At 47.7% G+C, this 126,655-nt stretch overlaps 39 protein-coding genes across 39 annotated transcripts; 20 read left to right on the top strand and 19 right to left on the bottom strand.

The window, feature by feature from the left end:
- Nucleotides 1-421: 421 nt before the first annotated feature.
- Nucleotides 422-1,021, top strand: DFJ58DRAFT_845940 (uncharacterized protein; the record flags this gene model as incomplete). Its single annotated transcript, XM_041393227.1, has 3 exons — nucleotides 422-432; nucleotides 483-678; nucleotides 773-1,021. The coding sequence occupies 3 exons, from the start codon at nucleotides 422-424 to the stop codon at nucleotides 1,019-1,021; spliced, it is 456 nt and encodes a 151-aa protein (XP_041238330.1).
- A 2,646-nt stretch (nucleotides 1,022-3,667) lies between these two features.
- DFJ58DRAFT_845939 (uncharacterized protein) lies at nucleotides 3,668-9,307 on the top strand (the record flags this gene model as incomplete). The annotated part of the gene is made up of 24 exons (XM_041393226.1): nucleotides 3,668-3,722; nucleotides 3,810-3,874; nucleotides 3,983-4,267; nucleotides 4,326-4,468; nucleotides 4,522-4,614; nucleotides 4,646-4,703; nucleotides 4,747-4,819; nucleotides 4,846-4,978; nucleotides 5,183-5,316; nucleotides 5,363-5,563; nucleotides 5,722-5,801; nucleotides 5,874-5,928; nucleotides 6,006-6,114; nucleotides 6,198-6,422; nucleotides 6,455-6,470; nucleotides 6,591-6,673; nucleotides 6,714-6,843; nucleotides 6,888-6,935; nucleotides 7,101-7,225; nucleotides 7,264-7,432; nucleotides 7,486-7,740; nucleotides 7,799-8,379; nucleotides 8,583-8,610; nucleotides 8,744-9,307. 24 exons carry the CDS (start codon nucleotides 3,668-3,670, stop codon nucleotides 9,305-9,307), a joined length of 3,708 nt encoding a protein of 1,235 aa, XP_041238329.1.
- Nucleotides 9,308-11,053: 1,746 nt separating this feature from the next.
- On the bottom strand, nucleotides 11,054-11,710 carry DFJ58DRAFT_668143 (carbonic anhydrase; the record flags this gene model as incomplete). The annotated part of the gene is made up of 4 exons (XM_041382673.1): nucleotides 11,054-11,217; nucleotides 11,285-11,358; nucleotides 11,419-11,482; nucleotides 11,554-11,710. 4 exons carry the CDS (start codon nucleotides 11,708-11,710, stop codon nucleotides 11,054-11,056), a joined length of 459 nt encoding a protein of 152 aa, XP_041238328.1.
- Nucleotides 11,711-14,664: 2,954 nt separating this feature from the next.
- DFJ58DRAFT_733650 (uncharacterized protein) lies at nucleotides 14,665-15,500 on the bottom strand (the record flags this gene model as incomplete). The annotated part of the gene is made up of 4 exons (XM_041386323.1): nucleotides 14,665-14,883; nucleotides 14,937-15,053; nucleotides 15,229-15,409; nucleotides 15,460-15,500. The coding sequence occupies 4 exons, from the start codon at nucleotides 15,498-15,500 to the stop codon at nucleotides 14,665-14,667; spliced, it is 558 nt and encodes a 185-aa protein (XP_041238327.1).
- A 1,495-nt stretch (nucleotides 15,501-16,995) lies between these two features.
- Nucleotides 16,996-17,172, top strand: DFJ58DRAFT_615370 (uncharacterized protein; the record flags this gene model as incomplete). The annotated part of the gene is made up of 1 exon (XM_041380957.1): nucleotides 16,996-17,172. A coding segment is annotated over one exon (177 nt), but the record flags the coding sequence as incomplete, so codon positions are not given.
- A 547-nt stretch (nucleotides 17,173-17,719) lies between these two features.
- Nucleotides 17,720-18,443, top strand: DFJ58DRAFT_860840 (uncharacterized protein). The gene has a single exon (XM_041394024.1). It carries the CDS (start codon nucleotides 17,808-17,810, stop codon nucleotides 18,336-18,338), a length of 531 nt encoding a protein of 176 aa, XP_041238325.1. The 5' UTR covers nucleotides 17,720-17,807; the 3' UTR covers nucleotides 18,339-18,443.
- Nucleotides 18,444-23,160: 4,717 nt separating this feature from the next.
- Nucleotides 23,161-24,650, top strand: DFJ58DRAFT_749174 (uncharacterized protein; the record flags this gene model as incomplete). The annotated part of the gene is made up of 8 exons (XM_041387637.1): nucleotides 23,161-23,238; nucleotides 23,297-23,504; nucleotides 23,536-23,706; nucleotides 23,758-23,950; nucleotides 24,005-24,166; nucleotides 24,216-24,390; nucleotides 24,473-24,557; nucleotides 24,610-24,650. 8 exons carry the CDS (start codon nucleotides 23,161-23,163, stop codon nucleotides 24,648-24,650), a joined length of 1,113 nt encoding a protein of 370 aa, XP_041238324.1.
- A 748-nt stretch (nucleotides 24,651-25,398) lies between these two features.
- Nucleotides 25,399-26,754, top strand: DFJ58DRAFT_860833 (uncharacterized protein). The gene is made up of 8 exons (XM_041394023.1): nucleotides 25,399-25,504; nucleotides 25,557-25,607; nucleotides 25,639-25,768; nucleotides 25,819-26,012; nucleotides 26,063-26,141; nucleotides 26,307-26,344; nucleotides 26,395-26,487; nucleotides 26,543-26,754. Exons 1-8 carry the CDS (start codon nucleotides 25,422-25,424, stop codon nucleotides 26,673-26,675), a joined length of 801 nt encoding a protein of 266 aa, XP_041238323.1. The 5' UTR covers nucleotides 25,399-25,421; the 3' UTR covers nucleotides 26,676-26,754.
- Nucleotides 26,755-26,918: 164 nt separating this feature from the next.
- DFJ58DRAFT_860829 (uncharacterized protein) lies at nucleotides 26,919-27,621 on the top strand (the record flags this gene model as incomplete). Its single annotated transcript, XM_041394022.1, has 2 exons — nucleotides 26,919-27,260; nucleotides 27,320-27,621. Exons 1-2 carry the CDS (start codon nucleotides 26,993-26,995, stop codon nucleotides 27,619-27,621), a joined length of 570 nt encoding a protein of 189 aa, XP_041238322.1. The 5' UTR covers nucleotides 26,919-26,992.
- A 2,770-nt stretch (nucleotides 27,622-30,391) lies between these two features.
- On the top strand, nucleotides 30,392-31,007 carry DFJ58DRAFT_617029 (uncharacterized protein; the record flags this gene model as incomplete). Its single annotated transcript, XM_041380981.1, has 4 exons — nucleotides 30,392-30,467; nucleotides 30,522-30,561; nucleotides 30,616-30,860; nucleotides 30,916-31,007. Coding segments are annotated over 4 exons (453 nt in total), but the record flags the coding sequence as incomplete, so codon positions are not given.
- A 3,868-nt stretch (nucleotides 31,008-34,875) lies between these two features.
- Nucleotides 34,876-35,880, top strand: DFJ58DRAFT_845934 (uncharacterized protein; the record flags this gene model as incomplete). Its single annotated transcript, XM_041393225.1, has 5 exons — nucleotides 34,876-34,893; nucleotides 35,021-35,134; nucleotides 35,227-35,322; nucleotides 35,492-35,599; nucleotides 35,785-35,880. 5 exons carry the CDS (start codon nucleotides 34,876-34,878, stop codon nucleotides 35,878-35,880), a joined length of 432 nt encoding a protein of 143 aa, XP_041238320.1.
- Nucleotides 35,881-35,933: 53 nt separating this feature from the next.
- On the bottom strand, nucleotides 35,934-36,846 carry DFJ58DRAFT_733640 (uncharacterized protein; the record flags this gene model as incomplete). The annotated part of the gene is made up of 5 exons (XM_041386322.1): nucleotides 35,934-36,134; nucleotides 36,191-36,406; nucleotides 36,464-36,526; nucleotides 36,579-36,776; nucleotides 36,823-36,846. The coding sequence occupies 5 exons, from the start codon at nucleotides 36,844-36,846 to the stop codon at nucleotides 35,934-35,936; spliced, it is 702 nt and encodes a 233-aa protein (XP_041238319.1).
- Nucleotides 36,847-36,876: 30 nt separating this feature from the next.
- On the bottom strand, nucleotides 36,877-38,903 carry DFJ58DRAFT_733639 (uncharacterized protein; the record flags this gene model as incomplete). Its single annotated transcript, XM_041386321.1, has 13 exons — nucleotides 36,877-37,118; nucleotides 37,332-37,356; nucleotides 37,409-37,451; nucleotides 37,514-37,531; nucleotides 37,598-37,650; nucleotides 37,710-37,814; nucleotides 37,869-37,914; nucleotides 37,973-37,988; nucleotides 38,035-38,046; nucleotides 38,102-38,126; nucleotides 38,176-38,337; nucleotides 38,394-38,779; nucleotides 38,831-38,903. The coding sequence occupies 13 exons, from the start codon at nucleotides 38,901-38,903 to the stop codon at nucleotides 36,877-36,879; spliced, it is 1,206 nt and encodes a 401-aa protein (XP_041238318.1).
- A 185-nt stretch (nucleotides 38,904-39,088) lies between these two features.
- DFJ58DRAFT_749173 (P-loop containing nucleoside triphosphate hydrolase protein) lies at nucleotides 39,089-42,110 on the bottom strand (the record flags this gene model as incomplete). The annotated part of the gene is made up of 19 exons (XM_041387636.1): nucleotides 39,089-39,176; nucleotides 39,230-39,281; nucleotides 39,332-39,514; nucleotides 39,567-39,690; nucleotides 39,775-39,819; nucleotides 39,874-40,026; nucleotides 40,080-40,172; nucleotides 40,225-40,314; nucleotides 40,365-40,556; nucleotides 40,633-40,724; nucleotides 40,780-40,846; nucleotides 40,895-40,982; nucleotides 41,032-41,069; nucleotides 41,117-41,225; nucleotides 41,278-41,374; nucleotides 41,432-41,559; nucleotides 41,666-41,720; nucleotides 41,780-41,897; nucleotides 41,952-42,110. The coding sequence occupies 19 exons, from the start codon at nucleotides 42,108-42,110 to the stop codon at nucleotides 39,089-39,091; spliced, it is 1,971 nt and encodes a 656-aa protein (XP_041238317.1).
- A 469-nt stretch (nucleotides 42,111-42,579) lies between these two features.
- On the bottom strand, nucleotides 42,580-43,445 carry DFJ58DRAFT_733637 (uncharacterized protein; the record flags this gene model as incomplete). The annotated part of the gene is made up of 5 exons (XM_041386320.1): nucleotides 42,580-42,649; nucleotides 42,709-42,725; nucleotides 42,778-42,841; nucleotides 42,933-43,061; nucleotides 43,129-43,445. 5 exons carry the CDS (start codon nucleotides 43,443-43,445, stop codon nucleotides 42,580-42,582), a joined length of 597 nt encoding a protein of 198 aa, XP_041238316.1.
- Nucleotides 43,446-53,938: 10,493 nt separating this feature from the next.
- DFJ58DRAFT_608094 (uncharacterized protein) lies at nucleotides 53,939-54,263 on the top strand (the record flags this gene model as incomplete). Its single annotated transcript, XM_041380840.1, has 3 exons — nucleotides 53,939-54,000; nucleotides 54,061-54,134; nucleotides 54,202-54,263. Coding segments are annotated over 3 exons (198 nt in total), but the record flags the coding sequence as incomplete, so codon positions are not given.
- A 1,841-nt stretch (nucleotides 54,264-56,104) lies between these two features.
- DFJ58DRAFT_733632 (uncharacterized protein) lies at nucleotides 56,105-62,083 on the bottom strand (the record flags this gene model as incomplete). The annotated part of the gene is made up of 22 exons (XM_041386319.1): nucleotides 56,105-56,658; nucleotides 56,709-56,830; nucleotides 57,032-57,276; nucleotides 57,671-57,775; nucleotides 57,802-57,927; nucleotides 57,981-58,141; nucleotides 58,192-58,312; nucleotides 58,478-58,525; nucleotides 58,571-58,700; nucleotides 58,943-59,249; nucleotides 59,299-59,688; nucleotides 59,847-60,047; nucleotides 60,095-60,226; nucleotides 60,286-60,556; nucleotides 60,611-60,755; nucleotides 60,787-60,879; nucleotides 60,933-61,041; nucleotides 61,099-61,454; nucleotides 61,523-61,552; nucleotides 61,591-61,795; nucleotides 61,849-61,963; nucleotides 62,021-62,083. 22 exons carry the CDS (start codon nucleotides 62,081-62,083, stop codon nucleotides 56,105-56,107), a joined length of 4,029 nt encoding a protein of 1,342 aa, XP_041238314.1.
- A 3,591-nt stretch (nucleotides 62,084-65,674) lies between these two features.
- DFJ58DRAFT_860804 (uncharacterized protein) lies at nucleotides 65,675-67,256 on the top strand (the record flags this gene model as incomplete). Its single annotated transcript, XM_041394021.1, has 5 exons — nucleotides 65,675-66,012; nucleotides 66,320-66,365; nucleotides 66,590-66,883; nucleotides 66,924-66,986; nucleotides 67,017-67,256. The coding sequence occupies 5 exons, from the start codon at nucleotides 65,675-65,677 to the stop codon at nucleotides 67,254-67,256; spliced, it is 981 nt and encodes a 326-aa protein (XP_041238313.1).
- A 49-nt stretch (nucleotides 67,257-67,305) lies between these two features.
- DFJ58DRAFT_718672 (uncharacterized protein) lies at nucleotides 67,306-68,792 on the bottom strand (the record flags this gene model as incomplete). Its single annotated transcript, XM_041384507.1, has 9 exons — nucleotides 67,306-67,423; nucleotides 67,472-67,779; nucleotides 67,962-68,015; nucleotides 68,039-68,104; nucleotides 68,150-68,266; nucleotides 68,328-68,447; nucleotides 68,481-68,625; nucleotides 68,683-68,723; nucleotides 68,751-68,792. The coding sequence occupies 9 exons, from the start codon at nucleotides 68,790-68,792 to the stop codon at nucleotides 67,306-67,308; spliced, it is 1,011 nt and encodes a 336-aa protein (XP_041238312.1).
- Nucleotides 68,793-71,018: 2,226 nt separating this feature from the next.
- DFJ58DRAFT_860798 (uncharacterized protein) lies at nucleotides 71,019-71,562 on the bottom strand (the record flags this gene model as incomplete). Its single annotated transcript, XM_041394020.1, has 2 exons — nucleotides 71,019-71,418; nucleotides 71,469-71,562. The coding sequence occupies 2 exons, from the start codon at nucleotides 71,560-71,562 to the stop codon at nucleotides 71,135-71,137; spliced, it is 378 nt and encodes a 125-aa protein (XP_041238311.1). The 3' UTR covers nucleotides 71,019-71,134.
- Nucleotides 71,563-72,323: 761 nt separating this feature from the next.
- DFJ58DRAFT_733627 (uncharacterized protein) lies at nucleotides 72,324-73,320 on the top strand (the record flags this gene model as incomplete). The annotated part of the gene is made up of 6 exons (XM_041386318.1): nucleotides 72,324-72,445; nucleotides 72,502-72,604; nucleotides 72,666-72,730; nucleotides 72,789-72,929; nucleotides 73,039-73,171; nucleotides 73,228-73,320. The coding sequence occupies 6 exons, from the start codon at nucleotides 72,324-72,326 to the stop codon at nucleotides 73,318-73,320; spliced, it is 657 nt and encodes a 218-aa protein (XP_041238310.1).
- A 1,669-nt stretch (nucleotides 73,321-74,989) lies between these two features.
- DFJ58DRAFT_845929 (P-loop containing nucleoside triphosphate hydrolase protein) lies at nucleotides 74,990-79,916 on the bottom strand (the record flags this gene model as incomplete). The annotated part of the gene is made up of 18 exons (XM_041393224.1): nucleotides 74,990-75,080; nucleotides 75,257-75,368; nucleotides 75,427-75,928; nucleotides 75,987-76,055; nucleotides 76,111-76,325; nucleotides 76,388-76,565; nucleotides 76,628-76,807; nucleotides 76,861-77,163; nucleotides 77,217-77,506; nucleotides 77,542-77,650; nucleotides 77,720-77,971; nucleotides 78,030-78,253; nucleotides 78,323-78,608; nucleotides 78,677-78,855; nucleotides 78,911-79,114; nucleotides 79,169-79,394; nucleotides 79,451-79,581; nucleotides 79,877-79,916. The coding sequence occupies 18 exons, from the start codon at nucleotides 79,914-79,916 to the stop codon at nucleotides 74,990-74,992; spliced, it is 3,591 nt and encodes a 1,196-aa protein (XP_041238309.1).
- Nucleotides 79,917-81,803: 1,887 nt separating this feature from the next.
- Nucleotides 81,804-84,435, bottom strand: DFJ58DRAFT_668161 (uncharacterized protein; the record flags this gene model as incomplete). The annotated part of the gene is made up of 3 exons (XM_041382676.1): nucleotides 81,804-82,192; nucleotides 83,475-84,030; nucleotides 84,085-84,435. 3 exons carry the CDS (start codon nucleotides 84,433-84,435, stop codon nucleotides 81,804-81,806), a joined length of 1,296 nt encoding a protein of 431 aa, XP_041238308.1.
- Nucleotides 84,436-85,229: 794 nt separating this feature from the next.
- Nucleotides 85,230-86,109, top strand: DFJ58DRAFT_668133 (small GTPase superfamily; the record flags this gene model as incomplete). Its single annotated transcript, XM_041382671.1, has 5 exons — nucleotides 85,230-85,295; nucleotides 85,353-85,378; nucleotides 85,506-85,597; nucleotides 85,652-85,685; nucleotides 85,737-86,109. The coding sequence occupies 5 exons, from the start codon at nucleotides 85,230-85,232 to the stop codon at nucleotides 86,107-86,109; spliced, it is 591 nt and encodes a 196-aa protein (XP_041238307.1).
- Nucleotides 86,110-86,923: 814 nt separating this feature from the next.
- Nucleotides 86,924-87,819, top strand: DFJ58DRAFT_845926 (uncharacterized protein; the record flags this gene model as incomplete). The annotated part of the gene is made up of 5 exons (XM_041393223.1): nucleotides 86,924-86,992; nucleotides 87,036-87,230; nucleotides 87,291-87,511; nucleotides 87,622-87,644; nucleotides 87,686-87,819. The coding sequence occupies 5 exons, from the start codon at nucleotides 86,924-86,926 to the stop codon at nucleotides 87,817-87,819; spliced, it is 642 nt and encodes a 213-aa protein (XP_041238306.1).
- Nucleotides 87,820-88,524: 705 nt separating this feature from the next.
- DFJ58DRAFT_860797 (uncharacterized protein) lies at nucleotides 88,525-89,960 on the bottom strand (the record flags this gene model as incomplete). Its single annotated transcript, XM_041394019.1, has 5 exons — nucleotides 88,525-88,905; nucleotides 88,982-89,044; nucleotides 89,111-89,205; nucleotides 89,257-89,329; nucleotides 89,841-89,960. The coding sequence occupies 5 exons, from the start codon at nucleotides 89,958-89,960 to the stop codon at nucleotides 88,525-88,527; spliced, it is 732 nt and encodes a 243-aa protein (XP_041238305.1).
- Nucleotides 89,961-90,232: 272 nt separating this feature from the next.
- Nucleotides 90,233-92,923, top strand: DFJ58DRAFT_733622 (uncharacterized protein; the record flags this gene model as incomplete). Its single annotated transcript, XM_041386317.1, has 9 exons — nucleotides 90,233-90,338; nucleotides 90,398-90,459; nucleotides 90,804-90,858; nucleotides 90,913-90,968; nucleotides 91,020-91,138; nucleotides 91,177-91,231; nucleotides 92,070-92,212; nucleotides 92,265-92,443; nucleotides 92,490-92,923. 9 exons carry the CDS (start codon nucleotides 90,233-90,235, stop codon nucleotides 92,921-92,923), a joined length of 1,209 nt encoding a protein of 402 aa, XP_041238304.1.
- Nucleotides 92,924-93,282: 359 nt separating this feature from the next.
- On the top strand, nucleotides 93,283-93,615 carry DFJ58DRAFT_668153 (uncharacterized protein; the record flags this gene model as incomplete). The annotated part of the gene is made up of 1 exon (XM_041382675.1): nucleotides 93,283-93,615. The coding sequence occupies one exon, from the start codon at nucleotides 93,283-93,285 to the stop codon at nucleotides 93,613-93,615; it is 333 nt and encodes a 110-aa protein (XP_041238303.1).
- A 2,781-nt stretch (nucleotides 93,616-96,396) lies between these two features.
- On the top strand, nucleotides 96,397-97,271 carry DFJ58DRAFT_668149 (uncharacterized protein; the record flags this gene model as incomplete). The annotated part of the gene is made up of 3 exons (XM_041382674.1): nucleotides 96,397-96,612; nucleotides 96,670-97,001; nucleotides 97,052-97,271. The coding sequence occupies 3 exons, from the start codon at nucleotides 96,397-96,399 to the stop codon at nucleotides 97,269-97,271; spliced, it is 768 nt and encodes a 255-aa protein (XP_041238302.1).
- A 2,639-nt stretch (nucleotides 97,272-99,910) lies between these two features.
- On the bottom strand, nucleotides 99,911-100,362 carry DFJ58DRAFT_668137 (uncharacterized protein; the record flags this gene model as incomplete). Its single annotated transcript, XM_041382672.1, has 2 exons — nucleotides 99,911-100,064; nucleotides 100,142-100,362. Coding segments are annotated over 2 exons (375 nt in total), but the record flags the coding sequence as incomplete, so codon positions are not given.
- A 2,150-nt stretch (nucleotides 100,363-102,512) lies between these two features.
- On the top strand, nucleotides 102,513-103,668 carry DFJ58DRAFT_860790 (uncharacterized protein; the record flags this gene model as incomplete). The annotated part of the gene is made up of 6 exons (XM_041394018.1): nucleotides 102,513-102,564; nucleotides 102,615-102,666; nucleotides 102,815-103,077; nucleotides 103,139-103,250; nucleotides 103,362-103,414; nucleotides 103,471-103,668. 6 exons carry the CDS (start codon nucleotides 102,513-102,515, stop codon nucleotides 103,647-103,649), a joined length of 711 nt encoding a protein of 236 aa, XP_041238300.1. The 3' UTR covers nucleotides 103,650-103,668.
- A 438-nt stretch (nucleotides 103,669-104,106) lies between these two features.
- On the bottom strand, nucleotides 104,107-108,399 carry DFJ58DRAFT_845920 (uncharacterized protein; the record flags this gene model as incomplete). Its single annotated transcript, XM_041393222.1, has 16 exons — nucleotides 104,107-104,284; nucleotides 104,334-104,534; nucleotides 104,587-104,715; nucleotides 104,750-104,842; nucleotides 105,185-105,646; nucleotides 105,694-105,868; nucleotides 105,955-106,246; nucleotides 106,293-106,369; nucleotides 106,506-106,627; nucleotides 106,802-107,009; nucleotides 107,264-107,292; nucleotides 107,498-107,633; nucleotides 107,795-107,972; nucleotides 108,024-108,080; nucleotides 108,144-108,153; nucleotides 108,350-108,399. 16 exons carry the CDS (start codon nucleotides 108,397-108,399, stop codon nucleotides 104,107-104,109), a joined length of 2,397 nt encoding a protein of 798 aa, XP_041238299.1.
- Nucleotides 108,400-112,108: 3,709 nt separating this feature from the next.
- On the top strand, nucleotides 112,109-112,531 carry DFJ58DRAFT_733613 (uncharacterized protein; the record flags this gene model as incomplete). The annotated part of the gene is made up of 2 exons (XM_041386316.1): nucleotides 112,109-112,403; nucleotides 112,479-112,531. The coding sequence occupies 2 exons, from the start codon at nucleotides 112,109-112,111 to the stop codon at nucleotides 112,529-112,531; spliced, it is 348 nt and encodes a 115-aa protein (XP_041238298.1).
- Nucleotides 112,532-113,079: 548 nt separating this feature from the next.
- On the bottom strand, nucleotides 113,080-115,434 carry DFJ58DRAFT_860782 (WD40-repeat-containing domain protein; the record flags this gene model as incomplete). The annotated part of the gene is made up of 11 exons (XM_041394017.1): nucleotides 113,080-113,140; nucleotides 113,199-113,694; nucleotides 113,743-114,047; nucleotides 114,101-114,176; nucleotides 114,226-114,344; nucleotides 114,397-114,448; nucleotides 114,580-114,636; nucleotides 114,685-114,795; nucleotides 114,833-114,995; nucleotides 115,045-115,224; nucleotides 115,273-115,434. The coding sequence occupies 11 exons, from the start codon at nucleotides 115,432-115,434 to the stop codon at nucleotides 113,080-113,082; spliced, it is 1,782 nt and encodes a 593-aa protein (XP_041238297.1).
- Nucleotides 115,435-116,419: 985 nt separating this feature from the next.
- Nucleotides 116,420-116,886, bottom strand: DFJ58DRAFT_733611 (uncharacterized protein; the record flags this gene model as incomplete). The annotated part of the gene is made up of 4 exons (XM_041386315.1): nucleotides 116,420-116,581; nucleotides 116,641-116,661; nucleotides 116,706-116,775; nucleotides 116,828-116,886. 4 exons carry the CDS (start codon nucleotides 116,884-116,886, stop codon nucleotides 116,420-116,422), a joined length of 312 nt encoding a protein of 103 aa, XP_041238296.1.
- A 2,505-nt stretch (nucleotides 116,887-119,391) lies between these two features.
- On the bottom strand, nucleotides 119,392-119,734 carry DFJ58DRAFT_616411 (uncharacterized protein; the record flags this gene model as incomplete). The annotated part of the gene is made up of 2 exons (XM_041380975.1): nucleotides 119,392-119,473; nucleotides 119,550-119,734. Coding segments are annotated over 2 exons (267 nt in total), but the record flags the coding sequence as incomplete, so codon positions are not given.
- Nucleotides 119,735-119,971: 237 nt separating this feature from the next.
- On the bottom strand, nucleotides 119,972-120,558 carry DFJ58DRAFT_121541 (uncharacterized protein). The gene is made up of 2 exons (XM_041378733.1): nucleotides 120,531-120,558; nucleotides 119,972-120,472 (listed from the first exon to the last, which is right to left on the bottom strand). The coding sequence occupies exon 2, from the start codon at nucleotides 120,321-120,323 to the stop codon at nucleotides 120,033-120,035; it is 291 nt and encodes a 96-aa protein (XP_041238294.1). The 5' UTR covers nucleotides 120,324-120,472; nucleotides 120,531-120,558; the 3' UTR covers nucleotides 119,972-120,032.
- A 100-nt stretch (nucleotides 120,559-120,658) lies between these two features.
- On the bottom strand, nucleotides 120,659-121,311 carry DFJ58DRAFT_121539 (uncharacterized protein). The gene is made up of 2 exons (XM_041378732.1): nucleotides 120,963-121,311; nucleotides 120,659-120,908 (listed from the first exon to the last, which is right to left on the bottom strand). The coding sequence occupies exons 1-2, from the start codon at nucleotides 121,133-121,135 to the stop codon at nucleotides 120,725-120,727; spliced, it is 357 nt and encodes a 118-aa protein (XP_041238293.1). The 5' UTR covers nucleotides 121,136-121,311; the 3' UTR covers nucleotides 120,659-120,724.
- A 2,848-nt stretch (nucleotides 121,312-124,159) lies between these two features.
- On the top strand, nucleotides 124,160-124,537 carry DFJ58DRAFT_634847 (uncharacterized protein; the record flags this gene model as incomplete). Its single annotated transcript, XM_041381263.1, has 1 exon — nucleotides 124,160-124,537. A coding segment is annotated over one exon (378 nt), but the record flags the coding sequence as incomplete, so codon positions are not given.
- Between the last annotated feature and the right edge of the window lie 2,118 nt (nucleotides 124,538-126,655).

The following is a 126,655-nucleotide window of genomic DNA, read 5'->3' as shown; positions in this document are numbered from 1 at the left end:
AATTTCTAGGCGTTCTTTTTTTTCGAAAAAAAAAAGTCAAGATTTTTGTCTTTGAGAGATTACACTCCATTAGGGCGTTCTTACGCCTTGAGGACCCGCATCTGAGAATCAGAGGATTCCCTATCCTCCCAAGATTGCAAGGCGCGTACCCTTCACATGTACTTCGTACCATAGTTGTCTAATTTGACTAGTACGATCAAGTGTATAAATATCGTATTGTTGCGTCAGTCGGGAGCAGGCGAAAGCTCACTCGTCAACTTCATGTCGGAGAGGGGTAGCGCCCACAGCCCTGACGTGCGACGCGTATGCTGCAATGTTCAGAAATCATCAACTTGGATGACAAGACTTCTGGGGTGTCCTTACGCCCTAACGCCCTAAGACCCCGCGTCTGAGAATTAAAGAATATCCTATCCATCCTAAAATGGGTGCAAGGTGCACAGCCTTCAGACGCTCTTCGTACCATACTTGTCTAATTTGATTAGGAGGTTCAAGCATCAGGATACGGGAGCAGGAAAAAGCTCACTCATCAACCTCTTAGCGGGAAAGGAGGTGGCGCGTACATCTCCTGACATGCAACGCTGTACGATGCACTGGCGAGAGTATAACATCGGCTTCGGCGATACATCTTACAAGTCTTTGATACCGTTGGACTCGAGGCACCGCAACTGGGAATCAAAAGTACCTCGAGTTTGTCGAGAACCCTATCGGCTCATCAAACAATTGGATAACAAGGCGGCATTGATTTGCTTTTATTCTGCGTTCGAGCCGGCAGAGTTACCGCTACGCTGCAGAGCAATTACAGGCTCTTTCACGAATTCCTCTGCGAGAGAAGATTCCCATTGTCCTTGCGACCACTAATCTTGAAAGAGAAAGAGGATGGAGGATTGGTGGGAGAGAACAGGGCGCATTCGACAACTATCAGATAAAGGTCGTTGGTCACGCGTGCATCGCCGCCGCTAATAGATTGGACGGCAGACGCAAAGACCTTTATGAAGAATCGCGTCACGATCGGGATCCGTAACCTGGTTGAAAATTTTACTGCAAACGAGCAGAAGCAAGCTTGGTTAGGAGGGGATAATATTAATCTGTCCGCGTCGTTGACACATAAGCTGAAGGGTTACTTCAGGGGAATTCGTGCCTGAGAAGGAAGGATCTTGTCACTCATCTCACTAAGCGTTGCGTTATTTCTCGAGAAGTCGCAAAACGGTTGGCTGATATGATCAAGCACGATGTAGAAGCTACTTGACTTTACCCTTTCGACAACTTTATGCTCATCCGATTATGAAAATTTCCTTTGCCCTTGCCATTAATACGTCACACATGGATTTATGCTATGTACGTATTCCAGTACAATGCTCTCCATATGCGAATGCGGTGGCGAGGACCACTGGGGCCGTGGCCTGCGTGGCTCAAGATGAACTAGGTTCAATGAATTCTGAGAACCAATACAGCGAACGTGAATGCGGTGGCGATTGAGATGCACGTTCTCTCGCGAAGTAAAGCAACGAATTGTACTAAATGGCAGTGATGGTGAAATAGGCATAGTTGAGCGCTTGGATACGAAGTTGCCTTGTACTTGCGGCATAGGAAGTTCGAAGGATCGCAATGACGCTCATGTCCTAAGATAATAATAGCTGCATATCGATAGCCATGTGGTACGTTCAAGTCTGGTTTGATGTGTAGACCGGGAGCCGCGGCTGGGCGTGTTTTTGCAGGTTTTTGCACCATGAGTATCCAAATCGAACGCTCGATGATGAAGAAGCCTTTCGCAAAGATGTTTGTTGGATCGGCGGCTATAATCCGTGAACATCGCGCAGAATAATCACCCGAGAACCTCACCGCTGCAATTGTAGATACAATCATATGAACGTAACTGGCAAATATTAATGATTTCCGTTCCTTGTTTCAAATACGACCGTGACAATAAGGAGGCTCACTATGGTCCTGGGGCGTAGCGTAGATAACAGCAAAAACTGGGCACGTTCGGCAGGTGAATCCAGGCCAACAGAGGCGAAACTGTGTATACGTGGAACTCCCACTGAGGATACCAGAAAATTTGAGGGAGCCCCAGATGCGGACTCATCGATGAACGCTTTGTACACCTTATCAATGTGCAGTCTGCGGCAGCCGTCTTGTTTTATATGATTGATTATTGAAGTGATCACGAGCTTCGTGAACGAGTCACCAGATCATTTATAAAATGACAATTAACCTCCTTCCAATTTCATAGTGTGTACAAGTGGCCCGGTCGCTGTGCAATTGGAAAGTCGTCAGGTTTCTGCCCCGCAAAGACTACAAATTGAAAAATGCGGAGCATTTGATACGTAGAGGTCGGCCGTTCAAATTCAAGGAGCGCACAATAAATCGCGTACGATGGTAGACAAGCGAAGTGATTGGACTAGGTTTTCATATTGCCGTTGGATGATGATGAGAGCACTTCAAACAATTTGATTCGGTACCGGTACGTCATTTACCGTGTGAATCCTAGCTACTACTTAGGAAGGTCATGCCACTGAAACGGAACTCACCGACTAGTCGGAGGCGACCATTGAACCTACTACTATTATAGAGTCAAGACCGGCGATGATCGCACCCATGTACATCATGTGCCAATAACTTGAACCAATACCGTTACAAAATTTCATTTGACCACTGGCAGATAACGCCTTCAAGCCTCCCTGGTATAATCTCAGAAAGCTGAAATTTAAAGCGACTAGTTCAGGCGTCCGCGCGCACATGACAGTGCGTATATACATATCACTATTCACCAACATTCAAGTTACAATTGTACCACAGATCGAACTTTGAGCACCCGCGTCATTTGTTTCGCCGTTCACGATCCACGATAAGGTTCAACGTTCCTAGTTACAACCTCGATCGGAAGTACCGTTGTTTCCTACGGCCCTTCGGCCATCCCATTAAGCATGCGTCAGCTTGAAGTATTTGGACTGGAATCTGCGAGGAAACTTGTTGTCCTAAGTTAGATTGTGAGTGAATGCAACAGCGGCCAGCCCACCTTGACTGCTTATGCTGAGCTCGGTTGTCAGACTTAGCTGTCAATTCAATACAGGTCAGTTGTCCATCAAGGTGACGACATTCGATAAATTTAATGTGGTCCGGGAAAGCATAGCCAATCAAGATCCTTTTCCTCCGTCGCGCGTCAATGATCCGCGTATAGTCTCTGTTTGGCAGAGATCAACCCAGCTGCGGAGTGACTTTGTTTCAACACCTTCGTGTCAATATTTGCAACGGCTCCATGTCGTGATTTACAGGTAGACGATCTTGGACAAACGCCCTGCGAAGTTTTATTCCAGATCTGTAATGCTCTTTTTCTCGAAAGTCCTGTCGTCGGCTGTGTTTTCAAGCAACTATGACCAGTCTGGGGTTCCCAACATCCCGCGTGTCCGATTTCGCGTCTTTTAGCTCATCATTGTCTTTAAGTTACCCATCCTTTTGCCTTTGGCATTGCGACATTCCTTCGACAGATGGAGGAATTACCCTCAACGGGGAGAGGCATATACTCTTGGTGGTCGGTCAACCTTGTCGCTGAGAGGTAATGTAGCGCTCGTCAGTCTATAACTTGGTCGGGCATAACTCTGCATCACAGGTCATGCTGCCCCAATTGCAGGAACTGACTCTGCCGGTGCTCAGCTAGAGTCGGATACAGATGCAACGGCAGTACCCATTGTTGCCCCTAGACTTCCTCTATACAAACGAAGATGGTGTATAATCATTTCGATCGTTGGTGCTTGTTTGGGAATCGCGTCGCTCTTCATCATTCTGTCCCCGTGCTCCGCACAACTGTTCAGTATGTAATCAACCAATCCACGTTGGATATCCAACAGGCGGCAATACCGTTCCCTTCAAATACGTCGTAAGCGTGCATTGCGATGCACAGTAAACGCGCTCACTTATCATGCGGCTTCACTTTGGCAATGCTAGGCGTTGTATTGTGATCGTATCTGTTGACCGTTGGTTTCAGGTATCTCATACTGGTATTTTCTCCGCCGCAGCGGTCTTCTCGCAGCCAGTAAACGTGAGCTGGATGAATGGCAGTGTTGAAGTACCTCTCGGCTATATGTCGCTTTCGATCCTGTATGCTTCCAATAAACGGGCAACGATCAATGATACCACGACCCTTCTACATCGCGGATCAAAACGCCTTCGGCCGCTTCACGAGCTCAATGATTACTTCACAAAATTTTACTTGGAAATTACAGAGTTCCAATCTGAATGTCCAGGCGATGAAGTTCCCCACCCCCGCATGGTATTTCATTCAATAAAGTGGCGACCATCAATGGTGCAGTATTTTTATATTCACGTAGATTTTGGTGCAACTGACAAGGAGTCTTGTTAAGGCGCGAATGATTTTGACGGCAATGTCATTCTCGAGGACATGCAATTACCCAGCGACAATCCTGGGGGGAGGTATTGATTTTGTGGCGGTTACGCAGTTGAACAATACAAGGTATTCTTCAACCTAGAGCCTTCATTGCATTCTGACCCGATCACTTTGTATAGCCCTTTCGCACTGGAGCTGGGAACAGTAGTTTTTGACCTTGCGTCTACCAAAATGTTTATCTTGGTACTGGAACGGGGTTCAATACCAATATTGTAGGTCCTATGTTCTAAATTCTCGATTCAGATCTATCAACTTGCTTCAGGTCCCTGGTCGTAATAACATCACGTTGAACGGTATTTTGGTACCCCAGACGACGCCTGCTAACCTTGCGACGGTTCTCGCAGCTTTTCACCAATCACATCAATTTCGAAAGTTCGCCTGTCATTGCAGTGGGCAAGTCAACATTGCAGCCTGATGGTTCGCAGATATCTTGACTTAGCCAGGGTTTGGAAAGCCTTCAGTTCACGGTTTGCCCTTCAAGTCAACCACACCGATCAACCCCAATTCGGTCTATCCAGATAGGGAGCATGGCGCTTGCATTCACTTCAGAGACGACATGGACCCCGCGAACGGACAGTAACTCAATTCGCGCGACGATGCGTCAATTGTGGTGAAAGCGGGTGTTGTCATCATATTTGACTTGAGCGCAACAGGGTTGCCTTTTGGGTTTGGCTTGTCTATCGACCAGATGCAGAATGAGCTCATTAATTGTCAAAAACGGTTCGAATGCAGCGGGTTTGAATACGGTATGATCACCCCACTACATTTGTAATTCGCAAGTAACCATCTTGCCGCGCAGCGCCTGGGTGCCACCAACGTCTTCAAATCACTGTGCCGAGCCCGACAGACACCCGAGGGCACCATTAACATCACCATTTTAAACAGTGTTTTGAATGCCGCAGATCCAGAGCATGGTAGTTTCGCCGCATTCAGTATATTTTGTCGATATGGAGCTTACAGATTCTACCACGACTGACTTTCTGCTGGTTGGCAATTCTCGCGCGGTCACGAACACGAGCATCGGTCAAATTACTCTCGACCCTATCAAGGTCAACGGGTCGACCAGTCTCAATGGCCTGCAAGGTCCGAAGGGGTATACCACCATTGGGGCTGTCGACCTTATGGGAGGGACCCAGCAAGCCCTTAATTTTAGCATCGATGGTAAGAAGGCTTCTTAGATGTTGTCAAATCGTAGCTGACTTCATCCCTGGCGTTCATCTATAACCCTTCCAATCTTGATCTCGCTACTGGCGACCTACATTAGTGGTGGCAGTCGATTGTAGTGTAAGAATTTGAAATTGATATACTTCTTGTCACAGAACTCCAGCTGCAACGCGGTGGTGCAATCTTCGGAACGGCACTGATGCCCAACTTAACAATGAGCATGGGGAATAACTCGGTCCACATCTGCTTTCGATGTACGGCTGTCTACTGCCTCTGCCCACCACTTCTCAATTCACCATGTTTACAGCCTAACAACTCACCCGAAGGACTGCAAACACTCAGCCAGTTTGTTGGCGGTCAAGGTATATCTTGAATCTTTTCCTTCAAGAGAGGGAATAATTAGGTTGCCAGACGTGGAGCTTAATATCGTGGGCTACAGTGGGAGTACACAGGTCGCTTTCTCTCCTGGAGGCCTTTGAAAGTATGAACATCACCGCCACGCTCCCTGGCCTCAACTCCAGTCTTTTGTCAACGGGTTTCTTTGGAGAGTAAGTTGGGTTGCTTGTTTTCGGACCAACCTGTTAAACGATTGAACAGTCCTTCCTACCACTTTTGTTACAAACAACATCAGTCAGGTCGCCGTAGCGCTCGTTAATCCTTTCGCTGCAGGCTTCGACATCACCAGTATCTCATCTAACGTCATGTCGCATGGCTTGTACCTTGGTTCCATCAATACTGCCACGAATTTCAAGTCTGCAGGGAAATCAACTGCGAAGTCTCCCGTTCTCGACATGACCATGAACTACGATCCGCCAACGCTCTTCACACTGACTCGCCGTGCTTGCCGTGCAGGCAGGTTTAGATTCCACGCAACTGGATGACATGTAGTTCTTGGGGATTATCAGTATGTAACTGTCACGACGGCGGACTCCAAGCCAGTTCCTCAGCAGCAACGGAGAGCTAACATATACACGTCAATTCTACAAATTTCTTTTCGCTTCTGATACTAAATCAACTGTTCAAGGGATTCAATCTGCCGAATTTTGTTGACCAAGTGTTCAAGCAGTTGAGGAGTGACATACAACTATCTTCACAGCTAACGATTGGGTTCGAATTTTGCCGTACATTTGCTTTCGATTACTCACAGCAGTACTGTTGCAGGGAACTACGCGACGACACTAGTACTCAGTTATACTCAGACTGATGTCCCTATTTCTGCGGACAGCAGCCTCAACTTAATCCTGCTCATCTTGGCGAAACCTATCGTCCAGAAGGTCGTCAGTGGCAGCGTCATGGGGTAATGATATCGATTGCTTTGTAGCTCAATTACGTGCTGACTAAGCTGTGGAAAGGGCCGATAGGACCCTTGGTGCGTAGCTCCTGCACTTGGGACACCTGGTCCACCGTTAATGACATTGGTGATGTCGGAGTTACTCTCAACGGGCAAACTACGTTTGAAGTCGCAAACGCAGATTATTTACCAAGGCGGGAGAAACACCATCCAATACATTATATTTTTTCTCAACGTCTCTAGGTTATGCCAAATAACGAATCGTTTGAATCGGTCATTTCTGGCGATAACCTGACTGGTACGTTCATGCTGGGTACAACTGCGTTGTCGCTTACGAGCATTTGGCGGATACATAGTGCTCTTGGTGTGTTAGTTTCGCGGAAGCTCGGCGCCATATCATTGACAGGCCCCAAGGTATCGAAGTATCCGGCATCTCTCTTCCTTCCAAAGCGGTCGCCTTGAAGGGCTTCCGAGTCAATGGTCTTAAGAATGGTGTGGTCATCGATTCCTTCGATCTCCCATTCAACGACCCTGCTGGCGGAATCCATTTGACGATTAATTCAGAGGTCATCAATGTAGGTTTTCGTTGCTCAATCTTGATGCCTCATCCAAGTCTCTTCCGTTGTAGCCTTCTCGAGTTGGCATTGAACTCAGCTCCCTTGCGTTCAATACCTATTCCAACGGCATTGAGATAGCTCCGGTCTCTTCAACTTCGACTGTCACGCTAGCGCCAAATTATACCTCATCACTCGGGTCAGCTGGTCGGCTCATTCCGCAGAACTCTTTAGAAGGGTTCGCGACTGTTTCCGCTATTTTCAACAACTACATTCATGGCATGGACAGTCAGGTCACCGTTTATGGCGCTGGTGCTGGCCCGAGCGATGTGAGATACCTGTTGTCATCAGAATGGTGCCTGCTTATCACACCTACAGGTCACTTAGTTGAATGAAGGTATACAAACCATTCGGGTGGTGACATCGCTGCCGAACAAAGGAAAGCTTAACATCATCCAGTCGATCGATCTCGAACAGTCGTCTCTCATGTTCACCGAGGCCACCGCATACGATCCAATGTCAGGCAGTAATTTGACCACTGCTGCCTTTCGCTTTCCCAGTCGATATCACGGCGCTTGCGCAGAATATTACTGCTGGGCATCTTTTGCTGAACTGGTGATCCCACGGGGCCCCAGCACGACTGATGTTCAGAATCGTATCATTTACTTGACGTTTAACGATGATCCGTTTGCTGTGTATTCTGACCAGCATGAGACTTTCCAGAATTTCATAGCTGCTACGACGCTAGGATCTTCGCAAGGGTTGGCGCTGTCGGGCACTGCGAACGCCGATGCGTCTACGGCCGTTGGCATGTTGTCTCTTGTGGACATTGAATTTTCTGTGCAATCTACGATCACGGGATTGCAAGGGCTCAAGGTGAAACCTGCCTCTGTTGCCAATCTGGACGTCAATTACGGATATTCGGATTACCTGTTGATTACAGTGGACGCTTCACTTTTCAACCCGAGGTATGTGAAATCTGTTATGAAGACGAGTCCAATATAAATCTTTACTCGTTCGTAGCAACCTGACAATTGGTGGGCGGCAGCATACCTTTGATTGTTGCTATTGACATTTGCTCTCGGGCACTGGCGATGTCTCGTTTACATTGCAGTTTGAGTGAGCATATTCTCAAATTCCTATGAAATACACACTAACCGGCTGTCAATAGAAACCAAGTCATTGGTTCTGCCGATTTGGTGGGTATTCATGACTTCACTCCGTTTCGGCGTTTACCTTCCCATCTGCAGAGCAACATGATCATCCAGCCTGAGAACGCGTCCTATCCTACTGGTATTTACATTTTCTCTGAGTGTAGACATTTACTCGTAGTATCCGTTAGACGTCCATCGCTCCCCTCAAGGAGCTGCGCAAACAGCGGCAGCAATGCTCGGGAACCACCTTCAGGGCGTCGATTCGCAAACAACCATCATGGGGACCTCTAGTTCCACTTCGATCGGCTCTTTGGAACCGGCTCTTGCGCAGATCAATTTGTCACCAGTGACTATCCCGGCTTTGCACCAGAACCTCATTGGCAGTGCTTCCCTTGGATTTCCCACTGATATCGTTCAAACTGGTGTGGCGTCGACGACTTTCACTTTGGCAAATCCGTTCACGGCCAGCATCAATCTGCTTGAAGTCACTGCAATCGCGACCTACCACAACCTGACCCTTGGCGCTATCAATCATGTTGACATGTCTTCAAACCCAATCCATGCTAATGGACATTCCAATATTACGTCGCTTGTCCTTCCGTTCAACTTTAACCTCGACCCGTTGACCATCATTGGGTTGATCACCACTTCCGCTCAAGAGCGCAACGTCGACCTTGGCCCTCTGACGAGATTATTCCGGCTAGTTATTGATAACCCGAGCTTCCACCCACCTGTGCGTTGAGTTCTTTCTCGATCAGCGCCTGAATAACCTCTTAAAGGTCAATACATCGGTGGTGTGGGAAAGTCACAACCAGCGACCGACTCGAGCTGCTTCACGAAGAAAATAATTCAACTAAACCTTTCCAACAGCAGGAGGTTTAGGACGGTCGCCTGCTTTGCGAAGAAACCCTTCCAACAACGGGAGGTGGACGGCTTGGTCTGCAGAATTCTTAGCTGGACCTTCAGTCATTTTCGAAGAATATCGTCAGACATCAGGAATACTGAGTACGCATATGATCGCACTTAGGCCGAATCGTCAAGAGAGACGCACGAGATGATGCGAAGTGCTTTCAAGTGAAGTAAGGAGACTCGGAGGCGTAAGGTTAACCTGCCCAAGTGAGCCGGTGTGTGATGGAGTACAAAGGACTATTCCCGTAATACATATAGTACTATCAAGGTGCAAACGAATCTATGCGTTTCAAGCTATACGAGTAACCACTCGCTGCGAGCGCAGCATCTCGATGGGAAGCATAGAACGCCTTTTGTTCTTACTCAAGAGCTGAGTGAAACGCGGCTGCGAATTATAACATTACTGAAGACTCGCCAGCGAACCAAGCGCGTAAGCCGGCCTTCATATCATCATCAACCTTGTCCATCATGGACTGATACGCTTCGATAGCTACTCCAAAACCAACTACTAGCCCGAAAGAGCGCATGACGCTGTTGCTGGTTTGCGGTTTGCCGCAAGGACTCGAGGTTCCAGCCGAAAAGCTGCGGAAAACATGCAGTTGAGCATGAAATAATTTTTCGGTTGCACATCGAATCAACATACCATGATAAATTCCTCGTACATTAAATGAATTGGCAATTTATAAAAGAAAGCGCTAGCATTGACGGCGACAGTGAAGCGTTCAATGGCTTCGTTGTGGCCCGCGCCATCCAATGTAATGTTTCCCCAGTTGGATACGGAGGTACGCCTAGTGTACGAAGGGCAAAATAAATCAATGACAGAACATGAACCTGGTGTACTCGAGCGCCATGGTACTCACTTCCACGATACGACAAGCAACAGGATCGACATTGAGACGCGCGACTAGCTCTCCGATGCGCAGAATTGCCTCTTGATGTTCACTTGCATTGAACAACGCAATGGACTAAAAACCTCGATGAAGCACGGAGTACATTATAAAAATACTACCTGCCTTTTTCAGGGAAATGCCCTTGGAGATATGGCTGGCCAAGGAGGGCTGAATTCTGACGGACTGTAACATCATCAAAGTTAGCTATTGTAAGGAGGTCATGACGGGTCAGTCTATCTCACCTGAATTGCATCATGCAGCGCACGGTTCCAGTCGCATTTTCGTGCCATAACAGACGCACGATTGGCATAGGCGATGCGATCGTTGGCATTAGCGTCAATATCTAGATTTGGCATCTTTTCAGCGACAGGCCAGCCCCCAACTATGCATGCATTGCGGGTTGTCGAGTTTATAGCGAGGACCTGCGTCAAGCATGCTCGTATTGCGTTATAAGAGTCAGATCTTCAGATGTGGAAATATGCCTTGACGTCATAGCAGACTTGAGCCTTGGCGTAAAAAAAGAGGATGAGATGACGAACAGGCGGGGAAATGAAACCAAACTTACCTGACGTGCTACCTGCTCCTTCATGAGACCACCATCCTTTGGACTATCCTTTAGCAATGCGTCCTCGGATGCTGCTGGCCACTCTGAGATCTTCTTATCCGCACCTCCGCTAAGGATGTACATGTCATCCTTCATTCTCAGGTGACCCGTGGAGGTTGAGTGTTCGAACGAGTTGGACGAGGGGGATCAACCAACGCGTGAGTGGGTCGTGGGGCTCGACGGGCCATTCGGCGGCAGCCTTTATCGCTGATTTGGCACCTCCGCAGATGCTGTGACCAACGAGGACAACTGTTGAAAGCGTATACCTGTCAGAGGGACGATCGAAATATTATCATGGGAAGATTGAGAGACTGACCGCGCTCGACGCCAACCGAGTCTATAGCATAGGAAAGGACGGAGTTAGTGTTGTCGTCAAAGCTGTGGAATTGGCTATAAGGATAGTGAGTATGGTGTGCTCTCAGATTTGAATGAACTTTGGTTGACACATACTGGGAAATGTTCGTGTGTGTAAAGATATCACCAGGTATGGACGCTGTGACAACGGAGGCCGGCGCTCATGAGTAGGAGCAGCCGATCCAAAGGACCCAGATGGCAGTAGGAAGATCTTCGAAAGCGGCTAACGACATAAGGGCATGTGACGAGGCGTAGGGCACGCCTTGGGCGTCTGGGGATGAGTAGCCGAGTCCTTGAAAAAATCAGGATTGTCTTTGATTATGCTTTGCGCCCACTCCTCATTGGCGTTGATCGGGTCCCCTGCAGCATTTAATGGGCGCTGGGACATGCTAAAATGAGTGAGAGGAGAAGAGTAGGGTGATGAGTTTTCGTAGGACAGCAGGACCACAGACGTACCAACTATCCGGAGAAAGTGCCCGGCTTCTTCACGCACTGGTCTTCATTTTCAACTTCGCTCCGGACCCGGCTGAAGTTGACTGGAGCATTCATTCAACAACTCAAGTTGCGGTGATATCGAGATGCGTGCATTATCCTGGATTCAACAGCGGTCGGATTTCAATGCTACGTCCTCAGCCTAGTGGATCGATGCATAGTAAATTGATGAATATTTTATTTCGCCATTGACGCTCACATAAGCTCAGTACTAGTCACGAGACTTTTTAAAAGCCTTGACTCACGTGTTTGTGGCGGTTCAAAATACATAACAATAATGCGCTTAGCGGCGCAGTCCCCGCCCTTCCGCTTATATTGCCCAGTGGTTGAAGGTGAGCACATGGTTATCAAGTGTCAGATAACAAGCTCACTCACGCGCAATCGCAGGGTCACACCGGATACGAAGATGCCTCGTTTGCTGCAGTGGACGTGCAAAGATTTATTCAAGTCTCCAATGGCCTTATCTCTACGCGGTTTCCTAACTTTCTTCGTCTGGCATCTAGACGTGGTATCAACTGGACGGGTGTTTGGACTATGATCAGAGGGCACGCTGATAGAGTTAACCCAGTGTCATTCTCGCCGTGTGGGACTCGCATTGCAACTGGATCGGATGATTGCACTGCGGGTGTAGGATGTAGCGACGGGGCAAGCTCTCGGTGAGCCCCTGCTGGGCCACACTGACTCGGTTACCTCAGGTTCATCTCCTTACCGGATGGGATGCGCATCGTATCTGGCTTGGCCGATAACACTGTCCGGTTGCGGGATGTAGCAACGTGGCGCCCGTTGGTGAACCCTTATTGGGGCAACTGGGTCGGTTAACTTAATCGCGTTCTCGCCAAATGGAACTCGCATCGTGAACGCTGACAATAGAAAGTTAGGTTGATGATGTTGAGCACGGTCGGGGTGTCTTTCTCTAAGCTGCAGTGGTGCGCGTGTTGTGCATTTTACGCTGCTCCACCACGCTAACCTAATTCGTTCCTAGCCGCCCAAGACGCGAGGTAATTCGCCTCCGTTCCAGCAAGGATGCTCCCTACGAGTCGTAACGGCCTTCCTCGACTGCGCTGCGTACATGCGTCCGTCTCATGTCTCCTCAGCTTACAGAACATATGTCCCCTCCATCCAATGACGATAGTGCAATTGCTGCTTCCCGGTCCTGACCGAAAGCTGTCTACCCTCCATAGATTGCCGCATCAATATCATTGTTTCTCGTGTCGAGCAGTTTCCCCAACACTTCATCATGTAACATATCCGAGTGCACATAATTCACTGCATATATCATCTCTTCATCTCGTTTATTCCTAAGATCTGCCTGTGCCCCAGATGCAACCAAATTCCGCTCTTATCGTGTCTCACATCCGCTTCTAATGGGGGAGTTTCGGTCTTTCAATACACGCTTTATCCAAATCCTAACTTTCAAAGGTGTCGCCCTTGCTTCCAGCTTTTTTCTCCTCGCTTCCTCTCAGTTTCTCAGTCAACCCGTGGCCCAACTGGTTTCAGTTTTTCTCCCTCACCAATCATCTTTTTATGTCCATTCTTGTTGTAATCGTGCATCTGAAATATAGTCATCACGCTCCACTAACATCGGTGAGCTCTTACTGCTGAAGTTGCATTCATTCTGTAAAACTGCTCGCGATATGGGGTATCGCTGGACATGAATCGATACCTGTTGCATCGACCAGACTAACAACGTCGAACTCCAACAATCAGTCAATTCCATGTTTATCCGGTATCGCCACTCAGCACCTACCATCATCTACCTGTCGGACGTTCCACCTTCGTCGCAGCCTAGGGCACTCGCAAGTAGCGCTTGGAACGCGCGAGGATGGACGGTTCAGGAATTTTTTGCCCCAAAATTTGTCCTATTTTATCAGAAGGATTGGTCCCTATATCTCGACGATCGCTCTCCCCAACCACAGGGATTCCCTTGCGATCATGCAGGAGATGGGAGATGCGACGGGCATAGATGCACAGGCCGTCGTTGCCTTCCGTCCGGGGACGAGATACGCCTGGGAGAAACTCCAATGGATGTCGGCCCGCGTCACCCCGTGGCCGGAAGATATTGCATACTCATTGTTTGGTGTCTTTGGCGTCAGACTACCTGTCATTTATGGCGAGAAGAAGCAAAACGCGCTTGTGCAGGAGGTCGTAGCTCAGTCGGGTGACAACAGCGCCTTGGACTGGATGGGGCGACCATCTGAATTTAATAGCTATCTGCCGACCGACATTACTTCATACAAAGCTCCACCACACACCCTTCCATCTCTGTCCGAAGATGTCATCGACACGTCAATCTTCTCGCTCCGACATGCTATGGCTGTAGATTTTGTTCTGAAACTTTGCGTCCTGCTTGACGACCTGAACGCGCCTAGTTTCGCGAACTGTGGACTGCACCTGCCTTGCATCGCATTTCGTGCCACAGCAGTCAAACAGGGTCGCGCTCAAGACGAAGAGATATATGAAGTCAAAGCCGAGGGGCTTCATGACTAGCTGATCACCACGACCCACTATGCAGACATTCTTGCTCGTTCGTCCGTGGAATCGTTATCTCCTCGAGCTTCCTGACTTCGCGGAGCCATCTGGCTTGGCAGAGCTGCCTGACGTTACTGACGACACGCAGAGCGAGGAAGGTTATTGGTCCGCGCCCGAGTGTCTCCATTACAGGATTCGCCTGGCGAGTTCCCTGAAGCACAGGAGTCGGTTGATTCAGAACTGGGCGATCGGCTGCTCGCCTTGAGCGGCCATTTCGCGCATTTTTACTAGCGCAACAGCGCGGCGGAGAATATAAGAGAATTGCGTCAGATCATGATATTATTGCACAAGTCAAAGACCTTTCTTCTATCCTGGACGTGGTCAGGACGCTAGAGATATTGCAGCGGCATGCATTTTGGTGTTGCTTATATCCATAATCCAAGAGTGTGAATTTGACGTATGAGACGAGTAATACCCACGGAACATCCTCAGCAATGACGCAACCAGCCACTTCCATACTCTCTGGCCATGAGCTGCCCCGTGGCGAATTGCATGGATGAGGAACATATACTTCATCAAGTTATCGACGGCGTTGTTGCGCTGCAAATGAATGTGAGACCTGCACTACAGCGATAAAAATGAACCGGGCATACCAGTTGACCCGGGGCAAGACGAACATCGAAAATTGGCGGCAACGCACGAGGGATCCATAGGTGGTATGGGCGTGCTTTGAAGGCTGTAGCAGATGATTGGTTGGTGGGTAGTCGAGACTGAAAAAGATGCAGGTTAGAATGTGATGGCGGCCGTTGACGTTGCCGCTCTCTCGTGAATCTGCGTGTACATCCGTGAGTAATGGCCTGCGGTGAGGAAGAGCACTTAGGAGGTAGTGGAAATTCCAAGGGGCAAGCGCAAGACCTATGCGCGGGTGATCGTGAGTTGAGGCACCAGAGAGTGAGGAATGAAATTGATAAGGACTTCTTGAGCCTTGGCGGCATTCTGCAGCTGGAATGCAGTAAGGAGCTCGATATTTTCCTGATGCTCCCTCTTCAGCTCCTTTATCTTGTCGTCAACAATTGCTAGCGTCTCCACCGGGGCCGCGTTTGGAGTGGATTTGAGTTCTTTCAACCTGCAGAACCTCAGCAACCTAAACTGGGATACACAAGGTAAGAAAAAAACTTATGAAGGACCGTTATAAGACCGCTTGGACGCAAGGACATATTGAGCAAAGCAGTGCCTGCTAATGGCCAAGTCATTTGGGTTAGCAGAATGGAGGGGATGTGTAGTGTGGGGGGCAAAACTACTTGGCTTTAGTTTTGCCGGTTATAACCGGCAAAACCGGTTGTTTTGCCAGGGTGGCAGAACTTGGCAAAACTCTAGGCACTTAGCTAGGTTATGTAGACTATATGTATGAGATGACATCAATATTAATTAATGTTGCCTCGTCCCAGCTGTCACCCTCGCCATTGTAATTACATAATCACCTCAATCTCATCTAACAGTTTGTGGTAATATTATTCCTTGTTTGACCCGATCCAACTCATCGAAATCAAAAGCATTTCCCACGAGCTCTTCAACTTCTGAACTTCTTCAGTCCTTTTTTGAGAGCTGCAAATTCAGCGGCAATCACTGCGGAAACGAGATTTTAGGCAGATAAGTCAGAGCGCTCATGCGAGCGAAAAACGTGAATGCAGACATAATTCAGATGTGCAAGTCGTGTTTTCCGATATGATCCTATTGTCGGATTAGATACACAGATAACTAATCTACCTCTGCAAAATTTATGTGTCCAGTGTCGGATTAGAGCCAGCACTGTGTACCTCTCGCTAGTCTAGCGCTTCGGGATTTGCGTTGTATGCGATGTCTGTTTATATTCCGCATATATGGTCTGTCCCTACACTAATCCGGCCTGACTATTTTCTTGTTTCCGCAGTGAGTGTCTGTTTACATGTGTTGCTCCGGAGCGAGGGAGCAAAATTTGCGACATCTCGGATTTACGTCAGTGAATGTCGTCAGGCGAGATACTCTCTGGACCAGCAAGAAGGTCACATCTACATCGCGAGGCTCAATCGAGAGCGGAGGTGCCCATGACGGCGGGTGGACTTCCAGCCTCCATAGGTCTTATGGTGTTGTGGTATCGAAAATTTGCACGAATTTTGCCGAGCGTTTCAAATGTGTCGACTGAGATTACACCGCCGTGCAGATTGTGTTGTGCCGAGATCAGAGAATGTGCGCTCTTGATGAGTTATCAGTGTCACTGCAATGTTTGCATTTACAGTAATAACGATGCGAGCTGTTGTTAACTCGTTCCAGGCGCTCGAAATTGTCGTTGGTCAGTGATGCGAGGGGGCGCCCTCCAGCATGCACCATCTTACTTTAGGGACGTCGTTTTGCATGTTCTCTTGAATTCAAACTATGTTATCAGAGAGCTAAAATACATCTCCGCGAGTCTTGCATACCCTGGAGTTCTACCAAGTTTTGCCACCCCCCTTTCGCACGAGTTCTGCCGAGGACCGGGCACAACCAGTTTTGCCGAACTGGTTGGCAAAACTCGGTAGCTTTGCAACAACACTAGCCCGGATGTGTCTCTCGTGAAACCCGTTTTCCCCTTTGTTCGTTTCTTTGGGTTGTCGCAAACCACTGGCCCCTACCACACGGGTAAGTCAATACTTGCACATCAAACCACACAACATAACATTGCACTTTGTCAGGTCCACACTATTCGTATCCAACCTCCCTTATGATGCAACATCCACCGACCTACAAACAACATTCTCAGACCTAGCACCCGTGCGCTACGCTTTTGTTGTATCCAAGAAAGGATCTGGGGAATCCAAAGGTTTTGGTTATGTATCCTTTTCTATCAAGGAGGATGCGCAGACTGCTTTTGATACCGCGTCGACTGAGGGGATCGAGATCAACGGGAGGAAGTTGAGGGTCAAATGGGCGGATAGGAAGATGGTGTGTTTCGTTGTCGTTTATTCGTGGATGGGTTTCTTATGGGTGGAGTGTAGGACAAGGACACATTTGAAAGCTCGAAGGAGCACCGTCGAACCAGGCACTAAATGTTCGCGAGGGTACCGGTTTTGTTTGCTTTTGGAATAAAGAGGTCGCCGACAAGGTGATCGAGCAAAGCGAGATTTTGCGCGCCGAAACCATGGGCTCGCAGCAAGTACGTCTCACTCTCCGCTCAGCCAACATTTACCCTGCCGTTCATCTTAACACCTGACCCATCTTCAGGCGTAGCTAAAAGTCTTGTACTTCATGGTCGCACTTTGGATGTCGTGAGAGCTGTCACGCGGGATCAAGCAGGTAAACTAAAGGATGAAGGCGAGAGAAGACGAGAAAAGGCAGACAAAAGAAATCTTTACTTGTTGCGTGAAGGAGGTAAGGTTCATTTTATTGTCATCCCTGTTATCTTTGTAAACCAGAAATCTCCAGTCATCTTGCCCAATACGCCAGCGGCCAGCACCATACCACCTATTGAACTGGAGTAACGGACTAATTCATTCACTGCGCGCCGCACGATGTTGCGGACAAATCCTTCCTTATACGTATCGAAGACCCGACTCAGCATTCGCCAGATACCCCTATTCGTTACTGAACGGACTCTCAAACGCCTCGCCCTCCACGCTCTTCGTGCATTCAAAGATGAAGTCCAGAAGGGAGAACGCAACGGTTTGACTCCCGAGAAGCTGGAAGAAGCTACCAAGGAAGCCGATGAACCAGACGACTCTAGCACGAAACCGAAGGTTGGGAAACGATCGCAGGGAAGCAAATCCAAAGGGGTCCAGCAAGACAAAATCGTGCGTCAACATGAACGGGTAGATCCTGTCACAGGAAAAGGCCGCAGCAAAGGTTACGGATTCATCGAGATGCCGCGGCATGCGGATGCGCTACGCGTTCTTCGGTGGGCCAACAACAACCCTGCTGTCGCGCCACTTCTGAGTACCTGGTGGAAAGGAGAGCTCGGAGATCTCATCAAGCTCGAGAAGGGAAAGGGGGAGTCTGATGAAGCTAGACTGAAGCGGATGAGTGAAAACCTCATTTCTTGCTGAAAACTATTTTACGCCCTCTTGCGCCAGGCTTAACCTTTGCGTTTGGCTTTAGTATTCCTTATACATGTGCAAGAACATTGTCGATGTATTATGATCGACTATGATATGATTACAAAACAATACAATATGACAAATTGTAAGATATAGGCTGTGTGGCCGCCCGTAGTACTACTTCCCTGAACGCCCAAGTTGCTTCTTTGCGGCCTTCAGATCTCCCCAAGGTGCTGAGCTGCATCATGATATTCCCCTCCTTCAGTCTTTCCAGCGTTAACAAACTTAGCGCCAGATGAAGGAAGTGCAGCGTTCCATCGCTTCAAGTGCTCACCGAAGGTTGATGGAGAGAAGCACACCTCGGGGCCATAGACATCCCTGAATGCCGTCCTAGCACTCGCACTAGGGTTAGAATGGCCCATGCTACGATGGGCCCCTTGATCTGGCCGGACTTCACGGCTTCGATGACGCGGTATTCTTCGACTTCTCCGAGGAGGACTACAAAAGGCGCTTCTTCACGTGGTGAGCCTACCGATTCCACTTCACCTACAAAAGGCGTGGTGGATCGGGAAGAAGTAGAAAATAGAACAACCAGCCAGCCTGTGACAGCATACATAGGTATGCAAAAAAGATCTAGCGATACATCATGAATAAACAGTCGGACTTTTAAAAATACCCGCGGCAACGCGGCAAATTGAACCGTTACCAATCATCCACCATATGTCGATTCCATCAGATGCGGATGTGTGTACGCCGTGCATTGTGTTGAAGTGTGTAGCGTTGGTGCTTCCTCATAGCGAACCGAAAAGCTGAACAGAAGGACATCGCTGGTGTGGTTGTTCTGTGGTTGTTTATGTTCCCGTTGCACCTAGCACATTGAGTGGGCCAAAACTGAGAGAACAGAGAGGGACGAAATATGTAAATTACAATTCATTGTGTACACTGTACAGTACAACATGTAATTGCGATATTTACAATGAAGGCAGTGAGAATAGGAGCACCATAAAATGATGCGTGTAAGAGTGTTGTAAGCTGTGATGTATGAAAAAAAGCTGGAGGAAAAAAGGCACTAGGCAAGAGCAAGCGAACGGGGGATGAAACTGAGGCAATACGAAGAGTAGGAATTAACATGAGAAGTTGCGGCACGATAATGACATTGAATTGAGGGTAGTATTGGACGCAGGTGTATCAGGGTGTCACAATGGGCGTCCTCGTGAAAGAGCTCTTCGATAGTCGATTTCTGTAGACTCAACAAGAGTTTAAGGACTACAATTGAGTTCCATAACTCTGCGATATATGTGTGACAATGTGAATCTCTGCAAGAATAGGAGCAACAGACTGCGACTCACGAAGCTGTTGAGAGGACAGCTACTACGGGCGTCTGAGTCAACACACAGGCCCAGAGTCCTTGGTCGCAAATCGTAGTTATTGGGTGGTGCATATCGACAGTTTCCATGGCCTACTTCATCCTCTCCTATGCAAAAATGGAAGGGCTCGGCGTGACGGCGTCTTCATTCCTGCTTCAAAGGCGTCTTAATGTGGGAGCGAGCGTAGTTGGAGGAGAGAATATAGGGGATTTGATGCCTACGAAACTTGACGTGTCGTGGTTTGGGAGTAATTGATAGTGACGTTGTGGAGTAAGAGGATGCGGCGGCGGCGTAGAAAGGGATCGCGACATTAATTGATGATGCGAATATCTCGTTCGGTGGGTGCGACGAGGACGGGGAGGAGAAGAGTGAGAATTAAGAGATCGATAATGGAGCTTATAAGTTGTTGATACTCGCGAGCAAGCATCCCAGGACCGGCACCTCCAAGCATACATCTGAGGATCACGAGGTTGATCGCTCCAAACAGGGCGTACTGCGTTCGAGCGAGGAGAGAAGCGAAGAAGTTTTCAGAGGTGAATGAACGTGGGTTGCTGGGGGACGTGGTGATGTGCAATGAATAAAACGTGAGATGCGTCGGGGAATGCGTACCCTGGCCTTAATTAGCAAGGACGTCAGGTGGAGCGTTGCATAGAATAGACGATGAATTAACTACACACTCGATATCATACTCAATGAAATGTCCCTGACACCATATCCGCAAATCAATTCACTAGAATGAGATCATTGTAATCAATAGCTGCAAGGATCAAATTGATTAGCTGCAAGGAACGGAAAAAGGCAGGAGACTCAATCCTCGTAGCAGTGCTGACAGCGTGCCCCATGTGCCATGCGACTCAAATCAAGCTCAACATGCCATCTGGGAATGATTAACGCGGTCTAAGGATTGTAAAAAAAGAGATGAAGAAATCCATAACGCCTTCTACTTTGGATAGCGTACTGTTGGCGTAAGTCTGAAAAGAGTCAACAACGTTGAAATATGTGCTATTTGGGCGTTCATGTTGTTTCCATGTCAGGAGCACTTGAAGAGTATGATTTTGAACGCCTCGATGGCTTCATTAAATTGGTGTGCGCCATGAAGTCCTGCGTGCGTCAACTGTCATACAAAGTAAGACGAGGGGTTGAGTTCGATGACCTGCATATCACCAAATGAGCATAGAATATGAAATGGTGACTGACATTGCACCTTTTCCGCGTTCAGTGCATTGTCCCATAGCATTAGGGGGTACATGTTATGAGGACCTAGCTCACCGGTGGCGCTCACGTTCGTAGCACTTTCCAAACTGATGGTATAATATGTATAGTTAGCCAGTATGACAGCCATAGAAAGATGGACTATACCGGAGGTGTGAGGACAAAGATCGAAGATACCAGCTACAACTTGCCCATGTCATGGATGAGAGCGCCTGTGAGACCTTAGCGGGCGAAGAGGACGAGGTCAGTGAGATTAGCTGGGTGCACAGTGGTTTTGTCAACAACAGTCATTATGCATGAGACTCTGAAAAGCGCAGTGACTTGCAAAGACTCACAAAAGTTCTTGGTCTCCAAATAATCTCTGATAAAATGAGCACATTCAAGGGTCTGCTCAGAAATCTGTCCCAGGATAGTGTGCATCGACGAAATCTGGTGAAGTCTCTTGTCTTCTGTAATGAAGGTGTAAACGTCACACGACTTCTGGAGAAGGTCGAGTATCGCTGTATCGCGATCTGCTTGAACGAGAATTACCTGCACACATAATGACTGAGATATAGATACGAATAAGAGCAAAACCAAACATACTTTTGCGGCCCAAGACAACATGCCCAGCGCCATCTTTGCATATGGATGTACCTATGGAACAGGATTAGTTCAGTTTCATCGAGAGATATGGTCCATACGTCCGCGAGCGTCCCGATAACATTATTGAATATCCTGAGTAGTTGAAGATATGTATCCTGGAAATCATATGCAGCCTCGAGACCCGCTGATGCATTTTGGACGGTGGATGCTCCAGATGTCACGTGTCCCGAAAGTGGCTTCATGAGCTTTAACTAGTGGGGAGGGGGAGGACTTTTATAGAGATGCGGGGGTAGAGGTAAAGGAGGGCGGTAAGGTGCCGGCATGGAATGTGCAAGGTCAGACAGAAAGTTGCAGGGAGGTTGGAGCAACATCGAGCATTGACATTGAAGAGGCGCCTGGAGGGAGAAGGTTGCAGGAGGGAGATGTTGAAGAGATGAGTCTGGTACCTCATATGAGACATCGAGTCCCACAGTTTTTTGTATCTAATTTGCGCAAGGAGAGTGAGTTGAAGGCGCAATTGCATAGCTGCAGCAGGCCGAGAATCCTTGTCAATCGGTACCGTGACAAACTTCGACTGGTCGACGCAGATGATAGACGTCACGATTAACATGAACTGGGTAGGCGTCGGTGAATGCTATAGAAACATTAACAGTAGTACGTACCTCAGCACGGAGGGCGCTAGCCTTTCGCTGGTCGTTTGTAAGTTCATCGAACCTCAAGACGAGCTTCGTCAGCGCCGAGGCGAGTGCTGAACCCGTGAAAAAGTCGCCTTCCTTAATACGAGGGCTGACATCGTAGCCTCAGAGCTCCCGCAGATAGGTGAACCGCGGTTTCTGGACGTCATGTCCGCGGGTGTGACGCAGGTTTCTCGAGGGTAGCTGCAAGGTCAAGGGCGTAGAACTCGGCGCGCTTCGTTCTGAAGGTGTACACAGTGCCAGTCTTCGTCAAGGCCTTCTTCCTCACGGCTCAATTGGCCTCCTCGATCCAGAACTTCAGCTGAACTCCCTTGGCGGTTTACTGACGCATCTGGAAACCGTCGATTGTGTTGGAACGGTCTGCGAACGTGTAGCTCGTTGTTGCTGTTGGTGGTGTGGGACGAGAGAGCGAGTTTTGCAGCACGCGAAAGAGACTTGGAGAACAAACAAAGTACTAGCAGAACACTAATATTGCAACACGACAACAACAACAACGGACGACAAATGTTCCGAACGACCACGTTCGTCGGGAAAATTGGTCATGGCAAGGGACCGTTTTACCCCTTGCCATGACGAAGTTGCCTATCTAACCCTAACCTTAGGCAAACTCTAAACGGGACGCGACTCGTAAGTCCTTTGTACTTCTCCAGCTAGCGGTGAAAACTGATATGATCTAGTCTTCTCCTTTAGAACCGGACTCAGAACTTCCAAAGGCCGTGCACAGTAGGCAGAATGTGCGCTTGAGGCAAATTGCGTAACCTGTATTCAATTTGTTGGTACAAATTCAATGAGCTAATTAACTACTAGTATGCCTCGCGGTCGGTGGCTGCAGCGCTGAGGCCTGAGGCTAGGCTAGGCGTTAACTAACCCTAGACCAAGGCAACAACAACTATAAATTAGTGGGGCGATACCAGGTTCTCTGTTCTTCACATTCACCTACCATCATGGACGGATCGTACGGTACCACCACAAATGTTGCCCCCAGACAGTCACGGTGCCAGTCAAGGTGTACAGCCCTTCAAGAAACAGAGGATAGACAAAGGGAAAGGAGTCGGTTAGTGGACTCCACCGTGATATACAGGGAAGTTATCGTTCATAATCTGCACAGATCGACCAGTCTGTTGGCGATAGCAGTTGGAATCATTTTGCCCAGGGCTCATGTTCCCGTGCATCTGCACCATCAATCGCGATCGACGAGATGGACGATGACGATGAGTTCTTAACATCACAAGCACTCTCAGCGTTGAAAGGTGATACAACAGACTCTACCCACATGTCTGAGGATTCGGAAGACGACGACCTACCTCTAACAATCAGTAAGATCTAATAATGCAGAAGACTTTGTAGGTCCACTTCCAGCTTGCGGTCATCATGATGTGGGCTGGAGTTCTCACGTTCTGATTCAGATGGACATCGAAGATTCCTCTCCGCATAGTGATGCTCGCGACCTTGTCCAGTCGATCAATGGGATGTATCGGGTCCTGGATTTGATCAGTGAACAAGGGAGTGGTGGGCTAGGTATCTTCACTGTCCTTGACAAGCCTTGTCTTCGCTGACTTTTAGTTTTAGTGGACAAAGTTATTATAACGCAGGATTCACTCCGTGCATTTATCAACAGTGTTTGTCCGGGCACATATGTGTCCATGACGAAAGTAAACTTTAGCGCGCTAGACCGCTTCATCGTGAAGCCTGTTGGCGTGTACGGAAGTAAGAGTGAAATTGTGCGACTCCTGTCATCTCTGGGTGTCGTCGACGAAGAATTGTGAGTTCAGTACCAGTCGTCAGAACGACACTTTGATAAATTGTATTTCTGTAGCGCAAAACAACTCATCACGAACCAAAGTGACTCCCACGTTTCAATGCCGAGTCTTCGTTCTGGACTGTACATTGTTCATGCAGTTTGCGAGGCTACACCCGACCAACAGCTTTTCCTCATCTACTGGCCGGAGGATTCGACCTGGGATGACTCAGCTCCTTCGTCTGTGAGACGCATTAGTTTAGACACTGCTCCTAACGAAAAATGCCAGATACCTCATGAAAATGTGTGATCAAGTCACAGCACTCATTTCCCCAGAGCATGCTCGTTCGATCGTATGGAATGACCAGGAAGGCGAAGACCATGATGAGTCTAGTAGGCTGTTCACGTTCGAAGTCGCGAAAACAAATGAGCAGGAGGCAGTCAAGTCATGCCCGGGATTCAAGGTTAGTTCGGTTTATCGAAGAGTGGCTGAGTACTCAGAGCCGCTTACTATATGCTACGTCCAGACATATAACCATGTCGCAGTCTCACCCAGAGGCAACAGTGAATGTCAAATTGCTGAAGCCTGAGTTGTTGTATGGTGAGACGACTCAAGGGTTCATGACCGCGTGTGAGTTACACTCATGATGGGTCCTCGTGTACCGCTGACATCATTTTTCAAGTACCTCTGCTGTTGATCCCCTCTGCACCCCACTGGAAATGAACAGGAACGTAATCCAGCGCGAAGTATGCCAAAGGAAGCCCGTGAAAGCTTCATCATGTCATTCCCTGCGAGGCCATGCCTCACATTAAAGAAACCTTCAAATCGATCAGCAAGGGGAACATTCCGCATGAGAGGCCCAAGAACTTGGTAAACACTCTCTGTAATGAATCCAGTTCCGTCGTCTTGCCTGACCTGGATCCGCGTACCTTTGGTAAAATATTAAAGAGGCGGACGCCGATGCCATCAGCGATGCTCAGTTCCTCACGGAGTTGGATAGTGTCGAAATGCCCCATATCTTCGCAAAAATCGTGGAAGAAAACTAGGACAGCCGCTCTGGATCACTTGAGATCACACTTGACAAAGCAAACTGGAGTTTTGGTGCATTCTGCACTGCGCATACAAACCGATCAATGTCTACTTCAGGTTCAGAGAGAAGCTGCCAGTAATGAAGAGGAGCAACTTACTGAGTTGCGGAGGGCGTTTATCCGTGAAATCGATGATCTTTCGAAGACAGGGCATCATATGTTAGTGGTTCCGCACTTCTTTTGCTTCGCTTTCATCTCAAGTTGATAGTTACACTTTCGTCATCAATTCTGTCGAAGAGACACGAAGACATTACCAATGTAAGTCCAGCTATCCTCGTGCATACCCACTTTGACGATAACAGCACAGATGTTCATCTCTGGCCGAAGGGGACATTTCCAGGATCCTGTCTGTGAATTCTCTATCCATCTCATGTAGTTGATGGAACGCGATCAACATTCCTTGAAAATGGACCCTACCATGATTCCTTCTCCGAAGTTCACTGGGAGGCAAGCGTACTCGTTCAAGTTGCCTCTTGGGGATTCGGTTGTGTCAGTGCTTTTGACATTGTGGTCCTTCAATGAATTGACGCTCTTGGTTTAGGAGAGCGCAACTTCTTTCAGGCGATAAGATCTTACTTGCAACAACTGATCGGTATGCGAACCCAATATTGTTTTCTGGAAAGCCTCCACGCGATTGAAGGCGCCTTGACTCATTGGGGCCGCGGGAAAAAGCTGAATCGCGATAAAATCGGCGAATTTATTCTCGCATTTGATGAGTCAAAACGATTGCTCAGTGTCGTCGCTAGAGAGAGGGTTGGTTTCACAAGCAATTTTCTAGACGGGTCTAACGAACACGCTGTCAGCTTTTGTTGCACATATTTGTTCACTACAGCACCCGTGATTTTCAGGCTTCTGGCAGCGCGATCAACTTAACTCAGTGGTATGGCGAAAGAGTCTCTATCATTCATGCGTGCTTTATCTGTGGTAGCGAAGAGCTACTGCTAGTCGATTCATTGGCACAAGCCAGAATATACTCCCTGACAACGATGCAGTTTAGGTAGGAACTCAACTTGCAGTAAATGATGACTGCTAATATGCGTATGACAGACCTGCAACACTTGATCTCATTCAGATCCCTAAGGCAGTTTACTCTACTCCAGATGGTTCTTGTTTGATCGTCACTCATGTGCGTGGCTCTGAATTGACCTTGACCGCCTATTACTAGAGTACCTTCGAATGGCGTCCCGCTCGAAATTCCGGATCTTCCCCTGAATCAGCCACTGCTTTTGACTTCTCTAATAAAGAGGAGTATTGTACATTTGGTTACGCTTGACATTGACTCGACTTTTAGGATGTCGTCGATTCGGACAAAGCAGCAATTACTCGAAAGTATGCTCCAGATGGTGTCCACATGAACACATACTCAGATCGTCACTCAGGTTCGCCATCAAGTGTCAGAAGATTGTCCAGAACGAACAAGACGCAAACTTCATTTCTCGCCTCCACGCTGGACAGTTGAATATGATCCCATGGTGTGTGCAGCGGTTCTTATGTTTATGTCTACATACAACTTTATTGTTTTTGTAGGCCGGTGATCGAGTCGCAGGAATTTCACCAGTTGTTCCCAGCCCTTAAGCGTCAGTTGGACAAAAAAAAGAAGCTGCTTGGGGATTGGGCAGCGACACCGTCATCACTGTATCTGGCATCAGGCCTGCGTTGAGAGCGGCGAGCAGGCTAGATGTAGTTGCGAAAAAGGCATAAGCTGTATTGAGCACGAATAGGATATTTGCATAAATTACCTGGATGTATAATATCAGACTTGGATGACTCGTCACTGCATGCAATTTCATAGCTTTATGCTGATGAAGCGGAGGAGGTCATGGTCACACCGTGACGCCACTAGTCTGTGTGACAATGGACAAAATTTACGCTGTCTGGCAGTACGAACACCGACGACACCAATATTCTGCCATATTCTGTCCATGAACTTAGTCTGAACGACTAAAAGCCGTAATTTATAGGTGATTGGTCCTCCGAATGTTGTCTCCACCCTCAACTCACCCCTCAACGTCTTCCAGAACAAATCTGCATGGCTCACAGTCCGTATATCCGCCAGGATGTCTCATGATGTCTAGTTCACGTCCCTTCCTCAACATGTTTAATCCAATGAGCCGTACACACCAAGGTTATTTTCAAGCCAACCATCTCGTAGTCGAGGAAAACGAGAACGAAACCGCCGAGGAAGATCTAGAAGCAGGGCACGCGATCACAGGGAAAGAGCACCAAGTCATACGGAAAACACAGAGTATCGTGGGACGGCCAGGGCTCCGAGATGAACATGCTACGGCCCTAACATATGAAAAGAGGACAAAATGTACGAACAGGAATCGGATGATGATGTCCCTCAGCGCTTCATGATAGAGGATTCGTCGGCGTCTGGCTGCCCCTCTAAGGGCAAAGGCCGCTTACAACCACTTTATTCCACACCCGCACGATCGCTTCCACATGCAACAGCGCCTTCTATTGATACTCTTCCTGTGATTTCAACACCCCCTAGACCGTCAGAACTAGACGTCGACGAACTTCCGCAGACACCACCACATCAGCGGCCACAACCATCACCCAAGCCTATGTGTGGGTTGGACGACTATGAACGTGCGCTCTGAAACTGGGTCAACGTCTATAACCTGGACGCATTTCTGCAGGAGGTGTATCTGTACTATGATGGCAAAGGGATTTATTCCATAGCGTTGGCAAGAGGGCTCAATCTCCTGTCAGTGCTTCTTTGTGCGTTCCGAACTAAATTGCTGACTGTTGGTGCGTAGTGCAATAGGATTCGTAATTGGATTTTTTGCCATTCCTACTTGGGTGTGTCGATTACAGCCGTATTCGTGAGGATGCAACTACTTGGCTGTCGGACGTGGTGGTCGGCCACTGATTAAAGTGCGTATTTGCTTCCAAGACAGTTATAATTACGACGTACTAACGCGCATAACATAGGTTCTCTGGATTTACGCTACTCTGCTTTCTGCTTTTTGCTGCGTTCTATGTCTGGCAAAGTATATCTTTTGTCATGCGCTTGGTAAACATGTATAATTCTACACTACCCCCTACGCGTCCCAGATGTACGTGCATTTCAATCTTCACCCTTGTCCTGGTGTTCATACGGTACGCATATAGGCCGACATATCTACCATTGCTTGGCCCGAATCGTGCGCAGGATAGGCGCAATACGAGAAGAAAACCCCATAACAGTCATATCTTCAGCGCATGGCACTAATGCCGCAACGCCAGCAACTGCTTCTCTCATATTGCGAATCGTGTCATGCGGCAAGAGAACCACCTCATCGCACTGTTTAATAAGGACTTGCTTGATCTTCGCGTGCCACTTCCTCCCAGACTTAAACAAATATTGAGGCAAAGTGATGACGGCAAGGGGCGGACGTTAACGAGGGTGTTGGAGTGGAATTTGCGGTTTTGTTTGATGGAGTACCTGTTTGACCCTCAAGGAGGCGTCAGGAAGGTGTTCTTAAATACCAAGAACAGAGCCATCTTAATTGAAGGGTACGCATTTTCCTCAGCTAAGCGCGAGGAATTTACGCTGGTGTGATTTAGGCTTCGTCGACGCCTCATTTTTATGGGTATCTTGAACGCTATCTTTGCACCATTTATCTCTACATGATCATATTCATTTTTTCCACTATTTCGATGTGCGTCACTCCTGCTATAACTCACGATGTCGCTTAACATGCTGCAGGAATACCACAAAAATCCGTCATCAATTGGCAGTCGGCGGTACACACCCTTTGCGCAGTGGAAGTTTCGCGAGTTCAACGAGTTCTCGCATCTCTTCACGCGGCGGTTAGATGCACAAGCAATATGACTATAATCTCAGAGTGGGCAGTACCCAACAATACTAATTCAAAGGCACGTTTCTGTCCTTAACTCATATACCAAAACTCGAGCATGTTTCGTGCAGATCCTAGCCAACATGACAGCCCACGATGCATGTATAGATGGAGACTTGTCTACCGCCGAACAACTACCCATGCAAGAGATCGACACCGGTGCCAACAACCATACTTCCTATGCCAATCATTCCTTCGTTATGGCCCGAACACAGGACTGGGACCGTGCTCTTAAGGATGCAATTAAGGTGAGTTATACACTGATCCTGGCCCCTTACGAAAAGCTAACTCGACGGTGACATAGTCAATCAGTATTCAGCCCTCGTTAACAGGCTATATCTCCAAGGGTATCGCCCTCCGCGAAAAAGGCGACATTCGGGACGCGAGGGCAGCACTCATGTGATCAAGATTCAGTAACTGTTCATCTTCTACTCTTCATCAAGGTACGTTACAATTGCCTATGTGTTGTGTGCTTATCTTTGATTCATTTGGAGACTGATTTTAGGGTTAGGGTCCGTCCTGGGACGGATTCCCATATATGGATAAGCCCTAACCCTAGACTCGCATCATGCTTCGCAGGTACGTCGTATCAGTAACTTAACTTATTCTTCTTTCAGAATCATCCTGACACTCTTGATAGGTACTATCTCGCGACGTCGCGTGAACTCAAGCGCCTAGATGCGGTGTTTCGCTCACCCATCTTTACGTGATTCTCGGAATCCTTGACTGGACTTTCCACTATCCGGACCTATGACCACCAATCCGTTTTCAAACCCAATCACTCATTCTAATATATATGAATGTTCTGGTGCGTTTTTATCCCCCCCTCTTTTGCTTTCGCATTTCATTGTTAACTTTTCAAATTATCTACAGACTATGTTGTTTCGGCCGCATCAGGCTCATTGTGAACAATACGCGCCGCATTGATCGCAACCAGTTGTGCTACCTCCCTAGTACTGACATAAACCGTTGGCTTGCAATAAGATTGGAGTTTGTCGGAGCAGTAATTCTCTCCGTCACAGCTACTTTGGCTGTCTCTGCCGTTGTGACCAGCGGCGTTGATGCGGGTTTGGTCGGTCTAGTTCTGTCGTATGCTTTGAACACGACAAGTTCACTGGTAGGTGGCTTTCTCTCTGTTCCAAATTGGCAACTAAGCGGCCGCAGAACCGGTTCGTCCGCTCCACAAGTGAAGTAGAACAGAACGCGGTTGGCGTTGAAAGTATCATCCACTATGCGAAACACCTTGAGCCAGAAGCTCCTTATGAGATCCCCGGGGATAAACCTGCCTCTGAGTGGCCCACGGCTGGGGAAGTCAAATTCCGGTGAGTTCGTGTTGCTGTGTGCACCGAGCAGCGACAAGGATGCGTGTAGAGCTGAGGGCTGCCATCTACGACAAAGCTCTCAAGCGTCAGGACTACTCAGGCATTATCGACATGGACAAAGCCAAGGAGGCTGCCGACAAAAAAGCGGGGATCAAGCCTGTTGAGAATCCGACTGCGGATGACCCCAAGGCTGGCGCGGATGTTGGAAAATCGTCAATCTAATGGCTGTAGATGCAAACAGGATTGCCATGATGGTATCTGGCGCATATTTCATCTACGGAAGTCAGTTGTATTTGACCTCCCTTGTATTATAATTGATTTTATTGCTGTTGATAGCTCCGTTCGAGATTATTATCGCTACGACCTTCCTATACAAGTGAGGAAGTCCACTCGTGTCAATCAATTCATACATCCCACCATCTATTTACAGTCTTCTGGGACTATCTGTATTTGCGGGCTTTGTCGTTCTTCTCGCTGGCTGGCCCCTGAACAGCTTTGTTACTAAACGCAGCATTCGCATTCAGAAGGGTGTCTCTGCTTCCCGAGATAAACGCATGGCTGTCCTTAACGAGCTCATCAGTGCTGTCAAATTCATCAAGTTCTTCGCATGGGAGGACCACTGGATTAAACGGACCATGGATGCACGAGGGGTGGAGATGAATTGGATGGTGAAGGGTAAATTGCCGCATCGTCGTTTTTTTGGAAGTTGACTGACAGGCCGTTTCACTAGCTCGAATCAACTCGGTGATGTTTTCCACGATGTGGACCTCCGCTCCTATTTTGGTGTCGCTCATATCGTTCTTCACTTTCGTGTACCAAGGCAGGTGACTGTGTCTGTTGCATTCAGACGTTGTGGTCAGAGGCAGATGAGGAGAGACAGACTGCGAATGTTGTTTATGCTTTGTTACTATTGTAGTAAAGTGAATGCAAAGTCCGTCTGTCTGTAGGCAAGCTGTTCGCTTGTTGTGTGTATGATAAGGCTTGTAGTCAATAGATGATCTTGTTATACCACACAAACACAGTATATGAAATTAATAGACATTGAAAAACATCATGAAGGTCTGTTCTAAAGGGAAGGAAAGAAAGTTAATGAATCTGTGCAGCTAAGTGTGTGATGCCTGACAATACAAAGTTGGCACTAACAAAGTGCGTGAACGCTCAAATTGCTGAGTCATCAATTGAACCAGTTGCAATTTTCTATCATCTTAAAGCTGCTCTAGCCTCTCAATACAATCTTAACACTGCTCTCAATACAACACAATGTATTCCATTGACATCCCTGAAGATATCAGGCACTTGCTAGGACAGCAGCTACCAAATATCATAAAAGATCACCCAGAACCCTATGGCCTCCAGTACCTCCTCAAACAGCTTGAAAGTGCCAATCCAACTCCTGATTTGAATAGGAGGGCTAAGAAACGTCCTCAACCTGCAGGTGAGCTATTATTTAGAACTAATCATTCACATAGAACTCATAGATTCTGTCTTCAGATTTTGAACCTTCTCCAGTGCTACAATTCAAGCATGCTGGTTCCAAGCACAAGATCTGTTGCAGAGATGGGGAGAAGCTCAATTACTTTGAAGGACCTCCTAAAAAAAGACTACCTGGGGCAGCAGTAGAGCATTACTTGGCAGAGGAGGAGGAAGAGGGGGAGGAGGGGGAGGAGGGAGTGGGGGGAGGAGGAGGAGGAGGAGGAGGAGGAGAAAGAGGAGGAGGAGGAGGAGGAGGAGGAGGAGGAGGAGGAGGAGGAGGAGGAGGAAGCAGTGGCAGCCAGGGATCCTGCTGGTGTGGTCCAGTGGACTTCTTGTCACCCACCCACCCCAGAGTCTGACATTTTAACCAAGATTGCAGAGCTGGCAAATCTTTCCTCCTCGGGACATATCAGAAGTATCCTAAATCTTCTGGAGAGGATTCAGGCCCCTGCTACCTTTGTTTCAGCCAATAGTGGGGATCTTGGCCTGCATGCTCTAATTCAGAAGTGCAGGTCTAATGAGGACTCTAGCCATTATGTTTCATTCATGTCTATGGTGGACTATATCAAACTAGCCTTTCATCTTGCAAAGTAAGCTCTTTTTACTTTGCTTGTTTGATTGTTAACATTTGCACAGAATTAAAGGCAAAAAACATTCCATATGCACATCTAGATAGAGAAGCAGGTGTAAGTGCAGGCACTGTAGCTGAGTTTGCCAAGCGTGGAAGTCGCTTAGCTTTCATTGCATGTGCAGGTGAGTGATATTATTCTTTTCTTTAGTCTTATATGCTCAAGTGTACCAGGCACTCCATATATATTGCTTCTCATAGCAGTATCAGATATGACTAGTTATCTGACCTATAGAACCAAGGTTACTCACAGAAAGATATCTTCCTTCTGTAATATTCTTTGTTCACCTAAAGGTATGTGTGTGTATTTCCATTTCCTTAGCTAACACTGATCTTGACTAGTTTTTGCCACGGAAGATGGAACTGTCAACCACGTGACAAGAATTGTAGAGCTTTTACGGGATATTCACATTTTATGTGCATCCAAACCCATTAGCTGTCCAATCTTCATCAAGGGTGTAGGTGGTAGTGATGAAGATCTCACCTTATCTTTTGGAGATTTTTCTCAGTGTGAAATAGCATTATCTAGGCTTCCATTCAAGTAAGTTTTATAATCTCTTTTAATTAGAGATATCTAAAGAGCATATATTCTTTAGCACATTCAAGCTACCATGCAGGGAGCCTATTTGGGATCCTTTAGTTTCTTTTCCAGTTGAAGGCCCCCCCCCTCCCTTATTGTTGACTCCTATGCTGAAATGGCTGACCGCCCACTTCACACAATAACATCTCCACTCTACATGCAGAACTTTGCTACTTCTCCTGTCAATAAAACAAACAAAGTCCAATGGACTGCCCAGGAGAGAGAGAGGGCATCAAATGCAGTTCCTATCACTACTCTATCTGATATCCAGCCCAAGGTAAGTAAAATTTAACATCACTATTTACTATCCTACTGAAGTATTTAATTTAGATGAATGAACTTTTTGGTGATGGTGTCAAAGAGGACATGAAATATATATATCTTGCTCATGAATCTTTTGAAGGGTAAGCCATAGTATGTCTCTATTCTCATATATTTACTCACTTCCCTCACAAAAGTCATGACATAAAGTTCATTGACAAGAACAAAGAGTTCCTGGGCTTGTTGATTTCACAGAATCCTATTATCAAGAAGAGGCTTGAGGCACTCCAGGACTATCTCAAGGTTGAAATGCCAAACCACATGGATCGTATGGAATCTTCTGATAAGCCTTTCACAACAATACACTTTGATCACTATATCAGATTTGCTGAGAAGGTACGCTATCCTTTTTCACTTATGTAGTGCTATCTTATAGGAATTATAGGGCCATGGGGCACCCACCTTCACTCATCCTGACCTTATCAAAAAAGCTGGAGTTGCTAGAGTAAATCATACTCAGCGCCTGCCATATCCATCCAACACCATCCACCTCAACCCAGACCAGTACTCTTCCATCACAAACATTCTTCAGGATATTTGCTCCATAGTTGCCCAGGCTATTGAGAAGTATCTCCCTGATACCTATTCTCATCTAAATCTAGCATGCTCTATCATGCCTTTAGATGAGAATATTTTTTCTGCACCCTTTACTGGGTTTGTGCTGAACCTCAACTGCACCACCATGGGACACCTGGACAAGGCTGATGACACCCTGTGTGTTGTCATTCCATTTGGCAACTTCACTGGAGGAGAGTTTGTTGAGTATGAGACAGGTTTGGTTTTAAACATCATGCCTGGTGATTTTTTTGCATTCCCTTCTTCCAGAATCACCCACTTCAACCTTCCCTATTCTGGCTGTAGAGGCTCACTAGTATTCCATTCTGATGCACGCTCAGTATCATGGATCAAGGACCGCAATGGGTGGGACCAACATATGAACACAACTTTTCATTCTTAGCTTTTAGTCTTCATATTCTCATTGCCTGTCCACTTGTCATCCTGTACATATTTACCCCAGATTCTACTCTGTTCTCCCCCCTCAGTCCAATTCTTGTATCAACACTGGTCCCCTGCGCCATTCATTTGCACTGTACATAGGTGTTTAATATCAGTTGTTCAAATATCAGCAGCATTCATGTGAGGACGATTGGCTGTCAACTTGAATTTACCCTGGTTCTTCATGATAGAACATTGATCCCAAATATGACACTCAGCATGTAGGGACTGACCTTGTAACAGCCAATAATAACAATGTTCTCAAATCTTGACCGTGGTGATCAGAGGACTGTACTTGTCAACCCATCTTGCTATAGTGAGGGATGGACTTATTGGTGATAGGACACAATCAGTGTTCAAAAGACAACAGGTTGAATTCAAAAGTTTACTGGTGATGCTGCAGGAAGTGCTCCCAAAGCCTCTAAGAGGGAGGGGAAGATAGGTGAGGAAGGTAGCCCTCTGCTTTATGATGGTGAGGTGATCTCAACCTGGCTGGGCTGATATGAAATATCTAAAAATGCTCAACCAGTATAAGTGAGTCTTGGCTCTGCCTAGCTGCTATACTCGCAGAATGCAAGAACGTTCGACCCTAAAGGGGACTGCTACTGAACACAGAACCAGATGAAAGAAAGACCCTTGAAGTGCGATGGATGCGTGAAAGCGCAAGAAGAAAAGTGAAGTGAGTGCGAAGCATGAGAGAGCGCACTAAGGTAAGCACGAGCGTGGGAATGTGAGCGGAAAATACCGGAGAAGGAAAAGGATAAGGAAGTGGATGTGCAAAGCGAGTGCAAACTCAGAGCGAGTGTTATAATGAGTGCGGATAAAGGTCTAGTATAGGCGGATAACGATAACCATTGGAAACACAAAGTGCGCCCAAGTGGTGACTACTACTTTAGAGTAAAACCCAATAGCGAGGGAAGTACAGCAAAGGGGAGTAATAATGATGGTGTAGTAAGTCAGCAAACTTTATACTATGGAAATCACATTGGAAGTGGAAGGGATAGGAGCAATAAGCGCTATGAATACATAATGACATGTAATAGTGCTGCAATGCTTGTTACAAACCACAAGGCAAGGGATATGACGTACCAATGAGGTGGGTGGACATAGAGGGACGTTCCTGGATGCACGGCAACAAGGTGTGCATGTGGGAATGCTGCGTGTTGTGCAGGAAAGTACCGCGCCTATGGCGCGTTTCGCGAGAAAGCTGCGCGTTATGTGTAAAACAACTAGAGACATGATAGAAGTCGAATATAGCTGATGGCGCAAGTCGTGCATTGAAGGCCAATTGTCATGAGTTGTGAAAAGGTGCAAAATGTGCCCATATGTGCCTGGGTAAGCCCTAGGGAGTACTCTTACAACACCAAGACAAGCCACAGCACTGAGGACAAGCTGTGCATTGTCAGGAATGTGCAGGTCAGGTAGCTGAAGCATGTTTGATGGGGTGCAAAGAATGATCTGCAAAGTGAGACACCAAAAGAGCCTGAGGAAAATATTTTACAACGACAGAGTTGCCCAACATGTGGCAGTTCCACCCTTTGAAGTTTCATCCTTCACTTTGCATTCACATGCTGCTTCTCTACATGCCTGTCACACGCCAGGCCTTTAAGCTTGGAGATAAGTGTGATGTTTTTGTCACGACTGTTAGCATGATCGAGTTCAATGCATTGCACAAGTCTTACAACAAGGAAACATAATTGATGGAATAGCGAAAGCCATAAAAAATAAAATAATTGTACATATCCTGCTCTTATATTGATGAGGGAGATGCGCAGCAGATAAACAACACAAAACAAGTCAACAATGGGATGGGTGGTGACTGTGCAGCAGCGCAAGTACCTTGGACAGGTGTGGTGGACATGGAGGAGGCGGTGGCAGTAGGCTGAGATTGCGACAGGGCCTGGACATGCGACTGGCTTTGCTGCTGCGGCCGCGGAGCAACATACAATGCCTGGACAGAAATCATTGTGCCATCATGATCGGAAATGGACGAAAAGAAAGAAATACCTTTCTGTCCTGTACTGTAGCAACTTCGACAATACAATGACCGCGAGAAAAGATAGAGCGGCTTGGGCATTGATGGAGTTTGGGTGCTCCATTGGCATTGAAGTGAGAGTGGTGAAAGAACGACGAAAGGCGTTCGAGAAGCGCGCGTGGAATGGGAGGTGATAGGCAAGCACTGTGTGCAGGAGAAAGAGTATGGGTACCTCGTGCTGCAGAAGACTAAGAGTAGAGGTGAGAAAAAGAACTGGTCAAAAAATGTGGACGACTCATCTGGACGCCATCGAAAAAGCCTGGCGATATTCGACGGGCTTGAATAGGTGGACGTCTTGTAGCACCGCTCTAGAGTGTTGATGTTAGAATGGTTGAAAAGATAAAGAAACTTGATACGTACGCCCTTTGACGACTTTCGAGCTGGGATGAAAGGACGACGAAAGGCGTTCGAGAAGCGCGCGTGGAATGGCAGAAAAGGATAGGCGAGCACTGTGTGCAGGAGAAAGAGTATGGCCACATCCTTTACAAACGATTGTATACTCGACGCCCGATCTGCCTCCGACTTGTTCAAGACTAGAATCTCCCACGCTTCAAGGACCTGCCATTTGTCAGTGCATGCTTCGTTCCGTGGCGTTTGCGCTCACTGTTTCATGATACCATTGACCCATGGTATGTCCGTTTCATCGCAGTCCATCATCTCATGCTTCTTCCCCCTGCTCATGTTTCACAACCAGGACGTTGCCTGCAACGTCGTCGGTGTTCGAAGTTATACCTGCAATCCTGCGAATCAAGCTGTTCGGCGCTGCGAACACAGCAGGATGTTCCCGAAAGAACGTGTGAGCGAGCGCAGGCGCTCCCGCAGGCATCTGCGTATCTTCCGTAGACGTCCTGTTGAAGATATGAAGAGGTCGGGTCCCAGCAGATTCACCCAGTGTGTCACCTGCAGGTGCGAGAGAGTCTTAAGGCGCGTAACTCACCCCCTTCGTGCTGCAGAATTGGAGTGCGCTTGGTAAACCATCGTCTCGGGAATCGTGTCGATCAGACAAGGTCTCTCCTTCGTTGAGACCAACGCCGCGTCTGACTTCCCGGGCGTTCAAGCTAAGGAAAAAAATAGGAACACGGTGTCTGATGAGGTGTTAGGTGAACGACTTACAGTCCCAAGACAGTATTGGCGTAAACTATGATCTGCCATGAGCCTATGCGCGAGGTGAGTGGGTGACAGAAACTCACCCCTGGGGTGTGACTATCTGGACTGCTACCCAGTATGGTTTCCCTGGCGAAGCAACGAACTATACATATGAGTTACGGAACTATGCTTACTGGGTATCCACGTACTGTGCCAAGATACGCCAGCTGAATGACAGTGACCAATAGAAACATGGTTAGGCTGCAAAGACCGACGACACGGAGTAAACCTACATGAGTCCCAGGCCACGGCCAACAAACAGCATAGAAAAGTTTTCAAACACTCCCTAATGCCTGAAAACAATGCGTCAGCAGTTGCTTGTATCTCACAACATGAAACACTGACGGGGGCATGTCTGGATAACGTGCTGAACGCAGTGACCAATACATCGCAATGAAAATGATGATGTTCGCGACTGTTGCGAAGCCCTTGGCTGATGCCAGCGATAACCTGTGATTTCGGGTGAACATTCTCTCAATACAATAGATCAACCAAAACACTCACTGCCATAGAAGGCAAAGCGAATGCCGACAACTGCCTTTGCTGGAAACTGAAACATGAACGAGTCAGTGACGGCATCCAGGATCACTCTTAGAATATCCGCTTACAATTGCACTACTGAAACTGCACTTTCGTCAATAAGATTCAATTAGATATCATACACACTAACCCAAGCCGAAAACTGTAATCAAAATCCATGTCAAGCAAGGTTTATGTACGTGGGAAATGATACTCACCAAAGGCGATGAAGGCACAAAAGAGCTGCAATGGGGTCAGTGGAAGTGACTGAGTATGGGTACAAAACGCATACCACTACCACACTGAATGTTAGGAGCGATGAACTCCTGAACGGTCCATCCTCGCGTGTTCCAAATGCTGTTTGCGAGCCCGCCCGACTTTGACAAAGGCGCGACATCCGATAGATAGACAATGGTGAGCGCTGAGTCCCGATACCAGACAAACATGGAATTGACTGATTATTGGAGCTTAGCATTGATATTCTGGTCGATGCAACATGTGTCGCTCCACGCCCAACGATGCCCCGCATCGCGTGCGACTCTGCAGAACTTCTGCAATTTTACCATGTTTCCGACCGGATTCAAGTCGTATATGTCCCTGTCCTGAATGTCGTGTAACCCCGGCTCCCCACCTATGGGACAACATGACCCAACTGAAGTACTTCGCAACCGCTTCTTTGATGAGCTTCATTTGGACGGGCCCAAGTATGTCCGATGAAGTCAAAAGCTCTTCGTACTCTGTACTCTCCACGAATGCGTTGATCTGCACAGCCCGATTGCACAAACGTCCAGTAGAGGTGTTGATTAGACGAAGTGGAGCCTTTTTTAGTTGGGAGTCAATGGCTTTCCGAATAACACTTTCTACTTCATATTGACGGAGGTATTGCTGACGTAGCTCTGCAAAAAATGTAAGTCTTCAAGTCGGCGCTTGAGTTGTTTGGGGCTTACGTTGTTTCTGTGGATCGCACAAGCAGGCATGATGGTGTGCGGACCATTGATGAGAAGAAAGACTAGGGAGCATGCTGGGGAATGTGGATGCTCTCGTCAAAAGCAGGCAGATGGGGGCTTGGCTGATACTCTCGATGCTCCTCTCTCATACCAGAAGTTGTCTGCCCAAAAAAACTTGCGGGATACATTTGGTGGTGTTACAATATTGACATGGTTATACTTGGACTGATGCGATCGATAAGGGCGCCAAGATGCTAACTAAGAGCGGATTTGCGCAAACTCCGTCAAAAATTTCTCTTGCGCGCGGACAACCACCTTGATATGGTCGAGGGAAAGCGGTTCCTTCCTGTGTATTCTCATGAGTAACAGGCAAGCAAACACATGACCAATAATGCTTACGCAGAGAGTGCTAACGCCTGGGCGGTCCGGACAAGGTTCTTGATGGTGCGTCCTGGAAACTATATTTAATTCTGGTAGGCAGGATGACAAGGATATGCTGACCATTGAACGGTTTTTGCGCCAATACCTCCAAATCTGAGAGGGAAACATAGCAGCGTGGCTCTTTGCCGTCGACGTCGACGAACTCTTCAGACTCTGAGCCCCACAAAGGACACCCAGCAAGCTCGAAGAACTTTTGCCAGATCGTAAGCCGGGCCGAGGCATCTAACTCAGGATATTTGATCGCTATTTAGGTTGAATTTATTTCAAATTGATGTGATATAAATAGAGGACGGACCGATGGAGAACCTCGAAAGAAAGGCGTCATCAAACGTTTGAATGCGATTTGTTGTCAAGAAGAGCACACCGCGGTGGTACTGAAAGACCTTTAATGCAACAGAAACCAGTGCGTTGCATTCCAGCTACAATAAAATGAGCAACGCATCGTGAAATTAATGATGAGTTGCAAACCGTGCATCATGTAGACTCCTCTGTTCCAAGAACACGCCAGCTTCGTCGATAAGAACTACGGCGTCCCATGCGGTAGCCAACTGGTAGAGCATTCTTATAAGATCAGCGGCAATTGTACATATTATGGGACGTACCTTCAATATCTCCGACACCTTAGATTCCAGCTTTGAAGGCTCTGTTGACAATTCCGGAGAGCTGACGATGTACAAAGGCCTCTGGAGGTGTTTAGCGACGGCTTCAGCTGTAAGCGTCTTTCCAGTTCCAGGAGGCCCATTAAGTAACGCAATCTTACGCAGAATAACATCAGGTTGACAGCATTGAGTTGCACAGGAAAACCTACCAAACCTCCACCTTTACCTGTGATGACGTCCGATATAAGATGCTGCGATGTGTTGACATTCTTAGTAACATCGACAAGTCCCCTGATCAGGCTCTGCTTGACCATCAGCAGCGGCCGTACGATTGTACAGAGAACTATTGCTTACTTTAACGTCATCGTCTACAACCAAGTGGTCCCAGGTTTTCTCGTCAAACCTGATGTCATCAATGTTTTCAACGTGGAATGATTTCCATTGCTGTGGCACGTCGTGAGTCAGCCGAGCCACGCTAAAGGAGTTCAGCTTACTTTGCTCTTGAGTTCGAAACCATTCACAAAAGCCGGAAGTTGATCATGTTCCCCCCTCAGGAACGTCAGGGATCTTCTCGTCTCTGGGACGATGTTAACACATGTTCTAGAAGCGAAAGTAATGATCTCATACGGGTTACATGTATAGCCCTGGCTCTCATTGAATGCACGCTCATCGATGACGATTCGACTCTATGGGGTCAAATCGATAAGCTCGTTGCCATTCTAGAAAAGAGAGGGAAAGAAGATTAACACTTTATCTAAGCACAGTTATCAGTCCGATGGCAACGTAGAATGGGTGAAACATACAAGACTTGTGATGGAAACCACCAGAAAATGATCTATACAGATTCCCTCGGGCTAAGATGATGTTCAGAACTTCTGTACATCTGACAACAAGCGTAAGGCCTTGTACCAATTAGCTTGGCGCGTATGTCGTCTGTCATGATTTTGCAAGACAGCTTTGACAGTTCTACCGTTCCCTGAACTATCGTGAGCTCTCATGAATTGCAAGCGCAATAAATACAAACATCGTATTTTGGAATTGAGAAAGTATTTTTCTCGTTGATGTATTTGTGTCCGTCCCACCTCGTTGTCTCGCCATCTAGGCCAAAAAATCTGTAGGCGAGTGATGAAACCCCGATCCTTCGTATACAATGCAACTTACGTTGAGTCTTGGTATGTGTCACTGAGCGTGAATCCGGCCTACAGCATGATTGAATAGACAGTTACTATCATATATTATTACTCACCAAGTCATCCTTCTGCAGAATATAGTACTTGACACCACACTCAAAGTAGCATTTGAGCAAGTCGAAAGCAATATGTCCATAAGAGAGTTGAAGCTCGAGTTCTTGAGCACTGTAACCTCGCAGTTAACCTAAATGCCAGGACAATATATAAATGTGCTCACGTCGGTTCGAATTCCTTCTCTATCATACCTGATAGGACACCAAGATGCTCCGCCACGTCCTCGAAGTACCGCCGGGCGTCTTCTTCGGTTTTATGCACTGTATCGAGGGATGAGATCGTCAAAGGGGATATCATATTATGATGGCCGGGCATACAGCCCAATGCATCTGTGCAGCCCATATCCTTCGCTTTTAGCTTGAGATCATCACCAGCCAAATTTGAAGCAAGAGCAGCACGGACGGCCGCAAGACCAACCCGAAGGTCATATATTCTCGCAAAAAATCTAGAAGAAAATACTTTGGGTCTGTCTTGAAAAAAACGTCCCGGAAGGTGTGGCTGCCAAGGGGACGCTAAGATTGACCAGGTAAGAGCTGATATCATAACCTTACCGAAGGAAATCGATCAATACTCTGCTGACGTTGCTCACAACAAGGTCAGGGTGTGCTAGACGGACGAAGTCGTCAACACAGGCCTACATAATAGTTGTTAAACATAATACACACATTGTTCATTTCGATATCGGATGTCGGGATAAATACCAATGTCAACCATCGCCGTCGTCTCAGCAGGAGCAATGGGCTCCGCAATAGCCAAACGCCTCGTCCACGCAGGCTGCACAGTCTAGGCCGCTCCTCCTTAGACCACCGACGTGCCCTCGACGCAGGAATGATAAACGTCCCCCTTGGGGAATTCGCGAGGGTGTTCAAGAGGGTCGCGGGTCGCTTGAGGGTGATGGGGGGCGAATGTCGAGACGTTGAGGAGCAGCGTAGAGAAGGCTTTGGAGTTGCAGGGGATGTCGAAATAGGCGTTGGACTTATCTCCTGTTCGGTCCATGGTCTGGCTTCATCGAGTGGCAGCGTGGTTCAACGTTTCAACTAGAGATCAATCAGATTTCGCTCAATACGCGTTCCAAAGTTTGTGGGCGAGGTTGCATTTGTTTGATACAATTGGAACCCAGAGACGAACGTAACATGCACGTGGTTCAGATAGGAGGAGGCACCCTATTACTAAGCCGTTTCTAAGGTGTTTAACCTCCACGGCGGGCACAAAGCGCAAAAACAATGAGGATAGTGTTGTAAATAGTAAGAGCTTAAGCTAAGTACTTCGAGGGGGACAAGCCAACCAAACCAGGAGCAAATGTCAAGTAAGGATCCAAGCAAAGTAAGGGGGAGAGATCAAAATAAGCAGGGACGAAAATCAGCGAGACGAATAATAATATATACCAACCACAGACAAGACAGACGTACGCCCTTCATAACTAAAAGATGATATGACCGAATAAAATAAACGAGAGAATCCGTCTTCAGCTCAGCTCTCTTGCTCCATCGTCTCTTTCTCGTATTTCTTCTTTAGGGAGCTCACTGTGTTTGTCGCTAGTTTAGATATAGTAGAGAGCATGAGTGGGAAAACGCACCTTCTCGTGATAACTGACCAGAATTCAACCATACACTGGGGAACGCCGCATGAGCACTCGTCATACCAATCAAAATAGAAAACACACCTTCTGATACAAAATCTTTCTCGACCCCCGTTCGCTAACAAGCGCATTACTCCCATCTAATTCACTGTTCATTCACATCAGTAACCACTTCCAAAATCCTCACAAAAACAATGAAAGAAGGGAAGAGAAGGAAAGAAGAAAGAACTCGTACTCACTTCTTCTCATTCTCAAGCCTACAACATTCATTACTAAGCATCACAAGCTGCCACACAATCACCTTCATGGACGTCGAGGCTGATGCTGCGCCTGCTTCGGTTTCGTTCTTGCTTTTTCCTTGTGGCGTTCTGTGTGAGAGGTGTTAGTGGTGAGGTGAGGAAGGCGTTGGAGGTGAGGTGTAGTGGATAAGAATACGAGTAGCGAAATGTTGTATAAAGTAAACGCGAGTAGTATACAAGAATAGACAAAGGAATGAACGAAAGGAATGACAGAAGGTTGGATAAGAAAGATAGAAGTGATGCACCCCAAGCAACAACACTCTTCTCCCACTCCTCCTGCGCTTTCGAAAACCCGTCTTTCGTAAGCCCCGCAAGCTGCTGAAGCAGCTCGTCCTGTCTATCTGTCAGGATCTTAAGGTGGTCTGCGAATATAGTGCGTTTGATGGTTTCTGTGGGCAGACGCCATCCAGTGAGCTCTCGCGTTCGAGGGTAGGTGATACGACATACAGTCATAGTGAAGCGGTTATAAGGAAACAGCACCGGCATAAGATTGAAAAGTCTTCATCGTATTCGCTGAGGTTGACGGCCTTCAACGCGACGTCTGCAAGTATGGGTTTGATAGAGGGTGGGGAACTTGCCCTTGACGTTCCATGATTCTATGACAACGTCAGACCATAAGCTAGGGTATATGGAGGCGCGCACCTTTGGAGATGGCAGTCTTTAGGTTCCCGATGGCCAATTGAAGTTCAGGATGGAAGTTGCGCTAGGTGCGAGTGAGCGCAAGACATGACGTGGTTTAGGTGACATATGAGATCGACAACTTCCCAATGACTGTATAGTTCTTGCGTTTCTTATTGGACTTGTCTTCGCCTACTGAACTGGGCAACAGTCTTGCTAGGTCCAGCAGTCGCACCACCATCAGCAAGAACCTTTTTTGAATTAGGTTTCTTGGGTGTCCGGCTGCGCACACGAAATGAGGACATTGGAGATGTTGATCACATTTCACATACCTATCTTTCATAATAGCAAATTCGCCACTGGAGACGTAAAAGCGCTGTTGCTTTGCCTGAACGAAATGAGTGCAATTATCGATGTTCAACTCTGAGTCGTCAATGTGTGGGCCGTTGACGTCGTAGTACTCTGAAGTAGCATGTTTTTCTGCTTCCTTACTCAGCGTCGATATAGGCGTTTATATGAAACGTGATACTTTACCTTTTTCTTTTGGGGCTCATCTTCGTCTTCACGTTCGGAGTCTGATGTATCTGCTTTAGCGTTCCGTGGATATCCACCAGGCCCAAATGAGGGGTCAGTTATCGCCGATCGGTGAGTATGGTGGATATTAGGGTACAGTTGAAAACTCACTACTTTGAACTCTAGAGGCTCGAAACAGTACATCTAGTGTTGCCGCAGGCTCCTTCCCAGCCACTGCTTCAAGTGTGGGTGGCATACTACTAGGGTGCGGCACTATCTGAAGTCACTAGGGATCGGCGTTGCCGATTTTGACCTTGCTTGCTCGAACAAATATTGAAATTTATGATTCATGATATAAACGTAAACGTTCAGTGTGATACAATGACACTAGTACTGACATTTCCTGAATGCTTTCTTTATATTTATATTTTCCCTTTGTGCTTGCACTCCTCTGCCTCTGTATGGATTCTCTTAGCAGGTCTGGCGGCAGCGGAGTATGATGAACGGCAGTCTTTACAGGACCTGCATGAGGACCATTCAATGTCGACGTTGTGGAAAGTATGCGTGACCGAGTCAGCGATGTCCCAGTTAACTGACTTGCAGAGGCTTATGTGGAGCTACAGCATAGGGCACTGGTTTCCGCAGACGCTAAGTATCGATGAAATATGTCCTTTTGACCCTCAGTTCTGCATGTCTGCATGGATTCTTTTAGCAGGTGGAGCATCTGGCAGCGGGAGAGTGTGGTGAGTTGTAAGCTTTGCAGGATCTGCACATAAATTCACTTTGCCATGACAGCTGGATATATGCAGACACAAGGATTGAAGCTGCAAAACAGATGCGCAACTCATTTCCGCGCGATACTGACAGTTGTTCTGGATCACTCGGAGAACTCACACACAGTGATGTGTGGGGACCAGCAAGGGTACAGTCAGTTGGTGGGTCGAAATATTATATCTCATTTATTGACGACTGCTCTCAACGAAGCAGCGTCGAGTTCATGAAACATAAAAATGAGGCATCCACCAAGGTTAAACAATACGCGACGTACCTGAAAAAACGCTGGCACAATCAACCGAAAAAATTCTGAGTTGATAACGGGACAGAGTATGTGAATAATGACCTGATAACTTGGTGTTAAAACGAAGGGATTGAACTTGAGACAACAGTGCCGTACTCACCTGAGCAAAACGGGGTGTCTGAAAGATTCAACCGGACGTTAGCAGAACTAGCACGAGCGATGCTAATTGAAAAAGACTTACCGGAATCTTTATGGGCAGAAGCGGTATCACATGCCGCATATATTTGAAATCATGCGCCTACACGAGCGCTACAAGGTGTGACACCTGAGGAACTGTGGAATGGTAAGAAACCGAATGTGACACACTTACAGGAATTTGGTGCACCGGTGTATGTGCTCCAAGAGGGCACAAATCAATCTAAAATGAGCCCAAAGTCAATAAAGCAAATCTTTGTAGGATTTGCAGACGGACCAAAGGCAATTAAATATTATAATACCCGCACGCACAAAATCTGTATATCGAGGAACTTCAAGTTCCTTACACATGTCCTACCACTTGCACCCGATGCGCAGCGTGAGGGGGAGACAGAACAAGTAGGCGTGCAGGCATCAACTAGCGCAACACCTTCTGCACCCCAATATGCAGCGTGAGGGGGAGACAGAATGAGTCGACAAGCAATCTGGTAGAGAATGTCCAAGTTCAAACGAAGATCAGCATGATAATATAAAGGGAGATGATGATAACTCACCCTTAAAAAGGAAATGTCCTTCTGAAAACGAAGACGAAGATGATCTACCTAGAAGATTGAAAAGACAAACGGTAAGACACGACTATCAGCAACTAAATGACCCAGAACCAGAACCAGAATGGGCTTACCTCGAATGCAAACGACATGAGCTTGAGGAAGAACTCTATCAAGAGGACATAGTTCTTGCCGCCCTCGCCGTGAATAGAAGTTTTGACCCCCATGAGCCTAAGTCACTAAAAGAAGCACAAGCATTAGATGACTGGCCAAAGTGGGAACAAGCGGTGTGAGCAGAACTTACCCAGTTAGAACAAATGGGCACTTGGGAGCTGGTAGATCCCCCAAAAGATTGCACCCTAGTGGGGAATAAGTGTGTCATATCCTGTATTCCGGACCTACGTCCGATGATGTTCCCACGCCTTCTGGATGCACATCCGGACCTCCATACCCTTATCCATGACTCCATACCCTTATCCATGCCTTCAGTCCTCCAGTCCACTATCGGTTTGGATCCGTACACCTTCGTACATCCATATATCCATACCTCCGGACCTCCGCAGCTAAGCCTGCTTCATCCACCCTTAGTTCTATCGGATCCGAGCTCATTCCATCTCGGACTCTACCTTCCCTAGACTACTGGTCTATACCCATGATCCATATCCTAGTCTTGTCTTCACCTAGATCTCCAGATCCACTCATCCGATATCCAGACGCCTCATCCGATATCTCTAGACCTCTGGATCCGACCTAGACTCATATCCGAAGCCCAAACCTTAAATCAGCATCTATCTCCTTATGGTAATCCCCTTGACTCCGGACTCCGGTTATCTCTGTTTCCGTCTTGCTTATTGATCCTTGTACTCTGTTCATATCCGAGTTCATTTACTTATGTTCCATTCATACTTACTAATATGTTTCCACATGCTTGTACATAGCATTTGTGTTCAGCTTACCAATCCTCTCGGATCCCTTCCAATATATAAAGATCTGTACAACTCCTGTAAAGTTTCCTCAGTTCGAATATCATCTTAGATTGCACTCATTCAACATAGACTTGCTCCCTGGCATCTTAGACTTCACTCATTCTTGTCTTGGACTTTAGTCCATCTGAGTTCTGCCTTTCCATCAAGGCCTAGGGATGGATTCCCTAGGCCAGAAATCCAGACCTTCGGATTTGTCCCCTATGTCTCTGTTCTGAAGTCTAGGGATTGATTCCCTAGACCAAAGCTTTGCCTTTCCGGCACTTCCTGTCTTTCCGAGACTTCTGTCTAAACCCCTTCTATCCGACTCTACCATAGTGTAGTCTACCTCTGTTTGTTTCTACTCCGGACCTTGTCCATAGTAGCCTTTCCCCTCCTGTCCTAATCCTGTCCGCTCCTCCGGTCCTCGTAAACCTTCGGACCTTCGGACGTCGTAACCTTCGGACGTCGTAGCCTTCGGACGACGCAACCTTCGGATGTCTTAATGTCTTAACCTTCGGACACCTTAACCTTCGGACCTCCGGACGTCCTGTCCTTCGGACCACTCCTCCTATCCTATCCTGCTTTGGACTCTGTCCCTTGCAGCCTATCCTCTATGTGTTTCTATCTAGGAAACTTACCTTGGGAAGTCTTACCTTCGGATCTAATACAGTGGATGAAACTCTTCTGGTGTTTCCTATACTCCTCCAGAAGTTTCTCGCACTCATCCGGAAGTCCTCTAGCACTCTACTAGAGTAGCCAGTCTCCGGAAGTCCTTCGGACTTCATCGGATTCCATCTGGACTTCAATCTGAAATTAAGGGCACGTACTCGGGTAAGGGGCACAGCGCACAAGCTGAGGCCAAGCCCTTCGGATCCGTCTACCCTTGAGCTACGGTCTTAACAAAGTGGGTCCTCGTAAAGAAAACTAATAAAGAAGGGGAAATAGTCAAATACAAGGCATGGTTAGTAGCCAAAGGGTACTCACAGATACCGGCATGGATTACACAGATACCTTTGCACCTATAGTGCACATAGAAACGATACGTTCAGTAATGTCCACAGCCACATCCCTTGATTGGGAAGTGCAGCAGATGGATGTAAAGGGGGCGTACCTAAATGGCGTACTAAAAGAAGAAGTGTATATGGAACAGCCCGAAGGCTATAATGATGGAACCGGCTGAGTATGTCGACTGTGAAAGACCCTTTATGGGCTAAAACAGTTGGGTAGAGAATGGAATCTCGAGCTAAACAGCCGCTTGATGAGTATTGGATTCAGATGACTGAAATCTGATCCGTGCACCTACATCAGAAAGACCGCAAAAGGAACGGAAATAATTACCATATGGGTCGATGACCTATTGTTATTCGCGGATCATTCGAGTCTGATGGATCAGCTAAAAGCGCAACTCAAAAAAAATTTAGATGTTACTGACCTAGGGGAACCAAGGAAAATTGTTGGGATCAAGATCACTCGAGATAGACCCAACAGGTCAATCCGACTCACGCAGACCAAATATATCGAGTCTATCCTAACAAAACAAGGTCTTCAGTCATGTAACTCAGTAGGTATGCCGCTAGATCCAAAGATTATACTCGAAAAAGAGGCAACTGACCAAGATGGCAACCGAAGTAATAATTATGCGTCACTGATCGGGTCGCTGATGTATTTGGCGGTAGCCACGTGTCCAGATATTGCATACGCAATACAAAGACTTAGCTCATTCACTGCAAACCCAGGATTAGCACATTGGGTAGCAGCGAAACATGTTTTAAGGTACTTAGCTGGAACGCGAGAGCTCGGAATCAAGTACCAAGGTACTTCAAAACTTGATAAAAGCCATATTCGATTTATCGGATGGTCAGACACTGACTATGCGAACAACCTGAGAGATCGAATATCCGTATCAGGATACATCTTCAAACTTGGAGGCGGAGCGATCACCTGGAGCTCAAAGAAACAAAATGCAGTATCACTTTCGTCATTAGAGGCTGAATATGCTGCGATGGCTCACGCTGCACGTGAAGCCGTTTGGCTCCGAAATTTATTTGAGGAGTTAGATTTACCTCAAAATGATCCAACCGTTCTCCATGGAGACAATATGTCCGCACTCGCAATTGCGCGAGACCCACAATACCATGCGAGGTCCAAACATTTCGATGTGAAGGACCACTATATCAGGCATAAAATCCAAGAACGGGTGATTCACGAAAAGTACTGCTGCACTGATGAGATGATTGCAGACATATTAACAAAGCCGCTATACAAGCCGAAACATTGTAAGTTTACAAATGATTTGGGCATGACCTTGACTTGAGGGGAAGTGTTGAGGCTTACAAGCCGAGAACATGCGTGCTTACAAAGCACAAGTAGCGGACTTGTTCTGAGTTTCGGAGAAAACATATGATATATAATATTTGTAGGAGATTTCCGAAATATAATCATTCTATGCTCCTATCATCAGCCGTCTGCCTATAACTAACTACTCTCGTAACTCTGATCTCGTAGCCTCGATCCTAAAATGTTTGCTATCTCCTGGCTTCATAATATCGACGACAGGATGGATTATGACAATGATGGCAGGGAGACTGATGATTTATTAATGTTTATTATTGTTTATTATTGGCACATAGTCCGTCAGATTTCGTCGCATGCCATATGACCTTGCAAGCAAGGTGATGCAAAAATTCAAACCCAGCACAACCTTATTCCCCTCACACTCTCAGCAGCGGCTGGAACATAACACATGTAAACATTGTCAGCCACAGTGGCTGAAACAGCGGCAAACGAAATCTATTGGTGTAGAATGATATTAGGGTTAGGTAGACCTAAATATAGGGTTTACATTATTATTAATGAAATCAGAAAAAGGTCGTCATTATCAGTATCATGATGCAAGGTGTTCAGCTGAAATCAAACGCACTGCAAAGTATCATTGGGATCTTCTTGCCACCTGTGACTCCCACATAAGCCCACTAATAAGAGGTGATAGACCGGTGCCTCCGCACCACTTGACGCCGGATATTGATCTGGTGGGCAAGTGCTGAATGCGAGGCCTCTGCCTGTCGCTGACACTCGCGCAGGTAGGCTTATAACGGTCCTTCGTAAGTTTTTTTTCTTATTTTGTGTATCCCAGTTTAGGTTGCTGAGGTTCTGCAAGTTGAAAGAACTCAAATCCACTCCGAATGCAGACCCGGTAGAGACGCTAGCAATTGTTGATGACAAGATAAAGGAGCTGAAGAGGGAGCATAGATATCGAGCTCCTTACTGCATTCCAGCTGCAGAACTTTACCGCCAAGAAGTCCTTATCAACTTCATTCCTCACTCTCTGGTGCCTCAACTCACGATCACCCGCGCATAGGTCTTGCGCTTGCCCCTTGGAATTTCCACTACCTCCTAAGTGCTCTTCCTCACCGCAGGCCATTACTCACGGATGTACACGCAGATTCACGAGAGAGCGGCAACGTCAACGGCCGCCATCACATTCTAACCTGCATCTTTTTCAGTCTCGACTACCCACCAACCAATCATCTGCTACAGCCTTCAAAGCACGCCCATACCACCTATGGATCCCTCGTGCGTTGCCGCCAATTTTCGATGTTCGTCTTGCCCCGGGTCAACTGGTATGCCCGGTTCATTTTTATCGCTGTAGTGCAGGTCTCACATTCATTTGCAGCGCAACAACGCCGTCGATAACTTGATGAAGTATATGTTCCTCATCCATGCAATTCGCCACGGGGCAGCTCATGGCCAGAGAGTATGGAAGTGGCTGGTTGCGTCATTGCTGAGGATGTTCCGTGGGTATTACTCGTCTCATACGTCAAATTCACACTCTTGGATTATGGATATAAGCAACACCAAAATGCATGCCGCTGCAATATCTCTAGCGTCCTGACCACGTCCAGGATAGAAGAAAGGTCTTTGACTTGTGCAATAATATCATGATCTGACGCAATTCTCTTATATTCTCCGCCGCGCTGTTGCGCTAGTAAAAATGCGCGAAATGGCCGCTCAAGGCGAGCAGCCGATCGCCCAGTTCTGAATCAACCGACTCCTGTGCTTCAGGGAACTCGCCAGGCGAATCCTGTAATGGAGACACTCGGGCGCGGACCAATAACCTTCCTCGCTCTGCGTGTCGTCAGTAACGTCAGGCAGCTCTGCCAAGCCAGATGGCTCCGCGAAGTCAGGAAGCTCGAGGAGATAACGATTCCACGGACGAACGAGCAAGAATGTCTGCATAGTGGGTCGTGGTGATCAGCTAGTCATGAAGCCCCTCGGCTTTGACTTCATATATCTCTTCGTCTTGAGCGCGACCCTGTTTGACTGCTGTGGCACGAAATGCGATGCAAGGCAGGTGCAGTCCACAGTTCGCGAAACTAGGCGCGTTCAGGTCGTCAAGCAGGACGCAAAGTTTCAGAACAAAATCTACAGCCATAGCATGTCGGAGCGAGAAGATTGACGTGTCGATGACATCTTCGGACAGAGATGGAAGGGTGTGTGGTGGAGCTTTGTATGAAGTAATGTCGGTCGGCAGATAGCTATTAAATTCAGATGGTCGCCCCATCCAGTCCAAGGCGCTGTTGTCACCCGACTGAGCTACGACCTCCTGCACAAGCGCGTTTTGCTTCTTCTCGCCATAAATGACAGGTAGTCTGACGCCAAAGACACCAAACAATGAGTATGCAATATCTTCCGGCCACGGGGTGACGCGGGCCGACATCCATTGGAGTTTCTCCCAGGCGTATCTCGTCCCCGGACGGAAGGCAACGACGGCCTGTGCATCTATGCCCGTCGCATCTCCCATCTCCTGCATGATCGCAAGGGAATCCCTGTGGTTGGGAGAGCGATCGTCGAGATATAGGGACCAATCCTTCTGATAAAATAGGACAAATTTTGGGGCAAAAAATTCCTGAACCGTCCATCCTCGCGCGTTCCAAGCGCTACTTGCGAGTGCCCTAGGCTGCGACGAAGGTGGAACGTCCGACAGGTAGATGATGGTAGGTGCTGAGTGGCGATACCGGATAAACATGGAATTGACTGATTGTTGGAGTTCGACGTTGTTAGTCTGGTCGATGCAACAGGTATCGATTCATGTCCAGCGATACCCCATATCGCGAGCAGTTTTACAGAATGAATGCAACTTCAGCAGTAAGAGCTCACCGATGTTAGTGGAGCGTGATGACTATATTTCAGATGCACGATTACAACAAGAATGGACATAAAAAGATGATTGGTGAGGGAGAAAAACTGAAACCAGTTGGGCCACGGGTTGACTGAGAAACTGAGAGGAAGCGAGGAGAAAAAAGCTGGAAGCAAGGGCGACACCTTTGAAAGTTAGGATTTGGATAAAGCGTGTATTGAAAGACCGAAACTCCCCCATTAGAAGCGGATGTGAGACACGATAAGAGCGGAATTTGGTTGCATCTGGGGCACAGGCAGATCTTAGGAATAAACGAGATGAAGAGATGATATATGCAGTGAATTATGTGCACTCGGATATGTTACATGATGAAGTGTTGGGGAAACTGCTCGACACGAGAAAACAATGATATTGATGCGGCAATCTATGGAGGGTAGACAGCTTTCGGTCAGGACCGGGAAGCAGCAATTGCACTATCGTCATTGGATGGGAGGGGACATATGTTCTGTAAGCTGAGGAGACATGAGACGGACGCATGTACGCAGCGCAGTCGAGGAAGGCCGTTACGACTCGTAGGGAGCATCCTTGCTGGAACGGAGGCGAATTACCTCGCGTCTTGGGCGGCTAGGACGAATTAGGTTAGCGTGGTGGAGCAGCGTAAAATGCACAACACGCGCACCACTGCAGCTTAGAGAAAGACACCCCGACGTGCTCAACATCATCAACCTAACTTTCTATTGTCAGCGTTCACGATGCGAGTTCCATTTGGCGAGAACGCGATTAAGTTAACCGACCCAGTTGCCCCAATAAGGGTTCACCAACGGGCGCCACGTTGGCCTACAATCCCGCAACCGGACAGTGTTATCGGCCAAGCCAGATACGATGCGCATCCCATCCGGTAAGGAGATGAACCTGAGGTAACCGAGTCAGTGTGGCCCAGCAGGGGCTCACCGAGAGCTTGCCCCGTCGCTACATCCTAGCACCCCGCAGTGCAATCATCCGATCCAGTTGCAATGCGAGTCCCACAACGGCGAGAATGACACTGGGTTAACTCTATCAGCGTGCCCTCTGATCATAGTCCCAAACACCCGTCCAGTTGATACCAACGTCTAGATGCCAGACGAAGAAAGTTAGGAAACCGCGTAGAGATAAGGCCATTGGAGACTTGAATAAATCTTGCACGTCCACTGCAGCAAACGAGGCATCTTCGTATCCGGTGTGACCCTGCGATTGCGCGTGAGTGAGCTTGTTATCTGACACTTGATAACCATGTGCTCACCTTCAACCACTGGGCAATATAAGCGGAAGGGCGGGGACTGCCGCCGCTAAGCGCATTATTGTTATGTATTTTGAAACCGCCACAAACCGTGAGTCAAGGGCTTTTAAAAAGTCTCGGGACTAGTACTGAGCTTATGTGAGCGGTCAATGCGAAATAAAATATTCATCAATTTACTATGCATCGATCCACTAGCTGAGGACGTAGCATTGAAATCCGACCGCTGTTGAATCCAGGATAATGCACACGCATCTCGATATCCACCGCAACTTGATTGTTTGAATAATGCTCCATTCAACTTCAGCCGGGTCCGGAGCGAAGTTGAAAATGAAGACCAAGTGCGTGAAGAAGCCGGGCACTTTCCTCCGGATAGTTGGTACGTCTGTGGTCCTGCTGTCCTACGAAAACTCATCACCCTACTCTTCTCCTCTCACTCATTTTAGCATGTCCCACAGCGCCCATTAAATGCTGCAGGGGACCCGATCAACGCCAATGAGGAGTGGGGCGCAAAGCATAATCAAAGACAATCCTGATTTTTCAAGGACTCGGCTACTCATCCCCAGACGCCCAAGGCGTGCCCTACGCCTCGTCACATGCCCTTATGTCGTTAGCCGCTTTCGAAGATCTTCCTACTGCCATCTGGGTCCTTTGGATCGGCTGCTCCTACTCATGAGCGCCGGCCTCCGTTGTCACAGCGTCCATACCTGGTGATATCTTTACACACACGAACATTTCCCAGTATGTGTCAACCAAAGTTCATTCAAATCTGAGAGCACACCATACTCACTATCCTTATAGCCAATTCCACAGCTTTGACGACAACACTAACTCCGTCCTTTCCTATGCTATAGACTCGGTTGGCGTCGAGCGCGGTCAGTCTCTCAATCTTCCCATGATAATATTTCGATCGTCCCTCTGACAGGTATACGCTTTCAACAGTTGTCCTCGTTGGTCACAGCATCTGCGGAGGTGCCAAATCAGCGATAAAGGCTGCCGCCGAATGGCCCGTCGAGCCCCACGACCCACTCACCGTTGGTTGATCCCCCTCGTCCAACTCGTTCGAACACTCAACCTCCACGGGTCACCTGAGAATGAAGGATGACATGTACATCCTTAGCGGAGGTGCGATAAGAAGATCTCAGAGTGGCCAGCAGCATCCGAGGACGCATTGCTAAAGGATAGTCCCAAAGGATGGTGGTCTCATGAAGGAGCAGGTAGCACGTCAGGTAGTTTGGTTTCATTTCCCCGCCTGTTCGTCATCTCATCCTCTTTTTTACGCCAAGGCTCAAGTCTGCTATGACGTCAAGGCATATTTCCACATCTGAAGATCTGACTCTTATAACGCAATACGAGCATGCTTGACGCAGGTCCTCGCTATAAACTCGACAACCCGCAATGCATGCATAGTTGGGGGCTGGCCTGTCGCTGAAAAGAATGCCAAATCTAGATATTGACGCTAATGCCAACGATCGCATCGCCTATGCCAATCGTGCGTCTGTTATGGCACGAAAATGCGACTGGAACCGTGCGCTGCATGATGCAATTCAGTGAGATAGACTGACCCGTCATGACCCTCCTTACAATAGCTAACTTTGATGATGTTACAGTCCGTCAGATTCAGCCCTCCTTGGCCAGCCATATCTCCAAGGGCATTTCCCTGAAAAGGCAGGTAGTATTTTTAAATGTACTCCGTGCTTCATCGAGGTTTTTAGTCCATTGCGTTGTTCAATGCAAGTGAACATCAAGAGGCAATTCTGCGCATCGGAGAGCTAGTCGCGCGTCTCAATGTCGATCCTGTTGCTTGTCGTATCGTGGAAGTGAGTACCATGGCGCTCGAGTACACCAGGTTCATGTTCTGTCATTGATTTATTTTGCCCTTCGTACACTAGGCGTACCTCCGTATCCAACTGGGAAACATTACATTGGATGGCGCGGGCCACAACGAAGCCATTGAACGCTTCACTGTCGCCGTCAATGCTAGCGCTTTCTTTTATAAATTGCCAATTCATTTAATGTACGAGGAATTTATCATGGTATGTTGATTCGATGTGCAACCGAAAAATTATTTCATGCTCAACTGCATGTTTTCCGCAGCTTTTCGGCTGGAACCTCGAGTCCTTGCGGCAAACCGCAAACAGCAACAGCGTCATGCGCTCTTTCGGGCTAGTAGTTGGTTTTGGAGTAGCTATCGAAGCGTATCAGTCCATGATGGACAAGGTTGATGATGATATGAAGGCCGGCTTACGCGCTTGGTTCGCTGGCGAGTCTTCAGTAATGTTATAATTCGCAGCCGCGTTTCACTCAGCTCTTGAGTAAGAACAAAAGGCGTTCTATGCTTCCCATCGAGATGCTGCGCTCGCAGCGAGTGGTTACTCGTATAGCTTGAAACGCATAGATTCGTTTGCACCTTGATACTATATGTATTACGGGAATAGTCCTTTGTACTCCATCACACACCGGCTCACTTGGGCAGGTTAACCTTACGCCTCCGAGTCTCCTTACTTCACTTGAAAGCACTTCGCATCATCTCGTGCGTCCTCTTGACGATTCGGCCTAAGTGCGATCATATGCGTACTCAGTATTCCTGATGTCTGACGATATTCTTCGAAATGACTGAAGGTCCAGCTAAGAATTCTGCAGACCAAGCCGTCCACCTCCCGTTGTTGGAAGGGTTTCTTCGCCAAAGCAGGCGACCGTCCTAAACCTCCTGCTGTTGGAAAGGTTTAGTTGAATTATTTTCTTCGTGAAGCAGCTCGAGTCGGTCGCTGGTTGTGACTGACTTTCCCACACCACCGATGTATTGACCTTTAAGAGGTTATTCAGGCGCTGATCGAGAAAGAACTCAACGCACAGGTGGGTGGAAGCTCGGGTTATCAATAACTAGCCGGAATAATCTCGTCAGAGGGCCAAGGTCGACGTTGCGCTCTTGAGCGGAAGTGGTGATCAACCCAATGATGGTCAACGGGTCGAGGTTAAAGTTGAACGGAAGGACAAGCGACGTAATATTGGAATGTCCATTAGCATGGATTGGGTTTGAAGACATGTCAACATGATTGATAGCGCCAAGGGTCAGGTTGTGGTAGGTCGCGATTGCAGTGACTTCAAGCAGATTGATGCTGGCCGTGAACGGATTTGCCAAAGTGAAAGTCGTCGACGCCACACCAGTTTGAACGATATCAGTGGGAAATCCAAGGGAAGCACTGCCAATGAGGTTCTGGTGCAAAGCCGGGATAGTCACTGGTGACAAATTGATCTGCGCAAGAGCCGGTTCCAAAGAGCCGATCGAAGTGGAACTAGAGGTCCCCATGATGGTTGTTTGCGAATCGACGCCCTGAAGGTGGTTCCCGAGCATTGCTGCCGCTGTTTGCGCAGCTCCTTGAGGGGAGCGATGGACGTCTAACGGATACTACGAGTAAAATGTCTACACTCAGAGAAAATGTAAATACCAGTAGGATAGGCCGCGTTCTCAGGCTGGATGATCATGTTGCTCTGCAGATGGGAAGGTAAACGCCGAAACGGAGTGAAGTCATGAATACCCACCAAATCGGCAGAACCAATGACTTGGTTTCTATTGACAGCCGTTAGTGTGTATTTCATAGGAATTTGAGAATATGCTCACTCAAACTGCAATGTAAACGAGACATCGCCAGTGCCCGAGAGCAAATGTCAATAGCAACAATCAAAGGTATGCTGCCGCCCACCAATTGTCAGGTTGCTACGAACGAGTAAGATTTATATTGGACTCGTCTTCATAACAGATTTCACATACCTCGGGTTGAAAAGTGAAGCGTCCACTGTAATCAACAGGTAATCCGAATATCCGTAATTGACGTCCAGATTGGCAACAGAGGCAGGTTTCACCTTGAGCCCTTGCAATCCCGTGATCGTAGATTGCACAGAAAATTCAATGTCCACAAGAGACAACATGCCAACGGCCGTAGACGCATCGGCGTTCGCAGTGCCCGACAGCGCCAACCCTTGCGAAGATCCTAGCGTCGTAGCAGCTATGAAATTCTGGAAAGTCTCATGCTGGTCAGATACACAGCAAACGGATCATCGTTAAACGTCAAGTAAATGATACGATTCTGAACATCAGTCGTGCTGGGGCCCCGTGGGATCACCAGTTCAGCAAAAGATGCCCAGCAGTAATATTCTGCGCAAGCGCCGTGATATCGACTGGGAAAGCGAAGGCAGCAGTGGTCAAATTACTGCCTGACATTGGATCGTATGCGGTGGCCCTCGGTGAACATGAGAGACGACTGTTCGAGATCGATCGACTGGATGATGTTAAGCTTTTCCTTTGTTCGGCAGCGATGTCACCACCCGAATGGTTTGTATACCTTCATTCAACTAAGTGACCTGTAGGTGTGATAAGCAGGCACCATTCTGATGACAACAGGTATCTCACATCGCTCGGGCCAGCACCAGCGCCATAAACGGTGACCTGACTGTCCATGCCATGAATGTAGTTGTTGAAAATAGCGGAAACAGTCGCGAACCCTTCTAAAGAGTTCTGCGGAATGAAGCCGACCAGCTGACCCGAGTGATGAGGTATAATTTGGGCGCTAGCGTGACAGTCGAAGTTGAAGAGACCGGAGCTATCTCAATGCCGTTGGAATAGGTATTGAACGCAAGGGAGCTGAGTTCAATGCCAACTCGAGAAGGCTACAACGGAAGAGACTTGGATGAGGCATCAAGGATTGAGCAACGAAACCTACATTGATGACCTCTGAATTAATCGTCAAATGGATTCCGCCAGCAGGGTCGTTGAATGGGAGATCGAAGGAATCGATGACCACACCATTCTTAAGACCATTGACTCGGAAGCCCTTCAAGGCGACCGCTTTGGAAGGAAGAGAGATGCCGGATACTTCGATACCTTGGGGCCTGTCAATGATATGGCGCCGAGCTTCCGCGAAACTAACACACCAAGAGCACTATGTATCCGCCAAATGCTCGTAAGCGACAACGCAGTTGTACCCAGCATGAACGTACCAGTCAGGTTATCGCCAGAAATGACCGATTCAAACGATTCGTTATTTGGCATAACCTAGAGACGTTGAGAAAAAATATAATGTATTGGATGGTGTTTCTCCCGCCTTGGTAAATAATCTGCGTTTGCGACTTCAAACGTAGTTTGCCCGTTGAGAGTAACTCCGACATCACCAATGTCATTAACGGTGGACCAGGTGTCCCAAGTGCAGGAGCTACGCACCAAGGGTCCTATCGGCCCTTTCCACAGCTTAGTCAGCACGTAATTGAGCTACAAAGCAATCGATATCAATTACCCCATGACGCTGCCACTGACGACCTTCTGGACGATAGGTTTCGCCAAGATGAGCAGGATTAAGTTGAGGCTGCTGTCCGCAGAAATAGGGACATCAGTCTGAGTATAACTGAGTACTAGTGTCGTCGCGTAGTTCCCTGCAACAGTACTGCTGTGAGTAATCGAAAGCAAATGTACGGCAAAATTCGAACCAATCGTTAGCTGTGAAGATAGTTGTATGTCACTCCTCAACTGCTTGAACACTTGGTCAACAAAATTCGGCAGATTGAATCCCTTGAACAGTTGATTTAGTATCAGAAGCGAAAAGAAATTTGTAGAATTGACGTGTATATGTTAGCTCTCCGTTGCTGCTGAGGAACTGGCTTGGAGTCCGCCGTCGTGACAGTTACATACTGATAATCCCCAAGAACTACAATGTCATCCAGTTGCGTGGAATCTAAACCTGCCTGCACGGCAAGCACGCGAGTCAGTGTGAAGAGCGTTGGCGGATCGTAGTTCATGGTCATGTCGAGAACGGGAGACTTCGCAGTTGATTTCCCTGCAGACTTGAAATTCGTGGCAGTATTGATGGAACCAAGGTACAAGCCATGCGACATGACGTTAGATGAGATACTGGTGATGTCGAAGCCTGCAGCGAAAGGATTAACGAGCGCTACGGCGACCTGACTGATGTTGTTTGTAACAAAAGTGGTAGGAAGGACTGTTCAATCGTTTAACAGGTTGGTCCGAAAACAAGCAACCCAACTTACTCTCCAAAGAACCCGTTGACAAAAGACTGGAGTTGAGGCCAGGGAGCGTGGCGGTGATGTTCATACTTTCAAAGGCCTCCAGGAGAGAAGCGACCTGTGTACTCCCACTGTAGCCCACGATATTAAGCTCCACGTCTGGCAACCTAATTATTCCCTCTCTTGAAGGAAAAGATTCAAGATATACCTTGACCGCCAACAAACTGCTGAGTGTTTGCAGTCCTTCGGGTGAGTTGTTAGGCTGTAAACATGGTGAATTGAGAAGTGGTGGGCAGAGGCAGTAGACAGCCGTACATCGAAAGCAGATGTGGACCGAGTTATTCCCCATGCTCATTGTTAAGTTGGGCATCAGTGCCGTTCCGAAGATTGCACCACCGCGTTGCAGCTGGAGTTCTGTGACAAGAAGTATATCAATTTCAAATTCTTACACTACAATCGACTGCCACCACTAATGTAGGTCGCCAGTAGCGAGATCAAGATTGGAAGGGTTATAGATGAACGCCAGGGATGAAGTCAGCTACGATTTGACAACATCTAAGAAGCCTTCTTACCATCGATGCTAAAATTAAGGGCTTGCTGGGTCCCTCCCATAAGGTCGACAGCCCCAATGGTGGTATACCCCTTCGGACCTTGCAGGCCATTGAGACTGGTCGACCCGTTGACCTTGATAGGGTCGAGAGTAATTTGACCGATGCTCGTGTTCGTGACCGCGCGAGAATTGCCAACCAGCAGAAAGTCAGTCGTGGTAGAATCTGTAAGCTCCATATCGACAAAATATACTGAATGCGCGCGAAACTACCATGCTCTGGATCTGCGGCATTCAAAACACTGTTTAAAATGGTGATGTTAATGGTGCCCTCGGTGTCTGTCGGGCTCGGCACAGTGATTTGAAGACGTTGGTGCACCCAGGCGCTGCGCGGCAAGATGGTTACTGGCGAATTACAAATGTAGTGGGTGATCATACCGTATTCAAACCCGCTGCATTCGAACCGTTTTTGACAATTATGAGCTCATTCTGCATCTGGTCGATAGACAAGCCAAACCCAAAAGGCAACCCTGTTGCGCTCAAGTCAAATATGATGACAACACCGCTTTCACACAATTGACGCATCGTCGCGCGAATTGAGTTACTGTCCGTTCGCGGGGTCCATGTCGTCTCTGAAGTGAATGCAAGCGCCATGCTCCCTATCTGGATAGACCGAATTGGGTTGATCGGTGTGGTTGACTTGAAGGGCACCGTGAACTGAAGGCTTTCCAAACCCTGGCTAAGTCAAGATATCTGCGAACCATCAGGCTGCAATGTTGACTTGCCCACTGCAATGACAGGCGAACTTTCGAAATTGATGTGATTGGTGAAAAGCTGCGAGACCGTCGCAAGGTTAGCAGGCGTCGTCTGGGGTACCAAAATACCGTTCAACGTGATGTTATTACGACCAGGGACCTGAAGCAAGTTGATAGATCTGAATCGAGAATTTAGAACATAGGACCTACAATATTGGTATTGAACCCCGTTCCAGTACCAAGATAAACATTTTGGTAGACGCAAGGTCAAAAACTACTGTTCCCAGCTCCAGTGCGAAAGGGCTATACAAAGTGATCGGGTCAGAATGCAATGAAGGCTCTAGGTTGAAGAATACCTTGTATTGTTCAACTGCGTAACCGCCACAAAATCAATACCTCCCCCAGGATTGTCGCTGGGTAATTGCATGTCCTCGAGAATGACATTGCCGTCAAAATCATTCGCGCCTTAACAAGACTCCTTGTCAGTTGCACCAAAATCTACGTGAATATAAAATACTGCACCATTGATGGTCGCCACTTTATTGAATGAAATACCATGCGGGGTGGGGAACTTCATCGCCTGGACATTCAGATTGGAACTCTGTAATTTCCAAGTAAAATTTTGTGAAGTAATCATTGAGCTCGTGAAGCGGCCGAAGGCGTTTTGATCCGCGATGTAGAAGGTCGTGGTATCATTGATCGTTGCCCGTTTATTGGAAGCATACAGGATCGAAAGCGACATATAGCCGAGAGGTACTTCAACACTGCCATTCATCCAGCTCACGTTTACTGGCTGCGAGAAGACCGCTGCGGCGGAGAAAATACCAGTATGAGATACCTGAAACCAACGGTCAACAGATACGATCACAATACAACGCCTAGCATTGCCAAAGTGAAGCCGCATGATAAGTGAGCGCGTTTACTGTGCATCGCAATGCACGCTTACGACGTATTTGAAGGGAACGGTATTGCCGCCCTGTTGGATATCCAACGTGGATTGGTTGATTTACATACTGAACAGTTGTGCGGAGCACGGGAACAGAATGATGAAGAGCGACGCGATTCCCAAACAAGCACCAACGATCGAAATGATTATACACCATCTTCGTTTGTAATAGAGGAAGTCTAGGGGCAACAATGGGGATACTTGCCGTTGCATCTGTATCCGACTCTAGCTGAGCACCGGCAGAGTCAGTTCCTGCAATTGGGGCAGCATGACCTGTGATGCAGAGTTATGCCGACAAAGTTATAGACTGACGAGCGCTACATTACCTCTCAGCGACAAGGTTGACCGAACCACCAAGAGTATATGCCTCTCCCCGTTGAGGGTAAATTCCTCCATCTGTCGAAGGAATGTCGCAATGCCAAAGGCCAAAAGGATGGGTAACTTAAAGACAATGATGAGCTAAAAGACGCGAAATCGGACACGCGGGATGTTGGGAACCCCAGACTGGTCATAGTTGCTTGAAAACACAGCCGACGACAGGACTTTCGAGAAAAAGAGCATTACAGATCTGGAATAAAACTTCGCAGGGCGTTTTGTCCAAGATCTGTCTACCTGTAAATCACGACATGGAGCCGTTGCAAATATTGACACGAAGGTGTTTGAAACAAAGTCACTCTCGCAGCTGGGTTGATCTCTGCCAAACAGAGACTATACGCGGATCATTGACGCGCGACGGAGGAAAGGATCTTGATTGGCTATGCTTTCCCGGACCACATTAAATTATCGAATGTCGTCACCTTGATGGACAACTGACCTGTATTGAATTGACAGCTAAGTCTGACAACCGAGCTCAGCATAAGCAGTCAAGGTGGGCTGGCCGCTGTTGCATTCACTCACAATCTAACTTAGGACAACAAGTTTCCTCGCAGATTCCAGTCCCAAATACTTCAAGCGGACGCATGCTTAATGGGATGGCCGAAGGGCCGTAGGAAACAACGGTACTTCCGATCGAGGTTGTAACTAGGAACGTTGAACCTTATCGTGGATCGTGAACGGCGAAACAAATGACGCGGGTGCTCAAAGTTCGATCTGGGTACAATTGTAACTTGAATGTTGGTGAATAGTGATATGTATATACGCACTGTCATGTGCGCGCGGACGCCTGAACTAGTCGCTTTAAATTTCAGCTTTCTGAGATTATACCAGGGAGGCTTGAAGGCGTTATCTGCCAGTGGTTCAAATGAAATTTTGTAACGGTATTGGTTCAAGTTATTGGCACATGATGTACATGGGTGCGATCATCGCCGGTCTTGACTCTATAATAGTAGTAGGTTCAATGGTCGCCTCCGACTAGTCGGTGAGTTCCGTTTCAGTGGCATGACCTTCCTAAGTAGTAGCTAGGATTCACACGGTAAATGACGTACCGGTACCGAATCAAATTGTTTGAAGTGCTCTCATCATCATCCAACGGCAATATGAAAACCTAGTCCAATCACTTCGCTTGTCTACCATCGTACGCGATTATATTGTGCGCTCCTTGAATTTGAACGGCCCGACCTCTACGTATCAAATGCTCCGCATTTTTTCAATTTGTAGTCTTTGCGGGGCAGAAACCTGACGACTTTCCAATTGCACAGCGACCGGGCCACTTGTACACACTATGAAATTGGAAGGAGGTTAATTGTCATTTTATAAATGATCTGGTGACTCGTTCAGAAGCTCGTGATCACTTCAATAATCAATCATATAAAACAAGACGGCTGCCGCAGACTGCACATTGATAAGGTGTACAAAGCGTTCATCGATGAGTCCGCATCTTGGGGCTCCCTCAAATTTTCTGGTATCCTCAGTGGGAGTTCCACGTATACACAGTTTCGCCTCTGTTGGCCTGGATTCACCTGCCGAACGTGCCCAGTTTTTGCTGTTATCTACGCTACGCCCCAGGACCATAGTGAGCCTCCTTATTGTCACGGTCGTATTTGAAACAAGGAACGGAAATCATTAATATTTGCCAGTTACGTTCATATGATTGTATCTACAATTGCAGCGGTGAGGTTCTCGGGTGATTATTCTGCGCGATGTTCACGGATTATAGCCGCCCGATCCAACAAACATCTTTGCGAAAGGCTTCTTCATCATCGAGCGTTCGATTTGGATACTCATGGTGCAAAAACCTGCAAAAACACGCCCAGCCGCGGCTCCCCGGTCTACACATCAAACCAGACTTGAACGTACCACATGGCTATCGATATGCAGCTATTATTATCTTAGGACATGAGCGTCATTGCGATCCTTCGAACTTCCTATGCCGCAAGTACAAGGCCAACTTCGTATCCAAGCGCTCAACTATGCCTATTTCACCATCACTGCCATTTAGTACAATTCGTTGCTTTACTTCGCGAGGAGAACGTGCATCTCAATCGCCACCGCATTCACGTTCGCTGTATTGGTTCTCAGAATTCATTGAACCTAGTTCATCTTGAGCCACGCAGGCCACGGCCCCAGTGGTCCTCGCCACCGCATTCGCATATGGAGAGCATTGTACTGGAATACGTACATAGCATAAATCCATGTGTGACGTATTAATGGCAAGGGCAAAGGAAATTTTCATAATCGGATGAGCATAAAGTTGTCGAAAGGGTAAAGTCAAGTAGCTTCTACATCGTGCTTGATCATATCAGCCAACCGTTTTGCGACTTCTCGAGAAATAACGCAACGCTTAGTGAGATGAGTGACAAGATCCTTCCTTCTCAGGCACGAATTCCCCTGAAGTAACTCCTTCAGCTTATGTGTCAACGACGCGGACAGATTAATATTATCCCCTCCTAACCAAGCTTGCTTCTGCTCGTTTGCAGTAAAATTTTCAACCAGGTTACGGATCCCGATCGTGACGCGCGATTCTTCATAAAGGTCTTTGCGTCTGCCGTCCAATCTATTAGCGGCGGCGATGCCAACGACCTTTTTTTTTTAAAAAAAAAAAAAATTCCAATTCATGTCCATGTGTGGTACAGTACCCTATGTAGGACATTACTAACTAGGAAAAGGTGGACGCCTGTGTCCCCCACCGCATCTCCGACTTCGCAAATGCCCTGATGAAGGACCAACGACCTTTATCTGATAGTTGTCGAATGCGCCCTGATGCAGGATGTGCTACATGAGAATGAGAATTATGTCCTCCGTGATGTCGAGCACGTAACTGCTTCGGGTGAAGGGGTTTAGCCAATTGATGAATTGAGGTTGCACGAGTCGAGGATAGTCTGCTCTTGTGCAGGCGTGAGAATCTGCCAATCTGCGTTTGCCTCGTGACGTGATTTATGTTCCCCGAATGCCGCTCGCCCAAAGTTGTGCGTGGTACCTAATTTGATGAAGTAGTAAGAACCTGCAATTAAGTGAGGGTGAAATAGCAGCTTACCATTGTGAGCCAACGCAGCTTCTTTGATGGTCTTGTAGATCTTGTTCGTGATACCCTGCCTGGATCCGCTGCTCATATGTGGGATCCCGTGATGCTCGTGATTTACCTTTCGAGCGGCGGCTATCTTGTCGAGCCATCTCCGAGTCGTCGGCTCACTGACAAGTCGTCACAGCTAGTATCATATGCTTTAGAACTCCGCCATGGCAGCGTTCGGCTGGCTGTCACCAGCGTGAGTTCTGCGTGACTTTGGCCGCTTTCAAAGAACCTCACCATTTCTTCATTAAAATCAGTCGTTCAACCTCGCAATGAAAGGTACATGTTAGAAACATTGATTGAAGTTGTAAATTATGTGTGGAAGTAAGAATTGAGTAAGATATTTAGGTCGTGACGACTTGTGGGGGTGACGACTCAGCCGTGATGGATAGTATGCCCTAATATTCTGACTTTGACAAGATCGTGCCAGGGCAGCTTCGTCATGGCAAGGGGCAAAATGGTCCCCTTGCCGGAAATTTAGTCATGGCAAGGGGACCATTTTACCCCTTGCCATGACGAAGCTGCCTACACCTATATGGTTGGACCGCCGACTGATGATGGTACGGCGACTGCCAAAGCAGGTAGCAGGTTTTGCCACTGCGCTACCAGCTTATGGATTAGTAATTATCATAGGAGAAAAATAGGAGCTATATAAACAATCAGCATGAAAGAGCCCATAAAAAACTTCCAACATACGTGCTACCGCTATGACTGGCACAATTAAATTCATCACTGCCGTATACTTCAACTTCAACTTTAACAACGGTCAATTTGTCCGCATCAGAATCAACCAGTTCAGTAACGGTCATTTCGAACTCCTTGACATGAACGACTACTTTCAACCTCAGGTAGTCCTGGACAATCGTGCCATCTGGATAGATCGAAAGTTTAAAAAACCGGCTAGATTCCTTGTGCTTTACGACCATCATAAGCACAATGATGGGACCAACAAATGTCCTTACATGATCTTCAGAGTTGGAAAAGACCGCATGCTGGAAGACATGACCATAGAGCATTTCCTGTCGATGGCTCATCGCATTACCAAGTAAGCATGTGACCACCTTATCAACGCACTGCTTAACGCAATAAAAGGACTCTGGAGTAAGCACTACGCGCCGAATGTACTACAAAGGAAATCGAAGAAGAGAAAGATGCGTTTGGGTGAGGGAAGTTCCATAGTACGATCGGCGGCACCACCAGTGCTTCGAGGAAAAAGGACCCAAAATCATTGATAGCAACGGAAATGAGTAAAAGGGAAAGGAAAGCATCTTTCCAAGGATAAATGTGCATTTCCATCGGATAGAAGAAAGTGTCAATTGGTGGTCTGCACTGTAATACACGTGCGTCGCTAGGGGTATGATTTCTGAGAATGAGAGGTCGTGGTTTGGATTAGTATTGGTGAGTTGGGAAGATGCGGGGGATGCAAACGCACTGTTTAGGCTGTGGACGTCACGCTTTCGATGATCTCTAGATGCGAAGAGGGATAGATGAGAGTCCGAAGACGATCTATCATCAACCACTGAAGAACATGAGCCAGAATATGAGATAAAAAGAACCGAATGCGTTGGCAAAGCCTAACAGTCTTTTCCTATACAGGTGCCTCACTCGCTTGGCTTTTGGAGATCGCAAGGCAAACAGGCGATGTCCACCAAACCAACAAACCCTCAATCAAGATAACAGCAGTGGTAGTCCTCGCCAACACCGTTCTCGTCACCCTCAGAATATCACCCATATCTCCCAGGACCTGCGCAGAGTCTACCAATTCGAGCACCCAGAACATCGTGCTAGCAATTAAAGACGGTGCGAACAACAACGGGATGAACGTTTCGGCGAGACCAGAGTCTGATTTCGAGATTTTGATTATGCACCGAGCGATGCGGGGAAATGTAATAGCAACAGGGAAGGCGAGGAGTACTGTGAGTGGTGGGGCTGATGATGACTTGGACATATAAAAAGCAACAGTGCAGTATGGGTGTTCCTGCAGAGGGTGCTCATAGCCGCGGGGCGCACGCATATAGGGTGAGAGTAGAAAAGCCTAATATGCGGTAGCGTAGCCAGGAGGTGGGAACTGTGAAGCCTATAATGACGGAGGTCACGATAGACGAGATGAGGAAAAAGAGCACGATGCAGTCTCCCCACACTGTGAATGAGTTTAATGCGAAACATAGGGTGGGCAGAATGAGGAAAATGGGGAGTGATTTGACGGATTTCAGGGTGATCTTGGTGCGGGTGATAGGTATTATGACGAATGACGATGAGATTGTGGCAGCGAAGAGCACGGTCCGGTGAATGGTAGCACCGTCCAAATACTCGTGCAAGACAACGTGCGCCAGGTATCCTAGGGCAGATCCCACAACAGAGGCGCTGAACAACCACCAGATTTTGTCATCCACTTTTCCCACTTGACGTCCGCAATATCTCGGAGTTTGGAGCACAACACCCAGCCGGCGACGATGCTCAAACCAATGACGGCCAATCAAGTCCCTATCAGGAAAACGTTGAACTGAGCCCGAAGAACACGACAAGCGGATAACGCCAAACGAGTAAAGCTATCAAGCACAATGAGACGGTGATTCCCGTCCATCGCATTTATATCCCAGGCGAGGGAGAAATCACGCCAGGCAGCACCAAGCACCTTACTGGATGAGCTAGATCGATAAGCATTGAGATAGCATTCGATCTGAGCTGCATTGTGTCCTATGGCTTTCCGCAAAGATGAACCGTCGGAATCTCGATCGAAAAGTTCTGGAATGACGGTTCCGAGGTTTATTGAATTGGATGACGAGACCGAAGAGTAAGGAGATAGTTGGCACTAAGTCTGTCAGCCGGACATGGCCATGGAGGACCGGAGTGTCTGGGAATGTGATCACCGGTAGAACGGCCTCTGGAATTGTGTATTCTGGAAGGGAAAGAGGAACCTTGCTACAGATCCAGAGAGCTGACATTGTCTCTAGGACGCTGTCACCGCCATGATTACCCATCTCTGAGTATTACAAGGAGGGCATCATCGTCCATAGCTGCAACGATATCGCGCAAAAGAGTGTTCATCTGCTCGAGTTTTTTCTGAGGACGGGATGATCTGGGCCGACTCTGTGACCTGCATGGTCGACGCCTGAACCGTGACCAATGGTGAAATCCTACGAGTTTTGATGATGTCGTATCAAGGGAAGATTATCGATGACGCCTTGGTCTACAGTGTGAAGATCTTCGACGTTGAAGGAGTCAAAGGGAAATAACATGTTTGGCTGAAAGGCGTTTGGAAAATTAAAGGGTGAGCCAAGTGTCATTACCAGCGAGAGCTATCTTTCCTTTGTATATTGTACTGAGGAAACGGAGTACAAAGAGAAAGTCAGCACATACCTTCCTGCCTGCAGCGTTTAGCTGATGTATGATAGAATCTTCATGGATGGAAGAGCCTCCAAATTTTCCTCCTACATCCACGAAGGTGGGTAGAGATCCCGTGGTAAGACCTTTGAGTCGCTGAAGAGCGGTGGTCGGTGGGTCAGACTACACGTTAAACATGAACTTGAATGATCGGTCTGGATGAGTGGCAGTCAATCCGCGTGGCAGAGTTAGGATGTTATGATGGAAAAGTGACGCAGGTTCTGGCGGGTGTTCTGCGATGAAATCGAAACGTAAAGCTTTAGAGCCTCTATGACTCGGACGAGTAGGACAGCTCTTTTGCAAGTACCGAATGAAGTGCAGGTGTCTACACTAGGATCTGTCTGGGAGTGCGAGTCGAGTGAGAAGGAAAACCTTTGTAAATCAACTACTAAGGTGAACACATAACGCCCAAAACAAAATTCGAAATCCACAAGATATCATCGAATTAGCTATGGAAACTCAAGATCATGGTTTCATTGACCAAGCTCTCCCGCGCTATTGATATTCTGTCGGTGGTTTGTCCGCGACCAGGTGCAACACTCACCAATGATCCTCACCACTTCTTCCATTATGACTACGACTTGTGCTATCTCGAACTGATCTTTGCCCCTGCGAGGAGTTCCAACTAGCACCCCCCATGTGTCTGGGGTCATTTTGATCGGTGCATTGGTATGATTTCAAAGGACTGCAATTCCGAATCCTACAACCTGCATGCCTTTTACATAGCTGGAATCCTCCTCCGAATCGCACCTGAAAAGACGTCGGTTACATCGCTCGATTCTGTTGCAGAGTAGTGTTGGCGGGATGTGATGAGAAGCGTGTGGTACTATGTTCCCTATGGCATTCGGAACGCATGTGATTTCGAGCTCCTTCTTGTCCGTGTGGATGGCACAAAGAAGTATATGGCGTTGAATGTTAGGTGTGGATGCTACCCCCTCTCCCGTCATGAGGTTGATGAGTGACCTTTGCCTGCTCCCGTCTGCCAAAAGAGCACGACAAGCTCGTACTTGTCTCTACTGTTCAAATTAGACAAACTATGGTACGAAGAGCATCTGAAGACTACGCACCTTGCACACATTCTGGGAGGGATAAGGCAACTCTATCATGCCCAGATGTCGGTCCTCGAGTCGAATCGTTTCGACGGAAATCTCGTCATCCAAGTCGACGGTCTCTGTACACTGCAATAGACGACATCGCATGTCAGGAGCTGTGTGCGCTACCTTCTCTCTCGCCATCATGTTGACGAGTAAGCTTTTGCTCACTCCAGTCTACCAAAAGAGCATCATAATTGTATGCTTATTCCTACTGATAAAATCAAACTGCGGTACAGGGGACGCCTGAAGACTACGCACCTTGCATACATGTTGGGAGGGACAAGGAACATTGTGATTCCCATATGCAGGTCGAGTTGACGAAAGAACACAATACTTGGGATCTTGTTCCTACCAATCAAATTAGACGAATTTGGTACGAAGAGAATCTGAAGACTATGCACCCTGTAATCGTTTGGGGAGGGATAATGGCGTATCCTCTAATTCTCAAACACGGGTCCACGAGGCGTAAGAAGTCCTGTCATCGAAATGGACAGTTTTCTGACCATTGCAGCACACGGCGTCGCACGTCAGGTGCTGTGCGCGCTACCACATCTCCCTCCATGAGGTTGACAAGAGAACCATTACTTGCTGCTGTCTTCCCAGCGAGTACGATATCATTATTCCGATTCATCAATGTCGGTTCTCTGATTCTCAGGTGCGGGTCCTCGAGTGGAATGTTTTTTTCGAGCGCCTCGGAAGTTTCGTCATCTGAGTTGACAATCTCTGAGCATTGCAGCATACGGCGTCCTATGTCAGCTACCCCCGCCTCCCACTACTAAGTTGCCGCGCGAACCATCGCTTGCCGCTTTCTCCCCCCACGAGTACGACTCCATTGTCCCTACTCATTAATGTTGGCAAAGCACGACACAAGGAACTTCTGAAGACTACGCACCCATCATCGATGTCGGGAGTGATAGGGCGCTCTTTGATTCCAACATGCGGGTCCTCGACTCGAATGGTTTTGATCGCCTCGCATGTCTCGTCATCGGAGTCGACAGTCTCTGAACATTGCAACATGCAATGTTGCACGTCGCGATCGGGAGCTATGGGCGCTGCTTCATCTCCTGCCATGAGGTTTACGTGTGAACCAACGCTCGCGGCTGTCTCCCCAGCGAGTATGATACTTTGATCCTCGTTCCTACTCATCAATGTTGGTAAAATAGGGCACAAGGAGCACCTGATGACTACGCATCTCGCGCGCATTTCGGGAGGGATCGAGTGCTCTTTGATTTCCAGATGCGGGTCTTCAAATCGAATGGTTTCGAATGCCTTTGAAATCTCGTCATACAGGTCGACAGTCTCTATATACTGCAGCGTACAGAGTTGCAAGTCGGGAGCTGTGGGCGCTACCTCCTGTGCCACCATGAGGTTAGCGAGTGAACCAGCGCTTGCCGCTGTCTCCTCAGCAAGTACGATATATTTATGTTTTTTTCCTGTTCATCATGTTGGTAAGATATGTGTACGAGTATCCCAAAACTACGTACCTTGTGGTCATTGTTGATACCTGCTGGATAGCGCCATGTAGCCATCGGCCGACATCTAAGTGTGGAGTTTGAACTCTTTCCGACAGGTGATACTGCTCGATAAGTCGACAGACGGAATGGCATGACTGTTTGTGGCGCCGCTTGAGCTTATCCCCTGCATATTTATCGATAGTCACCGTGGTGACACATGCGTGACCAGTAAAGGTCATCCCGAAGTCTGAGATGGATCGCTCGTTATCACTCCACCATTCTTCCATTTCTCTCCTTTGTCTTCTAAACTCCTGGCGACAAGAACGATTGGAACTCTCTCCTTCACTTCGGAGCGGACTAAAACGTAGTTGCAGCAGAGCGCCTTCGTCACTCTCACACCCCGCACGCAGTACATGAGGAGATGAATACCAGTTTGCTTCATAAGATCTCGAAGGAGCTTCTTCAGAATTCCTCGAGCGTCCTTATCGGGGGAATTTCCTTCAGGGCCCTCACCAAGACCTGTAATCCAGTTCAGTAACGAACGCCAAAGAGCGGCGAACTGCACTAACCGACTGTATCGAAAAGCTTTACCTTCAAGGTCTCGTTCCGAATTAAAACATCGTACACATGAGGACCTCTCATCCAGTGCCAAGTATCCAGCATATGGAATCTACAAGGACCACATGTCCCTCGAATTCAACAGTGCGCCAACAGGTCCAAGACAGAATAAGCTCCTCTGGAATGCGTCAATGAGCTGGATGCACTTTGAAAGTTCGTCATCCATAAGTAAACTTACCTCTTGAAAAATGCTTCATTGTTATTACGGCTACCACTATATTGGTAACAGCGATAGCCAGAAAGGCGACGATGAGAATTATCAGCACCATTCTGGAATGCTGATACATGGCGTGCAACTGAGTGATCACAATGACTAGCATGATGTTTGAGCCAAGTCAATATCACTGAGTATTGCAGCTGCATATCTCACCCTCCAGCATTGTAATCACGACCACACCTATCAAATCTAGCGCGATGTTCATAATCTGGCCTGAAAAATCTAGTTAGCGCTTGACCTCAGACGATCACATACTTGTAGCAGACTCACAGGAAGGTAGATGCAGAAATCTGGCTGTACGGGAGGATGTATTGTGAAGAGAAGCAGTACCAGTGGTGTCGTCATAAGCAAGACCATTAAGTGGGTGGGATTATCACTTATAGAGGCGGCGGCGGCGTCATCTGAAAACGCCTGAATATCACATACTCATGATGAGTGCACCAGTGAGGCGCGAGCGCAGCGGAGCGTGGTCTGAAGCGGACCTTCTATATTTGGAATCAACTTATGTATATTTATTTGTGGGTTCCTGCTTACATTCTTCGGCCTGTTCATCCGCATCTGCTTCATTAAGAGCCTTGGCGCAGCGCTCATGACAATCACAGATCCCGCGCATATCGTCGTATTTGCGGACGGCTCAACGGGCGCCCAATCACGCAAGTTCTCTCTCCTTGGGGTCGCTTTGACCAATTCGTCCTTTGCGCTTTCTGTTATGTAAGAATGCGCGAATACCTCCTTGTAGCATGTAGCATGTACTAATTCAGGAATAGCACCAACAACATCGTCAATACGTACTCCGCCGGCCTGTCAATACAAGCCCTCGGATGCCCATTCGCCGTCATCCTGCGCTTCTTCTGGATTTTCCTCGCTTTCGTTTGTAGCAGGGGTTGCAGGCAAACACTTCATCCATTACTCCGCCATTAACTCAGCACAGGTACCCCCAGAGCGCCCTTCTGCATGGGATATCGAAGTCAAGATGGAGGACGCAAGTCTACGCTAGTACAACAGATCTTAGGGTTAGGGTCCGTCCTGGGACGTATTTCCATATATAGATAAGCCCTAACCCTAAAATCACATCAAGGCGTTGCCTGCAAGCCAACTGGGATGTGCATAATGAGCAGCCTATGCGCCCGACAATCTACTGTCTAGATGGGTTCTCCGAGCACGCCATTCAACATGCCATTCAAATGCGGGCGTGGTAGGTAGGCGTTGGATGAGGTGCGCTGGAATTTGGACAGCGCGATTTCAATGATACAGTGCGTGGTCTCGTCCTTTGGACAGCTTGCCTGACGCTGATAGTGACATAGTGACATCCCGCTTTCAGCGTGTGCGTCTGTCGAGCTGCTCCCTGATGCTGACAACGCCTCAGCGATGTCCTATCCTCACAAAGCGCGCGATCTCGTCATGATGGTGCCGTGGGAATACCCCCATTCTCTGGTGGTGCGTGATCCGTCTTTATATTGCTTTCCCTCCGCTGATGGTATCATTGTTCACAGGTACCCCCAGAGCGCCCTTCTGCATGGGATATAGCTCCCGCGGTCTCTGATCCCCCTCCGCCCACCCGGTCCATTAAGTTCTCCGGTTCCTAGCGCTGATTCTCTACCTCCCGCTCCGCTTCCACCTGCCGCTGCTCATTATCTACCTGCGTCAAGTGAATTAACAGAAGATTAAGAAGCGCGCGATGACATCGCCAATGGACGCATCACCAACGGACGCATAGCCAACGGACGGTCGAAACATGGCTGCTCGCGAGGCTCAGTTGAAGGGGAAGGGTAAGAATAGGCTCGTCGACTTTATATTGCTTTCCCGCTGCTGATGGTATCATTGTTCACAGGTACCCCAGAGCGCCCTCCTGCATGGATGTGCAAGGAAGCAAACGCGCTGGATGTTGACGAACTGTTCTTTTTGTTGCATGGTCGTTGCTCCCTGTCGTGTTTGTCTAGTACTCATACCTTTGATTGCAGGACTTATTTCACTCAGTTTTCGCGCTTTCACACTTTTCCGTTTTCATTCTAGACTCATTCCTCTCAAGTTCCATTCTTGATGCATGCCTTTTCTGGACTCTGCGCTGCATTGACTTCCGTTTTTGTACATTACGCTGTATCGCGAGTTCTTGTTCCAACGGAACGCAATACAATTCATTATGTGGATATATTATATCTGAGCAATGAGCAATGCGCAACGTCTGAACTAACTAGATGGTGAAAGGCTTCGCAAGCTGACTTGATGGAACTTAGAGCTCCCTAGGATAACAAGATGTATGCGCGCTGGCGGCCAATATACCCAACAGTATTGATACTGTAGAACGTTGCCATACCGATTCAGGTCTGAGTTGAGCAATTTGATCATGATGCGGAGAACACGGATCTTACTGCGAAAGGATGGTGAGATGGAGCAATTTGATCATGATGCTGATAATGTGGATCTAACTGTCAAAGTATCGTGAGATGCTTACTGATGTTTGGCATTTGGTATATTGGCTATGTTGTACATCCAGCAGAGCTGTTGAAATGTAGCTTGAATACAGCGTATACAACTTGCCATAGTTAAGTTTGAAGCAAGCATATGCCGGTTGCATTCAAATTCAGCCACATCTTCCTGCCATTTGCAGAAATTGCTCCAACTGAGTTGATATGTAGATATGTGGAGGTTTTATGCCAGCATAACAAAAAGCAACCGCCCTGACTTATTAGTTTACTGTGCCCTGGATATCACCATTAAGATCTTGATTGACATAGGCGCCCTGACAACCATATAAGCTTCTGATTGGCTTAACAATTTAAAAATTCAAAATGGTGCCATTTGTTGAGCTTACATAACAAGATATTCATTGTTACATATAACTTGCTATTGAGGCTGATTGCTCTCCGATTTGCTCCCAGGCCCTAGAGGCGCTCATAGATTGAGCGACGTTCTAAGCAGACCATAGATTGGTCTTGAGCGTTCTGAGCAGATTGTCCGATGCTTCCATCAACTTGATAAGCGCCATTACTTTGTTGGATCCAGCTCCCAGGCCCTAGAGGCTCTCATAGATTGGGAGGCGTTCTAAGCAGATCATAGATTGGTCTTGAGCGTCCTGAGCAGATCCTATCCTCTCTCTCAAGCTTTGGCTACTTCAACTAGAAATAAAGAGCCTTTACTTTGTGGGATTCTGCTCGCAGGCCCTAGAGGCGCTCATAGATTGGGAGGCGTTCTAAGCAGATCATAGATTGGTCTTGAGCGTCCTGAGCAGATCCTACCCTACAGCTCCCCCTTCAACTAGATAAGCAAGAGCATTTGCTCATTTGTTGATTGAGTTGCGCCCAATTTGTGATAGCTCCCAGGCCCTAGAGGTGCTCCCAGATTGATTCTAAGTGGACCTTAGATTTGTCTTAGCTTCATAAGCTGATCCTAGCGCTCATCCAAGATTGCTTCTTGAATTACCAAATGCAGAAGAAATAAACAAAGCGTAATAGACCAGTAGATTATAGGAAAACAAATGGAAGGACTACTTGCTATAACAATCATTCGTTCAAGTCTGCTTACTTTTTGCTACTAGTACTAGGGTTTAATGGAGGGGGAGTAGAGAGGCCGCTGGCAAGGCCCAACCCTGGAACAAACATTGCTAATGGGTGGTCTGGATTCTGGGAGGATGAATCTGTCATATAAAAGTTGTTAGACTGGATAGGTGATGAAGGAGAGAAATTTGCGCTCACTCTGGAAGAATTTAAGGAAAGTGACAAACTGGTCCACTGCTACTCCTGCCTGCTCCATCTCAGATAGAAGAGTAGACGCATGGTCTCCTGTTTTGGATTTTTGAGCTTTTGGCTCTAGATCATCATAACAAGTTTCAGCTGGTCGCTTGACAGGCAGAATGATGGGGGAGCTTGGGTGCCCTTGGAATGAATTGGCTTCGGTAGAACCTCCTGAGGTAGTGGCTGAATTGACTTTGTTAGAACATCCAGAGGTAGTGGAAGAATCAACTTCGGTAGGACCTCCAGAGGTAGTGGCTGAATTGACTTCGGTAGATCCTCCAGAGGTAGTGGATGAATCAACTTCAGTAGGACCTCCAGAGGTAGCTGGCCTAAATTCTTCTTTGGATCTACCGTCAGCAGTAATGACTAGGGCTTTGGATTTGTTGCTATCAGTAATCAAGCTGGGAGCTGGCAGAGACTCTGGTTTGCGTAAAGAGTCCTCCTCCAAGACGATTATGGAGACCTAGTGAGCAGTAATGTTTAAAGGCAGTTTTTGCAAACAGCGGTAATGAAACTCCTACCTGAGCTTCCGCTCCCACATCCCTACTCTTGCCATCTGTAATCAAGCTGGGAGCAGGCTTCTCAACCGTCTGAGAAGTATTTGGTAGGGTCAGAAGAATCATAGCAAAATACTTGAGTTCTTACTGGAAGGCCAGGAACTACGATCTTCTGAAAGACAGCATCTTTGTTGGCAGAAGGTACGCCTACTGCCTTATGACCTTGTGCCTTTCCTCTTCTCTTTTTTGGGGGCATAGCTGTTGGAGACTTTGCATCCGCCTTCGCCTTCTTCACAGGGACATCTTCAATGTCTGAAAGTTCATCAGTCCCATCAGCTTCCTCCTCGCCATTGAATAAAGACCCTGAATGAAGGTAAATTAAAGTTCCTAGTATAGTGAAGATGCAAAAGGATACATGCGTAAACTTGGGGTGGCGCCTGTAAAAGCTTCAAGGATGGCTGCTTTACTGAAGGCCATGTTATTCAGAAAGACGTCCTGAGTATCAGCAGCCACAATTCGGTAAATGTGAACAGTTTTTTGTTGAGGTGGGCGGTAGATCCGTCCAATCAGTTGCCCTTCATCAGTGGCAGACCATAGGGAGTCCTATATTTGAAGAGACATAAGCATTGAACAATGATAAAGAAGCGCAGAAAGTAAATGCTCACCACAATTATCAATATGTTAGCGCAAGGTAGATTGAGACCAGTCAGCCCAACATTAGAGATGATTAAGACACGAGCGCCATCTCTCCCACTATTTTTGAATTCTGCAATGATATCAGTCCTAGTAGACATCGATAGTTTGCCATAGATCTGTAAAGTCTGGATACCATAGAGCGCCAGGACCTGCAGTTCAAATAGTTTAATTGCTAGCCAAACAAATGAGGATGATCAGATACCTTCATCACTTGTGTGTAACTAGAAGGGAATGCGCAGTAGACAAGAATCTTGTCACAGGGCGTGAGATCTACAATGCCCTCAACAACATCAGGATTTGCAGATGATGCTACCAGTTTATCATCTGCGATGCGCAGAGGTGGACGGTTGTCTTTCTCATGGTGGTAACGAATTACTTGTGCAAGGACGTCCAGTTTGCGAGAGGCATCCTTTGCCCACTCATCCAAATTTGAAGGATTGGTCCATATGTATCCAGGGTTGCAGCTTGGATGCAACAAAGCCCTGCGAACACGCATGTAGAAATCCTGGAGGAATTCAATTTATAAGCGCGTCAATTAGGAATTGATAAAAATCATACAGAGCCAGAAGCAAACTTTGCAGCTCGAGCGCCACCTTCCTCAACTAAATCCTTAGCAATGAGCTCGAGATTCTCCACCTCATGGCTATACAGCTTCACAAGGAGATTATGCTCCTCAAATGGAGCCAAGCCTGAGATTCTTGCTCCCTGATAGTCAACAGACCAAATAGTGCGCCGTATGACAATGCCTATAAATCGCTTGCGGATGACGTCAATCCAAGCCAGCATCTGACTTCGGTACAGACTGGGAACCTCAATATCAGCATTCCCCATTACCGTCCCATGATTATCTTGGAGATACGGTCGCCTTGTTTAAAGCGCTTACGGTCCTTGGCAGCAGCAGTGCGGAGTTGGCGCTCCATTTTCAGGGCCTCATCATCATAAGAGCTGCCAAATTGCTCTAGACCTAGGCACCGCCCAATGTTCCAGATGTCCTATGAAGAAGGAAGTTAGCATTGCAAACTGAATAAAATAATAAAATAAAATGGAGGGGCTTTACTCACAAGAGGTCTAGATGTAATAGGCGTGGCAGTCATGGCAACTATTGCACGACATCTTTCACGAAGGCAAAATATTGCCCAATAACCCTTTCTGACATTCCTGTAGTTATGCGCCTCGTCAACCAAACCCAACAGGAAATCTCGTCCATAAGCTGTGGTAGGGGCATCCATAGTATAGTTAACTTTCTGTCGAGGACTTGTTGTTGGGCTAAGTGTGCTTGGCTCAAAAATGCGTTCGCAATCAGATTCTAAAGCCTAGGAGAACAAACCACAATATTGAGCTTTTGCTCTGAAAATTGAAACTCATCAATACCTTGGGAGTTGTGATGATGATGCGCCGCCCTTCTGGCTGCATTGATCTACTCCATATATCTTTCCACCAGGATTGCCTGCTTCGCCAAGTAGCTAGATATGGTAGGACGTCGAAGGCTCCATATTGAAGAAATCGGTGCAACTCCGAGGTAAACTGAGGCACAAGGTTTGCAGGAATAACAAGTATGATGGGAAGATTTGGAATATTAGCTGAGGTACTCCTCACTGCTTGGCAGCTTGTTAGATTTAGGTCAGATCTGAGGCGTTATCTAGATGGCAACAAGAGGCTCTTACCTATTTTGCCTGGAAAGCAGTTATGGACGGCATAGAATTCCCGGTAGAATGCCAGTAAGGCAATTAAAGCCGTAACTTGAATTGTTTTCCCTAGTCCCACTTCGTCCATAAGTAGAACCGGACTTCCGGAAAATGCATTCTTGACCATCTTAATCAGGCCTACAAGCTGGTGCCAACGGAGAGCAAGTGGTTCGCCATTCTTTGGATCTTTCAACCAGGTTTGACCGCTCTCAGTCCAAGGGTCGCAGTTGCCATAGGGGTCTTGTAAAAGATTAAAGAACGGTATCTGTTTTTCTGGAAGCCCAAGAATGGCCCATAGATCTGCTTCAGGCATACTGTTGAATTCTTCTACACCTTCAGACCATTGAAAGGAGCAGTCGTGGGCAGCATCAGGATCAATTCAGGTATTGAATCAGCGGGCATAGCATCAGGATCACAATGTTTCAACTGATCCTGGATGGAGGCAGCAAGCAGAGTTATGTCTTGCTCAGTTGCCAGGAATGAAAGCGCTTGACGGAGAGGCTTAGGTAGACCTATCATAGGAGAAAGTGAGAAAATAAAAGTAAAAGAAGTATTGAGTTAACATACGGCATGGGCTTCCCCCTATCACTTCTATCCCTAAGCCTTGAAGAAGATCCTTGAGCATTTCTTGCTGGTTGGAAAGCTGCTTCAGTGACTCCTGATCTCCATATCGAGTAAGAATTTTCGTAAGGCTATCCACGTCCTTTAGCCAGGTCCTAATGGATTCAGCATCTAGTAGTGATTTATTTTGCTCTGCAAGAGACGAGAATTCTAGATAGAGATTATTTGGTATTAAGAAGACATCAGGAGCGAAAAAAAACCTACCTTGCCACCTCTCATCAATTTTGTTTCTCAACTTCCCAAGTCTTCCCCTTTCTCGTCCAATAGACTTCCTATACTTTGCCCAAAGGTGCGCTGCTAGGGTGTCAAGGAAGCGCCGCACTGGCTCTTTAACAGCAATGCCATCCTCCGTAAAAGAATCAGGGCCAAAAAGTGCATTGGCCAAGCTAGGGTACGCCAGAGCAACCTGGGAGGCGGCAAGATCTGGCAACTTATTTGAGTTGTCAATAAGCAGACTGTATAGGAAGGGAAGTAAATAAATCTTACATTGGCAACTTTCAAACGCTTCATAACAGAGTATGGGTCAAGGCTGCGTTCAGCAAGAACAGCATCAACAGTCCTGTTGACTTTCCAGTCCGACCATTTGGTATGGAAATAGTCTAGCCACAGATCTCGACCTTTGCTATCATTATCAGTACGGTTTTTTTTTAATATAATCCACCTGAGCAGAATCTTCAACAGCCCAAAAATTTGAGACAAAGGTCCAGACGGCCTGATTGGCCTCAGGTAATTTCCAATTGCAGGGAGTATCCTCGTTTATTGTGGCAGAGAAGGGAGCTGAAGTAAGCTTTGTGCGCTGTTGCCATGCAGGCCAACACCAAGGAATATTGTGGGCACCACTTAGACTGGCCATAGACCGTTCATCTGGCATATTGACAAAAGGATGAGCCTCTTCTGCATGAGAAGGCGCACTGAGTACTAGGAGAGCGCCAGCCATAGTAATTGTAGGCATTTTTTGAGAGAAAGAGGGGAGTTGTAGTTGGAAGTAAATTATGAACTATTCCCTGTACATATAGCATTCTCTGATTAAACTTGGCCCTGAGATGCGCTTCGCAAAAATTAGGCCAGCCATTGCTCACAGTCATGGATGTCCTCGGAGCATCTAGTCTTTGCTTTGGAATTAAGACGTACGTAGATTGCATTTACATCTAATTAGGTAGCTGACTGTATGAAAATAAAATGAGACTTGGCCCTGAGTTTCAGATTTCCTAAAAATTAGGCCAGCCATTGCTGGCTGTCAAGGGCGTCCTTGGGACATATCTAGTTTCTCCCTCAGAATTATGAGATATGGGGATTGTATTTAGATCTAATTATCAGTCTAGCCATTGCTGGCAGTCAAGAAGCATGGCAATTACTTGCATATGCCAAAAAGGCACCCTTTGCCAGCATCGGTAGCTAGTCCAGGATGTCCTCGGAGCATCTAGTTTCCACCTTGCAATTATGAGATATGCAGATTGCATTTAGATCTAATGGCTGTAGCGGACTAGATGAAAATAAAATAAGACTTGACCCTGAGATTCAGACTTCCTAAAAATCAGGCCAGTTTCTGCCTTGGAAGCATGAAATTGTATTTAGATCTGATTGGCATAGCTGCGTATGCGACTGGTGATATATTATGTTGCACTTGGCCCTGAGGTTTGAATTTTCTAAAAATCAGGCCAGCTCTTTCCAGGTGATATATTATGGTATGACGTTACTTACAATCAGAAAGAAAAAGGGTTGGGGCAGTAAGATGAACTTTCTAAAAATCAGGCCAGCTCTTTCCAGGTGATATATTATGGTGTGACGTTACTTACAATCAGAAAGAAAAAGGGTTGGGCAGTAAGATGAACTTTCTAAAAATTAGGCCGGCTCTTTCCAGGTGATATATTATGGTATGATGTTACTTACAATCGGAAGAAAAAGGGTTGGGTGGTAAGATGGACTTTCTAAAAATCAGGCCAGCTCTTTCCAGGTGATATATTATGGTATGACGTTACTTACAATCAGAAAGAAAAAGGGTTGGGCAGTAAGATGGACTTTCTAAAAATCAGGCCGGCTCTTTCCAGGTGATATATTATGGTATGACGTTACTTACAATCGGGAAGAAAAAGGGTTGGGCAGTAAGATGAACTTTCTAAAAATCAGGCCGGCTCTTTCCAGGTGATATATTATGGTATGACGTTACTTACAATCGGGAAGAAAAAGGGTTGGGCAGTAAGATGAACTTTCTAAAAATCAGGCCAGCTCTTTCCAGGTGATATATTATGGTATGACGTTACTTACAATTTGAAAGAAAAAGGGTTGGGTGGTAAGATGGACTTTCTAAAAATCAGGGTGGTAATTGCTAAGCTGTCAAAAACATCCTTGGAGCATCTAGTTTCCGCCTTGCAGTTATGAGATATACAGATAATATTTAGATCTGATTGCTGTAGCGGACTATATGAAAATAAAATAAGACTTGATCCTGAGATTCAGACTTCCTAAAAATCAGGCCAGTTTCTGAAGTGACAGGTGATATATTACACTAGGACGTTACTTACAATTAGAAAGAAAAAGGGTTGCACCCACTGCTGTCAAGGATCTCCTCCGAGCATCTAGTTTCTGCCTTGCAATTATGGAGATATGCAGATTGGGTTTAGATGTGATTGCCAACTATATGGAAATCAAATAAGACTTGGCCCTGAAGTTTGGATTTTCTGGAAATCAGGTCAGGTATTACTGGTAGTTATGGACGTCCTGGGAGCATCTATTTTTTTGCATTCAATATATTCTAAAGCTAAGGTTCCATATAGACAGTATGGTTATTTACAGAAAAATAAAATGTAATTTTGTGACGCTAAAGAGAATAGCATTGCCTTCAAGAGGTTTCTTCATCTAGGCGTGGTGCATCTTTACCATGAAATCTTGGATTGACTGCTATACGTGGGCAATTCCCACATTCTCCAAAAGGCAATGGTATCCACTCCTTGCCGCCTGTTTTCGTTGACCACATACGATCGCTTTCAGGATGAGGCACCCAGTAGAGTTTGTTAAACCATTGCATCAGCTGATTGTTTTGAACCATCGTTGCTTTATCTTCATCAAGCCGAGCCATAAGAGCTTGCCATTGCCGATAATAGGAGGCAGATGGGAAATGTTGAAGTGCTTTAACTGCAGTGGTTCCTTTGGCTGGAAAGTAGCGTTGGAATACCAGGTTGTTCCAATCAGCTTCGCTGATAACTCGGTATTGAACTTGATTAAAAAACTCTGCTGAGATCCAGTGAATAGAAGACATCAATTTTGGCATGCATCCTCTGCGCTGGATCTAGCAGAATCCAAGGGGACTTTGAGGCTAATTTTGGAAATGGTGCAAGCTGAAAGATATCTGATGGGAATTGACGCTGAATAGCTGATAGCTCGGTGGAGATGATTAAATCCATAGTCACTGTAGAAGGGGCTTTGTCAAAGGTAGACCCATGGACGCTTCTCTGCATTTCCAGGCTCTCAAAATCTTCTTCAACGCCAGTATCTGCCTCACTATCACTTGAGGGGTCGCCATCATGGATTCGGTATGTTGTCTTGCGCTTCCTTGACAGGCGGCTGATGCTTTGATGCTTTGACTTGCTTGAGATGGAAGAGTCTGAAAACTCCACCTCAATGTCCTCCATGAAATCCCTTCGATATAGAGCAAGTAAGGCATCGATGTCAATTGGTCTGACATCAGGAAGACGATAAGCCCCAGCATCATTGATGATATCGGATAGGAAGTATGTGCCCCTCCTATACATTATTGGACAAGCGCTTAGTCCAATTGCATCAGAAGGCTCAGATACATGCTGGCAGGAAGCTTCCAGCAAGATGTTCTCTGCACGACCCTCTGCTGGCCGGTAAATGAGCGCATTGATCTGATAAGTAACAAGCGCTCCCAATTTCAATGATGCATGCTGGAGACGAGCAGCTTGGTTGGCTCTTTGTAGATTTTGGACCACATGATAAAGCGCAGCCATACGGTAGTACTTGAAGTACCTTTAAGTTGGGTTTCACATCAGCCTGAGTACACTACATATAACACACTCCAGGGATAGAAGTACTCACCAAAATAATTTGCAATCAAATGTGACGACTGTATCTTGGATTATGCTGTCTGGCATTTCCAACAGTACTTTGTCAGCCAGACTGAGGGGTACTCGAATCTCCAGCCGTGCATTGCCTTCATGTCCACCTCCTTTAGGAGAACCTCCACAAAGGCGAAATAACTCTGCAATACGCTCGAGATCCTTCAGCAGCTTTCCTATGCTTGCAGGGAATAAGTGCCATGCTTGACGACGCTTAAATATGCCATCGTGAAGTTGATAGGTTGCAGATTTGTCCGTTGTGTAGGCATTTATGTAGTAAACATTATCGTCCTTTCCACGGGAACCTGGAAGGGCACGGAATCCTCCAAGATCCTGTAATTGTGCTGAGAGGTCACAATGATATTGAGACTGAGAAGCAAGGATGGCATCTATTTTGTGTCCAGGGGTAGATGGTAAAAGGAATTGAAGTAAACGTCGATGTCCTTTGGTAAGCCACTGCAATATGCAACCTTGGTGTTGGATTTCCAGCCCAATATCAACCACCCAGTCCTCTGGCCTGATGATTGACATGTCAAAGAGATGAAATACAGCATTGAAAGCTGCACGTCTCTTTTCTGCATCATGGAGATTATGGTGAGATGCCCCTTTTGTTCCTCGAAGCTCATGAACAAAAAATGCATCCTGAAGCCCATCTTGTATCTGAAACAATTCCAGAAGTTTGCTTCCCAACTGGTCCAGGAGATGAGAAGGAAAATCGATTGTGCCAAAGTGAAATCGTCCCTTGTGATCACGATATAAAGTCATGGCTGCTGAATACGTGATAGGCCATCGGCTCTGATCAACAGGATTAAGACTGATAACTGCAGGCCGAAGGCATTCTTCATAGATTAGGGTCATTGTCTCTGGAGGAATAGCAGGATTTTGGCCTTGGTGATACAATCTAGGAAAAAAGATGCGGGTAATATGACGTCGATCAACTTTCCCCAGGGCCATGTTGGGAATTCTGTAAAGTGGAATGCCTATGACACCCTAATAAAAATTTAGTCCTCAGAATGGTAGATGTTGGGACAAGAGTATACACACCTTGGGAGAAGATAGAGGGCATTTTAAATGATTGTCTTCAGTAAGGCTATCACGGAACGATGCCAAGGGAAAGATGGCCATATGCAATTGGAATGGTAAATCCTTTGTGATGCCTATAACAGAGTCAATGTCTCTGTACAGTTGGTATTTGGAAATGTGAGGTGCAAGAGCTCCTTGTCTAGCATTTATAGATATACGAGCATGCTCATCGTGGTATTGTAGACGTCCAGCAAGGACGAAGCGAAGAAAAGCCTCTAGTTGGTCTGGCACAGTGAACATTTGTTCAGCAGCCAAAACAAATTCTCCCAAAGACACCTGGATCACAGGTAGATCCTCATCAGGGGGTTGCATGCGTGAGTAATGCATGGTGGTTAATACCAATTGACTAAAGTCCCAAAAGTAAAGCTAGAGTAAGCTTTGGTCCCCATACAATAACATGCCACAACGCAACAGCTCAATATCTTATCATATTCTGGAGATGCTCCTGAACCCACCGCTTCACTTGTTCCTATTGTCTCTCAGCTGGAGGTAGACTGGCCAATTCAGGGTATTTTAATGTGCGTGGTGGCATGATATGTCAAGAAATTAGAAAGCCAATGTGCGCGTTGGCCAGTATGACTGAGTATGATACCTTCAAACTGCTTGCAATTAACAATAAAAAATAAATTATTTTCATTGGCCAACTACAAATGGGATGTAACATTACATAAGTTATCTAGTCAGGAAAGATCAGCGTGCATTTGATCTACCTATGCATTTGGGCCATCTCCAATGCTAGTATTTATGGACATTTCAGAATGTTGCAAATATGAGACCACTTCCGTAACATGCACTAAAATATCAAAATAGGATGTTAGTTTTGAGGGTGATAAATGGTAGTGGTAGTACTAGAAGAAATAATTATACTGCATAAGCTCTTTCACAGTAGCGTCTCCAAAATTAATCAGAATTTTAATCCAGCCTAGAATCTATCTTAAGTATGGCTGCTGGGGCCCTGGAGCAATATTACGAAAAACTCTGCGTCTTCTTCTTCTTCTCTCATCTTTTCCACGCTCCTACCACCTTATTCTCCATTTCTGCATCTTTCTTTGCACCCCTTACTGAGTGCTCTCTCATTGCTAATCTACATTGTTATATTAGCTCATATGGATAATTGGAGAATTGTCATGTTGGGCCATGGCGGTGTTGGCAAAACTGCTTTGGCTATTCAAGTGGGTCATCATAAAGCAGTTCATATCTACCCCACGCTCACAAGTATTTCCTTCAAGTTTTCTCGTAGCTGTTTTGTTGGTGAGTCTAGTAGTAGCCTCAGCATTCTATATTAATTTAGCAACCGTGACAATCCCACCGTCAAATTATACAGAGGTATGTATTCCAGTACATGCTATCTCCCATCCATTGACTCAGCAGCGCCTGTAGAGTTATGATCCAACAATAGAAGACTCTTATAGAAAGCAGTTAATTGTGGATAACAAGAGGAGTTGCATTGAAATTATTGACACTGCTGGGCAGGGTAAGACTGGCTGGCCTGTTGGAACTTCAGCTCATCTATCTAACATTCATGCAGAAGAGTATGCCAATTTGCGTGACCAATGGGTTCGGTAAGTAAATGTCTGCTCTTGCACTGTATCAAAATATAAACCTCTATTTAGGGAGGGCCAGGGCTTTATTCTGGTTTATTCAATCACAGCACGATCCAGCTTTGAACGGCTCGAGGCCTTCCAACAATCTTTGGTCAAAGTCAAGCACCAAAAACCTATCTTCATCCTTGTAGCCAATAAATGCGATGTGACGCATGAACGAGAAGTCTCATATAAGGAGGGCCTTGCACTTGCCCAAAGGTTTGGGTGCAAATTCCTAGAGACATCAGCTCGGACAGCATATAATGTTGAGCTCCTCTTCACAAACATAGTACAAGCCCTGCGGCCACCAAAATGGATAGAGTCTGGAACTGTAGGAACGCTGGGAGGCAAACCACCAAAGGATCACAGGGATTGTAAGAAATGTAGATGCGTGGTGATGTGAGGGGCTTCTTCTGGGCTTGCATTTTTCTTTACTTTGTGATTATACTGTAGTATTTCGTTCAATTCAACAGTCACGTGTCACATACACCCTTGTCGAAAACAAAATTTGGCACCTGTCACAGGTCACAAGCGCATTTGTCGAATCCATCCAGAGAGTGACAGCGGAAGCAATTTTTGCACGCTAGGTACACTATTTGCGCAAAGGCTGCAAATTCTCAATTCCTTCACCTCACAATAGATTGCATTTAGGCTTAACAAATTTCATAAGCATGATGGACCTCTGGCTGCATGGTTCTGGCCAATGCATATATTAAGACTGACAAAAATTTAGGATATGTCACAGGTTACAGGTGGCTTGTTACATAAGAGCATGCCTGTAGAGACGTCAGGACAGGAAAGGTATAACAACAAGGGAACAAATGAGCATGATGCTGCGATGGGTTTATCATAGCCATGGGTATGAATAATTTGACATACATCTTACCAATGTGGCGCAAAATGCATATCTCAATGGAGAAATGGTCTACCAGCTATATGGGTATGAGGACTTCAGCAAGAATTCTCACTGAGTCATTGATCATCATCAAATTGGTTGGATGCATGTGAAATTTTTAGCCAGCCATTACTTCCACAAATTGATGTAATGCCGCCTTAATGTACATCCACATCAGGCAGGAGTTCACGCACTGCCTGGCTGTCACAATCCCACAACTTACCCCATGGTAGCAAGACAAAGGTAGCATCATATCGGTGATTGCCATGTACGCCATATCATAAAATCTGCTGAAGCTATCTCAGTCCCATAGTATACCCTCATGTCTGACCTTGACCAAGTGATCTCTCTGTTAGGCGCGCTGCAAATGCAGATGCAAGTCGTTCAATCAGTATGTCCAAAAACACAACTAAGGCATTGCGAACTATGCTTAGCTAACCTCCTTGTGGCAGGACTTGCAGCAGGAAATAAACTCCTCTCGGCGGGACTTGCAGCAGGAAATCAACTCCTTGCATTGCAGTTTGCAGCAGGATATAGCCATCCTGGGGCAAGATGTGGGGCGAGATGTAACGTCCTTGCAACAAGATGTAAAGGCCATGCAGGGGAATGTAACGTCCTTGCAGGGGAATGTAATGTCCTTGCAGCGGAATGTAACATCCTTGCAACGGGATGTGACGTCCTTACCACAGGATCTAACCCTGAAGCAGGCTATGGCCCATAACCTTGACCAATTGTCCAGTCAATTTGTTGGCCTTGTAGGGGACTTCAAACAGCTAGCAGATACGATCTATTCAAGCTTTGACTCATGGGCCAAGGAGGCTCATTCCCGCGTCATCGATAAAGTGTTAGAGATACAGCGTCCTCGTCTTAAGGCCATAGAAAATAAACTCCACAAGAACATCTGCACCTGGTAAGTACCGCCTGCCACGATGTAACTCTTTATGTCAAGCTCATTTTGTCACTGGTCCCTTAAGCGTAATTAATAACTCTCCAACTCCAATTTCTGAAACAACAGCGCAGCATTCCTCCAGGCCCCGTCTATGGTAAGTCCTCTTCCATCAGCTCATACCTGCAACTTATCCAGGCCCAAGCGCCCATACATCAGATGAAGCAGAGTCTGAAAATACCAGTTCAAGTGAAGGCGCAAATTCCCCTCTGTCCATTGAAACTGCCAGCAGTGGCGGTAATGGGACATTTGGATCGCATCACCTGCCATGACTCAGAGTTGTAAAGAGTACATTGTAAACAACGCAGAAATCTAGAAAGACTCTGAAGCGTAAGTAGAGCATTGACCATGTATGCAGCCTAGTATTTTGGTCAGCCAAGAGGTCCAACAAGCATTCAGTAATAGCAAGAGAGCGTCCCTTGTCTTGACCCCTTCCCATGTCAGGCTTTCTGGTACATCTTGTGGTTGGTGCGCTTGAAGGAATTGCAGCTGGATGTGGGAATGGCTGTCAGTATTCCAGATGGATAGATTCGAGGCAGTGGGTGTAGCTCTGCACACGGTGAGATTAGCTTAGAGACGCACCAGGCATGAGGGCACACACGTATGCCAGCCGCCGCTGTGGAAGGGGGTCCCGGGCGTCCTTACCAAAGTGCAAGTAAATTTCATTCGCTGGCGTTGGAACCAAACCGTCCGATCGCCGTGTGGCAGACTAGATCTAGGATAGAAATGAGTTATATGCAATCAGAGAGGCTCTAATAGCGATCAGGCGAGATTGGATCGTTCGAGCCACCGGTATGTAAGCGCAGCTGCCTCGGTCCTGTAGAATATCACACTGCCATAGTTGAGATCAAAATGGATATATTGAAGCAGCCAACGTTTGCGTCTGACGATGGCCCTCCAAGGCGCCAATGATGAAAAGAAAAGAAAGTAAGGGACGCAGAATCGTCGCAGATCGAGGATGAGCTAAGTAAAGAGGGCTAAGGAAGTGTTGTGAAGCAGTCACCTTGTCGATCGTTACGACTCCAAACCCCTGCCCAGCCCAGATTCCCATATCTCCCTAACCCCTCCCTAAACCGCACAACATTCCACTCCGCCAAACGCCTGTGCATACCATACACCGTTGTCGGAAGGAGTGCGAGCAATGCGAGGTGCAGCGTGACGAGGTGGTACGTGAGTGTAGTCCCTGGGCGTGAAGGTGAGAGCGACATCACTGCTGAGGGGTAAATTGGGGCTTTGAGGGTGGCGCGGGGCATGACGACGAGGAGAGTGGCGGCTTTCCGGTGGGAGCGGCGCTGGAGGTGGGAGTTGATGTCGTGGCTGTGGGTGGGGGCGTTGGTGCCCGTGTTGGGGAAAAGCGACTCGTCAATGGATCACTGGAGTTGGACCTGGTGGGATGGTTTGAGGGCGGGAGGGAAATTTATGATGCGTACATACCTGTAGAGAGGTCCAAAAAGAGTTGAGCATGGATAGATAGTCCGCAGCAGAGATTGTGCGCGGCTAGACAGTGGTTGACCCAGAGGTAATGAACAGGTGCAGACGGGACGCGGTCCAAAACCCATGCACATGGATGAAGCCGATAGCACCAGCGAGCCGGAGCATGTTACCAACATCGGAAAAAATGGTGGACTCGTGAGGCGCGAACATCACAGCAGAATCGTCTACTCCGAGTCAGTACTTAGTATCTTTGCCACAACTTAATCGATACTCACGGTTGATGCCCTCGGGACGGTAACGCTTCTGGCTAGATGGATTGCGGAAAAAGTATGCAGGCCAGCCACCAAGCTGAAAACGCCGTCAGCCACAATCTCATGTCATTCGCCCGACCATTGAAGTCAGTACTTAGCAGCAGGCGCCAAAAGGATAGTCACCGAGCGTCTCCTTCACCCCTTCATCACATCCTCGAACAAAGAATATATTCTTTCATTGGGCCGAATGTGCGTAAGCTAGCAACTTAGAGGTGTGAACATGTCTTTGGATAAAGAGGAATTTTGGTCATGGCAAGGGCGCCGTTTTACAGCGTTTTACCCCTTGCCATGTCAGCCATGAGTCCCATGAGTCCATGACTTGCCATTTCTTCCACTATGCGGTCACGTGAAAACACAGCCATGGCAAAATCGGACGAATCTACCGCGAAAAGGTTAAAATAGCGAGCGACAAGACCCACTCCCTCACGGTAGCGGGAATAAATTTGTATCTTTCAAGTTTCAACGCCGTCCTTGCTGCGCTGATTATCATCATGGATGATGCGCAGATGGATCTTCAATCATTTGCGAACTCGTTTGCGACAACTTACAATCCTGATCCTAGTGTACAGAAGACTGGGAAGCTTCAAATACGCAAGGTAATGTCTTGTTCCATTAGACCTGCGATCATCGCGCCGATTGCCCCTGCAGATTGGCGTACAGGCGGGCATGCTGACTGCCCTTCTGCAAATCATCGCATCTGATGGCGTTGAATTGCATGTATACTCTTTCTGCAAATAGTTTCACTATGCTCATGATACTAACTCCACAACAGAGCTACTCGTCAAACTTGTAGTGTTTACCTCCTACATCCTTCCGCATCCACGCCCAGACCATGTTCCAATTACTCAGTCCGACTGCACCGCACTGAAAGCCAACATTCTTCCCTTTGCTTTCTGCTAATCCCAGCCGCTCCATCACCGTCCAGCTCGCAGTGACCCCCATGGACCTTGTGGCGCATGACTTCCCTGATCACTGGTCATCTCTTTTGGATGACGTGAAAAGGATATTGGGAAGTGGAGATGTGAGAGAAGTCAAGGTCGTGCAAGGTGCGTCCCATGTCCAAACCCACTGATGCGCTCATCGATTTCGACCGCGGCTGTTACAGATCTTCTCAAGCTCTCTGGTGAGACGGACCTCGATGTCCTCAATCACAGCATGGAAGCTATGGTTGACCGGTTCTAAAACGAGCTTCTGCCCGTGGCTTCGCAGCTCACCGCACGCCTGGTGAGCACTTGTTCTCTAGTTACTACTATGATATGCTGACGGCATGTATATAGTGCGAATCTTACTTACGCCTAGCAAGAGAGAGTCTGGCATAGCAGAAAGAAGCGGCTCCAAACAGCATCGATGTAGAATCACTCGTGACGGACGGCGACGACGATAAAGTATACGGCGCTATGGGGATCGCCAAAAAACTGTGCGCATACTCTCACCATCATGTTCGTTCAACGCATCTCATAAAGCTGCAAGTTGTCTCGTGTGTTGATTCCTCACCCGAGATTCTGTCGCAGGTGCATGAGGCGATTATACCCATCGTCCGGTTCACTCTTGAGAATAAGTTGATCGGTGTGTCTGCTCTTTTTGTTGCTTGAAGGGCGACGCTGATCTTAACATCTGTAGATTCTTTTAATAATATGTATGACCTCGTAGACGCCCTTACCTTCCGTCTCCACGCAGTATCACCGAACGCGTAGCCGGTGTTCGAGTTGACTTATGATCTCTTCAAGAGCGATGCTGTTGGTTTCCTCGATGGTGAGGCCCACTACTTCCTGCGCTTATCTGGATTGCGTTGCTCATGGAGGTGGCAATTTGCAGAAATGCTCCCCTCGCTGGACAACTTCGTATCGTATGATACAGAAGTGCTGAAGGCACGGCCCGACACAGGTCGAAGGCGTTGGACATGTACCGCACGGCTATGATTGGGCCGCTCGCTATGATGGTAAATGACAATGAAAGGTTTTGAGCGCTCAGAGCTTGTTAACTCAGACGGCCCAACCAGTTCCTATCATCCTCAGTCACCAAAGACGTACCTTCTACATCATTCTTCAAGTCGACGAGCAGGCCGAATCCTACCCTTAGTACTTCAAGAGAATACAAGACTTCGTGGCCGAAAATAAAAAGGCAGTCGTTATAAGAAGCCGCTGCCGCGCTCGCAGTTCCAGGCGTCACTTACTATACTTCCACTTCGCTCAGTCTAGGCAGTGACTTGGAGAAGGCAAGGCGAGAGACAAAAAGAAGTCTTCAAAAAAGAGGAAGGCAGTCAATGCTCCAGACAGTTCCCTACTGGAGATAAAGCCCAAAGATGCTGACGAGGGTTAGTATTACTGCAATTTGGAAGCTTGGGCTCACCGCCAAATAGAGGACGTTCTATCAGTGGCAGAGATTGCTGGGATGTTAGCGGAGGTCAGCGCTTGATACGTGGTTATTTGTTCGCTTTAACATAAGAGTCCCACAGAGTGCGCAAAATTGGCAGGCGCGCTCAGGACATGAGGTATCACGCTCTACCAGAACCGAAAGCGTCAGCAAGCATTAGACATGTATATATGCGTTCAATCCAGGTGGCAACCAAATCAGAGCCCGCGCACTACAGCAACCGTACGGCATGTGCGTTCCTTTCGTCAATATTATCGCGATGCATGTCTCACTCACTTATCAGGTTACATGAACATGACCCCCCTAAGATGCCCGCTACATAAAAGCGCTGAACGGGCAGTCTGTGGAACGCGTCTTGAAGATTGCCACAGATGTCATCTGTTAGTTCACCCGACGCTTGTTAGTTGCTGTCTATTCGTCACCCTCCTCAACTCCTTAGCGCGAGTATGACAATGGTGGGAATCGCTGACATATACTTACTCGTTGGCGTTAGACGCGCGAACCTCGACTTCCCTCATTCGCGTTTACTTTGCAGCATCCTGCGTCCGTATGTACATTCACCTCCATCATTTTCATCTCTGAAAGCCAATCTTGCACAGGACCCCTGCCCGCACTCCCGGAGAGCCATCAACCGGTAATAATACTCTTATACTCGCATTGCAAGCTTTAGAGGCTGCCAACTATGCGCACGCTGCCTCGTTCGTGAACAAGGCAATGGAGCAGGATATTTCATGGGAGACAGCCAAAGCCAAACTCTCAACCTTTGCGGCACCTGCGAGTTAGCAGTTTCTTACTCTAAAATACACCAACTAAGCCTTGTATAGGTTCCTTATGGGTGACGTATCTGGCGCTAAGGATGACCTGTATAAATCCGTCAAATCTTTCCCTCCTTGACCCAAAGCTGGGTGAAGATCACGAGCGCCCACATGGAGCAAGGCGGGGTGTGAAGGCCTTTGAGTGCTTTGAGGAAGCAATCAAGCGCAACCCTCAGGACCCCGACATCTATTACCTTCGTGGACAAGTGAGCAATGCGTTTCCTGCATGGCCAACTGCCACTCATGAATTCGCAGTTCTCTTCATCACCAGTGAATCCAAGGAGGCCGCGGACAACTACGCCAAGTCCAGCGAGCTTGATGACGCATTTGTATTCTCACATATCCAACTTGCCGTCGCCCTGTACAAGATGGGTGAACTCGCGCGGAGCATGGTGACTGTCCGACGGACGATGACCAATTTCCCTCAACAGAACGAGCCTTAGAACAACTAGTGAGTAGCTGCATTCCATGATAGCTTTCATCTAATGACTCGGCAGTGAGGAGCTAAATATGACATTTTAATATGTTCACTGGTTCGCTGATGGGGTTGCTACCGGCGACGGCTCGAGACTGCCATTGGTCCGAATTCATTCTGTTTTTCAGGAGCCCGTCTCACATATCCTCCGATGCAGCTATCGGGTGCAGTACAAATCTCATCGCCAAGGAGTCCAGCATCATTATCGTCCGCGGGTAGCAACCGCCCGGCTCAACAATAGATGATTCAGTGATGAATACATCACCTGCCCACCTAAATTGCCGTTAACAGAATCTAGCCAGTGCCTTCTCCATGCGGCGACCAAGCATGGGGGTCTGCGATATCATGAGAGACAACAATGATGATCGACCTGGGGGATTCGTACTTGTCATTGACGGTGCTGGACTGGACCGCTTCCTGATGACGGTCGCGACTCACAAGTCTCTTCTTCTCCGTCTTGATACCCGATACGAGTGCGTCATCTGTTGCTGCGTTTCCTCACTGCAGAAGGTGCTCGTGGTAAAGGCGGTCAAGGATAGTCTTATCGCAAACGATGTTGGCATGATCCAGGCTGCGGACGTTGGCGTTGGCTTCGGCATTGGCGTTGAAGAGCGTCTGCAAGCTGTCAACTCGTCAGACTATGCTATTGCACAGGTGTGATTTGGTTCGGTCTTGGACGCGTGGCTCATGATAGAATAGTTCCGGTTCCTCAAGAATCGCTTCTCGTCCATGATTACTGGTCTTATGCTCATGACGGAATTATATTAGTTCGTTAATATCTGCGCTTGATGTCGGCGCTGATACTTTTCGACTACAGGGTTGTGAACTTTTTTAAATAAGAAAATTATCCATATTGGTGTTTTGTGGTGGCTCCAGCTCTATCATAGATGCAGTTAGTGAGCTATACAGTTGTCTAATCATGCGTAGCTGCTGACTTTTCCCAAAGTGTATATACATACCTGGACGATTTCTCCTATCCTCGGAATTGGTCTATTTCGTCAAATAGTCAGTAAAATTAGATTGCTAGAGATACAAGTTATAGGTTTCTAATGAGTTACGCAGATGCCGATGTTCTGACGGCCTTCCATGAACTGTATCGCGATGGTCGCGAATGGAACAAGATTGTTCTTTATCTACATGTCTGATGGAGTCGTACAGGTACGTTGTGTCTTTCCTTGGGACGTATCAACCCCGTGATGTCCATGCACGACCACCTCAGAATGTTTGACTCCACAAAGCGTTTGGAAAGACGGAGGTAAGGCAGTGTTTTTTTTGGCATTTCAATATATTTTGTCGATGCTTGCCAATTCTATCGCAGCAATAGCCAAGGGCACGAGCGAAGTTTATATGACATGTTGGTTTAAGGCATAGTCTAGCGCCCCCTCATTCGTCTATTGGGTGATGCAAATGGAACTTAGCCAGCCTCGTTATTCCAATGTTCAAGACCCATGCACGTGGTATGCCACATCTCAATGCGTTTACGTTGTTTCTATTGTTGACTGATGAATCCTCACGCAGTCATTGACGCTGCGGTCAACTATGTACCGATTTGGAGGTAGGCTTGATAAACCTGTTACTGAAATCCTCATAGGTGTTTATGCTCTAAGGTTTTTCTCTCTAGCATAACAAATCAGCTTGGCATTCCGATTTCAATTTCTTGATAAACCTATAGGACGGACTCAAGATACTCTTTGATTCAAAGCTGCGGTTCCTCAAGTCCAACAGAATCGAAGACTCCGAGTCACCATCGGATCAGATGGCATATTCTTGCCAGCTTATCGAGCAGCGTTACATGCCGAGATGCGCTGGAACTCTCTTTGCATGCCATAGGTTTATGAGTAAGCTTTTTCCTGCCCAAAGAGTACGATATTTCAGTCTTCTTAAATTATCGACGTTTAGCAACATATGGAACAAAGACGAAGTACGTACCTCACATGTGGGATAGTAGTCACCCTGAAAGTCCCAATATTCTGAAGAATCTGTCTGAATTCATCTACAATGTCCTTGAAACTTCCTTTTAGGCTAGCGTTCTTATTGTACTCATCTCATTCCATGGGGGCATGATGTATGACTATATTGCATCTTCGCAGCTCTAGACAAAAGCATCTCCATGTTTTTGTTTTTGGCTCTCCTTGCCCTGTTGCTGACTAGTCGCAGCATAGCCAATGTAACTATAGTTCCCCATGTACAATACATTGCAACGCTGATATTCTGCCTTCACTTAGCTTGGTAGTTATACACTGCTTTCCAAGAGGAGCTTGATGTACCCCACCAATCCACTGTTCCTGCCAGCTGGTGCGCAGTATTTATGTCCTTTAGACACTGACAATGCAAGCGATAAGCAATGCTAAAAGGAGTTTATGAATCTACAAGTCCCTGGTTACCTCTGGTTACTCGTTGGAATTTTTGTTGATTTCCTGGAATTAAATGATTCAAGGTACTGGCCATCGCCTAACTTCTAGGAACCTAGAATTTTTGGACTAGTATCAAGGAACTGCCTGGAACTGCTTACTACGACAGCTGTCATCAAATTGTCCTCCATCACCCTTTAGTTACGATCAGGGAATATCAACATTGATGAGGTGAATTTGAAATTTTGTATTTTGTCACCTAATCGTTCATCAGCTGCAGACCCTGACTGGTGTTTGCATCCCAACTTTCATGGCTAGCAGTAAAAGGCAAATCCAAGTCAGCCATCGTGTTGTTTCAAGGAAAAGAGTGGGTATGCAATGCCTTAACATGTTTGTTTTGCTCAAATATTTTCAGAGGCGCATGATAACCGAGGCAAATGAAGTGGCTAAACATGCTTCAATGTTGACAGGCCCAGCCAAGACACAACTTCTTGCTGCAACTTCAATACCCCTTCCTAAAAGGCGCTTTGGCCCTGCAAAACAGCGTACACCAAACATGTCACAGAGGACTGCTGCTCATATCTGCAAACATTGGTTGAAAAAGCGCTCCCACCTTCCGCATTCCAGGAGTCGAACTAGCTCAGCTTGCAAAAAGGTCAAAGCCAAGCAAAGCAGACAAAGCTCATGCCACAGAGGTCATGCAAGAGATGGAACATTGGGAGTCTGATGCCTTCTCTGCCAAGTTTGCTGATGCAGATGGCAATTTGCTAGCAGCGTACTTCTCCAATAGAGTCATTACCAATAATCCTCCAGGAGCACAGGATCTCCCAACATACATTGGTGGTCCACAGACTCCCTCACAACTTCACCGTTCCCTACGTGACCTGAAGAGAGCTCAAGAGGACTGCACTGTCAGATTAGCCTATGATGGTATTCCAGTAAGCGTTCTTTATGATATAGGAGTGCTTACTCATGAAATGCACAGGCTGATATTGTAGAGGACGCTCTGTATGCCTCTCAAGTCCTGCACCATTTCCTCCGCCCGCATAAAAGCAAAAGAGATGGGAGGCACGATTTTACAGATTTCCTTATGAGGTACGAGCGCAAAGGGGGAGTCCGAGAAGGAGTGAAAGTAGATGAGGATGAGGATGATGGAGACAGGGATGAGGATTGGGAGGATGCGCCCACAACTTTCAGCCATGCAGGGCTCGAGTATGAATTTGCAAATGAGTATGAGAATTCAGAATGCACAGGCGTCTCCCACCTTGTCCATTCTTGGCAGATGCAAGGTCATCAAGGAAAGGAGGTGAGTTTCTGCAACACATGCAGTACGTGACACTGACTGCCCACCAAGGTCGAAGAGAGTCCATTAAAACCATCAGCCGACATGCTTCGCAATGCACAAGTTGCTCTTGCTGTACAGTGGTATATGAAGCGAACATCCAAGTTGGCCCTAATGCTTGGGGAGATGTTCAGAGTGGCATACACAGATGATTTTGAGATCTATCAAAAGGCCTTTGAGGCAGGTGTCTGGGAGGTGGCAGATCCAGGCCCCTGGCTGGGGCGTGCAATTGTCTGGAAGCTGAATGTCTTACCTCATCGTGATGGGCTGGACGGTGGCCCTACTGCAATATTTTGCTTGGGCCACTTTTCAGGGGGTGAGGCCTACCTAACAGATCTCAAGCTCAAACTTTGGTATGTTTGAGATTTAGCTGATGCTTATAATCATTTAATCTTGCTACTAGGTATCGTCCAGGCGATGTGCTTATTTTTAGGGCTGGAGACCTCTATCATGCTGTTGGCCCTTGGAAGGCTGAAGGAGGTGTTACTTCACGGGGCATCACACCTGGCCGCATTGGAAATGTTTTTTTTTCACCAGCTCACTCTCTTCGTGCCCTGAAAAACAGGAAAGCTGGTTGGATGAGACATACTGCTGGAGGCGTCTTACCCAGCTCTGAGTCTTAGCCTCTTTATCTTAAGTACAGTAGTGGCCTAGGATTACAATTTTATTTTAACGCAGAGATCATGATCATAGACATAAGTGGGCTACTGGGCTAGGAATACAGTACTGACGTGATTTATATAAATGAGAACTAGATAATCAGTTTGACTACAATGTTACCAAATGAATTGAACTTATTGAAGCCCTATCTTCAGCTCCCTGTACAATTTGAGTGCAAGGAATGAGCAAACCGCAGATCTCCATAGTCAGGGGCTACTTGCTAATATACCAGGACCTTGAAGCCACAGCTAAGGGAGTTGCAATCGTATTATCCATAATTGCCCACATCTACCTACTACATCAATGGCAAGTGGCGCCAGAAGATTGGATAGATGACAAAGGCATCCATCCACTGCTCAGGGGACTATGTAAGGACATCAGCAATCCAAACGACATCAAAGTGTCCAAGCCAATGCTGTCTCCATGCTGACTCCACCAGGAGATACAGGGCTCAATCAGGAAAGGACGACATTTTGCACTCCTGAGAGCAGGCCATGGCCGCTGAGGTGCTATCAGTGTTGGGAAATCAGCTCAAAAAACAACATCATGGGCCAACATCACAACTTGCCTAAGCTCATAGAATGCCCTGATCTCCGCTGATAATGCAGGCTAGGTATGCAATGATCTATGAACTGATGATCAGCTCTCGCATCATGTCAGAAAGTCTCCATGGACTTCACAGACTCACAGTAGCGCCCCACTTTACAGATTGATCAGCTGATAAGACGTTCATGGCTGATTTCCAGAGCCTCCAGGAGTAGACGTTGATGGATAAGTAGATGCTAGCAGGTATGCGCTGAGAAGGGACTTGAAGATTATTTCCGCTGATGACTGTAGTTCGAGAAACAAATACAAAGGTAGTATGGATGACCTACTTTGAAGTCTAATATATCATTCTCTAAGCTGCTAAGCATGATGGTAGGATGAAACAAACAACAAATGATGAAAGATGAGCAACATAGGAAATTGAGAATGAGTGGAACTGTGGATGGAGTTTGGCTGAATCACACCTTTGAGGTATGGTTGCAGAAACAGATTTCTCTGCCTGCGATAAGGATGGGTATGCACAATCTGATGATGATACATGAATCCATCCCAAACTCAGGATCATATTCTGCTCAGCAACAATTAGCAGGCAACTTCAAAAACAGAAGGCACTCTCGCACACACCCTCTGCAAGATTCCTGAACATGACCCTCTAAAATTCATCAGATGCGCTGTATTCCAGTAACGATCTCTTAGCAAGCACCTGGCGTCCATAAACCTATGCAGCGCAAGAGCAGCATCAAACAGCATCAGACATGCCCAGCTGTCCATGATGCATCGGTCTATCGATAGGCTAAAGGCATGCTTCACGATCTGCTCAGCCGATTGCGCAGCGCCTTGAACAAAAGTCATCATAAGAATGGAGACGATACCAGGAGGCCACCTACCTCATCTTGAAGTACATCAATACTTTTTTTTGTTTTCAATACGTGGGAGACAGTAGATTGTCGGGCACATAGGCTGCACATTATGCACATCCCAGTTGGCTTGCAGGTAACGCCTTGATGTGATTTTAGGGTTAGGGCTTATCTATATATGGAAATCCGTCCCAGGACGGACCCTAACCCTAATATTGGTAGCGTTGGTGCAGACTTGCGTCCTCCTTCTTGATTTCGATATCCCATGCAGGAGGGCGCTCTGGGGTACCTGTGAACAATGATACCATCAGCAGCGGGAAAGCAATATAAAGTCGACGAGCCTATTCTTACCCTTCCCCTTCAACTGAGCCTCGCGAGCAGCCATGTTTCGACCGTCCGTTGGCTATGCGTCCGTTGGTGATGCGTCCATTGGCGATGTCATCGCGCGCTTCTTAATCTTCTGTTAATTCACTTGACGCAGGTAGATAATGAGCAGCGGCAGGTGGAAGCGGAGCGGGAGGTAGAGAATCAGCGCTAGGAACCGGAGAACTTAATGGACCGGGTGGGCGGAGGGGGATCAGAGACCGCGGGAGCTATATCCCATGCAGAAGGGCGCTCTGGGGGTACCTGTGAACAATGATACCATCAGCGGAGGGAAAGCAATATAAAGACGGATCACGCACCACCAGAGAATGGGGGTATTCCCACGGCACCATCATGACGAGATCGCGCGCTTTGTGAGGATAGGACATCGCTGAGGCGTTGTCAGCATCAGGGAGCAGCTCGACAGACGCACACGCTGAAAGCGGGATGTCACTATGTCACTATCAGCGTCAGGCAAGCTGTCCAAAGGACGAGACCACGCACTGTATCATTGAAATCGCGCTGTCCAAATTCCAGCGCACCTCATCCAACGCCTACCTACCACGCCCGCATTTGAATGGCATGTTGAATGGCGTGCTCGGAGAACCCATCTAGACAGTAGATTGTCGGGCGCATAGGCTGCTCATTATGCACATCCCAGTTGGCTTGCAGGCAACGCCTTGATGTGATTTTAGGGTTAGGGCTTATCTATATATGGAAATACGTCCCAGGACGGACCCTAACCCTAAGATCTGTTGTACTAGCGTAGACTTGCGTCCTCCATCTTGACTTCGATATCCCATGCAGAAGGGCGCTCTGGGGGTACCTGTGCTGAGTTAATGGCGGAGTAATGGATGAAGTGTTTGCCTGCAACCCCTGCTACAAACGAAAGCGAGGAAAATCCAGAAGAAGCGCAGGATGACGGCGAATGGGCATCCGAGGGCTTGTATTGACAGGCCGGCGGAGTACGTATTGACGATGTTGTTGGTGCTATTCCTGAATTAGTACATGCTACATGCTACAAGGAGGTATTCGCGCATTCTTACATAACAGAAAGCGCAAAGGACGAATTGGTCAAAGCGACCCCAAGGAGAGAGAACTTGCGTGATTGGGCGCCCGTTGAGCCGTCCGCAAATACGACGATATGCGCGGGATCTGTGATTGTCATGAGCGCTGCGCCAAGGCTCTTAATGAAGCAGATGCGGATGAACAGGCCGAAGAATGTAAGCAGGAATACGCGCATGGGCGGCGTATCAGCCGATAGCCGGCAATTATAATCTGCTGCTACAGGAACCTACTAGTGGATAAAGGTTACGAGATTTAGCGCCCGATGTGATATAGGAGGCATGGACGCGTACCATGCTATACCCGACAAAACATGAGATGAGGCGCACATGCCAATGATAATGTGAGCGGAAGGGCGCTGGGATTGATGTTGGCGAGCGTTTGACCTGCAGGGATGACTATTGTTGTAGAAAAGCCGAGCCAATACGTGATCAGTGAGATAATGTATATATAAACGAAAATCCACGCACTGAGTGAGCGCAATGAGGACTGAGTAGGTTGTGCCGCCGAAGTATCTCGCGTTGAAACAGGTGACAGTCACGATGCGGAGACCAATTATGCGGTTGGGGGCAGCGTTGCAATACCGCCAAGAGCGCCAAGGCAGAGAATATTTGCTATATCGTTGTTTGAGAGAATGAGCATGGCATATGGTGAGCGACATACCTAAAACTGAAAGTGAAAATGGACTGTGCAAGTACCCCAGTAGCGGTGGTGGTCGACGCCGTATTAACGGATTTATGCGAAGATAAAGGAAAGGGGACATGAAAAAACCAATATGTTGGATCATGATCGGACTGACCACGACATGAGAAGGCTACATCGGACTCAGGATAGGCATACGAGCGCAATACAGTATACGCACCTGTTCCGGTACACGCACTACTCCGCGGGCCTCGACGTCACTGGTAAAGAGACCCTAAAGAAATGGACCGTGTATGCCAAAACGACTTGCGATCACACAATCTGACACTATCTCGGGAGTGGTGGCAGAGAATAAGGCGATGTACGGTGCTGGTGTGTGCGTGGAGGCAGAAGAAATGTGAGTGAAGACGAGGCTTGAGTAGTTTGCACCGAAGGGAAGTGGACTCGGCTGGGCTTGATAATCAATTACTTCATAGAGTCAGGCAATTCAGCTCAAACATGCACAAATAATAAAGGCGAAGTGATTTACATGAAATCATCGTATGTCCCTATAATTCCGAAGATCCTGGGCTACAAGATCGAGTTCAAAAATACATCCCTCCACACCTATCCTATGCCTGTCGATTTTGGCCTGTCCACGCGTAAATCGCTTATTTCGATCTGGAACTTGCCAAAGAAATGAAATCATTCTTCGACCATGAGCGACTGCGGTACTTGGCCTTACCAATGATCCAAGGTGGCTGTCTGGTGTTAACACCATTGAGTGGGTAACCTGGCAATCTTAAGAGTTGAGGCGCTTACACGAAGATTGCGACAGTCCAAGGCAAGTGGAAGGTTGCAAAATGAAGCGTTTTGTTAAGCAATGAGGCGTAGAACCTGAACTGCGTGGAAGTAGATAAACGCGCCTCGACCAGTTCAACGCCGTTTTAATTTTCAAAATCAGGAGAGATGTCCAAATTGTCTTCTGCGGAAGTCCTCTCTGTGCCCATTACCAGGCAGAAAAGATGACCCTGCCGCTCTCACTGATCCCAACGCGGGATTTGCACCTAGACTACGACAATTGTGTTGCAACCGGCCGGTATGTATCAGATATCTTTCAGTAGAGTGCGCCTCACCAGCTACCATAATAATAGAGGCGGAGAATAGTGGGTCTTCTGATGACTCTCTCAAGAGGAACTCGACGTCTTACGCATGGAGGCTAATATCCGGAGCCTTCTCCAAGCTGTAATGCCGCGAGTGAACGCGTCTTGCTGTTGGTTCTTAACTCAATGTGACTGCAGTGCCCGCAAAACTGAACCAGAATCACACATCCATCCCTGCGCATTACTTGCCAAAAATCCGTACCCACCCGCATCAACGCTAGCTCAAGCAATCATGCATTCTTCCGCGCTCCTCACAGACCTCGTCGTAGTACGAGAATATTTTCATGAAACCGTCCCGCAACCGCAACGTCCAGAAGTCACCGCAGGATACTGGAAGTTTACGAAGCAGAATTGTTATGTCGGCTCTACTGAGTCTACTCACAGGCTCAGGAATCAGAGAGGGTCTGATAAAAGAGCCAGATCCTGATGCTATGAACAGAGGTGATGGTCGATCATCAGCAGCTGATTATGCCGTGAGCCAAATGATCACCTGTCGAAGCCCTGACTAACGTGCAATTATTCGCAGGGATCTGAGAAAAGCCTAGCACAAGCGCTCTACAGTTGAATTAAGCAGAAAAGCACATCAGCCATGGAGATTGCAAGTATTCGCGGTTCGCTATTGGTTCAGTGGCGAGCTATTGGTAAGTCAAACTCTAGGCATCATCCACCCATCTTTCTGATCTGCTGACAGCAAATGAACAACGGGGTGACGACGGCATCGATGACGCCGAGGAGGCCGAAGGGTGGCAATGAAACCCACGTCGAAAACTATGAAGATCAACATGCGCAATGGCAGCGCTGAATGCGCGCCATTTAACCATCTTTGCACCAACTTGTTAACGTGTCCTTCAAAGCCCAACCTCCCCGATCCAGAGTGCATTCTTTCTGCAGCTCTTGCGCCCGGCCCTCAAACATTCAGCGTCCTGAAGTCTACATGTCGAATATGGGAGGAACATCTACGCGCGCACATACATATCCTATGCGATTAGAAACAGACCGCAGAGCCGATCAAACTAGGCGGTGGCTTCTGGATGGCGGCCTGGCAGTATTAGAAAATTTGCCTTCACTGCCATCTCAGGAGGAAGGCGCGGCCGAGGAAGAAGAGTGGGAGAGGGAAGCGACATCTACGTTGGAAACGCAAGGGTGGAGGACGGGTACGGCCTATATGCATGTGTGTATTTTCCGCGTGCTGACCGTCAGTTAGTCCCACCGCAGACCATGCATTCCGTGTCTCTCAGCTGGCCATCATCCTCGATCGGACAAGTTCATTGCTAGAAACCTTTGCAGCTGGACTCAGGGATGGACGCTTCGATCCTGAATCGTCAGAGTAAGCTGAACAACATGCATCTGTCATTCTCTAACAAAGCAACAGATACCCTATGATGACGCGTTTTTTTCGCTCACCTGTGCCTTTATTTACGGATGATCGACATTCCAGTTCTGCCGCTCGCGACTCAAGTCATTCTCGAGGCTTACCTACAAGTTTTGGAAGTGAGAGTTTCTCCTTGGTCGTTTTGTTCCGCACTAATCTGCCTCTCAGGCCACAGGCCAACTAGCCATGTACGTCGGCGCACTAGGAGATGACGCAGTGGAGCGATATGAGATGTTCTTGACTTCGCTCGAACTGACTGCGGACATCAACGAACGTCGATTAGCATTGACTCGTGCACGAGAACATCATGATGGTGTAAACGTTCACAGGGTGGCAGCCGTCACTGCTGAGTGAACTATCGATAGAGCGTTCGAGGTTGGTGGGACTCGCATCTCGCGAAACTCGTACGCCGAACGCTACTCGCAGCTTCTACCCCAAATGAAGAGACTGCTCCCTTCTGTCATTGCATTACGGGCCACTCACAGCGAGCGCTTGAGCAGCCGTGGAAAACGACGAGCAAACAATTATACTCCAACAATAGGCGTCTGCCCGTATGTTAAGGACGCAAAACAATGTGATTGCAACATTGTTTTCATTATCTACGTACTCGATCTCACTATATCGACTACACACACAGAAGTTTCATCCATATCTCACCAGGCCTGGCGATAAGCAGTTTCTACTGGCTATGGATCGTGATCCATCACAAATTCATTCATTCATTCTGTAATGTGGCGTTCGCGTTCGGACTGGACGTGATTGGTTGCCGGATCCTGCGGAACGCTGGGTTCTCTTTATTCCAATATAAGCCTCAGAATGCACGACCCACAGTCCCCGACGCGGATCGTTCGGCAATCTTGACAGAATGACAATGTGCTGTGGCGCTGAGCTTAAACTCGCTTTCCATCTCCAGTTCATGACGGCCTCCTCCGCCCTCCACAGCCTGCTGCGCACACTCTGCCAGTTCGTTGCTGTCAAGTTTCGCAGCACTGGATAAGCTTAGTCGAGGAAAAAACAAACAGCATGGGGACTACATACGAAGAGCGTTGACAAGGTTGGCCTGTCGCCGCATCTTGACCTCCTTGTATAGTAACCAGAGAACTCTGAACTCTGTTCTCAATCAAGCGATGATTAGAGGTCTGCACGAGAGTCGCTGAAGCTACGTTGATCTCTGAGAACTGATGCTCGCGTGCAGACTGAATGTAATTGATTCCCGCATCCTGTGGAACGCCCGAGTCGCTGAAAAAGGTGTATTGTAAGGAGCTTAAACTTGAACGGGGTCGTCACTTACCATGGAGACAGCTGGCGCCCAGCGTAAGTAGATGGCAGAGATGAGATATTGCTGTCAGTATCGACATCTGATCGGCCATCAGCGTTCGACACCATGGCGCTCTCCGATCGCCCGAGACTCTCGGCGGCACTGGAATAAGATTCCAATTTAAGCGTCGCCTCACTCTCCGCCTCCCGTGCATGATAGTTCCTCTGCACGCCAAATTTTGGCGCCTGATACAGGCACTTCGTCGTGCTCGACATAATCATTCGGAGTACTGTATAATGTCAGTGAGGCAAACACGACGTAGGAGACGCGTACGAGGAGTATTGAGTAGGTAGATCTGCGTCTACAATGTGACCGCTGGGTCCGCCTTTCAGGTCAATTGCTAGGGAGGAAGTCTGACCCATCGTCCACGTGGTTCCTGAGATCATCGGATGCTAGATTCGACTTCTGCGCGTTCTCGACAGCTCTGCACGGCGCTGGCGCTGGCGTTCCAATGGTCTCTGCAGGTGTTAAGGATACTCAAACCAGCACAGAGGAGTCTACTTCTTCACGATCCCTATTGAGTTAATAATTAGTAATTCGCTCTTTGCTAAAGGGTAATTTTTGGGCTGACTGTCTTTGAATGCGCCCTTCGCTGCTTTCAGTCGAATCATGACCAGACATCTGGATGGAACTCTTTGAAACTATGTCGACGTCAGAAGACCGGCGTTCGTATTCAGATTCTGTATGATTGGTTCCCGAGTCCTGTGGAACGCCCCGTTCGCTGAAAGAGGTTCGTTGGAGGGTAAAGAATTCAAAAGGTGTCGCGTGCGAAGGAGACGCTTTAGACCCAGGATTGATATAGGACAGGGACAACGCGGCGCCATCGGCGCCCTCATTCATCTGCCTATCATCGTTCAACATCGTGGACTTCGGCGTGTGTCCTTCGACGATCCTGACAGAATGGGAATAGGATGTGAGGTTCGACTTAACCTCGCTTTCCGTCCCTTTTTCATGATGGTCCTCTCTGGCCTCCACAGTTTGGAGCTTACGATCTATGGATATATATTCCTCCCCACCCTCAAGCTTCGGAGGGCTAGACAATCATAAGTCGAGCGTAAACGCAACGCGGGAAAGACGTACGAGGAAACTTCACTAGGCTTGTCCCTGACTACGTCTTGACCATAGGGTTCCTTGCGTCTCTCACCAGTCAGAGGGAGGCTCTCGGCTATCGTGAATGTATGATGAGTTTCGAAGATCGCGTGATACTGGACTTGGCTTCTGTCCATCCTCGACCGCGTAGACTCCCGTCGCGGAGCTAAGCTCGGGGTACATGTGACAGTCGACAACGGTACGCATTCTTCAGCTACCAGGGTCCCACGACAGGGAGCGGCCGATGTTAACTCCCCGTGCTTGTAGTTTGGGATGCTGCAGTAACTGCGACCCGATTTTCTTGAATGAGCTCCCGTTCGAGGGCGCTCTCCTGCACTGCGACGCGACTGCGTCCCTGTCCGCTGTCTCGGGTTATTTGAGGCACAGAAGTGACGTGTGGCACAGCGTGAGGCAGAAATTTGACTTCGATCCCAGCGTTCAACGGTTTGACGGTGATAGGGGCGGGAAGCTCACTGGCGACTACATCGCATTCAGCGCCATCACAAGTATGTGCTTCGATGCCAAAGGTTGTTCGGGAGACAAACTGCCAATGCTCAGAGTCGCATATATGCTCCGAGTCACAGCCACACATGTGGCCGGAAGCGGTCGTGTTTCCGTCCTAGGAGGACGTCTCCGCGAGACTCTTGGGCACGCCATGGTGTGAATACTGAGTCAACGTAGATTAACGTCTGCATGATCAGCAACGAGAGAGCTCTGAGCTGGGGGTGAATCGGTGGATGGAAATGTAGGTTGTAGAACGCGACTTGGGCTATCCTTTGACTGATATTGCTGGTGCTGCGCACCACGTTGCCATACATGCGCCTGGGCAACAGGATGCGCCTGCTGATCATACTGATCGACATGCCCGAAATCGCCTGAACTGGCAGAGATGTCGATCGTGTCTGCAGCGGGGTGTACGGGATAGCTGAGGCATTGACGAATCACTCGACATTTTGTGTGAGGAAAATGAGTAATGCGCGGGGGTAAACTGAGAGTTGTCCTTCGGTGAGGAATTGGAAAATTTAGTGAATCGAGAATCAGCGACATTGCTTGCCAAAGAGTGGCTCGTTGCCGAAGTCGGGTTTATGTGGTGATTTACAGACGTGGAAGTAGTGATACCGGCGTTTGGATATCTTCGAAGCGGTAAGACATCCTGAACAATACCAGCATGTACCGATTGGGCCGGAGATTCAGGCGGTAGACTGCTATATTTGCTCTAGCGATCGACATTCGCCATCTCGCGGAACCCTGAGACTTCGGATCGACCGACAGTTTGAAGGAACGCAATCGCAAGCTCTGAGGCGCAACTATACTTGAAGGCGATATTCTGCGGCGAGAGCACTGATGACTGTTGAGAATCCAATTAGTCTGAATCTCCGAGGTCAAACATCGAAACGCATCCATTCTATAACGAGATTGTTAACGAGGAAGCCTGAATGACAGATACCTGTGAAAAAACCGTACCACCTGGCGTATTTGCTCTAGCCATCGACATTCGCCATCTCGCGGAACCCTGAGACTTCGGATCGACCGAACGAACCGACTGGGGTGCCTCGCTCACTTGCGGAGTATTCGATAGCGCTAACTACGCTGTGAAGGTTCCTCATTAAGAAGCGTCTCTCAGTTGTTACTGTCAACTTACGTAGGGAGTTTGTAAGATTCTTGACTGGCTCAATCGAGACGGATTTGAGCTTTCGATGATGCTACCACGCTTGGGCGGGACGCCGGCGCATACTCAGGCCTGTGAGTGGCGGGCGTAGTGGTAGTAACACCAGCGCTTTGTGCACTGTCGCACCGAAAGGCACCCAGTTCCGCCCTGGCATTCAAACTTGAAGTTCTTGCCTGGGGAGGGAGCGATCGTGACCGCTCCGTTAACTCAAGAGGAGATTTCTGGGGAACGAGAGTATCATGGGCTTTCCGTGCGTCGACGTCTAAAGATTCATTTGACGAAGGGCCATATCTAGAGTTGCTGCGAGCAAGTGGCCGGGTCCTGGTATGTGATGCGACGATGGGGAGGGGGGGGGGGGGTCGGGATCGAGATCGAGATCGAGAGTTTCAGAACGCTGGTTGTTATCAACCCTGTTGTAAATACCTGCGAGATTATAGGCGTTTTCAAGAATATCCTGATGGTACACGAGAGCCGGCGTAATATCGTAGTTGATGTTATATTTTGTAACCACGGTGTCCTGGCGCATAAATCTTGTCTCAGAAGAATGCGGGATCTCCCAACTCAGCCGTCCGGCGCATACGAGTACATCATACCGGGTCGCCTAGATCACACGCTCAGCAGAATTACGACCTCAAAGGTTGTGGTTACCTACCGTTATATCCAGACTTCCGTAGTTAATGATAGCACCGCTAGTGAGCTGAGGACAAGCCTTGCCCAGGACCGATTCAGGCGACGCCAATGAGCAAATCGATGCCTGATAGAGTTGACTTACAAAATGTTCCCTGCATTCATAAGTCGCAAATGATAGTGTATTTACATGAGAGGACTTATTTCAATAGATAAGCTCGGGCAATGAAAGGAGGACCATGACCATCCGAGGCAAATGGAACAGCGTGAGGCGTAATAACGTTGTCTCGTACTTCAACCTGTGCCATTGTTTGATCTTGTCCGCCAGATAGGAAGTAGAGGAACACTCACCCAAACCAGAGGCAGTAATGAAGCTTCCTTGTCGCCATCTGATCTGGCATCGATTGTTTGGGATACCAGCTGGCTTTTCAACTTCGGTCTGTGCTGCGAGCCAGGTCTGCCAAGGAACTCAGAAGAACGGTCAACATCAGACGTAATTAGAGGCGATCCATTCCCCTTCCGATATGCGGGAAAGGTCTAGAAACATCACGATTTGAATGCAACATTTCGAATGGGTGTGATGAAGCGATCGTAGGTACAGAACCTTTGAACTGCGAGTTGATATAGTTCGTTTCGAACATTTTAAAGTGCAAAGTGACTTGAGCTCCGTCACGGTGCAAGATAAAACACCAAATCAGACCGTTCGAAATGTTGTATGTTCATTGCAGTGCATTACGCATGACTAGCTGATTAGACACATTTTACCGCAAGAGGTAGAAGATGGACTGCTAGATCGGTAGAACGACGCTCGGAACTGATATGGTGCGGAAGTTAAGAACCAGTTCAAGACTGGAGATTCAACACCTCGTTGCATAGTGGGTTCAGGGTGAGGTCCTAATCTTGCGCGGTCAGACCTTGATAGAAGGGAGAAAGATGTTCCTTCTATATCATCAACAAAAGAAACCGCTGGCGTGTATGGCCGGTTTACTGCCGTGTATGGTTTACAAACCCCGAACAGAATGGTAGAAGGTATGTATGAGCTTGTAGCATGTGTGCAAGGAGTAACAGATATGTGTGACATACAAAGTTTGTACACGAATTGTGCGAAGCTTGTAAAGTAAGAAGTGCAGAGGTACACATGAGATTGTAGCATGTATGCAAGTTGTAGCAGATACGTGCGAAATATAAAGCTACTACATGAAATGTGCGAAGGTTGTACCAATGATTAACAGAAGTGCAGAAGTATGTATGATCAAAATCTGGAGCTCAAACACTTGAACTCCATGCACATCATGAGCTTACCGAAGTCTTATATATAGGGAGTTTTGCTAAGTTATTTTTGGGTTTTTCAGATCCATTCGGTGCAGTCTAAGTATCAACTGCATAACCATAACACATATTCTAGTTGGTCACTTGAGAGTTCGGCGAGTTCTAAGTTATTTCTCCAGGCTCCAATTGCTTTAGATCTAGCTATAGTTAAGTGTAAAATCGACGGCCCATAAGTTAATAAATTTATTGATAAACTGCCTAAATGCGGATGGTACTTTCGTCTCTAGCCATGAACTCGGCCGACAGCAGCTTGGCGCTCGGCACGTGCGTCGATTGTATAATTTTCGTCAAGTCATTCACCTAGGACCCCGAACTTGAAGCTAAGCAGAATTCACGTTGAAGTTCCGACTTCGTCAAAGATCCGTCCGGCTCTATCACATAAGTATCAAGCCTCTTTCCTGCTACTATTACATTCCAGCTCTCCAGCAGCTGCCGTTCAATAGCACCCGCCCTTGTAAGTACTTTTCTTTATTCACCTCTTCTCGTGCCCTCGCTGCTACCTGGTACATGTAAGTTTTATCGGTTCTCTTTGTCTTCTTATTTTAGTAGCCTTCTGCATCGCTCTGCATCAGAAACCTTCCTCCGCCCTTTATTTTCCCTGCACCGTCTCGCACCTTCTCGATCGACTCCTCTCATGTCTTCTCAACTCCTCTCGCGCCTCCTCTCGTGCCTCCTCAAACTCCTCTCGCGCCTTCTCAGTTCCTCTAGTACTGTCTCGCATTGTCATTGTGTATGTATAGTGTGGCTTTTTACTTTTACTCTGTCTCTCGTCTCTGCTGGTTCACGTCATACATCACGACTCCCTTTGCATTGTCGATTTCGTATTCAGTACTAGTACTTGCCCTTCTGTACTCTGGCTACTGCTGTGCAATTTGATGTGCCCATTATCGTGATCAAATGGAGCCCACAATCACCTCACAATAGGGTAACAAGACTAGTGGGAATGTGTATAAGTTTATTATATGCACAAGGGACCACCAGGAAGCACAGTTGTAACAATAATTGTAGTAGCATGTATTGAACTTAAGCTTTACCACTTGAACAAGGGTTTACCGAGTGCCACAAGGCTGGTAGGAGTATGCATAAAACTTAGTTGCATGCACGGACTTAGATGGAGACTGACAAGCCTAACACAAGTCCGTCATGTGTTTGTGGGGATGGTAGCAATTGTACACCTTGTACTGGCTGTTGCTGGCCTGTTACATGGTATGCACGCCTTTGGTTTTTTTGTTGATGATCATGAGGTCTAGGTAATTCGAAACAAACAATATATACTCACCTGAGACGGAACATCAAAGCGCGACGCCTAATGATACTCTGTTTCCGCGAACCTAAGTGTCAGCGGCAGTCGGTTGGCAATTTGCCGTTCAAGTTGATTCGACTCGATTTTGAAAATTTCTAGCATAACGAGTTTGATCTTGGCAAATTTAAGTTCTGAGCCTTGTACAAGCTCGGAGCGCGGGCTTGCGCCCAGTGATGGATTGGCGTATCACGGCAAGTTGGCATGTGCATGAGGCCTCGCGCGCGGTGTTTCAATTTTCGAAATAATTTAGCGCCCGGTTCCAACGTTCAACCTTTTGCAACCACTGTCACTTATCTTGCACTCACCGATGGAAAAGTTCCTAAAGGACGAGACTCGGAACATGTACAACAAGTTCATGAAACCGGACTGATACACTTGTCACCCGTGGACCTTGCGATATGGCTGTGGAAGCTGCGAGCCGGTTGGCTGGAAATTCAACACCTCGCCGCATCCTCATTGCAAAGTCGGAGGGTTCCTGCCAGGAGGCCTGAGGCACCTTAAATCTTCGATCCATGATGAAACATAAACGTTTAAAGCCTCCGACTTCAACCCTACAACAATCTATTGACGGTGCTTTTGAAATTCTCAACATTGAGGATGTCTGCAGCATATACGGGTTTCAACGTTAACGTTAATACCCATTCACTACGTTTGTTCTCTCCTCATCCGCACCCGCGTCGCACTGACATCCTCCCAAAAGCAAACTCACCCGCTCCTCACGCCAAATACATTTCCTACTTCCCCCACAACTGATTATGCAACCAACGCATCGCACTCGTGAGCACGCTCGTACTCGCTTAACAACTTAATCGCACTCTTCTTGTTCCTTTCCTCCGTCTTGTAAAACCAATTCAATATGTTTCATTTGAAAACTAAGACGCTTCCTCGCGCTTGGGTTCAAAACCGGGTTTGAGCGCTGTCTGGTCGTCCCTCCAAACGCGCCCACTCCTGACGAATGTTTAGGGTACGAAGAATGGACCATCCCGTGGGATCACCTCGTCAATCTACAAGCAACAGGAACGAAAATCCGAGCAAAGATGATCCAAGGTGAGGAAGTCCAGCAGCAGAATACATGAAAAAGTTCCATGTCAACATATTCAAACCAGATACTTTGGCGTTACGGGACTCTGGCCTTACGGTTTTCGGTTCTTGGACTCGCTTGATGATGTATCGCCTACGCGAGACAAGTATATCTCTATTCCATCTACATCCCGGCACTTGCTCAGGCACCCGAGAGATTGATGCAGGTCGGAACGTTGTTTGGGTCGTTGAGGCTTAGGCTGAGACAGGGTGTGAGTAAGAGTGTGCGCAGAGATGTAAGGAGCGGAATGGCGTTTGCGAATCCAAGCTTCTCTTGAGTGGCCGATACGATACGTGAAGCGTTAGGCGCTGTCTACATCGGTGCGCATCTTCGTGTCAGGGACGGCCAATTCGAACAACGAACTGCCGATAATACAAGAACAACTTGGTGGAAACTTATGCACCTCGTTTGTGGACTAGATCTCGAGGAGACTCTGGTGCTCGAACAGCAGCTCAGTCCTTTCAACGAGGACCTCGATCCGCTGCTTATTCGACCGGATGTACCTCGTCTCAGGGCGCCTCATCCGCCTTTGCCTCCTCTACCGCATACATTCAAACCCAAGATCCGGTGTCGTGCGCCTCTGCATACCTCACCACCGTTGCAAAGACTAAACGCTCCACTTTACATCGCTACTGACTTCCCGAATCCTGCAGCAGACCCACTGTTTTCGATTTATCTTCAAACCTTCCCGTGTATATTTTTCCATCCTTTCTCATTTTACGTCCCACCTGACTGCCCTCGACGCAATGATCAATCTGTATGACCAGGTGCCGCTGATGGGGGTTTTGATACTGGTGTTGTACGCGATGATGCTGGCTAGAGCGAGTGAGGTCATTGTCGCGGATGAGAGCACTTTTGGAGCATTCATGAAGGATATTGTGGAGGCGGCATTGGGGATTTGAGATCGTGCATAGGAGATGAGCGCACGCCGTACAATGTGATCGGGCGGAGCCACCCCAGCGACATTGCAGACCGGAGGTACCAGCGCAGCTACTAGTAACTGATCCCCTTCCCTGTTAGGCGTTGAAGTTCCAGGAATCGGATGCCCCGCGGTCTCACAAGGCGGTTCCGATGTCTTTCACATGCTCGACAAACAAGTTTGTCTGCTTCCAGCTCCTGCTAGGCTTTCTATCCTTGCCGAATTTTTATGTTAGAGTACATATCACCGCATGTACTAAGTATTTGAAAACATGCAATTTGATGTCGCTCTCAATAAATGACTGTCATTGTAGTATGGTATGCAGCATTCAGATCATAGAGAAAAGATATTGTTGGTAGGCTTCGAACCTGCACCATCCAGGAGGAACTGACTTGGAATCTGGTAAGGCCAGGGGAAGTACTTTGTTACAGAATGTCAATTCTTGAACATCATGGTACGCCGTCACCATCCAAGTGGTCATAGACGTAGAGGCCTCCGCCACAATGGCCGCTGTGATCCGAGCAGCATTATAAGTATGCAAAAAGTAGACTGATGCGTTCATACTCACAGAATGAGTGGTTTCTCCCCTGCCCACATATCGCCCAAGGCAAAGTATGCAACATCAAACTCTGTGCGTGCTAGCACTTTCCCTTGGGACTTGTCTGACAATGCAAGCATCGGATCCCATACTCGCACGCACCCATCGTTTCCCCCACTGACAATGCCAACGCGTCGCCGATCCCGCCCCTCGACCCAGCATGCATGAACAACACCATACCTGGGTGAACCTATTACATCTAATTCCTTGTGTTTGAACACCACAAGGGGACCTTTGGTTAGCATGCGAATGTCGTACATATGTGTGGCATTATCTGAGCGTGCCACAGCAAGGAGGCGACCTTCGGAAGAGAAAGTGGCCGCCGTGACTTCAAATGAAGAAAATTGTGAAATAGATGCCTCGAGCGTTGTTTCAGCAATGGCATGTCCCGACTTGCGGGCAACATCATACAACCTTATGGGGTGCTGATTATTCTCACCACATGTGATCAGGACATATGAGCTCCCTATGCAGTATTATATCAGTCAGGTCGCAGGTAAATATACTCACTTACCATCTGGACTGATGGCTCCTGCATCACCTGCTTCATTAGCGCTGAAGGGAAATAGCTCTCGACCTTGTGACATATCATATGCATGGTGGAAACCTTGGTCCTTTCCCTCACCATCTGAGTCGTGAGGTTCTGAAGATGTGTATATAAGGCGCTCAGTTGGACCGCATCCCCACAGTACAGTACCCGTAGCATGCCCAGCATCAGGAGGAGCAACATGAAGTTTGGTCTCTGGATCAGGCAGAGGCATAGCTCTGAACTCTGTTGATGAAGCAAATAAATTCATTGTCTTGAAGATGGAAACTGTGCTGAGTGGATATGTTAGCTCCAACAACATTGTTAATTTGGAGGTGATACAAACCCGTCTCGACAAGACACAGCAATGTTTGCGCCATTGGATGAGCGCACCAAGTCCTGGGCAGCATCCCCGAGCGTAACTATTAACAAGGAAATCAGTGGGTACAAAGGCGGCAATGATTGACTTACTGGAATTCATCATCCAGGGGACGCTGGTGACTGATTCAATCATTTCCACTGCATCGACCTGAGGCAGCTGCCAAATCTGCACTTGACAATCATTCCCAGTCGATAGAAATTGTTTGGGGCTACAGTGAATATTAACTCATCAAGCACAACAACTGCAGGGCCAAACCATACTTCAATGGATTGAACAATACATCATTCACTGTGTAGTATTTCTTCGAAGAAGCTGCGACGTGGCTCAGTCATAAGCGCCGCATGTGCAGAAGAGAATCACCTCCACGATCAATGCAGTGAGCTTCGACAATGTGACCTGCAAGTGTAATTAGACAGAGCCTTCCCACTTGCTGACATAATTACATCGGCCCTGGTCGAGCACTACCAATGTCCCGGCATTGTTGTCTAATTGGGGGGACGCTATAGGAATGAGATATCTCTAATGAGAAGAGAACGCGATGCGCACACCTTCCCGATCTTCATCGGAATAGTCAGGATGCCCACCCGACGCTGCTGCACACGCTACGATGGTTCCTGGGACTTGAACGATCTTATGTATGGCTAAGAAGCTCGTCAGGACTGATGCCAAAATAGTGGTTAGAGAGCATCAGCTCACGTCCTGACGCCGAATGACGATGCGATTGCACAGCAGCCAACTTATCGTATGCCAGATCTTGAAACAATTTGAGAGGGCGCGTGCGTCCCGGTAAGTGCGAAGCGAAGCGAAGTCGAGCTGGTGGTTTGAGCGCGCGGGGTCGGAAGCCTGGCACTGAATTTAACTGAGCAAAATTTCGTCACTCTCCAACATAGATATAGATAACGACGCACTTTTCCCCAAAAGTATTGCTCCTTGTAGATTGGATCCAAGGGGGTAACTGGATAGTGCGAAGCAAAGTGCTTCAGACGCGACGGCCGCAGTCCTCCAGGCCATGGACGCGCCGGCTCGACGTCGAGCTCCCCATTCGGTGAAAAGTCTTCGGCCTTGTTGCTTACGGGCACTGGTTTCCACTGGAAACAAAGTTTAAACAAATGAGTATCGATTGAAGAGGCACTCACTTTAGATTCATCCGAAATGTTTAGAGAAGCCATATAATTCGCGTACTCATCTTCTGAATCATGTCCAGGGTCTTCGGATGGTAGTACTTGTGACGGGGACGGTAATGCATCTGCGCGAGAGAGAAAATTGTTCTGTTCATGCGCGTCGTTACTGCAGTCCATTGGGAAAGCGATCTCATCGTTCGCGTAGACGGCAAACAAGTTGCTATCCTCGGATCCAAGTCTGGGTTTCTAAAAGGATAAGTACGTAAGGCAAGTATGGGAGCGATATCGAGCAAGATCTCGCCTTTGCAAGGATGTCATCGTCGCTATTATAAATCGAGGAATCATTGATTTCCGGCTCCTTCCACCCAGATGGCTGCTTGCGTTTTTCCTTTTGTCGGCTGCGCGCGTTTGCAATTGCGATGGTAGAACTTGTTGCACGCTTCTTTGACGATGGGCGCTCCATCGTGATCGGGGCGAAATGGATTGGTAGGCTTGACTGATCGGCAGTCCACGGTAGATAAAAGTCTAAAACCTAATACCATCAAACAAACACGTAACACAACATACCACAACACCGCTCACTACTCACTACTCACTCGCATGCGCAACCACAAGGTCCCTGGAGGGTGATGATCTTAGATTCCTGAACAGTCAATTTTGCACTGCGACAAATAGTGATGTAGCAACCAGTAATCGTTTCTAGATGCGAACCTGTATATCTACTCCATGGCAGCGGCGCCAAACAGCCACGGCTCATGCTCCATCCCCACCCATACATCTGCAGCTCATAGCATATTTCAGAAAGGCGCACACGAGAAAGTGAAGGCAGATACCTTCCAGGCATCCAAGACGGCGCCGGAGAGACGGGAGACGGACGCGCAGGTGGTGGATGAGTGGGGAGGATAAGCCTCCGCGTTCACAGGAAAGATGCGTATCTGCATGCAAAGGGGAAGAAGAAAAATAAATGTGAGAGTTGCAAAGGGAACACTCGGTACAAGGCCCAATGCAGCGAGTTGATGCAATCCAAAAATCCGTGACGACATAGAAAGCCAACGGCAAAAAAGCGAAAAAAAGCGACCCACCTATCACGCCGTACATCATCTCAACAACTTGCCATCGCAAAGTCCTACGCGCCTGTTATGCATATACGAAATGCTTGCTCCTAGCCAAACTGCTCCTCTTGCTCGCCAGTTTGAATGAACGCAATCGCAAGCTCTGAGGCGCGACTATACTTGAAGGCGATATTCTGCGGCGAGAGCACTGATGACTGTTGAGAATCCAATTCGTCTGAATCTCCGAGGTCAAACATCGAAACGCATCCATTCTATAACGAGATTGTTAACGAGGAAGCCTGAATGACAGATACCTGTGAAAAAACCGTACCACCTGGCGCAACGAGCGAAACTGTTTGCGAAATCAGGATCCGCGTCCAGATTGTTTGCTATGACAAGATCTGGAGGATAGGAGACGTCAAGCTGAGCAGACTTCCACTCCATCTTGGCATTCGGTGAGCCGCAACTAGTGTTAGTGAGTGGTCGTCATTTGGGAGACAACTGGTTGGGACCTCTACTGCGTATATGGATCATCGTATGCTGGTGCTCCGCTCAGCATTGGAAGTGCAAAGTCCATTGCAGGCACAGCGCTTCCCCTCTGACTCGCAGGCGTGATTCGCTTCCCCTCTGACTCGCAGGCGTGATTGCCCTGGAAGGAAGGGAAACTGGGGCGTCCATACGACAGACCGGGTCATGGTACACTGTGTTCCCGGATACTGCGATCTTAGCACTCGCGCTCGACATCGGGCGTTCTCCTGCAGGGGTATAGCCTACACCAAGCCTTTGGTCGAGCAAAGATTGGACTGCCACGGTGTCTTTATCTAATCTCCTGCGTTAGTTTGATCCGCTGCGAGATGACGAGGGTCCAAACCAGCCCCTTCGCAGACGATAGGAGTTACGCCAGCTGTCGGGTCTTACGACAGGCTGGGTATTCATGGAGTCGTCATCTTGCGGGCAGCATGAACCGAGCTCCTGGGCGCGTACGCGGCGAGCAGTGAAGACTTTGAGTCCTCCAGGTCACTCATTGGGTAAGAAGCACTGCGGACGGATTTTTCCTTTTCATTAAGTATGGAGCGGTCTGAAGGTTTGCGGGGTGACAGTGCCCTCGAAAGGTGGGGGTGGAAGTAGGGGCGCGATGTGCTCGGGCAGAGAGGGATGACTTGAGTTGTACATGTGTGATCGGGGTATGTCTTCTAGTTCTTCCTCATCTCCAATGCGGAGGAGCTCGCCAGGAAACATGATGCGGCCTAGCATTTCGCTGTTGGTGTGGGCAGGGATGCCATCACCACTGTACGCCCGTCCAAAGTGTCCCGGGCCAGGCAGGACGACGCCATAGTCTGCGGGAGCCTGGGAGAATTTTGTTCGATCGGGGCTAGCGCTTCTTACAATACGAGGTGGCGCAGCACCGGGGGAAAGAGAAGATACTGGACGTGGATGTCGTTCAGGATCAGTAGCGGTGGAGCAGGGCCAGCGGCCTAAGCCCAGAGCAAGGCAGACAAGCTGAGATGATGATGGATGGTGAAACCTAGTCTGCGTGCTGACTAATCTGTGGAAAGGGCCAATAGGAATCTTGGTGCGTAGCTCCTGCCCTTGGGACCCCTGGTCCAGCGGTGCTGCGACGGAGGAAAGAATCTGCTTCGTCATCACCGCTGTTACGAGGAGAGCCCAGACCAGCTGGACGGTTCTCCTCCTCGCCGGTTGCATCTGGGGTAAGAATATTCCATCCTGTTCATTAGGTTGTGATGGCTTTGGAGTGTCGTCGACAGGAGTTCCAGCGGACTAACCAGATGAAAAACAGAGGCAAGATGATGGAAAAGATGATAGCACCCGATGATAATACCGATGAGGGCTCATTTAGATAAGGCAATTGCGTTCGAAGAGTGATTTGATGTGGTAGAGGTGGAAAAGGAAGGGGATGTGGAGGCAGAGACAAATGAGGCAGATGTAAATGATACGATGGTAAAGAGGAAGTAGGTGTCGCAGAGGACGTTAGGGTGAAGGTAGAGGATGTCGCGGTGGACGAAGTCGTTAGAGAAGAAGTTGAAGCTGCTGGCGAGGTGAGACCACCGTAAGTCCAAGCGCCGTCACCCGCCTGAGGGAATCTGGAAGGCAAGGATGTCAGTACATAACTTCATTAGCGAAGGTTGCCTGCCCCCAGCATGGAGGTCGGACGCACAGTATGAGATGTTCCCCCTTTTTGGTCTAGTAAAACATCAGCTGTCGTACTTTCTGGATGTGCGAAATAATCACAAAATAGTAGAAGCTTCCACTCTTGAAGCTTGATACCCCAGTCGTAATCGATAGCACCATAACGCTTCAGAACAAGTCATCGGCAAGCTCATCACCAAGCCACTGCATGCCACGATTTCGTACCAAGTGCTTTGTTGTGCCTGTTCGATCGCAACTTGAACTTTAATTTTAACTAGCAGACTTTCCGTTCTTAGGATTGACTTGATGAGAAATAATGTTCTGAGTCGGGGAGGGCGATTCACCCTAGGGCGGCGCGCACCTAGTACTATGGCAGTCCTGCGGATGCACATGTGTGCAAAAGTCCGGTAAATAGAGTTCAAAGTTGGTGGCTCGCTGTCATGAAGGTAGTAATTAATTATAACTTATGTCGAGGATTTTACGCCGTTTTACGGTCACGTGATCTTCGGGTTCCGCCGGATTCCTTCCCGCACGGTGCTGTTTCCCTCTAGCAGTGTTCTTGTTCTCTCAATGACGCGCTGCGTGTCTCTTAAAACAAATCGGATTTGCGGAGGCCCAAAAACGAGACCTTCGGTGTGAAACGTACGACAACTCTTACAAAAGCAAAAACTACACAACATCGAAGAATGCAAAGTTCGAAGAAAGATACAGATCCAGTTGTGTGTGTGGTTCATGCCGGCCCAGCGACAGTGAGTGTGTGCTACAAATGTGGATGGGGTTGATACATGGACAAGTGTTGGTGGTATGCGGACCCAGAAATATGGTGATGTGGGGCCGTGGTGTTATAGTCTCAGCGGGAGGAGGATGCTCGAACTTCTGGGCAGCCGTTCTTACTTGCTCGTCCAGTGATTTCTCCGCGTCCCTCGCGCTGGCGCTGAATCGCATCGAAAAGTGGCTTGACACCGCGGGTCGCCTCAGGGTATGCTTCCAGAAATACTCCCTCGTCCCGCTGCAGCCTGTCGAAGCCTGTGATGAGTTGCAAGCAACCAAGCGCTGCTCTTGAACCCACAATCGGCGTGAAAGGCTACTCACCGGTAGAACTCGACAGCGATCACCTTGCGGATGTTCCGCTTCACGCCAGTGACCGTGCGCATGGGGCCAGTGTACCACTCTTCGGGCCAATCCTTAAGTGCCTTGCCGCCGATGGATGCAGCAGGGTCTTCCCACTGCTTCACGGCAGTGCACCACGCCTCTGGTCCACGTGGGAGGTCTGGGATGCCGACGCCAGGGATGGGAGCTGCCTTTTTTGCTGCAGCGCTATGCCGGTGGCTGTTGGAGGGTGGCACCTGTGGTGTAGGAATGGCGCGAGGCGAGGGACAAGAGGTCGAGTCCATGGGAACCGGGGCGGGTGTTGTAGAAGGAGCTGTGGCCTGATGGCACAGGGTTGGCTGTAGATACTGGGAGGAAGAGACTGAGGTCGAAATCAAGATTGGAGGTTGTGATGGTGGCGGCGATGGTGAGGAATACGAGGATGAGGCTGGAGCAAGTGTTAGTTTGTTTAGGACTTCCTCGGCGCTACACACTCTTCACTTCGACATCTCTTTCCGATTCAGACCCGAAACCTAGGATTGCAAGACTGATCAAGCTAAGCCGGTCTTCGCCGCGTGCGCTGAGGTCGATATAAGGTTGTGATTGATGGTCAGACAAAAGATAATGGAGAAGAGATAGATCCCCAAATACGCATGCTTGGGGTGCTAAGCCCGAATCGGGTGACAGCGAGTGGGATATGAGACTTGAACTCGGATACAAAGGATGAAGATCAGGCTCCGGGGAGAAATCCAGTGGTCCAAGTGATACAGGGACCATCGTTATGATAAAACGTCTGGGTCACTGTCGGGTCACTTATAACAGTAGAGCAGCAATAACCGTTGCCAGTTACCGCATCGACCACCAGACGGGACCTATCTTGTCCTCGCGTGAAGACCGCGAAACGAAAATATGGGGCCACAGAAGAACTGGAAAAGGACAGGTAAGCAGATGAGTTAAAAAGCAACGACGAGCTACAAACCACGCCGACATCAGTTTCGGGGTGCTTTTCAACTATAGAACCGAACACCCTGTCCCAGTTTGGCCTGCCGAAATGAGTGGGAGCACGCAAAGAAGGGATAGCGTCTTTCTCTGCACCGACATCTTGGACCTAAGGAAAATACAATTAGTACGGAAACCACTGAGAAAAATGGGTACCGCGCACTATAATGTTGTTCATGTCATCCTCCTTGATCTTTGCAGTGAGGTAGATGTTGATCCTGCTCTTCGATAGCCTGCAGTAGTGAATGGAACCACTCGGCGCTGCCAAAGTCGCGGATGACCCAAGTGAAGTAGACCTTGGAGAGACGGGTAGGCTTGGAGTTGTTCAGGTTGTCCATGCGGTACCAGATCGACTTTGGAATACTGAATGGATATGGTTAATGTCGTCATCGAGTAAATGAGAGATGTGATACGCACGAAGCGAAGGGTGTGACACCAATACCAGCACCAACAAGGTAAACAGTCTCGTAATTTAAGAATTCCTCACTGGCACTACCAAACGGACCGTCAACCATTGATACGAGGGAGCACCCGGTTGAACGGCGGATTTGCGTTCGTGCCAATAACCTTTCCACCACTGGCGTTGACATCCTTGGAATCCTTAGAGTCAAAGTTACAGCCGACAGCCTTGGCGAGCGCAGCGGTGAAGTCACCGACGACACGGATGTGCACAGAAATATAATCTTCCTCAGGAGCGCTGTGGCATTATAAAGATGTATTGCCCTGCCCGCGTAGTGGTCTTCTCCTTTTTGATTTGATTTCAATGACTTGGATGTGGCGGGAGTGATGGTAGACTGTGGGCATTATGGAGGCCAGGACTGACGGTATAGGTCCCATTGGAACTCCGAGCAAGCGGATAACCAGTAGCTTTAGATGCCAGGGCACTTGAGCGACTTAGACTGAAAGAAATCGTGTCAACTATAGAAAAATATGAAAAGAACCATAAACGTACCGAGCATTAACCTCAATGCCACAGTATTCCTTGACATTGGGGTCCTACTGCCCCATATTTTGCCCCAACCAAGTGTTTTCAGTCGTGGGCGAAGAATACTCCTCTGGCGCATGTCCAGTATTGTCTGAGCTGTGGGATGAAGCCGGAGTATCCGTAGAAGTGAAAGAACGTTCTGAGTGGAGATGTATTATATACGAGCCTAACGCCATAGGCTGCAATCGAGCCTGGCGAATTAAGTCAAGGAAGAGGGAGACGCCCTGCCGAGACTACAAGGAGATCAGACGACAGTAACGAAGAAAGACAACAAAATAAGCTAACTCTTTGAACGTGAGCCTTGAACCGAGCGAGTCCATGGCTCTCAATCCGTTTCGTCATTCCCCAGCCGAACTTGGAGGAAGTTCATTGTCTGAACATGTGTAGCCCGATATTAGCCCCGCGGAGGCTTGAAATCGAGGAACTCACTCTTCTGACTTATTAGAGCTCCTCGCATTTGCTTCGAATGTCTGTATCGCAAACGTGCGATGCCTGTGAAGGACTGCGTGGTGCATACATATCCTCTAATGAACGTTCCTCTGGCTGCAACCTGGCTGTTTTCAGGGTGGGGGCGTTCTTGAGTAGGTCATGTGCTTGGGCGGACCGTATCAGTCTTTCAACTAGGGCTCGGTCGTCTATGACAAGTGCTTGGACGCGCGAGACGAATGCTTGGACGCTGAACGTGCCTTTTGTTTGGTCTGGGGGTGGAGGACTAGTTGCTGAAGTAGGAGTAGGAGGAGGTTGCAAGTGATTGGCGAAACAGGAACCGAGACCACCAAGAGTGAATGCAGACCGAAGGTTGACGGGATAGCCTATTTGCTCCGCTGCATCCAAAGCGGCATTGACATTAGATGCAGCTGTGGACTGGCGAGCACCATTCACTCATACTAAGCCGCAGTAATGAACAAGACCGCGATAGAACTGAGTTGTATGGGGTGGTGTCGAGGGCCGTTGGTGTTGAACAAATTGTGCGGCTAGATCTAGTCTTAGTGCGGGACAAAGAGCAACGCGATTGTGACAAACGGTCACACTGCCTCGTTAGGGCAGCCCCTGGTCTGAGTGTGAGGCGCGTTGCAACATTTAATGAAAGGGTAAGAACTACACACCTCTAGGAACATTCAGAGTAGCAGAAACCGTAGTGAGAATGTAAGGCTACATTTAAAGCAAAATTTTGAGGGAAGGGAACCAGAAATGCAAATTTTCGCCACGCTGCGCGCCGCATTTTACAAGAAAAGAACGGAAAAGTCGGGGGTAAAGTGCCCGCCGCACTTTATTTTACCGTAAAATCTTGGGATTTTACGGGTGGCTGAGAGCTCCGGCGGCGGAATTTTACATGGATAGAGCGGGCGGGCGCACGAGCTCATTTTCACCATACAATTAAGCAAATTCAAACATGTATATTGCATGGGTGCACGGCACGTATATACAGCTGTACATTATGGACAGAGAAAAAAACATAAACTATGCCATCTTTCTGCGTGTGCGCACGTGAAATTTCGACGGAATCGCGTAGCAACAACAGCGCGAGGTTGAATGGACGCGACACGGCGACACAAGGGGCCCGGCGAGCTCCGTTGGTGAGTGGTTTCTGTGCTTGCGAGTGGTCCTCAAGTGCAGGTACAGGCGCGGTGCATCCTGTAATGCGAAGACGAACGGAACGGGAGCTGCAGATCTGCGCGTTATAGTACTGGTAAGTACTACGCGTCGCGTTGCTGATGTGTCAGCGGGGTCACGTGCTTTGGCGTTTTACACGCCTGTGGTAAAATGAGGCAATAAAACCGACTTTAGCTTTTGCGCGCGTCCACAAATAAATATACATAAGTTGATTCCAAATATAGAAGGTCCGCTTCAGACCACGCTCCGCTGCGCTCGCGCCTCACTGGTGCACTCATCATGAGTATGTGATATTCAGGCGTTTTCAGATGACGCCGCCGCCGCCTCTATAAGTGATAATCCCACCCACTTAATGGTCTTGCTTATGACGACACCACTGGTACTGCTTCTCTTCACAATACATCCTCCCGTACAGCCAGATTTCTGCATCTACCTTCCTGTGAGTCTGCTACAAGTATGTGATCGTCTGAGGTCAAGCGCTAACTAGATTTTTCAGGCCAGATTATGAACATCGCGCTAGATTTGATAGGTGTGGTCGTGATTACAATGCTGGAGGGTGAGATATGCAGCTGCAATACTCAGTGATATTGACTTGGCTCAAACATCATGCTAGTCATTGTGATCACTCAGTTGCACGCCATGTATCAGCATTCCAGAATGGTGCTGATAATTCTCATCGTCGCCTTTCTGGCTATCGCTGTTACCAATATAGTGGTAGCCGTAATAACAATGAAGCATTTTTCAAGAGGTAAGTTTACTTATGGATGACGAACTTTCAAAGTGCATCCAGCTCATTGACGCATTCCAGAGGAGCTTATTCTGTCTTGGACCTGTTGGCGCACTGTTGAATTCGAGGGACATGTGGTCCTTGTAGATTCCATATGCTGGATACTTGGCACTGGATGAGAGGTCCTCATGTGTACGATGTTTTAATTCGGAACGAGACCTTGAAGGTAAAGCTTTTCGATACAGTCGGTTAGTGCAGTTCGCCGCTCTTTGGCGTTCGTTACTGAACTGGATTACAGGTCTTGGTGAGGGCCCTGAAGGAAATTCCCCCGATAAGGACGCTCGAGGAATTCTGAAGAAGCTCCTTCGAGATCTTATGAAGCAAACTGGTATTCATCTCCTCATGTACTGCGTGCGGGGTGTGAGAGTGACGAAGGCGCTCTGCTGCAACTACGTTTTAGTCCGCTCCGAAGTGAAGGAGAGAGTTTCCAATCGTTCTTGTCGCCAGGAGTTTAGAAGACAAAGGAGAGAAATGGAAGAATGGTGGAGTGATAACGAGCGATCCATCTCAGACTTCGGGATGACCTTTACTGGTCACGCATGTGTCACCACGGTGACTATCGATAAATATGCAGGGGATAAGCTCAAGCGGCGCCACAAACAGTCATGCCATTCCGTCTGTCGACTTATCGAGCAGTATCACCTGTCGGAAAGAGTTCAAAACTCCACACTTAGATGTCGGCCGATGGCTACATGGCGCTATCCAGCAGGTATCAACAATGACCACAAGGTACGTAGTTTTGGGATACTCGTACACATATCTTACCAACATGATGAACAGGAAAAAAACATAAATATATCGTACTTGCTGAGGAGACAGCGGCAAGCGCTGGTTCACTCGCTAACCTCATGGTGGCACAGGAGGGTAGCGCCCACAGCTCCCGACTTGCAACTCTGTACGCTGCAGTATATAGAGGACTGTCGACCTGTATGACGAGATTTCAAAGGCATTCGAAACCATTCGATTTGAAGACCCGCATCTGGAAATCAAAGAGCACTCGATCCCTCCCGAAATGCGCGCGAGATGCGTAGTCATCAGGTGCTCCTTGTGCCCTATTTTACCAACATTGATGAGTAGGAACGAGGATCAAAGTATCATACTCGCTGGGGAGACAGCCGCGAGCGTTGGTTCACACGTAAACCTCATGGCAGGAGATGAAGCAGCGCCCATAGCTCCCGATCGCGACGTGCAACATTGCATGTTGCAATGTTCAGAGACTGTCGACTCCGATGACGAGACATGCGAGGCGATCAAAACCATTCGAGTCGAGGACCCGCATGTTGGAATCAAAGAGTGCCCTATCACTCCCGACATCGATGATGGGTGCGTAGTCTTCAGAAGTTCCTTGTGTCGTGCTTTGCCAACATTAATGAGTAGGGACAATGGAGTCGTACTCGTGGGGGAGAAAGCGGCAAGCGATGGTTCGCGCGGCAACTTAGTAGTGGGAGGCGGGGTGGTAGCTGACATAGGACGCCGTATGCTGCAATGCTCAGAGATTGTCAACTCAGATGACGAAACTTCCGAGGCGCTCGAAAAAAACATTCCACTCGAGGACCCGCACCTGAGAATCAGAGAACCGACATTGATGAATCGGAATAATGATATCGTACTCGCTGGGAAGACAGCAGCAAGTAATGGTTCTCTTGTCAACCTCATGGAGGGAGATGTGGTAGCGCGCACAGCACCTGACGTGCGACGCCGTGTGCTGCAATGGTCAGAAACTGTCCATTTCGATGACAGGACTTCTTACGCCTCGTGGACCCGGTGTTTGAGAATTAGAGGATACGCCATTATCCCTCCCCCAAACGATTACAGGGTGCATAGTCTTCAGATTCTCTTCGTACCAAATTCGTCTAATTTGATTGGTAGGAACAAGATCCCAAGTATTGTGTTCTTTCGTCAACTCGACCTGCATATGGGAATCACAATGTTCCTTGTCCCTCCCAACATGTATGCAAGGTGCGTAGTCTTCAGGCGTCCCCTGTACCGCAGTTTGATTTTATCAGTAGGAATAAGCATACAATTATGATGCTCTTTTGGTAGACTGGAGTGAGCAAAAGCTTACTCGTCAACATGATGGCGAGAGAGAGAGAAGGTAGCGCACACAGCTCCTGACATGCGATGTCGTCTATTGCAGTGTACAGAGACCGTCGACTTGGATGACGAGATTTCCGTCGAAACGATTCGACTCGAGGACCGACATCTGGGCATGATAGAGTGCCTTATCCCTCCCAGAATGTGTGCAAGGTGCGTAGTCTCAGATGCTCTTAGTACCATAGTTTGTCTAATTTGAACAGTAGAGACAAGTACGAGCTTGTCGTGCTCTTTTGGCAGACGGGAGCAGGCAAAGGTCACTCATCAACCTCATGACGGGGAGAGGGGGGGGGTAGCATCCACACCTAACATTCAACGCCATATTCAATATTCGACTCGGATAACAAGAATTCTATGGCGTTTTCACGTCTTGAAGACCTGCATCTGAGCATCAGAGAATACCATATCCCTCCAAACATGGTGTAAGGTGCGTAGTCCTCAGATGCTCTCCGTATCGTAGTTGTCTAACTTGACTAGGAACAAGCACAAAATTATCGCGCTCTTGTGGCAGACGGGAACAGGCAAAGGTCACTCGTCAACCTGATGACGAGAAAGGAGGTAGCCCCCTACAGGTCCTGACGTGCGACGCCGTATGTTGCAAAGTTTAGTAAATGTCAGCTTGGACGGCAG

Source organism: Suillus subalutaceus (genome assembly GCF_016647625.1).
Source record: "Suillus subalutaceus strain FC151 chromosome Unknown DFJ58scaffold_153, whole genome shotgun sequence".
In the NCBI taxonomy this organism is placed as follows: domain Eukaryota; kingdom Fungi; phylum Basidiomycota; class Agaricomycetes; order Boletales; family Suillaceae; genus Suillus; species Suillus subalutaceus.
The sequence above is the reverse complement of the archived record's forward strand: the minus strand, read 5'-3'. Positions and strand labels throughout refer to the sequence as shown.

Excerpts from the sequence above, each read along its gene's own strand:
- DFJ58DRAFT_860840 (XM_041394024.1), top strand. The coding sequence starts at position 17,808 with ATGTTGCGGACAAATCCTTCCTTATACGTATCGAAGACCCGACTCAGC.
- DFJ58DRAFT_860833 (XM_041394023.1), top strand. The coding sequence starts at position 25,422 with ATGGACCCTACCATGATTCCTTCTCCGAAGTTCACTGGGAGGCAAGCG. Across the intron at positions 25,505-25,556 it reads CCTCTTGGGGATTCGGTTGT|GAGAGCGCAACTTCTTTCAG; the intron begins GTCAGTGCTTTT and ends CTCTTGGTTTAG. Across the intron at positions 25,608-25,638 it reads TTACTTGCAACAACTGATCG|CCTCCACGCGATTGAAGGCG; the intron begins GTATGCGAACCC and ends TTTTCTGGAAAG.
- DFJ58DRAFT_121539 (XM_041378732.1), bottom strand. The coding sequence starts at position 121,135 with ATGTCAACGCCAGTGGTGGAAAGGTTATTGGCACGAACGCAAATCCGC. Across the intron at positions 120,909-120,962 it reads GGTGTCACACCCTTCGCTTC|TATTCCAAAGTCGATCTGGT; the intron begins GTGCGTATCACA and ends ATATCCATTCAG.
- DFJ58DRAFT_121541 (XM_041378733.1), bottom strand. The coding sequence starts at position 120,323 with ATGGTCCCTGTATCACTTGGACCACTGGATTTCTCCCCGGAGCCTGAT.